Source organism: Aedes aegypti, chromosome 2 (genome assembly GCF_002204515.2).
Source record: "Aedes aegypti strain LVP_AGWG chromosome 2, AaegL5.0 Primary Assembly, whole genome shotgun sequence".
In the NCBI taxonomy this organism is placed as follows: Eukaryota; Metazoa; Arthropoda; class Insecta; order Diptera; family Culicidae; genus Aedes; species Aedes aegypti.
Genome location: NC_035108.1, coordinates 106983967 through 107125099, shown reverse-complemented (window position 1 = coordinate 107125099; position 141133 = coordinate 106983967). Strand labels below are relative to the sequence as shown.

Genomic DNA, 141133 nt, shown 5'->3' with positions numbered 1-141133 from the left:
GGGCAGCCGTCGTATTCACGTTCCAGCTGCGCGTAGAAAGCGTCCTTATCGTCATCGTCACTTGCTAGGTGAGGGTTGTGCACGTTGATTATGCTGATATTGAAGAAACGGCCTTTGATCCTCAATTTGCACATTCTGTTGTCGATTGGCCACCACCCAATCACGCGCCTCTGCGTTTCGCCCATCACGATAAAAGCTGTGCCCAGCTCATGTCTATTAACGCAGCTCTGGTAGATGGTATAACCATCCCTATACGTATGTACCGTCGACCCTTTCCAGCAAACCTCCTGCAGCGCTACGATGTCGAACTTGCGGACCCTCAATAATTCGGAAAGAATGCGGGTACTTCCCAAGAAATTGAGAGACTTACAGTTCCATGATCCGAGTTTCCAATCGTTAGTCCGTTTTCGATGCCTGGGTATATACCGATTGTTCCGGTCCGAATTTACATTGTATGCTTCCTGTACTGATGATTTTTACGGCTGGCTTGTAAGGCCTGCACCAACCCCCTGTTTCGCCGGAGGATCATCGTGCACAGCACTGTTTAGAGTCCCACGCTGGCACTAGGACGATGATCAGCCGCTCCTAACATGGAGAACAGACGCTCTGATAAGCTACACCCTCAGAAGAGAGGAGCCCCCCTTCCCTGTCAGCATACGACCAAGGTTCCACCAGGGTTGGTTACCCGATCTTCCCTACGGTTACTCGTATCCCAGGCGGCACCACGGGGAGGTAGGGATAGGAGTTACTGGACAAGAGGCTAAGGACCACAAATGGGGTCTATTTTATACCTGCAGGTACGCGAAGTACCAATGGTACGCATTGTCCAGTCATTTACCACCATTAGAATCCTCAATGTCTTCCTAATTGTCTGCACCGGATGATAGGCACAATCTGGGAAACAGAACAGCTACCGGAGGAGTGGAAGGAAGGGGTAATCTGCCCCATCTACAAGAAAGGCGACAAGTTAGATTGTGAGAACTTTCGAGCGATCACCATTCTAAATGCGGCCTACAAAGTACTATCCTAGATCATTTTCCGTCGTCTGTCACCTGTAGTAAACGAGTTCGTGGGAAGTTATCAAGCCGGCTTCGTTGACGGCCGATCGACAACGGACCAGATCTTTACTGTACGGCAAATTCTCCAAAAATGTTGTGAATACCAGGTCCCAACGCATCATCTTTTCATCGATTTCAAGGCGGCATACGACAGTATCGACCGCGTAGAGCTATGGAAAATCATGGACGAGAACAGCTTTCCCGGGAAGCTCACGAGACTGATAAGAGCGACGATGGAAGGTGTGCAAAATTGTGTGAAGGTTTCAGGCGAACACTCCAGTTCGTTTGGATCCCACCGGGGACTACGACAAGGTGATGGACTTTCGTGCCTGTTGTTCAATATTGCGCTAGAAGGTGTTATGCGGAGAGCCGGGCTTAACAGCCGGGGTACGATTTTTACGAGATCCAGTCAATTTGTTTGCTTCGCGGATGATATGGACATCGTCGGCCGAACATTTGAAAAGGTGGCAGACCTGTACACCCGCCTGAAACGCGAGGCAGCAAAAGTTGGACTGGTGGTGAATGCGGCCAAGACAAAGTACATGCTAGCTGGTGGGGCCGAGCGCGCAGTGTTACGATAGACGGGGATACTTTCGAGGTGGTCGACGAGTTCGTCTACCTTGGATCCTTGCTGACTGCTGACAATAACGTTAGCCGTGAAATACGGAGGCGCATCATCAATGGAAGTCGGGCCTACTATGGCCTCCAGAAGAAGCTGCGGTCAAAAAAGATTCACGCCCGCACCAAATGTACCATGTACAAAACGCTCATAAGGCCGGTAGTCCTCTACGGGCATGGAACGTGGACGATGCTCGAGGAGGACCTGCAAGCACTTGGAGTCTTCGAACGTCGGGTGCTTAGGACGATCTTCGGCGGTGTGCAGGAGAACGGTGTGTGGCGACGAATGATGAACCACGAGCTCGCCCAACTCTACGGCGTGTTCAATGTGAGAAAATAGTATTTCGGCCCCGTGAAGCCTCCAGGCGTTTGGGCCTTCCAAATAAATGAAATTATAAAAAAAAACTCTACCCAGTAACCCAGTATCCAGAAGGTGGCCAAAGCTGGAAGGATACGATGGGCAGGGCATGTTGCAAGAATGCCGAACAGCAACCCTGCAAAGATGGTATTCGCTTCGGATCCGGTTGGTACAAGAAGGCGTGGAGCGCAGCGAGCTAGGTGGGCGGATCAAGTGCGTATCGATTTGGCGAGCGTGGGGCAGAACCGAGGATGGAGAGATGCGGCCACGAACCGAGTATTGTGGCGTGAAATTGTTGATTCATTGTTATCTGTGTAGATGTTAACTAAATAAATGAAATGAATGATGTCTTCCTAATGCCCAAAAATCAAGTTAACTTTATGTATAACATTTTTTAAACCCTAGAAATGATTTATGTCTCCCAAGGTCTTTGAAGTCAATTTAAGGTGAAGATGAACCGAGGTCAAATCTCATTCCTACAAGAGCACAAACCTAAAGAACCAGACAACCATTCACGTCGAAACCCTGATGGACTGCTATAGTCTATAGTCTGAATGGCTGTTCGACTCTCCAGATCTGTGCTACCACAGAACTGAAGCCCAGCCTTGGTTCATATTGACCTTAATGTCCCCATTGTCAAACGGGAACAATGAATGTAACGCAGAGCCCAACCACACCCACTCTTGCTTTACGTTTGTGACATGACGGTACTAATGAATATTTCCTAAGGAATGGTTTAACAGCATAGCTTAAATGAACATGTCAATGAATCGCGCAAGTTCAAAATGAATGAAGTTTAAAAAATGTTGTGGTATTAGTGATGCAAAAACTACTAAAGAAAAATTCCTCCAAATTCAACGAAAAGCTTGAAAGTTCAAATATGGAGGTGTTAAAAACAGTGAATCGGAAAAGAAAATGAAATATTTGGAAGGAAAAGTGTTCAAAGCCGGCAAATTAAAAGTCGTCAATGTACCCAGTGATGGTAACTGTCTTTTATATTCAGTTGTGCAGCAAATAACGGGTTGGATGCAGTTCAACAATGAGTTTAAGGAGATGGCAACGGACCTTAGAATGCGAACAGTGGAATACGTTTGGGATCATAGGATGGAGATGATGGGGACGATCATGGCAGTCGTAAGAGATGAAAGAGCAGTAAGGGGAGAAGCACTGGAGGAAGACAACGAAGTTTATACAGACTTGGTTACGGAGTACATAGAAAATCTAGCCAGGGATGGAGTATGGGGAGGAGAAGAGAGTATTTTAGCCATGAAGGAAATTCTGAAAGTGAATATAAGAATTTTCAGTCCCCACTGTGAACCGCTTGATTTTATGTTTCTAGATGGTACTAACAAAACTGTTGAAATACATTTCAATGGGATAAACTACTATGAGCGTGTTTAAACGGGGAGAAATGGAAGATGAGAACGAAGGTATAACGACTAATCAGCAATATAACATGGAAGGAAAAATTTATGAGGCAGGTCGAAAACGGGAAGATGAAGAGGAAAAGAAGGAAGTTCTGAATAAAATGTGATGGATGAATGTGAAAGGGGGAAGCATTAGAGTCAAAAGAATTATTAGATGAATGAACAGTCTGATTTGGTCAGCATGTCATCAGATGAGCAGGATAACACCAGGGACAAAAAGCCTTTGAAGATCTTCCCAAAGTATTAGAAGAGGAGATTAGACGAGTGACAAAGGATCAAAATGGAACCATTCAAACAAAACCTGAAATCTGGAACGCCATAGCCAATACAGTCTTTTCTCCCTTACTTGATATTGAAGGGACCTGGGAGGGAGAAACCAATACAAAATTTCTGTACGTCATAGTGAGCCGAGATTCCGCTGTCACGAACCGTCACTGTGAACCCAGATCTCAAACATTGGACTAACATGAAAAAAGCGCGTAACTGATTAAAACACATTTTCGTATTTCTTCAAAAGTGATAAAAATCAAATAAAAATCAATTCATGCACATAATGCAAGTAATGTCACGTGAGCACCATTTAATCTGATTGAACATAAAGCATTGAAAAACGCATCGTTCTACTTTTTCCAATGAAAATGAATATTTAGTGCATAGAAAACTGTGGCCCTTTTTTCATGTTTGTCAGGAAAGATCGAAGGTGCACAACAAAAGGATATTACCGATTTTCTCGAAGCCTGCCTTGATTGTTGTTGGCATACTGGAGTTATCTTGCAGTTCAAAATAACGTTGTCTTATATTTCGTGTGTAGTATCGGTGCCTCCCTCCCAGGAAGGGACCATCGAGTTAGGGAGGTATCGAGTTACAGAACACAAAAGTAGTGCAACTGCGTTCCAAGGGACCATCGAGTTAGCCATGAAAACCAACTTTTACTATGGTTCTCTAACTCGATATCGAGATACGGAATATCGAGTAAGGGAGAGTCAACTGTATAACACGGAGGACCATCAAGATATACCGTCAAAGAGGAAATGTAGAAATAATTAAAGTAGAAAGCAATCAAGAAGAGATTCAGGTGATTCAGCTAGTGGAGACGCAGATATTGGAAGGCATTCAAATAGACACTCTACGCTGTCTGGTGTACACTGAGCCAGAAATTGCGTACGAATTTCATAAGAGAACGCTTGTGAATCGATTTGCTGACTGGTTTTCTCTCACGGTGTGCCAGAAACCGTTATTAACGCAAAAAAATGTCCAACAATTTGGCACCTACCATTCAAAAGATATAGTATTCAAGCATCTTCTCTGTGAATTTGAAAATATTTTAACGAGGGAATCAAAAGTTATCGTGATTTGAAGTTTTTGAGCTGTTTTGGAAGGGATTTTTACATACTTCACAATTTTCTTCACCAGTGCATCATTATAAATTTGTAAACCAGCCAAGTAAACATCAACTTTGCATTAAGCATTCAAAAGATATGGCATTTAAGTATCTTCTCTGAAAATTTGAGATAATTTCTTCGAAAAAAATCAAAAGTTACAGTGATTTGTTTGTTTGCTATTATTTCTACATTATTTCTACGAAGTCTAAATTAGAGCTTATTTATAAGGCTTTGCTTTATTAAAGTACATAATTTACAAATAATTTTTTTTATTGGACTAACCCTCGGTATTCAAAAGATATAGTAGTCAAGCATCTTCGCAGCTGGGGACGTTCCTGGTGTAGTGGTTAGAATACACGCCTCTCACGCCGAGGACCTGGGATCGAATCCCATCCCCGCGATAGTCACTAAAAATTTCAGTGACGTCTTCCTTCGGAAGGGAAGTAAAGCCGTTGGTCCCGAGATGAACAACTAGCCCAGGGCTAAAAATCTAATAAAGATAGGAAAAAAAAATCTTCGCAGTTAGTTTGATAAAACTTTATCAACAGACAACATAACTGGAGTACTTTGAAGTTTTATACCTGTCTTTGAGATTTGTTTTTTAATCGTCTGAAAAAATGTTCGCAACACGCATTTTATCATTGCGACACAAATTAACTTAACAGATTTGTATTGAACTTGTATCTTTCATTCAAGAAAGGCAGTGTTTCGTTACAGCATAAGAAAATGTGTTCATTTTTGAAAATTTTGTTTTATTTTCGGCGTTTTGCTGGGCAGTGATTCGTTATGGTCCAAATAAACGTATTGGTGAACCTGAACAATTTGAAAGTGGTTCCTTGTTGCTCAGTCGAGGATGGATTATCGACTGGTTAGATCGCTTTATGCTACTGTTCTAAATAAGCTTAATATGATTGTTCAGAATTTTTTTGGATAACGAAGGGGATACATTTATATATTTGTTCAAATAATAGTTCGTAGTCGGTTATTGTCGAAATAAACCTTGTTTCATGTGTTTCAAATATTCAAATTCAACAAACTCCATATTCGATTTAGTTTTACATAATAACACAAGATCCATGAATTGTTAGATACAATAAATATCCACTTTTCATTTAGATACTGACAGATTACGTAGTAGGTTGATGTTGCATGATTCGCATCATGCAAAATCTTTGAATGATTCGTCATCAAAGGTGTCGTTGTATTGAGTTAGTCAAGTTTTGTACATATCAAAGAATTACTTTTTATTTTATTTCGTTTATTATTTTGTTGACTTTTTTATGTTTGGAGAGAGGTGTAACCAGTGAATATCATTGATGATTTCTAGGACTCTTGTAATTATGCGTTTTGTTTACTAAGACGAATCCTGTAATATAACCCCTTTCCATTTTCCAAACTCCCAATGATTTCTCGTGGAAGTGCATAGGACCCCAACAACTTTCTCAGAGATAGCAACACGTTATACATTTATTCTATAACCCAAATTGACCTGTATTTAGACGCAACAAGCACCGATGTTGCTTAGTACAGGGAATGAGCATTCAATTACTTACACACTGAGGGTGGTGCAACAAATCCTAAGTAGCATCCGTTGGTTCCTTGTCCAAGTATAGTTGCTCTTGTAGTAACAAATAAGCAGAAGCGGGCAGTCAATCACGCTCTTTAATCACATTGATTAACATATTGACAAGAATTTGTTGGGTTTAGTAATGGTAAAAATATTGAACGAGCAAATTAAAAATATTTAATGTTTGCTTTTTCAAAACTTCAAAGTACACTAGTTATGTTGTCTTTTGAGAAAGTTTTCGTAAACTTACTTCGAAGATACTAGTCAACTAGTGTGTGTTGTCAACTATATCTTTCGAAGGCTGAGTGTCAGTCCTATAGACATTTTTATTTGTAAATTATGTACAATAATATGACAAAGACATATAAATAAGCCTTTATTTAAACTTCATGGAAATAATGGTAAACATACAAACCAGTGTAACTTCTGATTTTCTCGAAGAAATTATTTCAAATTTTCAGAGAAGATGCTTAGATATATATGTTTTGAATGCTTAATGCAAAGTGATGGTTACTTGGCTAGGTTACAAATTAATAATGATGAACTGGTGGTGAAAATTGTGAAGTATGTAAAAATCCCTTCCAAAATAGCTTCAATCTTCAAATCACGATAACTTTAGGTTCCCTCGTTAAAATATTTTCAAATTCACGGAGAAGATGCTTGAATACTATATCCTTTGAATGGTAGGTGCCAAATTGTTGGACATTTTTTTGCGTTAATAACGGTTTCTGGCACACCGTGCTCTCTTTTATAAGATTATTATGAAACACACAACGTCCGATAATCACAAGAAATTCTTGTCGTTATCATTGGAGATCTTATGAATATCTTTATTTTCCTGAATTCAAAGAGCGATTCTCTAAATACATAATGGTCGTGAAGAGTTCCATAATTGATATCTATGATCCTTCATAAGAGTATCTTATAATATTATTCCCATTTATTTTATGAACGCAATGATCGATGGAAGTTCACAAGTTTTTCTTATGAGTCTCTTTAGATGCTCCTTATGTCTTCATTCCATAAGAAATTCGTATTAAATTCTTACGTGTTTTTCTATAGGAAGTCGACTGTTTTTTCACAAGTGTTACTAATCATTGTCATGAGCGCGCTTATGAATGTCTATCGTGAATATTATGTTATTACTATCGCTCCACGTAATTCATAAGACTTTCGTATGAAATTGTTAAGAAAATCGTACTCCATTAGATTGTCTTATGAAAGCCAAAGATCAATGCATATGATAACCAAAAAGAGTTTCTTATGAAATTTTATCTGTTTATGTAATGAGTATTGAGCTTGAGCTTGAGCTTGATTGGCCGCCCGTGGATGCTACTCCAGTATCGCCAGATCAGCTGCACTTACACAAGGAACCAACCACTCAGGCAAATTAATTAACGAATTTCATAAATTTTCCCTTATGAAGCATTGAAAAATCTATGAAAGCTGATTTCAGAAGGCTTTTATGGATTTCATACCATTGCAATGATAACCATAATCGAGAAAATAGGAGAACATAATAAAGGTATTCAAATTTCATTGCGCGCCTTATGATTTCCATTGCTCTAATGACTAATTCCATTAATGATACCATATTTTATAAGGCTGGTATGAATTTCATATTAGCTCAATGGAAACCATAATTGCGAAGCAAGTTATACTTAATTAACGTATATCAATCTCATTAAGCTGCCTTATGATTCACATTGATGTCACTAGTGTGAAAAACTCATAAGATTGTTATTATGAAAATTTGTAGCATAAAATCGTTGGCTCCAACATACTGCGAACATTTTCAGTTATGGAATGTCCAGTTATGGGAAAGCAATGGACGATTGTCGATAAAACGGAAATGTGGATTTAAATAAACGGGCAATAATGGTCGAGCTTACGTCAACAATATATTGTACTCCGAATAATTTAATTGAATATTTTTTCAATATCTGTGTTAGAAAATGTCTTGAACAACGTGTAAAAATCATTTCATTCTTCACCGCGTCCTCGATGAGGAATAGTACTTTGATGCATATCATTGCGAATCAAGCAGCAACACTGCAAAGTAGGTGGAAATCCAATTTCCACACCTTAATTGCCTAATAATAAGTAGATGAACGCATTGAAAATTCAGTAAATCTCGATTACTTTTTCAAATCGACGTAAGTAACTTTTATACGGTTTTGAGATAATTAATTAGGAAAAATCACAATCTATCTTCTAAAACTGTTTTAAAATGAATCACCTTTTTAACATTTTTTGCCGTGTACTTCGCTCAAATTTTGCATACACTCAGCTCACGTTCAAAAACTAGGTAGTTTCTATTATATCCCACAAAAATAATTATAAGAAAATGATAAGCCGTTTCATTCAGTTACTTTCGACGTTTTTCTACCAGTGTAAAATCGGCTCAAGTAGTGTTTTGTTTTGATTCGTGGTTAAGTCACTTTGTCTCTCCATACAGCGGGGCGGCGAAAGTACACGGAGAAAACGGAAAACCCATATTTGAGTATTTTTTAACTTACTTTTGAGTTATTTTTCTCTCCCTATTTCATTCGCTCCTTCTATTGTTGTCAGAGAGCGAAGAGCAAAACAACCCAAAAATCGAACCTTAGTGCGTTACCTCAAATTTGAGTAAGTGGCACAGTACTGGAAGTTGAGTTATTTGATCTGCCGATTGAGTGAAAAGAACTTAGCCAGTAGGTATTTTTTCGCATGGCTGCAAATGAAAACAACTTCTACCCCATCAACTCAAAATTAGGTTAATGCACGAACCCCCGGAATTGAGTGGAATGAACTCACTTTTGAGTACTTCATTTTCTCCGTGTAGTGGTTAGGTTGCCAAAGTTGAAAATGTTACTTTCGTCGTTTTGTAAATCCGGAAATTAAACGTTCTAAAAGTGAAAAGTTGAGTTGGTACAGAGCGGTACGTGTAGAATTCCGCCTGCTTAACACGTAAGATCGATAAAGTAAGTTTGTATACTTTTTTGACTTGAGTCTGTATGAATAAGTTTTCGAGAAATATCCCGAATGGAATTTATTGTCAACCATGTATAAAAAACGACTAGTATAATAATAGTTTGTGTCACAAAAAGTAATGTAGTTTATATTGCTGATAGAAGTAATTCTTAAAATTTTATTTCAATGTTCATAATGCTGTTTAATGAAATTAGCCAGTCACCACATTGACATGATCCAGATCAATTCATAAGGTGAATCAATGAAATACTTACCGATTTCTTGTGACTAATAAACATAAGGGAAAATAATGAATATTCAAAGTATTTTTGCCTGAGTGACCGAATGACTGCTTGGGACTAACAGGCATCCTCAGTGTATAAGTGCTGGTGATCTTCTATTTTTAGACGACAATGGTGCCTGCCACGTCAGAATGCAGACCAATGTGGGGAAGGGGGAGGGATTGATGATGCATTATACTGGCTCCCACGTAGACCGTATATACCACTGCATCTAAGCCAGTTCATGCGGGAGTGTATGGATTGGGGGAAAGGCATGGCAGAGAGGTTTGCTTTTGTGGTTAGCAGACTGCCTATGTATCAGGCGTAAGGAAAGGCATGCGCGTGGAAGAATGGAAGCGTTAGAGAAACGGTTTCTTGTCCGTCTCTGGTTCTAGCGTTTGCTATGAACGAATAGTTTGAGTGTGATAGATTTAGAATGGAAGATAGAAGCAAGAGAGAGATATACAACTACAAAGTACGAGGAAAGGGACCGGCCTGGGATTGAACCCATGACCTTCTGCTTATGAAGCAGAAACGGTAGCCATCAGACCAACAACCCCGTCTTATATCTGTCTATGTAATGAGTATTGTTTCAAAAGTCTGTTGTGGAATTTCATAAGATTCTCGAATGCAAAACAAAATATTTCTTATGTCGTTATTCCATAAGAAAATCTTGTGTACCGTAATCCGGGGTATCATTGATCAGCGGGGTATCATTGATCAGAATGACTCATCTCGTAATCAGTTGGTATCATCATTTATTGATGAATCAATTCCAAAGCATGAATGTTGCTTCTCTTTCTTTTATTTATGAGCTATTAAAAATTAAGATTTTTGCAAAAATTGCGTTAACTTAATGCGTAAATTTGTCAAGTTTGCGAAATAATGATATCAATGGTTAAGGATGACACTACCAAAGATTCATGTCTCACATAAGTTCTGCAAGCGATATGAGCAAGGAAAAAGCGGTTCTCATCAAAAATGGCATCGCCAAAATCGATTCCGCTGTCAAAACTTTTATAAGTATGTTCAATTAGGCAACATAAACGAATTACTGTTAAGAATTTAGAATTCCCTTAGGAAATTGCCTACCTTTAGGCGTATTCCACTGTTCGAGGTGATTTTAATTTTGAAATAACTCAAAAAGTAAATGAGATTTAAGCGTTTGGACATCATATTTGGCTTCAGGGGCCATGATTTAAGTAAGTAACGACATTTTCAATATTACCGAATGTCGTTTACATGGATGATCAATGTTACCCCATATCAGCTAAATGAAAAAATCACATAAAACATTTTTGTAAACATGCTTAAATCTTTCAAAAACCAAAATACAGTATACAGTCACGAGCTATGGGTGGCAGTACTTGTTTTAAAAATATAATACTAAGAACATTTGCATTTTTGAATTAAATATTTAGGAAATTGCCTAAAATCTGATCAATGTAACCCCGGATTACGGTACCTCATACGTTCTGTTTCCTCAGTGTACATCAAAGGAAAAAGTAAAACCAATGAGAAGAACAACAAAAGACAAGTAAGGAAGAAACAAGAAGAAAATATCAACCAAGAAAGGAACATCGAAGACCAGAACAATATGAAAACAAGCACAGACCAACAGGATCAGATGAAAACAGTAACACCAGAATTGATTAAAATTGCTAGACGAAGAGCTACACCAATCAGGAGTCGATATAGCAGTGTTACAAGAAGCAAACGTAATGGGCATGCAGGTCGAGACACACCACTATGAATGGTGGATGTCGAACAGGAAAAATACCAACAATATGAGGGGGCTAGCTATTCTACGGAAGAAAGATAGTAGGATGAAAGTTAGAGCAGTAAGAGATATCAGCAAAAATGCAATGTCATCAATTGTGGAGAATCAGCAAGGTGAGAGTTGGATTGTAGTTAATATACACGCACTAAACGTGAATGTAAATTCGTTCTTCGCCGAATTGGGAGCATACGTAAACGGACATCCAAGGAAAGACAGAATGCTATTGTTTGGAGATTTCAACTCTCAAATAGGAGAAGAAGATTCAGAGGAAGAAGAGATCATTAGACTAGGAAAATATATCGGACACAAAAAACAAATGAAAACGGAGAGTAGGTATATGAAAATATTTTTGAAACTGCACAAAATTAATGTTACATGAATGCGGTTTGATAAATCATTTTTATGTACATGGACAAATAGAAACAAAACTTCTCAAATAGATCATGTTTTAGCTTCAGAGGAAACATTAATAAAAACAAAGTTTATTAGGGCAGGTTGGACTACAATACACACCGATCACAAAATGTTAATTGTAGCCATAGAAACAATGCAATGGAAATAAGAAAATAACATGAAAAAAAGAAGAAGTCAATTGCTGCCCAGTGTTCTACAACAAAAAGAACCAAAAGAAATATTTCATGATCAACTAAACAAATATGAACTAATAGATGTAGAAAGTTTAGAAATAACAGAAGCCTATGAAAAATTTATAGAAAAAATGGCAACAAGTGCTAGGAAAGCGTTACAATATGTTAAAGACCCTATGACACCAAAAAGGAAAAAGCAAGAAAAAGAATGAAATTGGCAAAACAAAGAGGAGTAGATACAGCGTTGTTTAGGGAAAACATTAAGATAAGAAGACATGAATACAGTTTAGCAGTTAGGGAGCACAATGAGAAGGAAATTTTCAAATTTTATAACGAATTGCAAGATTATGAAGTAGGAGAAAGAATCAAAAGATCTTATAAATACTTGAAGAAGTTTGTTAAGAGAAAAGCGCCCAAGAAACCGTCAATTGCACTGGAAAAATTGATAGAAGAACTAGAATTAACGGACGGTGAACCAATAATTATAAAACCAGATAACGAAACATTAAAGAACGAAGTAGGGAAGAGATTAGAGACATTATTAGTGAACTAGTAAACGGTAAAGCAGCAGGATTAGATAAAATGAAAAACGAATATGTCAAATATTGTGACGAAGCCAGCATAGAAGAACTTTATCAAATGGTACGAAAATTATGGTTGAGCAACAAAATGCTAGATCAATGGAAACAATCAGTTAAAATTCCTATACCGAAGCAAAAAGGAGCTAAGGAAACAACAGACTTCAGGAGGATAACACTAAGTAATTTGGGATGGGATGGAAATGGTTAGCGAAAAGATTGAGAAAATATGGAGGAGACCCTGAATTTCACCAGACGGCTTTCACCCAAGATAGATCGACAGACGATCAAATTTTCTATGCAAGAAGATGCATGGATGAGAACTGGAATAGCGGAAACACCATCATCCTAATGTCAGCGGATATCAAGAAAGCATTCGATTTTGTTGATGTATCATCGGTAAGTTATACAAAAAAAATACTAACAGTACAACAAGTAATCTAAATTGAAAAAGGTAAATTAATTCATAGGTGGAAAAAAATTTGAATGAACTCCATGTGCCGACGCATATAATAAACAGAGTACTGCAAGCGATGTCAGCCGAACGTACCAGCATACTTTGGGAAGGAGTTAAAACCGAAGAGAGAACGAAGACAAAAGGAATCAAACAGGGATGCCCTTTGTCACCGTACATCTTTACGTTAATAATTCAAAAAGTACTTAAGGATATAGAAAAGGTAGTGAAACTATTGAAATTTGAATTACAAAAGGTTGGACTAAAAATTAACATTAACAAAGTCAGGTTTTGATAAGAGAACCAGAAAGTGAATAAAGGAATAAATGATACATGTAAAATAATAAAAATAAAATTAAGAAACATGAATAAATTATTGTTAACAGCAATGCTGAGAACTTAAATATAAATGCATGTATTAAAAAAATGAAGGAATACTAAGAACTTGCAGGCAGACTGAAAACGATAAAGAAATGCAAAAAAAATAAGAAATGTCGCGGGAATGGGCGTTATCTGGAAAAAATAATTGTTTTTCTTGTACCCCCGTTCACCCCCGCTAATTTGAACGGTACCTCATGCAAACCATCGGGATTCATTTATAATTTGAACTTCTAGTCTCCCTAAGAACAACAGAAAATCGTACTTCTGGTTACCCCTTTGGCTGTTTTGTTTTGATTCTGCGTTCCGTTCCACAGCGTTCCATTTCACTTTACTCCGTTCCATGAGCTGAATGACGTTTGAACCATTTTTAATCTGTACGATGTGCAAATTAGCGGGGTACAAATTAAAAAGTGTTCAGATTAAATGTGGTCAAACCAACGGGGGTACCCGGTATTTTAAAGGACTGAAACAAAGAAGCAAATACAGGAAAAGCTTGGAGACTCAACGGAGGAAGCTTAGCTGGTTCTTAATTAAAGAGAAATTAACCTTGGTGAGAGATTTCCATTTTTATATTCAGGGTGGCATGGTATTGAACTGAATGTTTAATATAAAACTAAATATGTGCCAGGATCAAAGTGTTGAACTTTGATTCAGGAAGTATTAATGCATCTCAGATATCCATTTGATATCAGGAATGCCTTAATGCGGGGCTTATTGTATCGGACGACGACCTCGGGATGTACGTGTATGAACAGGCGTCCTAGAAATGGGTCGCTGTCTGGACAATAGAGCTATCAACTTTCCATTTCCAGGGCTAAAATTATTTGCAAATATAAACAAAATTATAAATAGTTGGAAATAAGTTTCTTCCATAAAAGCACTGCCAGTTCAGAGGGCGATGGATTGTACTCACACACACACACACACACAAACACACAGGAATGGTTTAAGGTGAAACATCTCGGAATCCAAAGATGGCCGGCACGATGGCCGACTTCTCCCCCTACTCACGTTTTCAAAGGCACAAAACTGGAGAAATATTTGGCTAACGTTCCTGATCTTCTTATTTTAAGCTTTCTGCTAGTGCACAAAGCCAACATAAAAAGTGCACTGTTGTAGGATGCTCTCTTCGGAAGATTTGTGGCTTTGAAGTTTTAGTGCAATCTTAGAAGTTGATTCCAAACTATTTCACCTTAACAGCATAGCTGAGCCTTTCGGTTAATAAGACCGATGTATAGAAATAATTTGATTCGAAATTGTCCGCGTGGTCTTGTAATACCCCCATTAGATAAGAATCAACTATTACCATACTTACCAAACGCTCGCGATGACCCATTGCCATTTATCTTCCTGGAGTATAAATGATTTCAATGAATGATAACCGTATTATGCAGTAGTTTGAATAGGATCACTAAATCAGAATACAAAAAATCGGATTGTACTAAAAACTTTGCCATTGTTTTGAAGTTCATGCAACCTCTAATCAACACTACAAAATACAGCGATCAAATATCTAAAATAATCACTAAATGAAATGAAAATGCGTTGTGTAACGAATCATTACAGCACTGGTCTCCGTTTCATTTGCGTAATGACTATTGCCGCACTGCATACTTCAGTGCAGGGAAGTAGGCCGTTTCATGACAGATTGGCGTGATGAAAAACAGCCTATTACGATGAGAAATTGCAAAAATATATTTATCCTTGCCGATACGATAAGTTATCAGACTAGCACTTACTTTATTGGAAATTATGAACTTATGTTTATGAAATGTGAATAGAAGCTAAAAATCCGATCTCAGCTGTGGTCGATTTTTGAAAGGGTCAAAAACAAGTCCGTGTATATCCAATAAAACATGTAAAAATCTGAAATTTGTGTTGCCTATCCAAAAGTATTGATATTTGATATGAATTGGAATAATTTTATTCATTTTTAAAATACCTGAAGAGCTATGATTTCGTATAGTTGTCCTATGTAGAGAGAAAAACTTGCGATTTTTTGGAATTTTACACTTTTTTAAATGTGTTTAAGCAAATCCAAATAAAATTTTATAAAACAATTCTTCTGGAACTTCTTAGATAAATTGTAATTGTAATTAAGAACTATAAGGATTCCAGTCGGGTTCGTTAGGATTTCATCGGGATTTGCAAGGATTCTACTCAGGTTCTCATGGATTCCTGTTGAATTTTCAAGGATTGTCGGAACTTGCCGAAAAAGTATATGAATTTGTTTATTTTTTTCATGAGAAAATGGAGAAAAAAATTTACGTGAGAGGCGTTAAAATAGATAGATGGTTAAATTTGGCCAACACATAGGGTAAAAGCACCGGTTTTGGCCAGTCTAAGAGAAAATGTCGATAAAAATTAAATAGGAAGCCGTATTTACACTACAAATATGTCAATTGCAAGCTTTCAATCCATATTATGTGTGTAAAATATCAAAACTGAACTAAAACCATTTTTTCGCTTTGAAAATCCCGTTGGTCAATATAGGCCAACGGAACCAGTGTCGGCCAGAGATTTAACTTCGGTTCCTAAATTGGCCAATCGCATTGATTTCTCATAAGAGTGGCCAAATTAGGAGTGCCCTGGCCAAATTAGGTGTATGGGAGTTAAAATTATAAGGATAATTAATTGTTTTCCTTATGTTTTGAATCAATTTGGACGGGTAAATGAATGTAGCTCTATCATGTGAATGTGATCTACTGAACACAAAAGGTTTCATGCTGATTGGCTATGTAAAACGATGTATAATCCCCTATGGCTACAACTGGCGTATGGCCAAAACCGGTGCTTCTACCCTACCTTTTATCTTGGAGGTATTGCGGTGGCGCGTTTTATCCCGACGACACATTTTATACCTAGTTCCCTTATTAATTATTAAACTAATAATGCTGGATCGATGGATCGATCAAAATCGAGTGTGTATATTAGACGCGGTATCAGATTTCTTTGTGACGTTAGACAAGCAGATACGTCCCACTCGGGTTCAGATCTAGGACAGGACGTGACAGCTCAACTAAGACTGCCCCGTTGTGCTTCAGTCGTTAACCTTGACGATACAAAAGCCAGTGTTACCAGTATCCTGTTGAAGCAAATCTTGCGAACAAATTCAAATATAAAGGCTCATAATTTGATTGTTTCTTGTGCGATTCATTCATTTAGTGCATTAAGGATGCTATATTAAAAAACAAATCAGGTTTTAATTCAAGACCGACGATATTTTAGAGAGAATTGACACAATTTCCATTATATTGGTCTCAATTAGGCATTTTTATGTATTTTAACATTGAAGGAGCACATGCTTTGAACCTAACATCGAATATGAATAGATGTGAAACAAAAAGATTTCATTTAAAATTTCCAATTTTTTATGAAAACTCTAACAAATGAACTAGCAACTCGGCCGGGCTAGCAACAAAGTGCCCTGTTGCAATCAAACTCAACAATGTGAAAGTAGGCCTTTGCCAAAACGACCAATGAGAAGTGGTCTTTTTTGACAGGCAATTGGTTTCATTTTTGTACTTTGACCTGTCCGGTCTTGTCTTCGGTTCAGATTGGGTACCACTTCTAGTACTGCATTTGGTTCTTTGGTACTGCAAAAAGTACCCAAGTTTGACAGATCGCAGTACACTTTTCACGGCAATCTAGATTTTGTTCTATTACCGACTGTTTACTTCGTTCTTAAGCTAGGTATGCTGTTCGGCTCAAGAAAAGTAAAAATTTCTGTCCAAGAAATGGTCAAGAAATTTCCTACACGGAGAAAACGGAAAACCCAGATTTGAGTATTTTTTAACTTACTTTTGAGTTATTTTTCTCTCCCTGTTTCATTCGCTCCTTCTATTGTTGTCAGAGAGTGAAGAGCAAAACAACCCAAAAACCGAACCTTAGTGCGTTACCTCAAATTTGAGTAAGTGGCACAGTACTGGAAGTTGAGTTGTTTGATCTGCCGGTTGAGTGAAAAGAACTTAGCCAGTAGGTATTTTTTCGCACGGCTGCAAATGAAAACAACTTCTACCCCATTAACTCAAAATTAGGTTAACGCACGAACCCCCGGAATTGAGTGGAACGAACTCACTTTTGAGTACTTCATTTTCTCCGTGTACAGCGAGCTCCATTTGAATTGACATTTATTTTCAACTGCGTACTGCGATCAAAGAAAAATGCATTTCTTGAGCATTTCTTGCAAGAAATTTCCCACGCAGATAGGCGATTACTTTTCTGTTGAAGTGCATACTTCGCTTTAAACGCTAACAGTTGGCGCCAGCGGCAGAAAGTACAGACAACAATCATTCGGACACTCAGTTTCTCTAATTGGCCGCCGAGCAACGACACTATTGTTTGTATTCCACTCACTGATTGCGCTACGCTGGATTCTCAAATTTCTTAAAATTTCAACACAAGCGCATGGAAGAATGGTAGTCGAGAACTGTCAAATCGTATGGAAAATGATGAAAAACGTAAATTATTAGCAATTAGGACACTGGATCGAAAAAGTAGTGATTAGAAATCAAGCGTAATGTGAATACATAACTTTTAGTGTTCAGTTCATCTTCCATAGTGCTTTCATTGCTTCAGGATTTCGTTTTTACTACCACTGAAAAAGAGCCATCTATTAATAGATAATCTAGATAATAGACACTATAGTGATACCCGAGTGAGTGCAAGTAGTGATAGGGAGCCGGATCCTATTCTTGGCACTTTTGATTCACTTCGGCAGTGGGGTTTTTTGAAAGCTACAGAGCTCATATTTGGTCACAGTATGCGTCGTACGGATGTGTTCCTTATTGCAAAGTTTTAGACAATTCGGCCGACAAAAACCCCCCATGCCAAAGTGAATCATGGAAGTGCCCAAGTAGCTCTGTACACGGAGAAAATGGAAAACTCTAGTTAGTATAACAAATATTATTTATTAATATTTACACAACTTTATTCATTGTTGCGAATAAATGATATACACTGTAGTAATATATTTTAAGCATTCCTAATCTTTTTGGAAATTTATCATTTTCACTGCATATTGCGCGCCTGATTTCACTCCGGGGACTTAACGAAACCGAATTCGATTCAGACATTTTATTTTTGTGTGTCCTCAAGCCCGGTGATCGTGCCTCACGAAACTAATAACTGTTTTCACGAGAAAAACGAAATAATATACTAATTAGTTATTTGGGAGCGAGAATGTGTTGCTATCGGTAAGTTTTCTTTCACTCAGCGGCTCCGTGACTGCTTTTATTGCGACATTTTTGTTCATTTAGAATCCCACCCAAAACTTCCGGCCGTTGGATCTGGAGTGAAATGACGAACATCAGCGGAAAAATTGCCAACGGGATTTTCTGAACTAGCAGAACTAAGCAGATAATGCGAACGGTGCGGAACTAGCTCGAGTCCTAGTGAACAGACAGGGATGACGCTCATGTCGCGTCAGCAAAAAGCTATTACAATAAATTATCAAAAAAAAAAAAAAAAAAAAAAAATCATTTTGTTTCACTTTTAATTTTGTTGTTTTGTTTTCATATTTTCAAAATAAAATGAAATCAGTTTTTATGAAATTCATTGAATTTTCCTTCTTTATCAGCCCTATGGATTATTCCCGTGATAAGCACGGTCATATATAAAAAGCGTTTATACTAGCAATGCATATTCCTTTTTAATTCATTCCAATGAGTGAATAGACCAAATACGGTTTAGAATGGTATTTAACTTATTTAGTATTTTATTTTCTTAGCGTGTACCCTATTGTGCTCTGCAAGCTAAATCCACGGAATGCGATTATCTGAAAATGTCGATATACCGTCGCAGTGATAATAAAAATCATCAAATGTTTCAGGTTTAGCAAATTTAGGACATTCGCGTCCTTGAATAACGAATAAATTAGCAGATGCTGCTCTACGAGGATAGTATGACCACATGACTTCCAAAGGTGTAAAATATCATGCGTCTCCATTGTAAGAAACTTTATCTTGCATCTTTTTTAGACCAGGTCTATATTCATACCAAAAGGCACATGAAATCATTTCCGTTTAAGGTGACACGGGAGACCGTGTTATTTTCCCTATCTTTCGTCTCACTCTAACATTTATCATCAAAACTTTGTGGAAGCAAATCTCGAGTTTTAGTGAACCGATGAAGCTGAAAATTTATTGGGTTGAGCACTACATATATAAAATCATAGTGATACATTTTTCGCATCGATATATGGAGTGGTTCTTAGGATTTGCTTCTTGAAATGGATAGGGTGATTATGATGACGTCCCGTGCGGCCTTAAGTCGCATCTAAATCGCTCAAGTGACTACTTATCTGGCTGAATCTATTGGATCACCCTGTAGGTATCATACCTCTCGCGAGAGATCGCGAGTCATCAAATAACAACAAAACTCGCGCAGCAATGATAAAACGTGTTGGAGATGGAACGGAGCATCCGCGAGAGCGAGAGTGAATGCTTGCGAGATTGCTGCTGCGCGAACGATGTGATATAGCTCCTATAGTAGAGTGGTATATGCGGCGACAAACAACGATACGATGATGATGTCATTCCATTGGGCCTAAAGCTACTGTGTTCTCCATACAATGAAAGCGCAAACAAGAAGCAAGTAGTTCCGGGGAATCACACGATGATCGACCGCAAATGAGTCGCCTCCCGAGTGGGGGAGGGTAGTAAGTCCTTTGTTTATTATGGACGATCGAGTCGCCGGCAAATCTTCGTTCTGCATATCGTAGTTCACACACGCTTAAGGGACAACCGTAAAAGTTTGAAAAGCGATAAATAGAAGATGAGACGTTCTATCATATAGGTTTGTTATCACCGTAAAATGTATACATACAATAAATTTATTATTACATACATTTCGTACATAACATTAAAACAGTTGAATTTTGTAGAATTGAAGTTTAATATCTACTATAACAAGACACAGTGTTAAGCAACCAAATCCTAACAGAAACTGCGTCAAGTACCATGCCCACACACTTACGGATCACCAACAGTGACGGATCACTTTGGCATTCAACATCGGATTACTCGCTCAAAACACAAACGTTGACGTAAAACATATTTTCCCATGTTATACTATTTGTCTTCTACCATTTGTAAGGACTGTTCATTTTATAAAGTGTACACCTTGTGCATGCTGTATCTTTCTTATTAATCAATGAAATTTCAATCGGTTTTTTGCACATCGTTCGACTAGTATTGTACAATGTTGTGATAATAAAAATTCTCCAAAATAATTAAATTTCACACGAATATGGAACAACGATTAGATCGGTCGATTTTTTGAGGTTATCAAAATCAATGATTGTAAGAAATTGGGTGGAAAATTCGATAATTTATATTTTCTATTTTCAAAAAAGGCTTGTTCTTCGAAAGCATCATCAATCAGAAGCCTGATGGAAAAAATCAAGTTATTTTTGGAGCAACAATTTTACAGATATAATAAAATCAATTTTCCCGTATATTTTTTAAGAATTTTTTTCTAAATTTGATGGGAATTGATATGAGTAGAATTTTTTGTGTAAAAGTACGTCCTGACGGAAGTCCTAATATAGTATTAATATGAAACATAACTTACGCCTTCATAGAATTACTTAGTAAGTCCACACGTCACATTCAAAGCACAACAGAAACACAATTGTGTTATTCTTAGAAGACCTATCAAAGTACATTGACAATCATCAAAATTGGCAACACTGCTGTAATAAAATCGATTTTATTTTCCACATATTATTTTCATAATATGTTATTCTGAGATTACCAATTGAAAAATTCGGAGAAAACTGTTTATAATTTGCTGTAGATCGATAAATATGCGTACATGATTTTGAAAGTATGAGACTTTTTAGTAAAACGACCATAAACAGTAAAATTTATACTTAAGACTGTAGTTTAATCTCACGATTTAGCTTTCGTTTATACTAATATAGTTTCTTTAGTAATCCAAACTAGTTTTGAACACGCTTTTTACTTTTCTCTTTTGCTGGGAGTGAAAGGATGGTGTATCAGCAAATTTAGCCATAAATGGGTGCATCACTAAAGTTACCTGATGTCATAGAATGGTGGAATATAATTGATATTTTTAAAGCTTTACCTTTAGTAGAATAGTAAAGGATACAAACATACAATTTGTTCATAAAAATAAGGATTTTTGTTTTGCGAAAAATAATGTTAAACTTTGACGGACAGCTTTTTTTAAGAGTTTTTGGAAAAAACTATTTAGCTCTTCAATAGGCTGACCATAAGTCAATCAGATAAAAACGGGACAAATAAAAAACAAAAATAGGACAATTTTAAAAGACATAGATCAGGGATTCTCAACCGGTGGTCCGCGGACCCCTAGGGGGCCGTGAAGCGTTCTCAGGGGGTCCGCGAAACCATCTAGAAAAAGTGTCGTTTCTCCTGATTGGTGAATAAATATGAGGACTCTTGGTTTCATTAATCGAGTTGCAATTTTTTTATCTGTGAAGTATTTTTAAATTGAAACCTATCTTGTTTTTTTCAACTGTGAAAATACTAGGAAATACCTTCAATGTGATTCTGCCAGTTTACACTTCAGTCGTCGCGCTGTTTTATTTTGTACAACACTATTGATAAAACCTCGCTTTTCGTTTACAATAGCAGCGTGGTGGCTTTGACGGTGCTGATCCGGGCGACGACTGAGAGGTTAAAGATTGCATGTCAGCAATAATTATTCAACATCCATTCAAATTCTATCCAGTGAGATCTTGAAAATTAAAAACAATGATAATTCTATCCATAGGAATTTTTTGGAATATTTGTGACTTAATTATTGGTAGGTTTTGACAACCTACTGAAGAAATCTAGGGTTGCACAAATTTCCTAACGATTTTTTTTTGATAATTCTCCAAACGGAAGATAGTTTGCTTCTAAGGAACCCACAAAATCTGCAATTGATTCCAGGGAATAGTTTCGATGATTTATTAGTGAAATTAGGAATGTTTGCATGTGAAGTATTTTATTTTCTGCACTTCTGATTCACTTTGACAAGCCTTTTTCAACTGCTGAGCTCATATTTTGACTTTCTGTTGTTTCTACTTGCCCTTCATTAATTGTTGAATTTTGTCAATAACCTTTACGGAAGTTCCTTGTTGTATTATTGGGAAAACACTAGGTAGATTTTTGACTCAATTCTTAGTGGACTCCTCCGAACTTGCATTGACGATTTCTTAAGATCTGTTGTGGATTACAGACCTGATATGTATGAATGCCTGTTCAGGACGTCAACTAACACTTCAATATTTGCCTTGTGTATTTTGTACAACACAATTGAGAAAACCTTGCTTTTCGTTCTCAGCGGTGGTCAACCGCATGATGACCGGAAGGGTAAATCATTTTGAATGATTCGGTATTTCCATAAACATTGATTTTAAGGACATCCATATTTAGGGGTCCGCGAGATGTTTGTAAAGGTTCAAAGGGGGCCGCGGCTCCGGAAAGGTTGAGAACCACTGACATAGATTATGCGATTGCGCTACTTTTCCTCGAATGGCCCGTTTCTCCGAAGCCATTTCCCCAAATGACCCGTTCCTTTGTAAAGCAATGCAGCTCAAAAAAATGCAATAATAGTCTTTACCCGAGCAGGCGAAAAAAGCAAGTATTAGCAAATTTTTACATGGACATACAAAAGTGATATTAACTTAAAAGATATAAGAGATAAAAGATCCGAAAATAATATCTAAAATTTACTCCTCGAATACTATTAGCATATCATATTTATAATAAATCTTCGAGCTGTTTAGTAGAATACCTATAAGTAGATAAAAAAAAACGAATTTAGTACTATACCATTTAATTCCACTAGAGTTTGTATCCTTTGACAGATACGCGTATTTCGACCTAAACTCGAGTCGAGTCTAGTACACGACACTGAAGACGGCCTTCCAGTTGAGGTTGAAATACGCGTATCTGTCAAAGGATACAAACTCTAGTGGAATTAAATGGTATAGTACTAAATTCGGTTTTTTCATCTACACATCATATTTAGCTTTTATAAGATCTCACCAATATCAGCGAGCTATTCCTTAGATCTTCCAACGTCAAATTTAGCTATGGCTCAGAAGTTCCAGGAATAAAATTTTGATATTATATTCAGATCTTTTATCTCTTATGTCAATCAAATCAATATCTCGATTTAATGGTCAGAACTTTGCTTCTGCTCGGGTAGTGATATAGTGTTGAGTTAGAAAGATCGATAAGCTACCAAAGAAGGAGATATTTGATCATTCTTGACTAAATACATATTGCCTAAAATACATATTGTTCACCACCTTGAAATGCGAAAGGTTATGAAAATTATGAGTGTTATGACTTTTCGGAGAACTGAGCTATTCGGGGAAGTGGGGTTTTCGGGGAACTAGCATTCTAAGAACTGGCGTTGGGAGAACAACATTCGGGAAACCGCCATTCGAGAGAAAGTAGCAGAACCAGATTATGAAATTCCAATCTACATATCTGTATGATTCAATAAAAATCACTTAAGAACCTTGAAGCGCATTCTTTGATTTCCGAGAAGCAGCGTTCTTCAAGAATTTCCCAAAAAAATCGTTATAATTTTCAATTTCCCAATTCAAACGTGAATTTTTCCAATATTTCATTACTTTATTGAAATATCCACTTTTTAAACAGTTAATCCAATTAATTGCGTATCAGAAGTGAACACAAAGTTGTTCTTTTTCATTTTAAGTATTATAGAATAATTATCTTATGAACATCCGTATTATGGAAATCCACCAAAATTTGACATGAATATGAGTAAAGAAACGCAAAAAGTTAAGCAGAAGCATGTGCGGATCAAGTTTAACTCTGTTTGATAAACTAATAATTGCTTGGAAAATAGATGAGAAGGACAATAAACTCTGAAACATTTTCAAAAACTGTTTGTTATGTTGTTATTTTAATTGTTTTACTGGTGTTGAAAATTATATGCCAATTTTCCATTTCCTAAAATACGGGACAACTCGAGCATTTTCCATAAAACGACGGGATAGCCCGTCGAGGGGATGAAAACGGTACTGTCCCGTTAAATACGGTACGTATGGTCAGCCTATCTTCAACCAAAAGCATTTTCAAAGATTTTATATTTTCATAGCATTTTAGAATAATAGATCAACGATACACAGAAAACCGATTACGATTTTATCAATAAATAAAAAAGATATAGCATAAACAAAGTGTCCACTTTATAAAATGAACAGTCCTTAATGTTAAGCACAACATTCAACCGCTAAATAACGGTGTATTTGACATATGTTTAGTTGGTACCACACAGCTATCATTATATGGTCGTTTTTTGTAAGAGGCGCCGTCAGCATTCATAAGCTCCCACAGGTGGTAAAATTCAAATGTTAGAGCATAAAACATGCCCGTTCGCTTCGATTTATTATGAATTCATCTTTGGAAAACACTTTTCTTGATTGTTGATTCTACCATGCCCACACAGTTACGGATCACCCACTGTGACGGATCACTTTGGCGTTCAACATCGGATAACTCGCTCAAAACATAAAAGTTGACGTAAAACATATTTTTCCCATGTTATACTATTTGTCTTCAACCATTTGTAATGTTAAGCACAACATTCAACCGCTAAATAACGGTGTTTTTGACAAATGTTTAGTTGGTACCACACAGCTATCATTATATGGTCGTTTTCTGTAAGAAGTGCCGTCAGCATTCATAAGCTCCCACAGGTGGTAAAATTCAAATGTTATAGCATGTTTTATGCTCGTTCGCTTCGATTTAGTATGAATTCATCTTTGGAAAACATTTAACTTGAATTTTTATTCAAAATACCGAATATTAGCACTTCTAATTAGTGATCCATAATATGGACCAGGAAATGATTGTTTACCACGGTTATGGATCACTTCCAAAGAATGTAGATTTCTGCCATTTTATGCATTGGATTCGACATTTTTAGACAACAGCACTAAGGATGATAAAACTAATAAAACATCAAGGCTTGTAAATTTCATTTTTTAGCAGACAAAAATGGGTGGAAAACTTGGTGTGGAGCGGAAACAGTTCTTGTCTCAGTTACTACAATGCAGTATCACAAAAAAAAGGCATTTTACCCTTATTTCCAGCTCTAACACTGCTTTTTTTTCAGTAATATATGACACATTGTTAACTTTCGCCATACCATGCAATACAGATGCATTGAGTTGAAAATCTCTTGATTTTTCGCACTGATCCGTAATATGTCACAATTTGATCCATAATATGAAAATTGATCCATAATATGGTTTTCAGGAACCGACACAATTTTTAATTTTTATGCAATCCTATGTAAATATTACACTCAAAACAGTTTACTAACCGAAGTTCCAATTTGAAACGATTCGATTCGTGCTTTTAAATTACAATTTTACGTTTTCCATGTCATTTTATTGAATTTTATAGGTTGGACTCCACACTATTTGATCCATAACTGTGGGGTCATGGTAAATACCGAATATTAGCACTTCTAACTAGTGATCCATAATATGGACCAGGTAATGATTGTTTAGCACAGTTATGAATTACTTCCAAAATATGTAGATTTCTGTTATTTTAAGCATTGGATTCGACATTTTCGGACAATAGCACTAAAGATAAAACTAATAAAACATCAAGGTTTGTAAATTTCAATTTTTAGCAGACAAAAATGGGTGAAAAACTTGGTGTGGAGCGAAAACACTTCGTGTCTCAGTTACTACAACACAGTTTCCCAAAAATAATGGCATTTTACCCTTGTTTCCAGCTCTAACACTGCTATTTTTGCAGTAATATGTGACACATTGTTAACTTTCGACAAATCATGCAAAACAGATATATTGAGTTGGAAATCTCTTGATTTTGCGCACTGATCCGTAATATGTCACAATTTGATCCATAATATGAAAATTGATCCATAATTCAGTTTTTAGAAACCGATACAATTTTTAATTTTTATGCAATTCTATGTAAATATTACACTCAAAACAGAGTTTACTAAGCAATGTTCCAACTTGCAACGATTCAATTCGTGTTATTAAATGACAATTTTACGTTTTTCATGTCGTTTTATTGAATTTTATAGGTTGAACTTCACACTATTTGATCCATAACTGTGGGGTCATGGTATAAAAAACTTCTCTAGGGGTTCTTTCACCGCTCTGCGAATACCTGACGTATTTCAATATTTTTTTGTCAGCGTACTCTTATACATGACTAGTTTCTAAAAGTGACCAAAGGATCTCGATAATGTTTCTGTGGCTGAAGTTATTCCAGTGGTTCACTGGGTTAGGACGGGTAAATTCCTCAACTATGGAAATAGAGTACGCTGCTGTCAACTCTACTTCCTCCATCCATTCGCCATACAGGGTGTCCGCAAATTATCCGAACAGCAAAATATGAGAAAGATGATCTCGCATTGAAAACAATGAAAAATCAATGTCCATGTACCATTTATAATACATCTCTCGCGTTCAGTATCATAAGGGCGTAACTGCAATGATCGATTTCTCTTCATCGATTTTCTCTTCAGCTAATTTCTCGACTGGGCGACTTTTTTCGACTGCTATTTTTGATTCAGTAGAAAGTTCTCATCGTCCTTCTTCATACTACATTGTAAAATGTTACAAAAATCGTTTGATTTTCACGTACTAATGCAAAGAGAAAATCGACGAAGAGAAATCGATCACTGCAGATACGCCTGTATGATACTAAACGCGAGATCTATATGTTAACACAAAATACAGATTTAAATAATTTCGAAATGATTGCTTGTTAATGAGACGAGAAAATTTAAAATTTTCGGAGACGTTTTCCTTGAGGGCCGCTAGTCATACTGGAGATGTGTTATCCCTAAAACCTAAAAACGATTCCGAAATGTCCTTAGCTTTGGGCGGAGCTGTTTGCTGATGTGTACGTCGTATGGGATGGAGATTCTCTTCATGGGTTCGGTGATAGGGGTTAGTGTCGTCAAAGCACTGTGGATCATGTGGTGAAACGCCGCCATCTTATGCTGGAACGAATGATTCGATGTGTAAGGGATGACTCGCTGGGTGTTTGTAGGCTTCCTGTAGATTTCGAAGTTGTAAGATGAACGTTCTTCCCTGGTGACAAGTAGATCCACCATTCCCTCCTCGTGGGTAAACTTGATATCCTTGTGTACGCTTCCAGATCGTTCCGCTTGATAACGCTGAAAATGTCGTCGACATATCTCCACCATTTATCCGGTAATACTCCTTGTTTCTTTAAATTTTCCTCAAAATTCGCCATGAATAGTTCGCACAAAAACGGGGAGAGAGGGTTTACCATGGGGGCTCCTTTCGTCTGTTTATAGAAATTTCCTCGAAATTGAAAGTAGTTTTCGTCCATGCACAATCTTGCCAACCTCATGTATGTCCTGACCTTTCCTTTCCATGCTGCATCCGTTGTTTGGGGTAATAACCAGTCCTCGAGAAGATTTAGGAAGGACGGATGCAGTATGGAAAGGAAAGGTCAGGACATACATGAGGTTGGCAATATTGTGCATGGACGAAAACATGTAGTCTTCACAGACCGCAGAGAACATGCTTCTTAAAAATGTACCGAACAATAGACTTTTTTCCTGTTGAGGTCACCAACAGAAACATCGATTGTGACAGCACATTCATCTCTGGTAGTTAACTCAGAAATGAGTGTAGCAACGATTGCTTTATTAACGAGCACGCATGCGCGGGGCATGGAGCGCGAGTTTGCCATTTCAAGTTTGCTGAAAGTAGCAAAAACTGGGTCCACAAGGTTACCTAGATAGAAGTTCCCTCTACGAAAGTAGGGTTCTTGAACCAGCGCCACTTGGGCTGTACCATTTTGCATGAGTCTGCAAAAATTGATCGTTGCTGTTCTTTTATGCTGAAGATTGATCTGAGCTTACCTAACCGTAGCCACTACCTAAACTAGGCAAAATTAAGCTTTTTGCAATCTCAGCACGAAAAAGACCAGCAGCGGAAAAACCAGATAGGTATCTATTTAAAGTCTCCAAAGGCGAAAAAGCACAGAATACACTGTGTAAACTGTGATTATTTAAATGAAATAGCAACATATTCATAATGCCACCCTTATTTAGCCTTAGGCTAGAGACTGAAGAAGAGCAGCCGAATATCTCGGAGAAACACAAGGTCACCTGCGCTATTGCTCCGGGTAGCACAGGAAGGGCACAATACTGCAGAGGGCGCCTTGGTACTCCACAGGCTCCGTTAGTGGTTAGGTTTTATTTAGACCCCCCCTATCCATTCATTCTTAGGCACGGTACGCATTACACCATAAATTAGGGGTCACCTGTGAGGTGGACTTATACCATCGGAACAGGCAGTCCGTAGTGCTAATTCTTAGCCAGTTGGAACAACCGCTACCGACACTACGCGGCTATCTAGGCTGCTTGGGAAAAGGAGGTTAATATTGATGATTAACTCCTGACGTGCCCAAGCAGCCGGTATTCTGGGAATGAATTCTTGTGCAATTTCAGGGCAGAATTCATAGAGAATTTCTGACAGAATTGTGGGAAATCCAGAAATCAAAGGTAGTAATTTCTAAAGAAGATTATGGTGAAAATTCATGTGAAATTTGTTTTAATTCATTAGAAAGGTTTTAATCATCCACAAAAAAAATCGTTGGAAATTTCGCTAGTAGGAAAAAACATTTCTGCATCTATACGTTCGCCATAGTTTCATGAAACTTCGGGGGAACTGCAGCAAAATCTCGAGAATGGTAGATACCTTCAGTAATAATTTGGTCCGTATCAAATACCACCATTATAATGATTGTCCTTAATAAAGGGTAAAAAAATATATGGGAATTTCTGTAGTCAATTCTACAAAAATAACTTTTCTGTGAGATATAGGCTGGAATTTCGTAAAAATATATTAGAAATTGTACGCTTTATTCTCGATTGTTCCAGCAGGAATTAGGATTTTTTTCCCGTATTCAATTTCAGCTGAAATTTGCCGAAGAATCTAATAAACTTCCCTTGATCTTCCAAAACTTTGCTTTGTATGTGCTACTCCAGAAATGGAAATGAATTATTAAATTAAAAATACTTGGAAAAATATGTGGAGTGAAGAAATCCCTCAACAATTATTGATGTACATCTGCAGTAATTTGTGAAACAATATGGATACTGGATGGATTTCCAGCAGTTATTTAAGGAAAAATCTCGAGATAAACATTCTGAATAAATTTGTCTAAAATCTAAAAGAATATCTGATGAAATTAGTGAAAGAAATAATTGAGAGGGTAAAGAATAAATATCTTCTATTATCTATAAATTTATCTTCATTCTTTAAACAGCCCTCAAAAGATTCGCTACTGGATTTTTCGAAAGAATTCTTGGATGAAAACCCAGGGGAAACAATATTATAATTCTCTAAAAAATCCCTTAATAATTCTCTCGGAAATATCAGCAGAAAGTATTCCGCTAGAAATTTTATAGGATTTTTTAAATCAATTTGAATTTTTCAAAATATTTGTGAGATAGTTTTGGAGCAATGCCAAAGGAGCAGCATCAAAATGATTTTTAGAGGAATTTAAAGAAAAACTTGGAGAACTTTCTGTTAAAAGATGTGCATATGTGTGGAGAACTTCCTGAAGAAGTTTGGGATCGCTTTAAACGCTGTGTAACTGCTTATGCAAAATCTTGTGAAACGTCTGGAGGAATCCTAGAGTAAGTTTAGGGGACGGACCTGGTGTAGTGGTTAGAACACTCGCCTCTCACGCCGAGGACCTGGTATCGAATCCCATCCCCGACATAGTCACTTATGACGTAAAAAGTTATAGTGACGACTTCCTTCGGAAGGGAAGTAAAGCCGTTGGTCCCGAGATGAACTAGCCTAGGGCTAAAAATCTCGTTAATAAAGTCAAACCAACCAACCTAGAGTAAGTTTAGGAAAAATCAAGGCAACATTGGAAAACTGTTGATGAACTCTGTGAAGAATTTGCGGATCAAATGTTTGATTTGTGATTTATTCCAGAAAATCCTAAACAAATTATTAGAGCAAGGGCTGAATGATATAACAAACTATTGAAATTTGAATATTGAATGCTAAACTAGCAATTTGAGTTTGATTGTAATAAGTATGGAAACGGCATTTCAGGAGAAATTTTTAACATAATTTCTAAATTATTCTCTGGTGGAATTCTCTAAGAGACTTTTTAGGCAATCTGATTGAGATTCTTTGAGAAATTTTTTTATGAAATCAGGAAGCCTAAAGAAAACCCAGGAAAAATCTGTTGAATAATAACTACTACTCTCGTGAATAATTTTATGTAGGAATCCCAGGAAGAATTCAATGAAAACTGGTTAAGAAGTTCTTAAAGTACGGAAATACTTTGTGACGATATCCCCGTGGAAGTTATCAGGGGATTTTTTTAGAAGCACGTTATTGAACACCCAGAAATGAAAGAATCACAAATATAGCTATTGGAGTAGTGCGGCCCTTATGTGATTTCAAAAGTTAAAAATGTATATTCTGTAAAATATCGCCAACATTTTTTTTTTTGCAGTGGGGCGTTCGATTAATTTTCAGATTTTCTTTTTTCCCACGCGTTGAGCAGTGGAATGGCTATCGAAAATCTAAGAGCAATAGATACAATTTATTATTTCTGTAGTTTGTCCATAATTCAAGATTTCTTTTATTCTTGATATCATCGTTTCCTCAAAACACCTAAATAAACAACAATCTCATAACTCTCCCGATATTTATTTTGTGCAAAGGACGAACTCTTGAGAATCCAGTGACATCGGTATCACTAGGAAAGATTATTGAAACCGCTAGGGTAATTCGCTAATTGTTGAACGCTACCCAAATGTTGAACGATCTGTACAAACCATGTTAAAACAGGAAATTGAACCATTTTCAAACAGTTTCAATAAATTATACAGATTATTTTGTAAGTTAGCTGTACTATTTTTTTTTTTACTTATCTCGTTTATTTGGCAGGCTCAGGCGCCGTAGGGCATAACAGAGCCGAAATCTTTTCTTTTTTTTACATTATTTACATTTTGAAATTTGAACTTATTTTAAAAACTATGTTAGTTTGCGGAAGTTTTAAGGTTAGTGGATACATTTGAAACAGGGAAGGAAAGGATTTTTTGGAATTTCTTAAGCTACTTAGACTACTAAGCTGATGAAGCTTGAAGGGACAGGATGTCCAGATCTGTAATGAAACTAAACAGAAACGGTTTGTGGGAGACACGACGAGAAGAGGACAATTTGAATGGGAAAAAGAAAGACAGGGAACGAACACAATCAAACCCGGATATTGATACACTTCAAAAACAGATGGATTAAATTCATATATTCTAAATCAAGGCCCGCCAACACTTCCCTGACAGGTTTCTGCTGTTTTCCTCGGATCCGGAGAGTTTCAGTCAGCTCAGATCTGACGCCACGATGCTCAACGCATCCCCACACAACATGTTCGATATCCTGGTAAGCCACGCCGCAAACACAGAGATTGCTTTCTGAGAGCCCAATACGGTGGGTATGCGCGCTTAACGAATAGTGATTGGACATAAGCCGACACATGACACGAATGAAATCACGGCTCATGCCCAACCCCTTAAACCATGGCTTTTTCGACACCTGTGGAAATATGGAATGCAGCCATCTACCCATTTCTCCGTCTCTCCATTTCTGTTGCCAGCTGATCAAGGTCTCCCGACGGGCCAATGCAAAAAATTCTTCGAAGGCGATTTGACGCTCGTAAACATCGCCTTCTTTAGCGCCTACCTTAGCCAGAGAGTCCGCTTTCTCATTGCCAGGAATGGAGCAATGCGAAGGGACCCAAGCTAGGGTAATAGTGAAAGAGCGAATTGACAAAGCACTCAATGCCTGGCGTATTCTAATCAGGAAGTACGCTGAGTGCTTCACCGGCTTCATTGACCGAACAGCCTCCAGAGAACTTAAACTGTCGGAAAAAATGAAGAAGTGCTCGGGTGGGAGAGAACTGATGTACTCTAAGGTGTAATGTATAGCTGCTAGTTCAGCAACATATACAGAACATGGTTTTTGAAGCATGAAGGAGGCGCTATGAGAAACGTTGTAAACACCGAAACCAGTGATATCATCCATTTTTGACCCATCAGTGAAGAACTGTCGGCTCTCGCTGACATGCCCGAATTTACTTGCAAACATGGGAGGGATAAACTTTGAACGAAAGTGATCTGGTATACCATGGATATCTTGCTTCATGGACAAATCAAATACTACAGAGGAACAGTCGAATTCTAGGAAGTTATCACGATTGGTGTTAACCGAAGATGGGCTAACCTCCAGCGTCATGTACCAGTAGTACACACTCATGAAACGAGTTTGAGGGTTATGTTCAAGCAGCTTTTCGTAGTTTTCAATAACCAATGGATTGAGAACCTCACAACGGATGAGGAACCTGAGTGTTAATTCCGCGAAACGATCTGTCAGGGGCTGTACTCCTGCAAGTACCTCTAAACTCATTGTGTGAGTCGAGTTCATGCAGCCTAGCGCGATGCGAAGACAGCGGTACTGAATCCGCTGTATCTTCAGCATATGTGTTTTTGCCGCGGATTGAAAGCAAAAGCTACCGTACTCTAAGACCGACAAGATGGTTGTTTGGTACAGCTTGATCAGATCTTCCGGATGGGCTCCCCACCATGTTCCGGTTATAGTTCGCATGAAGTTGATTCGTTTTTGGCATTTCTGTGTCAGATACACAATGTGTTTCCCCCAGGTGCATTTGGCGTCGAACCAGACCCCGAGATATTTAGAAGACAAGCTATGAGTGATTGTCTTACCCATGAGTGTAAGCGGAAACTTGGCAGGTTTGTGTTTCTTTGAAAAGACAACCATCTCAGTTTTCTCCGCAGAGAATTCGATACCCAGCTTTAAGGCCCAAGTAGACAAATTGTCCAGAGTATCTTGTAAGGGTCCTTGTAGTTCGGCTGCTGTTGGTCCTGTGACAGAAACAACACAGTCGTCTGCAAGCTGTCTTAACGAGCAATTTTCCATGAGACAGTCATCAATGTCTCTCACATAAAAATTATAAAGAAGGGGACTCAGACATGATCCCTGGGGGAGACCCATGTAGCTAATTCGTGAAACTGACAAGTTGCCATGAGTAAAACTCATATGCTTCTCGGACAACAAATTGTACAAAAAATTGTTCAAAACTGATGAAAGGCCACTTGCGTGGAGTTTGTCTGAAAGGACATCAACACAAACTGAGTCAAAAGCACCCTTAATATCCAAAAACACTGAACCCATCTGTTCCTTTTGGGCAAAGGCAAGTTGAATTTCTGAAGAAAGCAGCGCAAGACAGTCGTTCGTTCCTTTGGCTCTGCGAAAACCAAACTGTGTATCTGACAGCATGCCATTCGATTCAACCCATTTATCCAGCCGAAAGAGAATCATCTTCTCTAACAACTTGCGAATACACGACAACATCGCAATTGGGCGGTACGAATTATAGTTCGACGCGGGTTTCCCGGGTTTTTGGATGGCTATTACTCTCACCTGCCTCCAGTCATCCGGAACAATGTTACACTCCAGAAAGTGATTAAACAAGTTCAATAGGCGCCTCTTTGCGACGTCAGGTAGGCCCTTAAGCAAATTGAACTTGATTCGATCCATTCCTGGAGCGGAATTGTTACATGAAAGGAGAGCAAGTGAGAATTCAACCATCGAAAAAGGTCTATCCATGGCGTCCCTATCCACCGGAATATCTCGTCGCACGCGATCAACAGGAACGGAATCCGGACAAACTTTCTTAGCGAAATCGATAATCCACCGAGGAGAGCTCTCTCGATCTTCATTAACCGACGATGTATTACGCATTCTTCTTCCGACGGTCCAAAGCGTTCTCAACGAGGTCTCACGTGATAATCCTTCCACAAAATGACGCCAATAACCGCTTTTCTTCGCTTTGACCAAGCTTTTAAACTTGCGTTCAAGGGAAGAATAGCGCTCATAGTTGTCAATTGAACCACGTTTCCGGAAGTCTTTAAACGCGGTGGATTTCTCGCGATAGAGTGCCTTACACTCTTCATCCCACCACGGATTGGGAGGCTTCTTGCGAACCGACGGACCAGGCACAGGACGGCGTTGGGCTTGAAGAGCGCTGTTGAGAATCAACTCGGATAAAAAGCGATACTCTTCCAACGGAGGAAGTACTTCTTCCGCTTGTTCTCCATCAATGATCGTTTCCGCGTACTTTCCCCAGTCTATGTGCTTTGTGAGGTCGTAGGCGAGATCGATGGATGAAGACTGTTGTGTTCCATTGGAAATTGAAACTACGATCGGCAAGTGATCGCTACCATGGGGATCCTGGATTACCCTCCATGAACAATCCAGCGATAACGAGCTTGAACATATTGAGAGGTCTAAACGGCTATCCCTAGGACTTCCATCTTGAGCTGGAGGTGCCACTCGTGTAACTTCCCCAGTGTTGAGAATTGTCATATTGAAGTCGTCGCAGAGGTCATATATCAACGTTGATCGGTGGTCGTCATACAGTTCCCCCCAGCCTGTTCCGTGGGAGTTGAAATCCCCAATGAACAACCGTGGTTCAGGCATAACAGAGCAGATGTGAGAGAGATCTCTGCTAGATATCGCCGATCTCGGAGGAAGATATATGGAGGCGACACTGAGGCTTTTGCCTCGGATAGTCACCTGACATGCAACGACTTCAATGCCTAACATCGGCGGCAGATCGACTCTGTAGAACGAGTGATGCTTTTTGATCCCCAAAAGCACTCCTCCATATGAGTCGGATCGATCCAGGCGAATAATATTAAAATCATGGAAAGGAAGGGTCACATCAGGTGTTAGCCATGTTTCTGATAACGCAAAAACATCGCACTGTAAATTACTAACTAAAAATTTAAAACTATCTAATTTAGGCATAATACTACGACAGTTCCAGTGTAGAACAGAAATCATATCTTCGACCTCTGTGGATAATTTATCCATCAAAAGATATGATCGTTGCAAGGAGGGGCATTCTAGAAGCCAGTTGCTTCAAAAGAGGAGTCACACATGGAAGCAATCCTTTGACAATGTTCTTCACTGGGTCAGAAGCATTGAAGAAATTAAGGATGATATCTACAATGCCAGAAAGCGTAAACATTGAAACGCCCTGAGGTTGCCCTAGGGGCTCCGAATGCGAACTTTCTTTTGGCTGAGCAGTTTGAAATTTTGGAATATTTGGGATTTTAGATTTTCCCGGTAGTGGCGGAAAGTCTCTTTCCTCTTGGAGTTTGAATCCAGGAGGTGAAAGCTTTGAGACTTTCGCGACAGGCTTAGTATTTTTCATGGCTGGTGGGTCATCACTGTTAGACAGATTCCGAGGCTTTTTTGTGGGTCTCTGGAGTCTCACACGCTTCCTCGATGAACCCTTGAAAACGAAGGAAATTCCTTCACCAACCTCAGAGTCGGAGCCCTGATCATCAAGAGACAGAGAAGAGTAGATATTTTGGGATTCAGCAGACGGAGCAGCCTTTTTCAACATCTCGGCAAAACTACGCCGAGAGCGCTGCTCTAATGATCGTCGCTGATGTTGCTGCCGGCGTACGTACGTCGGGCAGTTTTCGAGGGCATGTGGTGGACTTTCGTTGCAATAAACGCATTTTGGCGGTATACTACATGCACCATCCACATGTCTCTCCCCGCAAGAAGCACAGCGAGGTTTATTGCAGCAATACTGGGCAGTATGGCCCAGCTGCTTGCAATTTGTGCAATTAATTACCTTCGGTACGTACAGCCGCACAGGTAAACGAAGTTTGCCGATTACAAGAAAATTCGGCAAAGCAGATCCGGAAAAGGTCACACAGAAGGATTCAGAATGTGAAAAGATCTTCTTTTCTCCCACCAGGGATACGGAATGCAATTGCTTGCATTCCAGTATGGGGACAGATGGGAGAGAAGGGTTTTTGAAGCGACCACAACCCTGCATCAATTCTTCGCTGGTCATACTGCCTTCGGTGACCACTCCCGCAATCTCAACCCGATGGCTTGGCAGATAAGTTTGGTACTCACGAGTAAAGAGCTCACAGGCCACAATCTCATTGGCCTGTTTACGGTCACTGACGGTAACGCGCAGCTTACCAGAACCCACTGTGTCAATGGCGACAACGGAAGAGAATCGCTTAGTCAGATCCTTACTAATCTGAATAGTGTTCAACCGTTTGCCTTTGGATCGAAAGAAAACAACAAAAGGCCCACCAGAGTCGGGCGGGTAGGCCTTGAGGCGAGGGGACGTCGGAGATGGTAGAATATTGGTGTCCATTTGAGACACATCAGATTGAGGGGACACACATGGATTGAGCATAGAGGTGTTTGTTTTTTGTTGGTTCAACACATTCGAAGACTCAGTGAGGGGATACGACGTTCCCCCGCCATCATCATCTACACCCATTGCGGTAGCTTAACACCGCAAAGGGCGCACGAATAACTCAAACTAACACTATTCACAGAAATGGAAATTGAATCAAACTGAAAAAAAAAAACACATACAAAGGGGAAAGGGAAGTGGGAAAACTTTCACACGCAGTAAAAACTAATCAAAAAAGACGTGAAGAGGAGAAGAACAACGAGAGGTACTTATCTTTTACTCTATCCACGCTGGCGTCGTCGATGCTGTAACCGATGGGCGTCTACGCTTGGGGAGAGGTAGCAAGTAACGTACGACCATTCGCTGGGACGCGTAGATGTGTGGTTGATCTCCGCTGTCCACGCTATGCGCACACCACAGACGATGATCGCACTGATGAACTCTGCACTGCACACAGGTAGCACACGGGACGGGGTGCGAGCTGCCTTCGATGATACACGTGATCAAAAAAGGACGGTCTGGTTCCTGGTTCGCTGGTACGGTGTATGTGTGGTTGGTCTCTCACTGTCTGCCACCAACCAACACAGGCGTCGATAACGATGGTGACCACTGTCGGTGTGGAGAGCGCACCGCTGTGCACGCTATATGCACACCACAAACGATGATCACTCAGGTAGCACACGGGACGAGGTGCAAGCTGTCTTCTACGATACACGTGATCGGAAAATAACCACGCAATGGCGAAAACGTTCAATACTTTTGCGCAAAACTCGATTAATCGGCAACACAATGGCTTCGCCAAAAGTGTTCCGCTTCCAAGCCGAACTAAGGCTCTTCACTGCACTAAAAACACTTTGCAATAGGCGTCGAAATACCAAAGATTTGGAAAAACGGGGGTGAACCCGGACACACGAGAACTATCGACTGTCTCGCACGGTAGCTCAACAAGGAATGAGCTGTACTATTGGACACAATCAATTTAATTAGCACATCAATTTCTGAAACGAAATATTTATTGAAAATTTTTATCGGTAGGTGGAACGAAAATTTCAATTCTCTTAAAAAATAACTTAAGCTGGGGCTGCTATGAAATAAGCTGTGTGGTAAAACATACTACGCATATTGGGTTAAGCACCTATTCACGATATCAGTAAAAGTCTACTTTAGTTATTCACTAAACATCCGTACAATTTACTCGTATCTATTAATTACATAAAATCATTTTCAATTGCACTTTCGTTTCACGTACATTTTCCATTTGTTGAACACTAGCATAACATGAAAAGCTTGGTTTCATCAACAGTATTGCCAGATTTTTTATTTTCGTACCAAACACGTATATTGAAATGGAATATTGCATTACACAATATAGTATTGTTTTTTGCTTTAAATATCTGTTAAATAATTATCATAAAAAAATCCTATAATGGTGTATGTTGCAATGGTGAAAAACGCGATTCAGAAAAGTATAATTAATTGCATCCCATTCCCATAGCCATTCTGATTCTTTTTTTTTTTCGAATTTCACTATCTTCACTATGGCATCAATGCCATCACCGTTTGTTTGTTTACACCATGATTGTAATTACCCATCGGCAGCCGATTTATCCGGAGTATAACCTCAATCTTGCGATTGATGCTGTAATGTCGAAAATAATGTACATTAGGAGAAGCCGCTAAAGTCTATGGAGTGTCGTAGGGGACGATTCACTTCCGTTTCAGCCCAGAGTGGTCAGGGAAAGTGCTTCGCGGACCTAACCCTGGTCTCACAACCGACGAGGAGCGCGAACTTGCAAGTTGAATGAATGCGGGAGTATAACGGTCAACATTTAGCGACAATCGTTCAACATTAGGATAAGATGGGTTATGTATGTGTTCAACAATTGGGTATAGAACTATCTTTTTAAATATATATTTTTTCAATTAAAAATGAACATTACCGTGCTAAAAATGTTACAGAAATAATGTTAAACAATCGTCTATGGTGTTGAATGCTTTTTTAGCAACCTTTCTATCAAAATTTCCATGAAAATCAAATAACAAATAAACGTCTATCTTAACCGTTCAACATTTGGCGATTTACCCTAACTGTCGAACTTCAAAAGGCAACTGTCGATAAACTCGACTGACAGAGTCACGCCGAGAGAATTTTTTGGTCGACAGTAACTGTAGTCGAGTCGTTTTGAGCGGTCTCATAAAATAGATATTTTTACATCGGGTGACCCGTGACATCTATTAAGAGCAAAGTGGTGGCCCGCAAAACCAGTTAGACTGAGGACCAGAGTTGGGAAAAGTTCTGAGATTCACACTACTGTAGGCAAGCGTAGCGAATCACAGTCACCGGAGCCAGTGAAACTCACGCGTATCGCTGCTGTAGGCAAATGGCTTGAAAATAGCAAAACACCCGTTACCAAGGGCAACCCGAAACTACAGTAGAAAAATGTTCTATTTCCTGTTGCATTTCTCGCATTTGCAGCCTTCAATGACACTCCTGATTTAGAAAATTCATGTACCGTTTTGTCTCAAATTCCGAACAGACTCATATTCCGAACACTCGGTTTTTGTATAACGATTTGGTTGAAATGTTTCGCTGAAATATGTCATCAAATAACAAGGAAATGGCAGTCAATTTCAATTCAATTTTAACGTCTCCAATATAATTTATACCGCGGAAGTAGTGATGATTCTCTAGTTTGAGGCCAGTAGAACATGCTGAGATACATTTATTAGCGAAATTATGCATTTGAATACGATTTATTCGTGCTGTTCGGAATTTGAATCAATGTGTTCGGAATATGAGACAGAATAAACACAGTGTTCGGCATTTGAATCAAAATGTTGTTCCATACTTTTACGTTAAAATAATACTGAACAAGTTAAATTAACATTTTTAACGGCACACCCAACAGCTAACAGTTAGGCTTTGCGAAGAAATTAAAATTTTCACAAATATCGACTAATTTATGCCCATCAGATGCATTTGAAGTCACTGCTGGCCTTAAGTGTTCGGAATATGAGTCAAAACGGTACCCAACATAGGCTACTTGATGAGATTCACAATTTTGAACTACTGTATTAGGAGAGCCACGTGATTTTCGCAAAAACTCAAGCCTACTACTATTACCATTCCCAGCACTGAGGACCACTGATTTACTATTATAACGTTGATACAACACGAAGGAGAAATTATTTTTTTGGTTTTTTGACAGCTGAAAACGCTATTGAAAAATAAATGTCCACTCGGGGTAAGATCGACACTTTCATTTGAGGTAAAATCGACACCTTTCTTTGCTTCATAATCTAATTTCAGGGAATCTTTCTAATCGGAGGACTATCTCTGTAGTTTATGAGAGTCTTTATTTTCGAATTCCAATGAAGTTTATTGATGGCGAACTAGTTAACATGTAAAATATGACACTATGTGACTTGCCACAAGCTATCATTAAGTATTAAAAAAATATTTCTATGTTATCACGTTTCAACTTATTTGATGAAGCTTGAAGAAAGTTTTCTCATTTGAAATTGAAGAATTGACAGAATTTGAAATATTTTCATATAAATTAATCTTATAATTTATTTACAAACTATGAGGTTCGAAAGTTTTTATTATCTAAAAATAATTACACTTTTCTGTTTTGTAAAAATAAAACAGTATTTATTTTTAATCATTCGCCACAACTTCATCTTCGTAAACATTCCATGAACACAAATTAATAATATGTGTATTCACCCCAACAACAGCATGGGACATTTGAAATTTTCACATATATTTAGTGGATTTTAGGCCTCTCCTCAATAATTTACGTAATATGTGTATGATCCTTTTGAAAGAAGGGGTAATGAATGCCGAAAGTCATGTTTAAAGCACTCTTTTGAATTTGTAATGTGATGGTTATGTTTACAACGTATAAATTTTCCTCAAAGTGCATGTGTCGGTTTTACCCCAACAGGGTGTCGATCTTACCCGCACTCTCAATTGTCTCACCTAAAAATGATGAAATATCAATTTGGTTTAAATCACTATATAACCTTAATATATCATACAGCGATTGCAAGGATTGATAGATTTATAACCAAATATGTGATTCTACAACAATTTTAGGTTCGTTTAACAAGCTAAAGTACATAAATTTTATCAATAAGCTTAGGGTGTCGGTTTTACCCCGAATTCCCCTACGTATATCAAAACTGTTACGGAAATCGATGCCTCACTGTTCCCAAAAAAGGTGTTCGTCAGTTACACCCACCTAGTCGGGACCCGCACATCACAAAGTCACATAGGGCATAGCCGTCTCCACCCGCCTTTCCAGCAGGCAGTTTTACGCCGAACGTGATGCGCGTCTGTGTGTTCGTCATAGGGGCGTTAATATAACATGTAGCTAATTAAGATGCATTCGCGGTTTAGCTTGTGCTTATTGCTTGTTGGTTAAGTCAAGTCTTTCATATACATAGGCATGTGTGCACATGTGATTCAGTGTTCCTGTTCTCGGCCGGTTTACGTTCTCCGTCCTCATGCTCATGCACTTGATCGATAGCCGGTTCAGCTCGTCCCTTCAGTAGTTCAGTGTTGATCCTGAGCTTGAGCGGCTCAGTTGCCGAAGTCGCGCGTTCCCGTACTCTCGTGTTGGGTTGTAATCTATGTACTTCTAAGTGATTTGTCGGAGCTTTCGGAGCAAGTCGATAAATGTTTGGCGTATCGGACGAGAGCTTTCAATCGCGCATCGGTTGACGGAGGAAGTGTACAAAGTTGCTGCGGAGAAGATAAGCGAAGTGTGATCAGTGTAGGTTTCAAAACATACGAACGTATTGTGCTGATTAGTCGTTGTGTGTGGCGTTGGGTTTTCGAATTCCGAGAAATGTTTTGAGATTTTTTTTGTGCTTCGTTGTGAGGTATGATAAGAGCGAGCAAACTAATCGCCTAGCCGTTGGCAGAATACTTTTCGTTCCGTAGATTACTTGCGCAGTGCATGTTTGTAGACTACATATAGAGGGAGGCGAAGGTCTTCCACACTCGATTGAACAGGTCGGGGATCAATTTCGTCAGTTTAGTGAAGAGGTTGAAGAATCGAATCGTGTTGACTTTCACCGTTTCAGTGACACCGTGCTGATAACGTGGCGATAAGAACCAATAGGCGTGTGTGTGAAAGCGTGAAAAAATAGGTGATTCGTTATTGAAGTCATCATCAACTGAGGAGCAGCCGTTCAACAGTCATCATGTCAACACTACTCAATTTGGATAGCTACCGGCATGAGTTATTCGGTGAGTGATAATTACCATCAGAACAGTGCAGCACAGACACGCGAAGAAGACTGTGAAGTTGAGCTTCTCGGAAGTAATCAAAATGTGTCCATTCATCTGCTGCCTTTAATAATGTGCAGCTTTTCGAGACTATTTATTCGAAAAGAACGAGCGGTGGGGAAATACGTTGAACCTGGCTTTGTCTGAATAGCAAAACCAGTTTGAGGGAACTTCAGGGTTTGCTTTTATGATAACCATAAATCTGGTAAATATTTATCACTCTGTGCGAGTCGTTGTTCGTTTGCAAATGTGATCAAGATGTGTTTGCCTTGCGACTGGAAGGGTAACGTTTGCAGTTGTTTTTTTTTATCACTTCGATGTTAAAAATACGATTAACGGTGATAAAGGCTATGAATATGTGGAGCCTGGTGTAGCTTTTTTTGGCAAGAGTGTCAGTGGAAGTTGAGATTTTATTGCTGCAAATTTGTGTCCACAGTATTTGATGACACAATTTTCACTTTTTTAATTATTATGAGCCGGAACCTATTCTTGGGAACTTTGATTCACTGCGGTAGAGCGGTATTTTTTAAAAGCTACTGAGCTCATATTTGGCCATAACTTGCGTCGTATTGAAATTAGCGTTGGGCGAAATTGACCAGAACATCGATGGTTTTGAATCGATTCGATTTTCAAGCTCATATGACAATTTACAAAAACAGGCACTCAAAGAAGACAAAATGCACTATAAAGCTGATTAAAAATCAGGTTTATGGTTCATCAATCATTAAAAATTGTAATGAATTTCATCCTTTTGAATCGAAACAAAAAATCGAATGACAAAAATCGATTCACTCGATTTTGAGTGCTGCTAACATCGATTCAAAAAATCGATTAATCGGAACAAATTAATCGATTTTCGGAACATCGATTCAAAATGGCCCATTGCTAATTGAAATACTTCCTAATGCAAACTATCAGACAATTTGGGTGACAAAACTTTCATGCTAAAGTGAATCCTGGAAGTGCCCAAGTAGTTCTCTATCCTAATATTGAAATGCGATTTTCAAACAAATAAATTCATTTGCATAGATAAGATAGCAAACGAACATAGGCGGCGTCCATTTATTACGTAACGCTAAAATTGGAAATTTTTGACCCCCTCCCCCCCTCCGTAACGCTTTTTGTACGAAAAATTTTAAATTTTTGTATGAGCCGTAACGCTTGAGCCTACTCCCCCCTCCCCCTAGAGCGTTACGTAATTTGTGGATGGCGCCTTATGTTCCTTTTAGGGAATGATTTTGGATTGTGCTCCCAAATAACTAACTACACAGCGCAGCCAAGCCAAGGAACTTTAGCATGTGCTTGTAGGATTTTTTGTAGCTAACAATGCTCGCACGATCATATATAGTCCATGACCGAAGTTGCCTCTAGCTCAGATTCTTCGATTCAAGTGAGGAAACAATGGGTGCCGCTATACGCTGTCAGTATTTTCGGATTCACTGGATAATCATGAATATTACTCATGATTAACAAACAATCCAACATAAAAATCTTTTAAACTTCGTTATGGCAAATTAATCACAGTTTTTAATCACAAATCGTGATTAATTGTTCTGGTTAAAGAGGCTGTATCTTGGAGGTAGTGGTCAATATATTGGCTTTGTGAAGCGTAGCTTGCGACACATTCAACTTCATGAATTATTTAGTTTTAAACGGAAGTTTCAAGCGTAATTGATATACTTGAACATATGCCGGGTTGGTGTGTCGATTTCTCGGGGAAAGTATTTAAATATTGGTGCTGAAAGAATCATTAATAAGGCGAGAAAACCCCTGGTAACTCTAATATACTGCTTATCAAATGATTATATTATTTTTATACATACAAAAGTTTAATTGTATTTGCTCGCCTTTTTAGTGATTTTTAGTATTCTTTTTGTAAAGTGAAATGTTAAAATTCAATTAGTTGTTTAATCATACTCCAAAAAATCTTCCAAAATGAAAGTGAAGCACTATATTCGTAGTTCTGAAACCTAGCTTTCCATAGCTTCATGAATTCAAACCAAACCATTGAATTAATTTTCCAGGGATGTATTGGGATTATTTAGTAAAAACGGTTTGCGATTGAATATTTGCTGTAACGATGTTCAATAGGTTTTATATCAGATTTATTGCTAATCAAGGGACAAATTCATCATTATGTAATGAACAACTCGTTTGTTGCATATTTCAAGGCGTTTAGAGCATACTTTTGGGCATTTAATCATTAGCCTTTTAATGATTAACCATCAATCAATGATTATTAATAAAAGTAATAACCAAATGGCATCTTCCTAAGGCACCGTCCACAAATCACATAATGCTCGAAGGGGGAGGGGGTAGGCTCATACGGTGCGACTCAAAAGAAATTGAAAATGTTTCTACAAAATGCATTACGAAGAGGGGAAAGCTTTTTTGATCTCGAAAACGTTGTGACAATTTTCGGAATTTCCTACAAAGTATACAACAATCTTATAAACGGCCAAAAAACTAGTGCTAAGTCGAAATTTAGTGATCTGCCCCTATAAGCAGCAATCCTTCATGTTGAATGGTACCACTCACAAGCTTCCAACCGCGTTTTACGATTCGGATCAAATACAACTGAGAAATGCACCGTCTTACATGGAGGAAATATTTAAGGGTCCTTTTTAGTCTGATGATAACGTCCGTCAATACAAAGCAATGCCATGCTGTACTTGGTTGGATTTGGACGTTCCTTGGGTATAAACACTCATTGTTCGTGTCATAAGATATAAGAAATGCAAAATGTATTTATAAATTAGAAGGTAATGTTGTAAAATTTGTTAAACTTTGCTTAATGATTGATTGATGATTGATTAAATGTTTGACTTACGATTAAAATTATGATTACTGAATAAAATTAGCGATCTTTATGATTATGATTAATGATTAATGATTAAAACATAATATTGCAATGATTATGATTAGTAATTGATGATTAACTCTTGATTTGTTATGATTAATGATTAACATTTTTGATTAACCATTTATCAATAATCATGATTAAATTTATGATTAATCATTAACGCTCTGGAAAAAGGATATAGCTTTCATTTGAAGTTAAAAAAAATTTTGGCGGCTATTTTGAATTTGGCCGCCATCTTGAATTTTGTTAGAAAAATCGTTTTTTCACCATTAGCGCACCGCTAGTTTTTAATTATGAGATCACCATCAGAAAGCTGAGGAAAAATTGCGTAAGATTGGCTACAGAAACTAGATGAGCAATGGTATTTACCCTATTATTTATTTATTTATTTATTTATTTTTAACTTCAATTTTGAAAGAGGGAAAAACCCCTTTGAGTGATTTCACTTTGGAATCTTTCTCAAAAAGGCACAAAACCTCTTTATCTTTTCTGAAATCATTACAAAAAGAAAACTTAAGAACTAAAGGCTCATCCGGAATTGATCCATATCGGAGCCGTCGTAATCATCATGAGGGTCCTTTTGTATCCAAGTGACTGGAACTGAAACAGGTAAAATCTCCAAAGAAAAACAAATTATACGGAAGGTCCACTATCTGAAAATATATAAAAAACGTATCAACTAAAATAAGAAATCTCATTAAAATACCCATATAAAATTTTTAAAATATTCAAATTTTTACACGCCAGAATATCTCGGATAGAATTTGGTATATTGTGACCCAATTTTGTAATTTTTTCGAAAATAGCCTTTCTTGGCAAACTAAAACGAGTGCAATTAAAGACAATATGATCTATATCTTCATATGACTCACCGCATTCACAAAGATTTGAATCTTTGATATTTATGCGATATAAATGACTGTTGCATATATAATGATTAGACATAAGTCTAGAATAGAAACAAATAAAATAACGTCCAAGTGATAATTGATCAAACCAAGGCAAACACTTTACCTTTGGACAAATAGAATAACAATAACGCCCTTTATCACTAGCGTTCCAAGTATTTTGCCAATTGTCCATAGAATGTTGTTTCAATTTAGAAAAGTATTCGGATGGATAAATTACACGATTATAAATTATTCCACGAGAAACACCTAATTTTGCTAAAGAATCAGCTTGTTCATTACCGTAAATATTACAATGTGCTGGAACCCAAACAAATTTTATGATAAATCCTCTGCAAAACAAATCATTTAATATTTCTTTAATAGATAAAATAATATTACTTGTTTTGAAATTAAAATTGATAGTATTCAAAGCATGAAGACTGCTAAAACTATCAGAGCACACCATATAAATGTTTGGGGCACAATTTTTGATCAAGCAGCAAGCAAAATGAAGAGCTGTTAACTCAGCTATGTAAATGGAACAAGGAGTTTCTAATTTGAAAAAATGTGCTATGTGAAAGTTAAATACTCCAAAACCTGCTACATTATTTATCAAAGATCCATCTGTAAAATAAATTTGTTTGGGTTCAACTCCAATAAATTTACGCTGAAATAATAAATTAGCAAAAGAAGCACGAGCATTTGGATGAATATTTTTCAATTCTTCATGTAAGGTAAAATCAATATGAGGTCGAAAAGAGTGAACATTCATGCTGTATTCATGAAAACCAGGAGATGTATCTAACATGACATTATGAGCAGAACAATAAATAAATGAGCTCAATATTTTACTGGAAGGATTAATTTCATACAAAGATTTCAATATATTTATTATTGGATGATTGTTTGAAAAACATTGAAATAAAAACTTACAATTTAATTCATCGAAACGAATTCGGAGAGGAGTAATACCAGCTAAAACTTCAACAGATTTAGTATGGGTTGAATTCATTAATTTCAAACAAATTCTTAAACAACGAAATTGAATTTTTTCCAGTTTAGAAAAATGCGATTGAACAGCACTACCAAAAGAAAAACAACCATACTCCATTACAGAACGAATAGTTGTTTTATAAAGTGTAATTAAATCACTGGGATGAGCTCCCCACCAAGTACCAGTGATCGTTCGAAGAAAATTAATCCTCTTGGAACAAACGGTTTGAATATATTGAATATGATTATTCCATGTTAATTTAGGATCAAACCATATTCCTAAATATTTATATTCAAAAACTTGATCAATATGGTGATTATTTAAATACAAGTCAATATCAATTGGAGAGTGCTTTCGAGAAAAAATAATAAATTTAGTTTTTTGCACTGAAAAAGTAAAACCATTATTATGCGCCCATGTATCAATGTTGTCTAAACAACTTTGCATAAAATGACGAATAACTTCTCTATTCTTACCACTGATGGAAATAACCTTATCATCAGCAAATTGAATGAAATAACATCCATTAGGAATAATAGAAACAATATCTCTAGTGAATAAATTATATAAAAATGGACTTAAACAAGACCCCTGTGGAAGACCAAAATAACTGTAACGAATCATTTTTGTTGCACCATTATGAAAAAAATGCATAATTTTAAAAGAAAATAAATTGCACAAAAAATTTGCAATAATTAAGGGAAGTTTACAATCGATCATTTTATTATAGAGCAAATCTATCAGAACAGAATCATATGCACCAGAAACATCAAGAAATGTGGAAACTACATCTTGTTTCATGTTAAATGATAGCTCAATATGTGAAGTTAAAAGAGCTACACAATCACGTGTACCTCGACCTTTTCTAAAACCAAATTGAGACGAAGAAAAAATGTTGTTTTTTTCAGCCCATAATTCAAGCCGATTTAAAATCATCCTTTCCATTAATTTTCGAAGACAGGATAATAAACTAATTGGTCTTCTACTTTCAACTAGAGAAGGATTTTTACCAGGTTTTAAAATACTTACAACTTTTACAAAACGCCATTCCATTGGAAAAATATTTTGAAATAAAAAATTATTATATATTGAAAGTAAATGTAACTTCCCATCAATTGGTAAATTTTTCAACACTATAAATTTTATATTATCAATACCAGGTGCAGTGTTTTTCGTAATTGATAATGCCAGATCCATTTCTTCAATAGAAAATTCAGTACAAAGATTAGGGAAATAATTATATGATGAAGAATTTTTATATTTTATATCTAATGGTGTAAAATCAGGACATATTTTAGAAGCAAATTGATCAATCCAATCTTCCGAGTATTCCAAAACTGGTATATTAGAAACATTATAATTTCTCATGTTACGAGCAACAGTCCACAATTTTGATAAAGATGTATCAGAATCAAGATTTTCAATGAAATTTCTCCAATAGTTCCTTTTCTTAAATTTTGTAACTCGGGTAAATTGAGCTTCTGTTTTGCAATACAAAATATAATGCTCCCTAGATCCTGAACGCCTGAATAATTTAAAGGCATTAGATTTATTTTTCAAAGCAATGGTGCAATCCTCATCCCACCAAAATGAAGAGTGTTTTTTCTTAGAAGTAGATTGCATTATTTTTTTGGTTTGTGATTTTTTTAAACATTTAACTAATAATTTTGAAAAATTATCATAACTTTCAATTATGGAAAGTGAATTATCAAAACTGAGTAATGCAAGGGAAACTAAATCAGAAAATTTAACCCAATCTACATTTTTTGTCAAATCAGGAACACAATGTTCTAGATTATTTTGATTGAAATTAGGATTATAAATACTAATCAATATAGGAAGATGGTCACTTCCATTTGCATCTTCAACAGTTTCCCAAGAAGAATTCATGGATAAACAATTGGAACAAATAGATAAATCAATACAAGAATGGCGACCAGGAGGTACAACAATCCTGGTGAAAGAACCATCATTAAGAATATTTAAATTTAAGTCATCAATTACATCCATTATAAGTGAACCCCTACCATCAGTTTTATGGCTACCCCAAGCCAAGTTATGAGCATTCAAATCGCCTAGTATATAGAAAGGGGATGGAATATTATTTAAAATTGTTTTAAGCTCCAATAATGAAAATTTAGTTTGGGGAGGAATATATATGCAAATAATTGAAAATTCCAAACCATTATGTTTAATAGAAACAGCAACATATTCAATTTCTGAATCTATTGTAAAATCCAAATATTTAAACTCAATATTTTCTCGAATCCCAATAAGCACACCACCATATGCAGTGTTGCGATCTTTCCGGACAATGTTGAAAGATGGAATTCGAAACGATTTAGTTTCCTCTAACCACGTTTCATTTAAACAAAATATATCTACATCACAATTAACAACTAACACTTTTAATCTATCAATTTTGGGAATTATGCTTCGACAGTTCCACTGCAAAATGTTTAAATTATAATTTTTGGATGAAGCCATTACGAAGAAAATAAAGAGCAAATGAGGGGTCCAATTGAATTCAATTTTTCAAAAATGGAGGCCAAAAAAGGTAAAATTATCTTAATTATTTTTTTCCAAAACTCATTTAAACCTAGAAACTCAATCAATTCTTCCAAAATATGTAAAATAGAATTATCTTCACCTGAATTTTCAGTTTTTTGAAAAGTAGAATTAGAATTGTTATTTTTTTCATTAGAGTTTTCTTCAGAATAAGTCATATTTTTCTGAAAACCAGGAATAACTCGAGAAGTAGGAGAACTAAGAGGAGGAAAATTGGTATCAAATGATGTTGATGGTTGAGGATTTGTAAAATCATCATTTTTTATAATTGATTTTATAATTCTTTTTCTTTTATTGGGAGGTTTATATACAAAATGTTCGTGATCATCATTTGATACCTCATTATCAACATTCTGTGAAAGAGGAGCGAACATATTCGTTGAGGGTAAATCAGAAATTGTTTTAGTTACTTCAGAGTATGATAATTTGCTTCTATTTTTAATTTTATGATTCGATTGTGTTTGGTGTGCAATATAAACAGAACATTCTTTTAAGAAATTATGTTTTTTACCACAATAAATACAAATATCTGAAGATTTGTTACAATCAACAGATGAATGACCTTCACCACATTTAGAACATTTTAATTTGTTCGAACAAAATTGCGATGTATGACCGAAAAGAAGGCAACGATCGCAATGCATAATCTTCGGATAATAAAGTCTTACTTGAAAAATAACATTGTCTATATCTACATAATCTGGTAGAACAGATCCTTCAAATGTAATTTTTATGCAATTGGAATGCATGTATGATGATTTTTTATCAGAAAATGTTAATTTCGATAATCGCATGCAATCTAAAATTTTCACAGGTGGAATAGCTTTATTTTTAAATTTGCCAGAACCGAAATTAACAATATCATTACAATCCAAATCTTCATCATAAATGATCCCGTTAATTTCACACGAGTCACAAGGTGCGTAAACTCGATATGAATTACAAAATAGTTTAGATTCTAGTAATGAATTTGCGTCATCACGAGATCCGAAAATAACCCTCAATTTGTCAAGAGAAATTTTTTTAATTTCCTTGACAGATTTATACAATTTATAAATTTCCGAAGATATTAAAAGAACATTTATAGGTTTTTCCTTTTTGCGAAAATAAACAACAAAAGGACCTAAAAAACTGGAGGGATAAGTTTTAATACGAAAACGTTTGGTAGAAGATAATTCACTATTTTCACCGGATGTCCCATCCCCGTCAGTCTCCATAATGGAAAATTGACGGGGTAATTATAAAAAATAAACAAATATAATAATAATATTGATAATGTATACGAGTAATAATAATTAGAATAATAAAATAAATAAAATTATACTTAAGGAACTTCAATCTGATACAACGACTTGAGATCGTCGATGCCAACCAAGTATTTTCACCAGCACAAAAATAAACTTGATTAGTTGAAGCTTGATTTTTTAAGTTCGTTTCTATTTCATCAAATCCTTGACGATATCAGCTTGTTCGAGTTTCTTCCTTCAAATTCGAATTCACACCACCAGCACACGGCCAAACAGCCAAACAGCTTTTATTTTCCACAAGCACCAAACTTGTCAGTACAGTTCGTCTCATGCAAATCCTCGATGTTCCAGATCGTAAAATGTCCACCTTCGAAACCAATTGCTTGGAAATGAAATCCACCTGAAAAATGGAAAAAAATTGACAAGCGCAGAAACAATACCGGCAACCCGGTCAAAGCCTACTTACCAAATATGAGGTATTTACCCTATGAAATGAACGATTTTCTAAATCATGTTCTAAGATTTTGACGTATATGGCGAGTGCAATCAATGCAAACATTATTTTTTGTACAACAAAGAAACAAGATTTCAATAGGTGGTGTATTATTCGAGTCAGATGAAGACTGGGAGTATTATTTTGAGTGAAAAAAATGGCGGCCATCTTGGATTTTGACGCCATCTTGGTTTTATGGAGTAGAATGAGTTTTCACCTTGTTAATACTCAACATATTGAATATTAATGCTACCTTTACACTTACTTTTCTTCTTGTCGTCTTTTTCCTGACGTTACGTCCCTACTGGAACAGGGCCAGCCCCCAGCTGTGAACAAAAACAAATTATTAAATAGGATTTTTAACGCTTATTTGCTACCTGAATGATTGTTCTGCATATCTTCGAGTTGAAAAATAGCATTTATTCTTCCATTTTATTGGTCTAAAACCATTGATAGAAATTAACAATCAGTTGAACAGCTGAGATAAGATAAGAAAGAAAGAATCTGATGTTTTTTTAACGGAGGCCTCATAATTCAACATGATGAGCGTGAGATGGTAAAAAATCATTCTGTTAAAATCTAAGATGGTGTCCAAATCCAAGATGGCCGCCAGATTTTCCAACCTCAAAATGATATACCTTGCATTACGTCCACATTAGAACAAAGCCTGCTTATCATCTTTTAATTTCGATATTTTTCACATGCATGTTGGGCGGTAGTAAAAACGATACTTTATGGTTCAGAAAATCAAAGATTTGTTTTTCTTAAAAATTTAAGATTTTCATTATAAATTAGCAAGGATGGAAAAAAATCGACTCTAGCGACTAACAACATAGTGTTTGAATGGTCTAAGAGGGCCTTTGCTCCTGCCGAAGCATGATTTGAACAGCTCACTACGCGCGCATAGTAAAGATATATGGAGCATCTGATGCACTGTTTGTCGCGGGATAAACCGTTTGTCGGATGTTGTAACATGTTGCGATCACCCAAACCATGCCCGATTGACTTTCGGATCAAAAATGGCATACCAGAAGGTAGATCACAGAATAAAGGCGTAGAAATCCTCCGAAAGTTATGACTTAAATTTGCAAACAATTGATCGTTAGCCCACATGCCGAGCGATTCATTTTTCGCGGAGCAAAGTTTGTTGTTAGGACTTGACGACTAATGGTTTATCGTTGTTGCTATGCTCGCATGACAAAGAATAACCGCGATGCATCATTTATTTTATCATGATCACTAGATTTCCATCCTTGTAAATTAGTGTACTTTTGACAATGTTTTACGTTGAAACTACAGATATTACCACAAGACTTACTAATGTCCCAACGCGCAAAAAATTTACCGTGTGCATTTTTGTCATTGATTGAAGTTTAAAATTCAATCAATGACAAAAATGCACACGGTAATTTTTTTTTGTTTATTTCAATCAATGTTTTTGAACAATTTTCATTCATTGAATTTATTTATTCATTATTCCTGAATTCAAAGGTATGTCGAAGAATTATTCTCTTATGAAAAACCGCATTATATAAGAAAATTCCTATTTAATAACCTGTATTTATAACTAATAAAGCTGAGTACCAGGCGCAGCTCCGGTAGGGACGTAAAGTCAGGAAAATGGAGAATAATAAGAAGAAGAGTATACGTAACCTTGTTTTTATTGGTAGCTCCTAAATTCGACATGCTCAGTGCTAGCAAGGTGAAAAATTCATTCTACTACTTAAAATCAAAATGGCGTCAAAATCAAAGATGGCCGCCAGATTTTATCACTTCAAATAATACTCTTATTCTTCACTCGACTCGAATAAAACATCAACGATTGAAAGATTGTTTTTTTTTGTTGTACAAAAAATGATGTTTGCATTGATTGCACTCGCAATATATGTCAAAATCGTAGAACATGATTTAGAAAATCATTCATTTCATAGCGTAAATACCATTGCTCATCTAGTTTCTGTAGCCTTACGCAATTTTTTCTCAGCTTTCTGATGGTGATCTCAAAATTAAAAACTAGCGGTGCGCTAATGGTGAGAAAACGATTTTTTCTAACAAAATTCAAGATGGCGGCCAAATTCAAAATGACCGCCAAAATTTTTTTTAACTTCAAATGAAAGCTATATGCTTTCGCTATGCGATGCCACTAAGCTTGCTATGTGTTCCAAGGGAAATATGAGACATATCACGTGAAGAAAAACCCTAGATTTATCGAAAAATGGGCTTTTTCGCAAACTGTTTATCTAGCTGGCGTACGAGGGGTCCACCAATTTGAGAAAACCGAAAAGACCACCCTTAAGTTTTATCGAAAACTAGCGATCAATGACATAAAATTGGAATTCTAACGATGGGTGCCGATGGCGGCCTGGTTTCAGCGAGATTGCTCTTGTAGTATTTGTATTTAAACTCAATATGTTTTAATATTTTTTCAAAATTTTAGATGTTCAATTTTTTAATTTAAAGAAGATTCTAATAATTCACATTCCATTTTAGGGCAACGTAAGAACTTCATCTACGATCACATAAAACTCGACGCGAGACGGAACACAACACTAATTGTTCTTGCAAATTAAAAAGGATATTAAAACAGTACCGTAAAACGGGGTCCAGATAGCCGTAGCGGTAAACGCGCAGCTATCCAGCAAGACCAAGCTGAGGGTGGTGGATTCGAATCCCACCTGTCGAGGATCTTTTCGGGTTGGAAATTTTCTCGACTTCCCAGGGCATAGAGTATCTTCGTACCTGCCACACGATATACGCATGCAAAAATGGTCATTGGCATAGTAAGCTCTCAGTTAATAACTGTGGAAGTGCTCATAAGAACAGTAAGCTGAGAAGCAGGCTCTGTCACAGTGGGGACGTAAGGCCAGAAAGAAGAAGAAGAAGTAAAACGGGGTAACTTTGATAATGCGGGTAACTTTGATAGTGCGAGACCCACAACATATTAAACAAAATAACGAAGTTTCTGTCAATCAGTTAAGAAATGCAAAAGAAATGAGTAGGGGAAAAGCACTACTTTTCGACCAACAAAAGAATTCTCTGCCAATTTCCGGATTTCCTTACAAAGTAGGCCAAAATCGTATGAATAGGTCGATAACTTGAGCTGGGTCGAAAATTGGTGCTTTTCCCCTATTAGTATGACATCTCATGTCAAAGCTATTTTCGTTGTAATCAAGTGCATGTAAGGATTTATATGCAAATACACCCGATTCTATTATTATTATTATTATTATCTTTATTAGGGAGATTTTCAGCCCAGGGCTGGTTCATCTCCACTCACACCCGATTCTGTTTTTGCACGGATTTATTTTTACACGGCCCTGCAATAAAAGTTTCCATACATATTTTTTTTTGCCAAAACCTTATTTTTGCATGAAACGTCGAGAAATGGTATTACTTTTTTGCACGGTTTTTGAAATATGAACTGAAAACTTTTTTTTGCACGGTACGCATCCCAAGTGCAAAAACAGAATCGGGTGTACTAAAAAATTACAAGATTTTAACATTTTTGCAACGCTTACAGACAATCACTAGTGTTCTACGATCACTATTTGATAAAGTCATAATGAGTTCGTCACTTATCCAAGACAAAATTTTTACAAACAGGAACCATTTTTGTAATCTAAGTCAGAAATTTCCATATAGCGTTAAACGCCTAGAGGTATGCAATGCCCTATAAATGTTCCGTAATTCATTCAATTTTGTTCGATTTATACTCCATTATCAAAGTTACCGCAAAACAGAAAACCAACTTTCAATTATGAAAAATAATATATCCATTCAGAATAAATCTTTTGGCAATCTATCAGGTGCAAGCGATAGCTAGGATGTCAGTACTTGTTTTAAAAATATAAATTGTAATTCTTTGAAACAGCATGCTTAAATATTCAAGTTTTCTTCGGAAAAACTATCAAAGTTACCCCATTTTACGGTGCCTTTTTAGGTCGAACGGTTTCGGGCTCGATGTTGCCTATTTACGGAACGTTTTCCGACCCTAATAACACAGCGTAACAAAAATGACATTTTTGCGTGTCTCAAGGATCAAAATATGTGTCTCGAGTAGATTTGGGGTAGCTGAATCTGATACCATTTTCAGAAATGTTCCAGTCCAGCACGTCACAATTTTTAGCTACAGGTCGCCAAAGTTGTATAAAACATTGATTTTATTGATGTTTACATGAAATTTAAAGTATAATTTATCAAAAAAATGTGATCTTATACGCAAAGCATGCTGTTTTGCACTTAAACTTTCATTTTGGAATAAATTTGGTTGAAATTGCGCGATTAAATTTAAATTAAATCGATTTTTTCGACATGTTTGCTGTCTCCATACAAAATTTTTCGTTTCTCTTATATGGTAAAATACAATGCTTTTTAAAATCATCAAAAAATAACTTTTCCGCATCGAAAGTATTTTAAACTTTGCCGATAAGTATTGTTATACACATAATGTTTGAATACTGTGACAAATTAAGCAAATAAATTGCCTTACAAGCTGGCAAACTTGCATGCAAGTTGGCTAAAATAGTCAATTTTTGCATTTACAACAGCCAATATCTCAAAAACTAGATGTTCTATGATATTTTTGAAAACCGGCAATGGTTTCAGCAACCAAAAACGACAAAAACAAAACCGTGTTCCGCAGTGTAATATAGTCTAATAGAGCTTCTTGAAAAAAATACGTTATTTTATTCCATTTGAGCTGATTAAATTATCCTGTTATAACTGGAACAGAATTTCAGCTACGTTCATCATTATAACAAAATTATATCATAACAGGACATACTATAACTGTGTTTTATTGTCTGAAACAAAATTACCAAGAACAAATCAGTTTGTCGATTGTTTACGCCAGTAACTGTGACGTAATGTTTTACAGTTAAGAAGCGTAAGCAATTTGAAGAACACCAAGTCCATGTTCATTTAGGATGAGAAGATGTAGAACCAGTGGAGCTTGTGTCACCCTTTACTTCAAGTATATCAATAGCCTCTATCGTTGGGGCGTCAGATCCATCTGGGTGGTTTGGTACATTCCCGTTAAAGACTTGTTTTTTTTAGACAGTATTAAACCTTTTTATATCATTTGTGTCATTTTCTAAAAATAAACCTAATCACTTTAAAATATTTACCCAAAAAGTGAGTTAAAATGTATAGCTTTACCATAATTGATTTTTACCCAAAGTGTTTTTTGTAACAACATATGTTACAATTTTGATAAGCTGTAGTGCAAAATGTTAGTTATTTTAACAACATTTTTCTTCTTTTTGGCATGACGTCCCCACTGTGACCCCCTGCCTGCTTCTCATCTTAGTGTTCCTCTGAGCACTTCCACAGTTATTAACTGAGAGCTTTCTTTGTCAAAGTTTCCATGTTCGCATTCGTATATCGTGTGGCAGGTACGAAAATACTTTATGCCCAGGGAAGTCAAAGAAATTTCCATTACGAACAGATCCTGATCCGACCAGGAATCGAACCCAGACACCTTCAGCATAACTTTGCTTTGTAAGCCTCGGCTAAGCAAGTCAACTGATTACTCACGCTGATTTTGATTCTGATCGTGTCCCTGTTACATTTCAAATATTCCATGAAGGGATACTCAATCATATCATCAGCTTCGTTTTCAATTTTTCACGAGCCGATTTTAATACATATGAAACATACATCGATAGTAATCTTGATGTTAAATTTTTTTTGCAAACGAAACTTGATATTGACATAGTTCTCGAAACTTTATTTAATTCCATTTTAGAGGCAAGGGGCACTGAAATACTAAAATGGGAAGTAACAATCAAAATCGTGATTATAGACGATGATCTTAAACTCTTGATCCGTCTTGATCCTGTTATAAAATATATTGGTAGAATCTACAGAAACTCGATTTTCTCAATTAAAAAACAAAAATTTTGAATATAAAATATCTTAATTGCACCCTGCCTTTAAGCCCTTTTGGAAATTATTACTATCAAGAAACTTTCAGAGAGTAACTTATCATTCTTAGTTGATAAATTTAACAAATGCTTTCAGTTGGCATATTTTCCTGACAAATGGACAAATGCCAAGGTTGTACCAGTTTTAAAACCAAACAAAAATCCTGCTGAAGCTTCTAGCTGTCGTCCAATCAGCTTGCTCTCCTTCATCAGTAAACTTTTTGAAAAGGTCGTTTTGAACAGAATGATGGTCCACATCAACGAAAATTCAATTTTTGCCAATGAACAGTTCGGATTCCGCCATGGACATTCGACCACTCATCAACTTTTACGTGTAACAAATTTGATCCGTTCCAACAAATCTGAAGGCTATTCTACTGGTCTTGCTCTTCTAGACATAGAAAATGCATGCGGAAGTGCCATGAAGGCTTGATCGTAAAATTAAAAAAAAAAAAAACTTTAATTTTACAACATACATTGTTAGAATAATTCAAAGTTATCTGTCAAATCGTTCACTTCAGGTTAATTATCAAAGCTCCAAGTCTGAAAGACTTCCTATAGCAGACTGCAAAAAGTTTGGATATTTTTTCTTCATACTTGCAAAAACGGAATATTTATCCTAATGCTTCCAAAACTCTTCCCACATAAACCAAAAGCTATATATTTAAAACCTTCAAGTAGACTTGTTTTCGCGATGAGAGGGGTTCGCGAAATGAAGTACAGAGCTCATGCAAAATACAAAATTTGACTTTCGAAAATCACATTGAGAACTTTAAAGTTAAATTTAACAATTATCCATAAAATGTCTGCATCCAATTATTAACAGAAAATCAAAACGTGGTCTCAAGAACAAGCATTTGATTTTAAAATCAATCTCCAGGCCGTTCATGTTGAACGCTGTACAAATATAGGATAGCTGATGCTAGGGAGAAGGATCTATATAGAATTCAAAATAAAGGTTTGGAGATGATTCTGAAGCAGCCAACAGCCAGCAGATAATTCACAATTCGCTATTCAAAAAATTGCAAATTGATGCTCTAGTATTCATATACTAAACAGGTTCCAACAAATTAGGCTAATGAATCCGATCCGTGTTTCAGTGAACCGGTTCTGCTACATTTGTGGGAAGTCAACGCGTTGACCTTGTGGTGCTCATCCAGAAGCGAGGAAATCAAACTCCATCCTAGATAAATATTGTACCAATTGGAGATATTATTTTTTTCCGGGTTAAACATGATCCGATAAGTAAAACGCTCTCACATACATTGTTTCAATATATACAGAGCATAATCTCTTTGGTGTGGTTTTACTGATTTTAGATAGTTTTATCTGTATTCTAAAAAGGCCTTCCTTAACGGAGTGGTTAAAGTCCGCGACTACAATACAAAGTCATGCTAAAGGTGTCTGGGTTCAATTCCCGGTCGGTCCAGGATCTTTTCGTAATAGAAATCTCGTTGACTTCCTGTCAACTGTGGAAGTGCTCATTGAACACTAAGCTGAAAAGCAGGCTTTGTCGCAGTGAGGGCGTGATGTCAAGAAGAAGAAGAATTAACTGTATTCTAATGTGGTGCCTCACCTTAAGATGAAGCTTTGGCATACCATGACCTCACAGTTATGGATCAAATAGTGTGGAGTCCAACCTATAAAATTCAATAAAACGACATGGAAAACGTAAAATTGTAATTGAAAAGCACGAATTGAATCGTTTCAAATTGGAACTTCGGTTAGTAAACTGTTTTGAGTGTAATATTTACATAGGATTTCATAAACATTAAAAATTGCATCGGTTTCTGAAAACCATATTATGGATCAATTTTCATATTATGGATCAAATTGTGACATATTACGGATCAGTGCGCAAAATCAAGAGATTTTAAACTCAATGCATCTGTATTGCATGATTTGGTGAAAGTTAACACTGTGTCACATATTACTGCAAAAAATAGCATTGTTAGAGCTGGAAACAAGGGTAAAATGTCCTTTTTTGTGATATACTGCATTGTAGTAACTGAGACACGAACTGTTTTCGCTCTACACCAAGTTTTCCACCCATTTTTGTCTGCTAAAAATGAAATTTTCCAACCTGGATGTTGTATTAGTTTTATCTTTAGTGCTATTGACTGAAAATGTCGAATCCAATGCTTAAAATGGTAGAAATCTACATTCTCACGTCCCCACTGGGACAGAGCCTGCTTCTCAGCTTAGTGTTCTAATGAGCACTTCCACAGTTATTAACTGAGAGCTTACTATGCCAATGACCATTTTTGCATGCGTATATCGTGTGGCAGGTACGAAGATACTCTATGCCCTGGGAAGTCGAGAAAATTTCCAACCCGAAAAGATCCTCGACCGGTGGGATCGAATCCGACCCTCAGCTTGGTCTTGCTGAATAGCTGCGCGTTTACCGCTACGGCTATTTGGGCCCCTAGTTAGAAGTGCTAATATTCGGTATTTAGAATCAACAATCAAGAAAACTGTTTTCTAAAGATGAATTCACACTAAATCGAAGCAAATGAGCATGTTTTGTGCTTTTAAATATGAATTTTACCACTTGTGGGAGCTTATGAATGCTGACGGCACTTCTTACAGAAAACGACCATATAATGATAGCTGTGTGGTACCAACTAAACATTTGTCAAATACATCGTTATTAAGCGGTTGAATGTTGTGCTTAAGTTTACAAATGGTAGAAGACAAATAGTATAACATGGGAAAAATATGTTTTACGTCAACGTTTATGTCTTGAGCGAGTTATCCGATGTTTAACGCCAAAGTGATCCGTCACTGTGGGTGATCCGTAACTGTGTGGGCATGGTACAATGATCTTCAAAAGTTTCCGATTATTAAATTCAATCGTGGTTGAGAAAAAGAGGGTACTTCCCAATACCTGAAAACCCTCGCAAAAACCACCCTCACTTCCGATCCCATAATTAGTATAATGACATTCCAACCGCAAATCAGATAGCAATCACATACCTAAACTCAACATATTTAGACACGTTGGTTATGTGGAGCTAAACTTAAGGTGAAGTACCTCACAGCTTGGGGTCAATCGACGGATAGGTCAAAGAAGATTTTTACTGTGAGTGATTTCCCGTGGGTATAGACTACATGGTTGAAACAATAAAATGCAAAAGCCTCAACATTTCATTGTATTTTCAAGGGTCTTAATTCAACGAAAATACATGAAACTGCTATCTTGGAAAATGCATTCACTGGAAACAATTCCCTCACAATTCCCTCTTGAACATATTTTATTATACTAGAGATGATTTTGATAACATGTGTTTCGATCCAATGTAATCGCACCTTATCTCAAATATACACATGCAGTTATACTTAAGACAGATACTTAAAAGTCAATATAATTCCTCGAATCGGATGTTAGAATTAGTTTCCATACGATAATAGAAAGCGAAAACAGTACGGCATGTTCCCGAGTAGAAAAATACGGCAAACGAATACCATATTCTGGTGTTCAAATTATATACCAGGATATATTTTTTTTTAATTCTTCATTAGTATCATTCAACACATTACACTCATTTTTTATATATGAGTGTTCTATGTTAGAAAACACTGTCACCCTAATTTGGTAAAACTAAAGAAAGCATTTATTAACATTGTGTTAGCAACATATTACATTTAATTTGCCGTAGCAGTTCAGAATTCACAGGTGAGTTGATATCACCAGCTTATAAGAAAAAAAAAAGATATATAACGAATTTATCGTGGCAATAGAAGATTGCAACGACTTTTGTCTAAAATTGCTAATAACTTTATTCGAAATTTGTTACAATGTTTCAACATTGGATATTCTATGACATTCATTAGTAATATACCAGGGAGGGAGCTTCAGAATCATTTATAAAATTTACGACGACTCACCTACGCGATGGGCAATCCCAAAAGTTGGACTTATGACTGCCCCCGCAATGCGCGCATATGAACTTTTTGGTATCCTCCTTCACAGGACAGACGTCCTTAGCGTAAGAAGATACTCCGCAAATCATGCATTTAGAATCCATGCGGTAATTTTATGTACCATCACCCCACTTTTGGCACCGACTGCACTGAGTGGGGTTCTGGAATTTTCCTCCTGGTTTCACTTTAGTTAAAGTGAACTAAATAATATTCTTAACAAAGCCCTTTTCGACGAATAGCAGATTGGGTTCTCCTTTCCATAATGATTACTTGGACTGGAGAAAATCCAAGTCAATCGTGTATTCAATTTTTGGTCTCTTCACTTGAGAGATCCTTCAAGACGACATTGAACAAACGTTCAGTTTTGTTGTCATAAGTAAAAAAATGTGCTTCTTCTCTTCAAGATGTTTGAGAAGAAGCTCGCGATCCTTAAGAGTTTCCGACAAAACGCGACAGTCTCCTTTCGTTGCGATTTTGATGGAAACCTAGATTCCCCTGATGGAGTTCAAGATCTCCTGCCTAAATCCTCCAAATTCGGAATAACTGACCACGATAAGCGGCACTCTTTGTTTCCTCACTTGAACCAAAGAGCCTGGGCTAGAGACTGCTTCGACTTGAGATGAGATTCTTCCTGGGAAAAGTATGTTACATTTCGATGAAATGTTTCAACAAATTCTCCCTATACAAAACTCTAGTTTTCGGCAGTCTGTACAGGATTTGGGCCAAAACAGCGATAGTTACTTTTTTATTGAAAGCGTGAATATAACTCGATATAATTCCATGCTGATCTAATATGCCTCATAGTTTGAAAACCCCTGTGGCGCCCAGGACTAAAGTAGTGATAAAAGAGGCTCGTTGCCTTTCTACTGGGGATTTCCCCGGACAACGTACTCGATTTATGTCTCTCCCTGTCTCTCTCTGCCGGCTTACTAACTAACTAGCATGCATGCATGCATGCAAAAAAAAACGCGATCGCAATTGGTTGGAGGCCAACGCTGACGATAGTGGTGTCGCGTCGCACGTGAGTTCTGCTGAACAGGGGAATTCCCCGCGCAGCGGTTTGTAGATCAACCAAAGGTGTGTTGGGTAGGTTCATCGAAGTATCGCGCGGCGAAAGACCAGCGGAACAAGTTTGCCGGCGAATGTGTGGCTTTCCGTAATTCAGACGACCCCATCTCGCGATCTGTCCGACCGATCTCTTCGCGAGAGGGAAGGGTATGCAATATGCATTTGTTTTTCATGTGGATACAAAACGAAATAGCGAAAAGTTTTTAGTAGTTCGATACGAAATCCGACATGGTACTAAATTTTCAGAAACCAAACGAAATTTTGGGTTTATTACGCGAAATTTTTTTTGCTATTAATCGTTACAATTAGCCGAATTACGAACAAAAATATAATCAAATTGCTACAACGCTGATGTGTATGATTCGTAAGGGTGGCTCAATAACTGATCAGATTGATTTGTTATTATTAAATTATTAGAGTATTACGGAACGTCATGTTTCACGCCATATACACTCCCGTGCAAAAGTTTGGGTTCACCCCCTCAAAAACATACAAAAGTGTTCAGTCCATATCTCTGTGATTACCTGTCCAATTGAAACTCTTTAAGCCGAATTCGAAAGGCAAAGTGTTATTCTTGCTTCGTGAGTATTTTTCCAAATACATTTTTTGAATTTTGTATACTAAATTTCTACTTAAAATTGTGACATTTTTCAAAAACACACACTGAAAAAACATAATTAATTTCCTCAGCATTGGATCGACCAACATTTTAAATCAAAGTGTCATTAGAATCGTAATCTTATATTCTTTGAAGAGATCTCACGAATTTCTTGCAGAAAAATCTGAAAACTATTAAAAATCAATGAAACAAGTCATCGTGCAAAAGTTTGGGTTCACCTGAGCCACACGCATTTCATTTTTGTCAATATCTCTGCCATTTTTCAACCGATTCTAATAGTTTAAAGCTTTTTCGAGCACAATTAATGGCATGTACATGATTGGATTGTATGACATTTGCCAGAAAACCATTTGCCAGAATCAATTCGCCAGAATGATTTTTGCCAGAAAACCATTCATCAGAATGTACCATTCGCCAGAAAGCCATTCCCCAGAATCATTTTTTGTAATCTATTTTCAATCTTGATATCTATTGATCAACAAATTTACGCAAAATTAAAGGCTGCCAAATTTTACGATACCTGCTATTTTGGTATCACGAATTTACTTATATTATTTATGCGTAGATCATGAAACATTATATAGCCAACTTTTAGATTATTTCATCAAGAGCAACTGCTACAGCGAAAAAATGGTTTGAAATTTAGCGTCACTGCCACAGTACATTAATCGCGTCGTGAATGTTGCGCCAAATAATATTCATATCAGTTTTATGAAATTTTCACAACGTGAAAGATTTGTGGCAGAATTGAAGTAAAATTACCTTTTTTGCTATATAGGTGACCTGAGGAAAAAAAAGATGAAACGTTTGGCACGAATTAGTTTAGTTGAATGGATATATGGCTGAATAGTGTATTTTTGCGATATATCGCAAATAACTAAAAGAATAGCCTTCAATTGAAAGAAGGGAAAATTTTGTTTGGAATACGATACATTTAGCGCCAATTATTATTTTAACAGTATAACTCTAATGACTCAGCCAAACGTTCTTTCGGTCATCCATTTTCTAGACTAATATAATATTCAGCGCATAAAAAACGTTAAACTTTTTTAATCTTATAAATAATTTTAAGCACGTGTTTTTTATTTTAAAATAATGTTTCACCATTTGTCACAGGTTACCTTAAAACTCTTCAATCTTCAGTATTTACCCTGATTGTTAACTTCAGCTATTTGGTACCAGAAATCTCTTGGAGGACTGCCACATGGCCATGATTCACGGTGGAAACCGAAAAACTCACAGTTTTTTTTCTCATAATCTGTCATTTGCTGTACGAAACAATTCGGTTATGAAGATTTATGTTTTAGGAATCACTCTGAAGATAACAAATTAGATAAATTTCATTGCATGATCGACTCACTTTCAATTCAGTTTCTTTTTTTGGGCTGTCAGTGTCTCTCTATTTACCGATTTTTGCATTTTTATTTCACCTAAATCCACTTTGCAGACATTCTTATTGTTACCCCTCTTTCTATGATTTTACTTATTACTCTAATTATTGAAAATTGAGATGACACAATATTGTTTATATGATTTCCATTGCTTTTGTTTACTGCAGAGCAAAATACCTTTTCAGTACAATTATGAAGAACAGCCAATGATATAATGAAGGGAAACCTCCTATGAAGCATATAAGTCCTTGTATTGGATAGCTCTGAAGAACCGCTTAACATTTAAAGAAGGGAAAATAATTATAAGAATGTTGAAAATACAAATGCTAATAATAGTTTGTTTAACATATTCTGGAAGATCATCATTATAACATTGAAAACATATTCATTTCTTGAAAACTATGAAAATTTTGGAAAATCTCACGACACAATTATTTTCTACATAAGATAAGATATATATCGTACGCTGAAAAGCATAATAATTCCAAGGATTTTTCACGCTTAAGTATTGCTATGCAAAACATATTAATGATTTTTTTTTTTCTGGGAAATGGTCTTTCTGGGGAATGACTTTCTGGGGAATGGTCTATTCTGGCAAATTGTTTTCTGGCAAATGATCCATTCTGGCAAACGGCTTTCTGGCAAATGGTTTTCTGGCAAATGTCATACAACCCATGATTGGTATGAGATTTCACATTTTCACATTTTTCGTGTTTTAAGTAAGTTCAGGTGAACCCAAACTTTTGCATGATACATCATACTGAGGGTTGAACACAATTTTTTGCACGATGACTTGAATGACTGTTTCATTGATTTTGAATAGTTTTCAGATTTTTCCGCAAGAATTTCGTGACTGCTGTTCAAAGAATGTAAGATTACGATTTTAATGACACCTTGTTTTAAAATTTTGCTCGATCCAATGCTGAGGAAATTAGCTATGTTTTTTCAGTGTGTTTTTTTTTAAATGTCACAACTTTAGGTAAAAATTTAGTATACCGAGTTTAAAGAATTTTTTTGGTAAAATACATACGAAGTAAGAATAACTCTTTGCCTTTTGAATGCGGCTTAGAGAGTTTCAATTGAACGTGTAATCACAGAGATATGGACTGAACACTTTTGTATGTTTTTGAGGAGTGTGAAACCAAACTTATGCACTGGGGTGTAAGTGCTCCCAGAGAATTATGAGATTAACCCAGGTCAATTCAGGAGCAAGTTGTGAACTCCACATATCGCGTCAAGACTTTTCCGCGTTTCTGGATTACCAACAGTGTGCTAGATTTCATCATAGATTGTTTCTTCTTTTGAGTTATATTGGTTATACTATTGGCAACAATTTAGCTTATATTTTATTTGAGAATTTTACATTCTTTAAATTATCGGCAGTTCTTTGTAGTTATAGGTCAACATAACGGTAATTTTAGTTCTTTGATTTTAAAATTTAAATTTAGCATGATTGAAAAATAAACTTTCCGCTATCCTGCTAAATACACTTTTGCTTTTTGAATCTTTAATGAATATCATACGAATAATAAAATGAGCTATTTTGGCAAAATTTGATATTGGTTTGTTCTCATGAATTATTCAAATAAAGTTTTCAAATATCAAAATAATGACATATTTACTATTATGGCGATGTTTGTTATTCTTTAGATATTTAATGTTTTTTTAGCATTTTTGCACAAATAACAAATTTTACCATGATAGTATATTTTGCTATTGATTTGTTATTACATGAATTTCAAGTATAACATATCAATGACAAATTTTGCTATGATTGTTTTGCTATTGATGAGATATTTAATGTCATATATTAATAACATAATAATGGTTAAACTAGATATGATTGCAAAATTTGATCTTATTTTTCCATTATTTTGTTATGCACCTGGTTGCTAAATTTTCCTAAAAGATGTTTGCTTCATTTGAACATAGGCTGTTCTTTCAAATGAAAGATATTTTACATATTTTCTGGAATCAAGGCTTATAATACCTTCATATAGCACAAGGGTTATCTTAGGTCAGATGTCATTCTCCTCTAAGATTGAGATTGCAACGTGTAGACTGAACTCTGCACCGCACAGTGATTCCTCTCCATACAAAAGATGAAAATAAGTCTTGAAAAAGATTTCTCATATTCCAACAAAGTTTCTTTACTCTGGTAGACCAGATTGTGTATTTTTTGGAACTATTTATCATCATCGCATGATTGACCCATTTTAGGTGATTTTTTCATATACAGTCAACCCTCCATGAGTCGATATTGAAGGGACCATCGACTCATGGAAATATCGAGTCTTAGAACAGCAATGTTATGGAAAGCCGTTTAAGGGGACCATCATAGTAACCATGAAAATTGATTTTTAATATGGTTCCATGAGTCGATATCGAGTAATGGAACATCGACTCATGGAGGTTTAACTGTATCAGTATTATATGTTATTAACATGTTATATTGGCTTCGTCAAGCTATACGGCACTTGAGCCCAGCTAGTGAATAGTTTGAAAATAGAATCCTTTAGCATCGTTATATTAGTATCTTATTAAATGGTTTTAAACAAATATGCCTTTTCTAGGCACCCTAACAGAAGTATTCATTACACTCATCAATGTATGATCGTACTCAGTATTGTCGCATCCATTCTGGTTAGTCAAGCGAATGAAAATCTATGTTGCGCAAGATGAGGTTGAGATTTACCGAAACTTGACAAAAAATCTTTAAATTAAGACTAGTGTGATACGTGTGCGAGTGTGTGCTCACATTTAAAAGCTGAGTTGAATTTCATTTGATTTTTCTCATATATTTTACAAAGGAGCAAAAAATACAACTTCGTCGATCATGTTCTTCAGAATGCTCTAAAAAATTCAATTTCCACTCAATCTTTATGAAATTAAAAAAAGACTATACAATCATCGTATAAAAATGCAAAAATATTTTGAAAATAAATAGTAAGAACAAGTTTTTCGACTTTCAATGTGCGCCGTTGCTTGCGTATAGCAGTAAACCGAACGACTCGGAGAACAATTAGGTCAAAGAATTTTGCTGTTTCTCCATTGTGAAAAGAAGAAGTCCAAAGCAGTTTTCCCATAAATGTTCAACTTTGGTTTGAACTAGAGATGGTCGGGTTTCACATTTTTCAAACCCAAACCCGACCCGTACCCGACTTATTTTATTCCTTCAAACCCGGACCCGACCCGAACCCGAGACAAAAATTGAAAAGCAAACCCGGACCCGACCCGAACCCGAAAATTTTACGCTGTCCAAACCCGAACCCTACCCGAAACCCGAAAATATTTTCTAAGAAATCCCCGAATAGAAAAGATGATAAATTCATCGTTTATGTTGCATAGGGAAGCTTTCAAGTTGATACTTTGTGAACAATTCTCACCAAACCCAACCCAAACCCGACTTTTTTCAAGCCCGAACCCGACCCGTGCCCGATAATTGTTTAGCCTTCAAACCCGACCCGAACCCGAACCCGAAAAAAATAAAAAAAATTCAAACTATATCGATATCGTGTTAGAGAATCAGAGTAAACGTTGATTTTCATGGCCACCTCGATGGTCTCTTTGATCAAATTTGCACTGGTTTTGTGTTCTTTTCTGTTCGATATCTCCCTAATTCTATAGTCCTTTTAATATCGAGTTATAGAGGGTTTTTTTATAAATCTTGGGTCCATTTTTTGATAAATCTTGGGTATTTCTTCACGGGATATGTCTCATATTTCGCTTGGAACACATAGCAAACTTAGTGGCATCGTATAGAGAAAGGATATAGCTTTCATTTAAACTCGAAAAAATTTCGGCGGCCATTTTGAATTTGGCCGCCATTTTGAATTTTGTTAGAAAAATCGTTTTTTCACCATTAGCGCACCACTAGTTTTGAATTCTAAAGCTGAGGAAAAATTGCGTAAGATAGGCTACAGAAACTAGGTGAGCAATGACATTTTGACATATAGGGCGAGTGCAATCAATGCAAACATATTTTTTTTGTACAACAAAGAAACAAGTTTTCAAATGTTGGTGTATTATTTGAGACAGATGAAGAATAAGAGTATTATTTTGAGTGAAAAAATCTGGCGGCCATCTTGGATTTTGACGCCATCTTGGTTTTAAGTAGTAGAATGAGTTTTCACCTTGATAGCACTCAACATGTTGAATTTTAATGCTACCGTTACACTTATTCTTCTTCTTGTTCTTCTTTTTCCTGACGTTACCTCCCTACTGGAACAGAGCCAGACCCTCAACTTTGAAAACAAATTATCAAATATGATTTTTTAACGCTTATTTGCTACCTGAATGATTCTTCTGCATATCTTCGAGTTGAAAAAAAAGCATTATTTCTTTCATTTATTTGGTCTAAAACCATTGATAGAAGTGAACAATCAGTTGAACAGCTGAAATAAGATAAGAAAAATAGAATCTGATTGTTTTTTTTTATCGGAGGCCTCATAATTCAACATGATGAGCACTGAGATGGTAAAAAATCATTCAACTGCTAAAAACCAAGATGGCGTCGAAATCCAAGATGGCCGCCAGATTTTCCAAACTCGAAATAATAGGGGGAGATCTCCCAGTACCGGACACTTAAACCAATTAATTCATATTTCAAAAAATATTGGTTTTATGTTCTCCTGTAACCCATTTATGATAAATATTATCATTTTTATAGTGTACAAAAATAAATTTAAAAATAAAAATGTAAATTTTGACATTGCATTTTGAAGATGTATTTTAGTACCAAATTTATCAATCTTAAAAGTTGGCACCCAATACCGGACACGATCTGAAAATGCATCCAATTCGGTAAATTTGAACATCGCTCAATGTTTTTATTATAGGAATAGTATTTTATTGCCAATTCAATGCATTTGCAACATTTACAAGAACGATTTGAGTTTTTCTTAGTTTGCAAGATGTTTATTGAAAACTTCTTTCATATATGATGAAAAATAGCACATTTTACGACGTTGTTCTAAATGTGCATTCTTGTTAATTTTATTGCATGTTTGATACCATGATCGACGGAATGCATGAAAAATTTATGTATTTTGAGACACTGGTGCAGATATTACAAAGATATCATGTAACAAATCAAGCTGTCCGAAACTGAGGGACAGGAGGTGCTTGGCCGAAATTGTAGTTTGTTAACATTTTGTTCAATTATAGTACAAAATACATTTATACTATGAAATTATGATTATGTTGGATTATGCTTGCGTGATCCAAAGTATTTTGTCATATTCCAAATAATTACTGAATAGACTCAAATTTAAGGCGATACGTCAAATTTTTGACGATTTTCAAACATTCCTACTTTTCCAAAAAAGCTTGCATATTTCAAGGAAGTGTTATTCTATGCAAATATTAGTCTCCATAATAGGTTTCTTTTCTTCTAATAAACCATCTCGATTGGACCATGATTTCTCTATTTTTCGACTTTGTCCGGTATTGGGTGCTGTCCGGCACTGGAGGATCTCCCCCTACACCTGCGATTCGGCATTACACCCACATAAGAACAAAACCTGCTTCTCATCTTTCAATCTCGCTATTTTTCAGATGCATGTTGGGCGGTACTAAAAACAATACTTTATGGCTCAGAAAATCAAGGATTTTTTTTTTGCTTAAAAATTTAAGGTTTCCATTCTAAATTAATGCACTTTTTTCAATGTTTTACGTTAAAACTACAGATATTACCACAAGACTTACTAATGTCCCGACGCGCAATCTATAGCGGACTTTGGGGCAAGTGTGCCATAGGGGCAAGTGTGCCACCCCTGCTTTTTATAAAAACTACAATATATATTTTCTCTTTGAGCTTAACAATATGTTCCCTTATAGTTCACAATACAATGATCAAAATATGATGAAAATTGCTCTATTTTTCACGTATTTACATCGACTTGAGCAAAGACAACCAAATTTGAGTGGATTTTTATAAGATTTCGTTGTTTCTAAATAGCATGGTGAACGATAAATTATTAACAGATTTTTATAACGTACTGTACATCGTAAAACTATTCAATTGTGTAACTTATTGTGGCATTTGAACGAAAAAATTATTTAGTTTTACACACGAAATTCAGTATGGTTTAAATGTATACTTATTGGGGCAAGTGTGCCACCTATTTGGTAAACTAAAATTATTGGAGTGAAATTTATAAAAATGCAAACATCATCAACAAAATCATAATAATAAACTAAAATAAGGCGCCAGTAGTAGTTTCTAAAGTAAAGTAGGGGAATTACTGACATTTTTGCCCCCCAAAGCAATTTTTTCTCAAAATATTCAATAATAACATGTTTTTGGCTTATTAACTAGCGTTTTACATATCTACATCAATATTTTACCGTTATTTAGTGCTGATCTAGTTTAATATTATACATATTCGCCATGATATAAGGGTAATACATATATTGTATTCAATGGGGACAAAAATAACCATTTTAGTTATTCGAATTATATAATAGAGAGTTACGCATGTTTCGAACCTTGTTATAAAGCAAACCCCCCCCCCATATTACGGTAAACTTAAAATATTTTTTTTTAATTATCGATTAGCGTCTGCTTTGTAAGTAATATAAATAGAAAATAAAGAAAATTTCATTACAAGTAGCATTACATGCGATGTTCATTCGGTGGCCGTCTTGCCCCATATGGGTGGCACACTTGCCCCATAGTGTCGAAAAATACGTTATTTTGGATGATATTTGAGAAGCTCCAAAACTAATACTTTTTGAAATTATTTTCTTTTTGAATGGCACAGTGATTACACTGTTCGACAAAAAAAAAAAATTTGGCTGGATCAGGGACGCGGTTATATGGGTCTTGAAGTGCAAGAAAAGTGTAGAAAGAGGCCGTTTTCAAATGATTTGCAGCACCCCTGGATTAGTTTTTGACAAAGTTTGAAAATTTTGCATTTTTCATCAAAAAAAGCGTAATAAGCAAAATATTAGTATATTTTCAAATTCAATTATTCAACCATTGAATTAGTCAAATCAATATTTTTTAGCCCTAGATCGCTTCAGGGAAACGTGCACCATTTCAGAAGAATATTGGCATCATTTTTATATATGAATTTGGAATGTTAACGATCATTAAACAAGCATATGAGGATGTGCACCATATAAATACTACTTATTTTTCTATTGCACACATCTGGTTCATTATATAATAATTATTATAGGTTCAAGAAGACGCTTGATTAGGATTTAATTTTTTGCTCCATTTTATAAAGCAATGATCAATGCAATCCAGTTACATTTGATTTCAACAAGGGTACGAATACGGAAAATTGATGTGTCTTTTATGTTTATATGAGCTGGTTGGTCTACTAAACTCTTGGCAGTAATAAAAAATTAGGTTGGACACTGACATGTAAGTGGTCTTACATGAGCTAGTCGGTTTATCAGGAGCCGATGGCGAAGTCTGTGAAAAATGTCATAATAATGTTATTTGCGATTTCCAAAGATTTTTAAAGGTACTCATTGAGAATAGATTACCTATCGTGAGGTCCATTTATTATCAGAATATCCCTAGAAATTACAGACTAACGTAAAATTGCAACCAATAATTCAGTAATCAACATTTCCACATTTTTTGTGACAACATTTGACAGCCACTCAGGCAAGCATGAGATCTTTTTGATTCAGTTTGCGCACAATACTAATCATTTGTGAAAACTGATTTAGTGGTAACATGCCTACTTCTTACTTGTAAGATGATACAATTTCTGGTTAAACCATTTCCGATTTTTTTGTTGGTTCTACATTTTACATATTTTTCAGCAATTTTAATCAAACTTTCAAATAGAGCGTTAGTTTCTTGTTCAATGGGATGTTTTCTTCAAATGGGTTTAGTTGTAAGCATATTGGAAACATAAAGAAGTCGACCATTAAGGTAAATTTTAAACTCGTCTCCCATATAAGGACAAACGTGTCCATTTATGAGCCCCATTCCCATATCCTCGAAACGAGTAAAAATGCTTTTCAATTAAGTGAAGAAACAATTTATCCATACATTTGTGATAAACAATTTTGCGAAACTTCACGTAATTTCTATTTTTCTTTCTTTAAACAAGAAGACATAGAAAAACAAGTGTTTTACTCATTTTGAATATATCGCAATTATTTGTGAAATTCATTCCAAATCTCAAAACTGAAAGTTTGATTAAAATTGCCAAAAAACATGTGAAATTTAGAACCGAAAAATAAAAAATATATCGGAAATGGTTTAACCAGAAATTGTTTCATCTTACAAATAAGAAGCAGGCATGTTACCACTAAATCAATTTTCACAAATGATTAGTATTGTGCACAGACTGAATCAAAAAGAGCTCATGCCTGCCTGAGCGGCTTTCGCAAAAAATGTGATAATGATGATTACTAAATTCTTTGTTGCTATTTTATGTTATTCTGTAATTTTCCTAGGGATATTCCGAGAAAAATGAATGTCACGATAAGTAAACAATTATTAATGAGTACCTATCGAAATATTTAGAAATTGCAAATAACAATGTTATCACATTTTTTTACAGACATCGTCTCCTGATAAACCGACTAGCGCATGTAAGACCACTTACATGTCAGTGTCCAACCTATATAAATTTTGTATTTCTGCTGAGAGTTTATTAGACCAACCAGCCCATATATTCACATCACATCACATCACAGACACATCAATTTTCCGTAGTCGTATCCTTGTTGAACTCAAATGTTACTGGATTGCATTGCTCATTGCTTTATAAAATGGAGCAAAAAAATAAATCATAATCAAGCGTCTTTTTGAACCTATAATAATTATTATATAATGAACCAGATATGTGGAATAGAAAAATAAGTAGTATTTATATGGTGCACATCCTCATATGCTTGTTTAATGATCGTTAACATTCCAAATTCATATATAAAAATGATGCCAATATTCTTCTGAAATGGTGCACGTTTCCCTGAAGCGATCTAGGGCTAAAAAATATTGATTTGACTAATTCAATGGTTGAATAATTGAATTTGAAAATATACTAATATTTTGCTTATTACGCTTTTTTTGATGAAAAATGCAAAATTTTCAAACTTTGTCAAAAACTAATCCAGGGGTGCTGCAAATCATTTGAAAACGGCCTCTTTCTACACTTTTCTTGCACTTCAAGACCCATATAACCGCGTCCCTGATCCAGCCAAAAAAATTTTTTTGTCGAACAGTGTTATGAAAAGATGTGAAACTAACCTCATGAGGCTAAATTGGAGGATTTTATAAGCTTTAGGCAAAGTTAGAGGACAATTTGCTTAAGGTGGCACACTTGCCCCGAATTCCGCTAAACTTCATTCAACGAACAACAATGTATATGGTAAAAAAATGTTTGTTTAATACAATCAATGTTTTTGGACGGTTTTCATTTATTGAATTTATTTATTCATTATTACTGAATTCAAAGATATGTCGAAGAATTATTCTTTTGTCGGAAATTACATTATAAAAGAAAATTCCTATTTAATAACCTGGATTTATGACTAATATCAGTCCAGACAACCAAAATGTACGTATAACGAAATCACCTGAAGGCTTTGTATGTGCAACATTTCACTTATAAGATGTCGCGAAAAGGCCTTCTACGTACAAAAGTGGAGGCAATATGCGTGCATACATTATGTGATGAATAATAACATACAATGCGAGTGTATAAATTTTCTACCGAACTAACCTGTGAACTCAGAAAAGAAGTGTTTTATGCGAGGAAGGTTATCAATCTGACGAGTTTATCCACGGTGTTTTGCGGGTATGATGTAATTAGTATGAATAAACGAGTTGTAACGTGAACTTTCATGCGATTTCTGGTTGTCTGGGAGGCTCGGTTCCAGTAGGGACGTAACGTCAGGAAAATTAAGAATAATAAGAAGAAGAGTATACGTAACCTTTTTCCATTGATAGCCTCTAAATCCAACATGCTGAGTGCTATCAAGGTGAAATATTCATGCTTCTACCTAAAATCAAGTTGGCGTCGAAATCCAAGATGGCCGCCAGATTTTTCCACTCAAAATAATATTCTTATTCTTCACTCGACTCAAATAAATCCCAAAGGTTGAAAACTTTTTTCTTCTTGTACAAAAAAGATTTTTGTATTGATTGCACCCGCCATATACGTCAAAGTCGTATAACATGGTTTAGAAAATCGTTCATTTGATAGGGTAAATACCATTGCTCACCTAGTTTCTGTAGCCTATCTTACGCAATTTTTCCTCAACTTTCTGATGGGGATCTCAGAATTTAAAACTAGCGGTGCTAATGGTGAAAAAACGATTTTTCTAACAAAATTCAAGATGGCGGCCAAATTTAAAATGGTCGCCGAAATTTTTTCGAGTTTAAATGAAAACTATATCCTTTCTCTATACGATGCCACTAAGTTTGCTATGTGTTCCAAGCAAAATATGAGACATATCCCGTGAAGAAATACCCAAGATTTATCAAAAAATGGGCTTTTTTGCAAACTGTTCAGCTAGCTGGCCTACGAGGGGTCCATCAATTTGAGAAAACCAGAAAGGACCACCCTTAAGTTTAATCGAAAACTAGCGATCAGTGACATAAAATTGGAATTCTATCGATAGATGCCGATGGCGGCCTGGTTTCAGTGAGAATTGCTCATGACGCAAATACGTAAAACGTTCTCGATTGTTTGGCTATCACTACTCTCAATTCCAAGATTTCTCACTTTTTGCTAAAACAAACATTTGGATGAATTGAAGGTAAAACTTCCCCTATTAAAAGGGCTTTGTTTTTATATTGAGTTTGGAAAAGTTAAGTTCGATAATAGTTATTCATAACAAAATTATGTATTTTTCTCTTTTAATTCTTAGTTCTCATAGCTATACTGCCGTGAATCGCAAGTCAGTCCCATCTGTAAAAAGTAGACATTGAGGAAGGCTGTGAAGTTTCCAAACTCTTTTTACATACGAATATTCAAAAAAAATCCAGAGAATTGGAACATTCTTCTTCTTTTCTGGCGTTACATCCCCACTGGGACTGTGCCTGCTTCTCAGCTTAGTGTTCTTATGAGCACTTCCACAGTTATTAACTGAGAGCTTACTATGCCAATGACCATTTTTGCATGCGAATATCGTATGGCAGGTACGAAGATACTCTATGCCCTGGGAAATCGAGAAAATTTCCAACCCGAAAAGATCCTCGACCGGTGGGATTCGAACCCACGACCCTCAGCTTGGTCTTGCTGAATAGCTGCGCGTTTACTGCTACGGCTATCTGGGCCCCAGAATTGGAACATATTCAAATCTTAATGAAACTTTCATGATTTGCTTTTCACTACGATATCTTTCTGAGAAAAATATTACAATGATCATAACACGGTTCATTTTTGTGTTACATGGTGCGGAAATCTGTAATAAGACTGATATGCGGTTACTTTTCATTATGGGACAATTTGACTTGCTGTTTTTTCTTACTTTTTCAGAACAAATCTTATTATCTCATTAGGGCAGCTGAAACAACATTGGAAGTAATGCTGAAAATTGAACCTAACTCAATTTTGACGAAAATACAGATGGGACTGATTTGCGATTCACGGCAGTATAGTTCTTAGAGTATTCGCATAGAGTGATTTACAAAAAAAAATATTCACTTATCCTGACAAGCTGTTTTGAAATTTAATATAATGTCAATAAAAATATGATTTAAACATATAAGAACAACTTCTGCCAATTCTGAACGCCATTAAACTTTAAAGATAAGAAGAAACGCAATTCGACACAAATGTTGAAGAATACCTAATGATCATCGTAAGCTCCTTCTTCACCTTTTAAGCGAAGTATGCACTTCAACAGAAAAGTAATCGCCTATCTCGATGCGTGGGAAATTTCTTGCAAGAAATGCTCAAGAAAAGCATTTTTCTTTGATCACAGTATGCAGTTGAAAAGAAATGTCAAATCAAATGGAGCTCAATGTAGGAAATTCCTTGAACATTTCTTGGGCAGAAATTTTTACTTTTCTTGAGCGGAACAGCATACTTAGCTTTAGACTACATAAATATTGAATTCTTTGTATAGTTAATTTATAATCTTATTTTAAAAATACTTTTATCGTTTTCGTACCTTAAAGTTGGACACTCTATCTGTTGTCAATTAATTCCGTCGAAATTAATTGTCGCGGTAATCATTCGTAATATCGCATACCATTAGCGCAAGGTAAGCATCGTCGAGTGTTCCAGTTGATGACGTCGTTGGGGGTACATATGTCACGCAAGAAGCGAAGAGGGTGGACGCTCAAAGATGATGATCGAGAGCTTACGGTATCTTCGGAATTTCGCGTATTTTCCGAGATTTTGGGATACGATAGATGGTTGGATGGCGGCGCGCGCGACTTCCTAATCGAGTCGTGATCGTCGTCGCCGTCGTTGGCGCTTTGGATATCTAAACCATTGCTCCGGCGCGAAGCTTAGTCATTTGCCGGTGAAGTCTCGGTGATGTGAGGTGGGTCATCAGCAGCAGTGAGGGAGCGCGTTAGAAATATTTAGAAGCCGGTGTTATATCAGCGAGTGATAGAAGGGGGTGCGCCCATTTCGGCGAGGGCCTGCGTTTACCGGCGTGGAAACATTACAATTGCGTCATTGTTGTGACGCGGTTTGGATCGCGTGGCGATTCTAGGAGTAAACAGTGCATGCTGATGGATACAATCGAATCGGTTGAATTACGTGGTAGATTCTGATAGTGTTTGGTGACAGAAAAAGAGAGAGAGAGAGCGAGTGGTGACATATTGAACCATAGTGAATTTAGTGGTATTTCCTCGAACTGTCTGGCCGTGATATTTACAGTCTGGTGTGCGGAACTGACGGTCTGACGACAAGAAGTGTTAATTTATGCTGAATATTCATTAGAGATCCGGAACCGTGATCAAGGACTTGCATTTTATGGTGATAACTTTTAGTGTTAATTTTTACGCTTGTGGATACAAATTTTTGTTAAAATGAGGTAACTATTGTTTATTTTTCTATTATTCTAATTAGTACATGATGTTCAAAAACGTTTGTTAACTTTTAAAATTATTATACTTCGTGAATACCTTAGATGAGTGGTTAGAGTCCTCGGCTACGGAGCAAAGCCAGGCTGAAAGAGTCTGGGCTCGATTTCTGAGGCAAAAATCTCGCATGATTTTCATAAAATCACACTAATGAACGCGTTTTTTATTATTTTTTTTGCTGTTTCACAAGACTCTTGGTCTTGTGTATTTCTTACAACATGATTGAAATTTATACGTAATTTTTATTGTAATTTTTCATAACAATCAATTGTCAATATCATAAGAACGCTTATGAACCCCATTACTCATCATTGTGAGAACCCACCTGAGACAAATTTCCTCAGCGCGGGCATGTCACTATCAGAAATACAATATGGCTTCGAAATGGACGTGCTGATTTGACGCTGGCAGATTCCGTTTTTAATGCATCAAAGGGTAAATATTTTCAATTTGTTTGATGTGACCACTGTAACTAACACTTTCTTTCAATCAGATTGTGCTATTGGATTCGAACAGTAAGATTTTTGTATGGAATTTGAAAACATTTTGTATGACGCGTAAAGAATCCTAAGCCCCTTACGTAATTAATGGACCTGCACCAATTGAAGCGTTCTCTACAACTTTTCTCAATATTTTTCCGCGGCTTTTCGCGTTAAAAAATAAAGTAGCCAACTCGAGAAAATCGTCATGTCATTCACTTTGTCCGCAACTCGATTCTAGGGGAACTGTGGGTAAAATGAACAGGTTTGTGTTTTACGGTAATTATGCAATAAATCTATGCAAAATATTGCACCATCCCTAATCCTCAGACTAAGGAACTATTTCGACAACTCTAGAGCGATCTTGAACTGTCAAAAACTGGATAAGTAAACAAAAACAAAGTACGCCCCTCCTTTTTCTTATATGATGTAAATTTTCACTCGTGGAATTTAAGGTTTTTATGACTTAAATCATCAAAAATCTATTGAACTGCGTAGCACACCATATCTTTAAAGTATTTATGATAAGTAGACGGAAATTGAAAGTATTTTTATCTTAAAAATTCTTAGAACAAATTATTTGAATATGTTGATTCTTTGGGGGTAAAATGAACCACTTGAGATGGGGGTAATATGAACACCAAGGCAGGGCGAATACTACCGGATTTTGTTTCAGATGCCGAGAGTTTTCCGCAGAAAATACAAAAATATACATGGACAGCCATCCAAATAGCCACCGCTGAACGTTCCATCGATTCCGGAATGTCTGTGAGATGTGCATTGATCATGTACCAGATGCCGAGAATCATGCCGCAACCCGTTTAATTTGAATGGTGTTCATTTTACCCCCACTAGATGTTAATTTTACCCTCAGCATGTGTTCATTTTACCCCCAGTATATGTTCATATTACCCCCATTGTATGTTCATTTTACCCCCAAGCATATGTTCATATTACCCCCGTGACATGTTCATTTTACCCACATATTTAGAACATTGCCTCTGTGGAACGAAATTTTCAAAACTATAATAATGTTGGTAAAATTCTATTTCCATCACAATATTTCAACTTGTTACATTGCATAAACATCCTTCTTCAATTCTGAGCAATTGAAAAAGAATCTGACAGCTTCATAAGCAAGAAAACTTGAAAATTGCTTAGGGTGTTCATTTTACCCCCAGTTCCCCTACTACATAATGATACTTACAATACAGTGCTCTAATCGATCTGCGGCGTGACAAAATGGATGATAATTCGATATTCGTAAGTTGGTCAACCTTTTTTTCAACACGGATTAGTATAATTCATTCATTGAAATTTATAATGTGAAGCTCAAAATTAATAAGACAGTCTTATCGAACCTAGAATGAGCTTGAGCTTGATTGGCCGCCCGTGGATGCACTCCAGTATCGCCAGATCAGCTGCACTTACACAAGGAACCAACCGAATGACTGCTTGGGACTAACAGGCATCCTCAGTGTATAAGTGCTGGTGATCTTCTATTTTTAGGCAACAATGGCACCTGCCACGTCAGAATGCAGACCAATGAGGGGAAGGGGGAGGAATTGATGATGCATTGAACTGACTCCCACGTAGACCGTATATTCCACTGCATCCACGTCAGTTCATGCGGGAGTGTATATGGATTGGGGGAAAGGCATGGCAGAGAGGTTTGCTTTTGTGGTTAGCAGACTGCCTATGTATCAGGCGTAAGAAAGGCGTGCGCGTGGAAGTAGGAAGCGTTAGGGAAACGGTTTCTTGTCCGTCTCTGGTTCTAGCGTTTGCTATGAACGAATAGTATGAGTGGGATATATTTAGAATGGAAGATAGAAGCAAGTGAGAGATATACAACTACAAAGTACGAGGAAAGGGACGGGCCTGGGATTGAACCCATGACCTTCTGCATATGAAGCAGAAGCGGTAGCCATCAGACCACCAAACCCGTTAATCTAGTCTATCGAACCTAGAATGGATTAAAACGCTAATTCATAAGACTATCTATGGATTTTGTTATCATGTCAATGCTGATTCATAAGATCATCTTAAAAAATTCTTTCGAGGGGCATTATGGAAACAACATCTCCGGAAATTATACGATAGTCTTATGAGTTTCAAAGATATTTCTTGTGTCGTAATTCCATAAGCAAATCTTATGACAGTCTTACGTCCGCTTTCCTCAGTGTAGGGCCAGGATCTATTCGTAATGGATTTTTTTTTTATTTCCCTGGGCATAGAGTATGATCATACCTGCCACACGACATGCGAATGGAAAAATGGCAACTTTGGCAAAGAAAGCTTTCAGTTAATAACTGTGGAAGTGCTCATTGAACACGCAGGCTCTCTCCCAGTGAGGACAAATGACAATAAGAAGACGAAGAAGAAGAAGAAGAAGAACATTTTGCTTCACATTTGTCACTGCCAAAGTTGAAAAAAAAATTGATTGTTTATATATTTTATGTGAAAATTAGAATATGTTTTTCTGGAAGCTGACAGAAACTCAATTTACAAACATGTTTCTAGTTATAAAACAAAGTAAAATATTCACCTACAATATCAAATAGTTAGGATCACATACAAAAATTTCATACGAAAATTGTTTTTCTTCTTGTTTTGACCAGGTGTACATATCCAAAAAACCTTAAGTTTTGTTTTAAAACTCAATTTTTTCATCTTCATAGAAAAAAAAACGAAAAACCGCAATTTTGGTAAACATTTGTTCTGAAAAAACCAAAAAAAAAATAATATTATAATTATTGTTTTTCTTTATTAGAGAGACTTTCAGCCCGAGGCTGTCTCTATACCAAAATATGATGAATATTTTTCAGGATTCAGGATAGTTTCCAATGGTGGGGGACAGATATTTCCATCACGTGATTGGGCTCAAGCATATTTTTTGTTACTTTCTAAAAGTCTAGAAGTCGCATAAGTTTTACGCAAAAAGTCGTTTACGAATTACATCACACCCGCACAACACGATGAATGAAATTGTTTAATTGACGAGTTTTCTCGCTACTTTACGTGTTCATCAGTGCATTTTGTTTAGTTCTGTAAACACGTACGAAGTAAGAATCAATCCGCAGTAGCTGTTGATTTAACTATGTTATCATTAATTAAGTCGCATAAGATTACAGATTAATTCGCAATAAAATCAATACATTTGTATTGTATGCCAAAATAAAAAACAAATAAAATTTGCACATATATCGCCTCCACTTTTGTACGTAAAAAGGCTTTTGACGACATCTTATACGGAATCTTTGTACATACAAGCATCGCATAACGCAAGAGATTTTGTTCATTCTGGTTGTCTTAGCAGTACACAGCTCTGGTGTCGATATCGACCAATGAAATTTATCGAATAGGTTTTTCCTGGATTCCTCTCGGAATTCCTTTTTAAACTCTTCCAGGCGTTCCTCTTGTAATTTTCTATTTTTCTTGTTTTTTCATATTCTTTAAGACTATGCTATGAATTTCAACCAAGATTTACTATTGATGTCTTTTCGAAGTCATGATTCAATGATTCAAAACTTTTCATAAAATTCCTTAAAATGTTCCTACTAGAATTATTGAAAAGTTCCTTCTCCTCCTCCAGCATTTCCTCTTGGAATATCTTTCAAAAGTTTTTTTCCAGGGATCGATGATTTTTGGTCTAAAATTGTATTTATTATTTTGCAGATGGATTTATTCTAAACTGTTTTTTTATCTTTTAGTTTTTTATATTTGTTTAAATCACTCATGAAATTCTTCAAAATCTACTTGGATAACTCCAGATGTCTCTCTAGGCATTAGCTCCAGCAATTCTTACAGAACTGCTTCTTAAACTGCCCATAAAGGCATTACTGTTCCATATGGATTTTCGAACTAACACCTTTCTTCATCACAACATTCATGTTTTAACATGTACTTTACTACGCAAATCAAAATTAACACAGTCTCAGTCTAATATTGAAAAACAAAGTCATAACAGTTTCCATATAAACTTTCAACCCAAATAGCAACTAGTTTATATGTTTTGCTGCTCAATAGATGCAAAATGAGTTATCTGTTGATTGTGTTAGATGAATACGGCATGCAGAAATAACTATTTTCTCAATGCCTACCTTTTCCATATGGGACAGTTCTGTTTTTATGGGTATGAAGTTCCTCCTATGTTCTTGTTCCTAAAAACGTCACTCTTGCTTTTTGTCCGAATAGCTAGGATATGAACAGTAGAAAGTAGAAGGCCGTGAATTCGAACAAATTTCCTATTGCTAGCGAGCGGGATGAAATGAGAGCACTTGGTTCTATCACAGCTTTTTGGTGAGCCGTCTCATACTGGGAAAGGGTCTAAAAAATGCTGAAAAAAACCATTAGCTCACTTGAATGACGAGATGGGGTTCATTAAAATATTACGTAACGCAAAATTTAAACTCCCTGCCCCTACCTCGGCCACGTATCAGCTATTGTATGGAAAATTTTTAAATTTTGTACCGTTCTGCATCAATACCCGGACGCTTAAGAAAGGAAAAATCTTCAATCTCTCCTTTAAAACAAGTTCTTTTTTGCAAATTATAACAAAATTAAATTAGACAACACACAAATTAATATTCAAATTTGGCGAGAATAACTAATTTAAACTTAAATTTCATGATAATATTATGAAAACCATCGAAATAATCGAGCTTGTCTTGTCTTTAAGTCCGGACACTTGTAACATTACTTGTCTATATTCCCGGACACTATTGAATCATAATCCGGACAGCGCAATTATAAAACGAAATATTGGAATAAAATCATAAACAGTCTGTTTATAACTAATCATGTGTCACGTTTATGAATCGTTGATGCTGGCATTTTCTTTATGGTACTTAAGAGAATGAAACATTTCAAATTGGTGGTTCAATTTCCTCAACTGAATCTAAATATATGCGATTTGGCACTCATTGTTTGTACCTCAACAATAATTTACTCACACTGTTTTTCTTCGGATAAAACTGCCTTCTTATCACTCACAACACTTTATCTACAGTGTTTACCGTTTTTCGTTAGATTTTCTTCACAAATATTCACTCGTAATCCCGGACAGTCTCTTTTGATCCGTTTAACAAATAATTGATTGTTTATTTACGACTATAGTACCGTAAAACGGGGTAACTTTGATAGTTTTTACGAAGAAAACTTAAATATTTATGCATGCTGTTTCAAAAATTTACAATTGATATTTTTAAAACAAGTACTGACATCCTAGCTATCGTTTGCCCTTGATGGATTGCAAAAAGATTTATTCTGAATGGATGTATAATTTTTCATATAATCGAAAGTCGGGTAACTTTGATAATGGATTATAAATCGAACAAAATTGAATGAATTACGGAACATATATAGGGCGTTGCATACCTCTAGGCGTTTACCGCTATATGGAAATTTCTTACTTAGATTTCAAAAATGGTTCCAGTTTGTAAAAATGGTTTTCGCTAGAAACTTGGAGACCGAATTCATGTTCTACTATAACTAGGCTGTCATGAATAAGTGGCGAACTCATTATGACTTTAACAAATAGTGATCGTAGAACAGAATGTTTGTAAGCGTTGCAAAAATGCCAAAATTTTGTAAATTTTTGATATTTGCATATAAATCCTCAAATGCATTTGTTTCCAACGAAAATAGCTTTGACATGAAGTGTCATACTAATACTCTTTATTTATGAATTCGTTTTTCTTCACTGATTGACAGATACATCGTTATTTCGTTTAGTATGTTGTGGGTCTCGCATTAGACACATTCCAGCGTAACGCGACACCACGAGGAACCAACTTTCATTATCAAATGAGGCCTGTTCTCGGAAATATGCCTTGTGACCATGTGATTAAACAGCCTTTATATTTTGCATATTAAATGTACTTGATGTTGTGACATTCATTTTGAAACATAACACTGTATATATGGTAACTAAAAGCAGTTGCATTTCGTAACGCGACACCATCGCTGAAATGCACTTTTTTAAACATCACTCTATAATCGCCTATATTTGCTCTGCTATAATTTTTACAATCCGGGTTTGTTCTAGGAAATCCTTCTATGTATTGATAAGAATCAGAGTGTGACTTCAAACTGGAAGGAAATATTGAATAATTGCAGAAATCATTGATTTCATTTTATGAGCGCCGCGTTACGTTTATCTTCCAACAGGGTTCTGCAAATGGTGTCGCGATACGCAAAAAGCATTTTTTATTTTTATTGATAAAATCAGTAATGTTGCTTTCTGGTTTCAGAAAAAATGTATATATAGTATTGTTATTTGTTTAATACATTCGATATTCTGCCTCACAGTGGGGTAATTTGATCCGACACTGGTTAAAATTTATTTAATGTTTCTGTGAAACCCTTTGAGAATGTTGTGCTTTGTAAAATCGTAGATGTCACCAGGTCACCATATAAACTTGACTAAATTCTTTGCAGTAATGTTTAGATATTTCTTAAGAATGATTTTTTAAAAATGTTACAGTGCTTTCCGATGGCGGCGCGAATAATCTTGAGCTTTGATACATGTTAGAATGATTGATTTTGATTGTAAAATGAAATTATGTAAAACTTTCAACAATGTACTTTTAAAAGTATGCTTTCGGCAAAGTCGACAAGCAGACGTTTATGGTTGTCGTGTCGTAACTACCCAAAATTCAATAACACAGTGGAGTTAATGGTTCTGATAAATGGGTAAAATTATGAAAAAGATTCAATAAATTATTTTAAGAATATTGTTTCAGAAATTTGTAGACGACCATAAAAGCTTCTTAATGATCGGACGAAAAATATGTAGAGCTGCTGTACAGTGGGGTAATTGCACTTATTTTGGGTTAAATTTTTTAACCGTTCCTTTGATATTTTTTGAAGATGATGAAAATATCCGATGTACATTCGATTTTTATAATCTGCTGGTTCAGACATAGCGTATGCATATGTTTATGATTTACTAATGGTGGTCTGAACGATACAGAATTTTGTGGCACAGGGGTGTAATTGAACCAGATATTGGGCCAATACAATTTCAACGTAGCCATGTAGTATTTTAAGGATCATCTTTTAGCAAAATTGTTAAAGTCGTTTATGGTCTCAAAATAGTGATCTGAATATCATGGAATTCTGCCTCACAGAAGAGTTATTAAATCAGATTATTAGGCAAGATTGTGAATACATTTTAATTCATAAAATTCAGTTCCTCAATTATTGAACCGATTGTTTGAGCTTTCATTGAGCGCAATTCTTTTGAAACCTTCCACGTTTTTGTGAGAGGTAAATACCTATGTTTATTTTTTTCTTTTTTGCACAAAGCTAATCAAATAGCTTTGGTTTAGGTCTGGTTTTAAGAAGCGACCCAAATTTTATCAGAGAGGTGCCGGTCAGTGAAAAGATAGCCTCACACATCTTGGGGACTGCTTGGCTTCAATGGAACAACATGGATCACTGGAAAATCCGCAATATTCATAAAAAATATCAATTTATAAAATCATCCAATCAGGACTGCCCATGTACAACTATAACTCCCTTGGAAAGATCAGCAAAACTGGGCGTAAAAAATAATCCTAGACCACTGTGCGTTTGTTAACACATTAAAAATCATAATCATAGAACTTATAAAATTTGTAATACACGTATAATTGGGGGCCTTTCTTAGCCGAGTGGTTAGAGTCCGCGGCTACAAAGCAAAGCCATGCTGAAGGTGTCTGGGTTCGATTCTCGGTCGGTCCACGATCTTTTCGTAAAGGAAATTTCCTTGACCTCCCTGGGCATAGAGTATGCTCGTACCTGTCACACGATATACGAATGTGAAAATGGCAACTTTAGCAAAGAAAGCTCTCAGTTAATAACTGTGGAAGTACTCATAAGAACACTTAACTAAGAAGCAGGCTCTACCTAAGTGAGGACGTAACGCCAGGAAGAAGAAGAAGAAGTATAATTTGTATTGAAATTAAAGACCACCTTGATCACCGAAGTTTATTGCAAAATTAATCAAATTCATTATTATACAACGTAAAGGATGAATGTCAACATAGATAAATGTCATGACAAGACATCCAGAAAATTTGAAAAAAAAAACTACGTTTCTAAGTTGATTTTTACGATATGACCATTATTTACGATTGCTCCAGATCCTCCTAAGAGCTTTATAATGGCCACCTATATTCAAGAACAATCCCAATCATTCGTTATGTTTAGTAATTGATTTCTGATATGTTTTGAAAAAAAAGCGCAGTGATCTAGGATGATTTTCACGAAATGACCATTTTTACGGATGTTCCGGATATTCCAGAGTCCATTATTGTGACCCCCTAGGTCCATGAACAATTCAAATAACCTGTTGCGTTTTATAATAAGGAGTTCTGATGAATTTGCAAAAAAAAACTGTCTTGGATTATGTTCATGAATTAACCATTTTTACGGATATTCCGGATTATCCGCTGGAGAACCACGTTGTTTACCATCGAAGCCAAGTATTCCACAACATGTGAGAGACTATTTCTGCACTAAACGACACCTGTCTGATAAGATTTGGGTCACTAGCCAACGAGTTCATTAAAAACCAGAGCTACTTGATCAGATTTGAGTGGAAAACAAGAGAAAACAGACATACCCACATTTTACAAAAACGGGGAGGGTTTTAGTGGGGTGGCACCAACGCTGAAACTATTAGTATAACTAGTATAACTAGTATAACTATTTCCATCTACTAAAAATCAAAAATTTCGAAAATCGGTTGTAGCATTTCTGAGAACGAGCATTTTGAAATTTGTAGTTTCATTCTTAAAATTTACGGTTAAAATTAACGTAACGCGATACCACAACTTTGCACCTAGTGTAACTTTTCGAAGAATGGTCCGATTTTTAATCTTTTTTTATGGAAACACGTATCTTGACGAGTAGGAAGAGAATCCAAAATATAAGAGTTCTATAAGAAGTATTTATTTTACAATATAAAAAATAAGGCAATTTTCGTAACGCGACACCATAATAATGTGACTATTTGAAAAAATACGTTTTCAAAGAACCAATAATTTGTTTGAAAAAACTAAACCCGCACATAACAATGTCATCTAATACCCTTCTAGTTAACGGATAAGACAATCATAATACACTTGATAAACTATGATACAGGGCTTTATAAAAAAGTTGTTTAAAGTCTCATTTTCTCACTAAAAAAATATATAAACTTTATATAACTTTTCTGTTATGTTTTTCACTGTATTGTCAATCAAATTTATGTTTTTTATACAATTCAACATATTGTCTTTCATGTTCTGCATAGCTTTGGAAATATTTCAGAGTTTGAAATTTTGATATCTTGGCGTAGATGTGCGTGGAATGTGTCATTATCAAAGTTACCCCGTTTTACGGTACGTCAGGATTCTTAAACATGTATTGGTTTTACTATTCTGCAGTGATACATTTTAAACTGAACGCGAGCCAAAAGTGAACTGAACGCGTTCTTATTTTTTCACGTGAACGCAGTAAACATTGAACTCTCGTGCAAGATTTTGACGCTGCTCACGAATGGTTCGTTCACTTCAAAATGCACAGTGAAGCACAAAACATAAAAACACTACTCCAAACCTGAGACGAGACTCGCGAAGACGGTCTTCTTTTTCTGTGATTGCTGAGTTTTTTTCTTATTCCACTTTGTGTTTATACCAATTATGCGCATGCTGTTCAAATCCTCACATGAACCTCTCAGCAAAAAATGATTGAGTTTGCATCACATCGAATTATAAATAGCCGTTTGAGTGAAATTTCATGCCAGCAAACGTAGCAGACATTATAAATAATTAATCTTCTGCTTAGATTTATCAGCAACTTTGGAAAAAACTGCTCCACTGACTGAGGTTTTTAATAACAGTTTACTTTGAACACAATACTTTTCACTTTTTCAGCCATAAAACCGGTGGGCTGCATTTGACGTTTCGTGAGAGGGGAATCTGGGCTGCATATGACGTTGATATTTTTCCTCTTCGCGAGTCTCTCTCAGCTCCAAACTATATTGAATTCGAGTCACCCGCAAATTATGGAACCTTAATTGTTCCACGACATCTTTTGTAAATCTTTCTGTTCGGAAATATGCTTAAAAACGGCCACGAAAACAATTTTCTTTTCGCTTTCATTTTTCAGCTCTTGAGTTCAAATTTTTGAACTGATCAATGTTCAAGCCTACTTGATCCCTCGTTCAAACATTTGAACTAGAACGTAAACTGAACGCGTTCAAATGAAACACTGCTATTCTGTTCAAAACACTTTCTGAATATTTCAATTTAAGCAAATTATCGGCATCTATACGTTGTGGCGCGTTTGTAGCCGCTCGTCCTAAAATGACTCACACTGCAGAAAAAAACACGTCCGGCAGAACCAACTTTTTTATTTTTAATTTTATTGATTATCTGGCAATGGTAACTAGATCACGAACGATTGTGAAATGATCATCAAGGTTGAAATTAAAAGTTATCATTATTTTTTTTGCAATTTCTCGTCGTAATAGGCTGTTTTTCATCACGCCAATCTGTCATGAAACGGTTAAGTTTCCTGCACTGAAGTGTGCAGTGCAGGAATAGTCATAACGCAACTGAAACCAGTGCTGTAATGATTCATTACGCAACTGTTTTAGGGGATTATTCACATATTACGTAACTTTTTTTATAAGACCGTATTTTTGAACTTTTTTTAATTAGAAAGCAATCAAAATTGGCTGAAAACATAAAATTTGTTTGTATTTGACAGAGTGTGATAAAAATGTGTATGAAGAGTAGATAAGTATGTTTTAAATATACTTCGTATGAAAAATATCGTCAAAATATATGTAAAGTATTCAATAACTCAAAAAGCTTGAAAATCAGCAAATTTCTGAAAAAAAAATTAAACGTTTTAAGTAAGATCTAAGGATGTTTTTTGATGTGCTATATTCAAAATGGTGGTGACATGACGCGACAAGAGTTGTGTTTCTTGTTCAAAATCATCAAAATTACTAAAGAGTAATATTGAATGGGAGTAAAACATCAATCAAATAGTTTTTCCATCTTCATGCTCGATAAAAGTGTTGAACCATAAGCTTTCAGATAGTGTGTAACTTTGGGGTAATGTTGCCTAAAGTATGAATTTTCTGCTTTATTTCAAAATAACATTTTTAATTTTTTTTGACTTCAATCAATTTGAAAATCTAGGGGGTGTGAACTGGACTAAGACTGCTGTCAAGCTAAAATTTTCATCAAAATGATCCGAGTATGCCTAGAAGTGTGCGGTCATTATTTCGTCACGCTAAAACATGTTGTACATTTCATGTGACACAGAAGCAATCAACTGTCGAAAAAACGTTGAACTTGGTATTATTGATGCGTAATATTTTCAAAACTTTTGTGAAAAATATTTATACTAACATACGGTCAGAAACTATGTGGTTCAGCTGATTCATTGGACTTATTGCCCTCATAAAATTGCAGAAGCTTAGTGTGAAGCATTTTAAGTGTGCACCTTGAAAATGGATACTGCGATACTAGCAAACAAACAACGGTAAGCACTGGTGGAAAAATTTGTGTTCGAATTGAAAGACCACATTGGTCACCCCTCAGATGAGAACCATAAATCAAGGACGTAATAATATAATACATAAGGTATATTTAAAATGATAAAAAAAAAACACAAAAATCTCCAAATAGTTTTTGGTAATTTTGGCCGCCCCTTTATATGAAGCCCGACCATCGTGCAGGCGTCAATCTCGGCATTCCAGCGAGCTAGGGTTTTTTTTCCGCTTCTTTGCGATTCTACCCCAGTGTGCGATGAGTATCAAAGGTCATTGGAAGCTGTGAGGCAAAGATCGCGTGGATTCGTTTAAGCTAATTAAGTAGAAGGTCTTAACAAGTTCCAGGTCTGACACGTGTTGAATAGTAAACTTATGAAAAACATGATAAATGGTTATTCTGCTTCTTTTCAAAATGTCTATTCCATACACCCTTATGCACTTGTCATATAACGGTTCCTGCTATGTATATATGTTGACCTGAGATAGCTTCGCCAGACAACAGGTTTGTAGGCCACGTTTTGCGAATGACAGTCATCAAAATGCTATTTATAACTATGCTAATTGGAAGCCATAAAAAAAGATCATCTCACCGTCAAGTTTCCGAAAGTTTGACCTAATCGCTGAAAGTTGTCACCAAAAATAGAAACACTTGCCGGAGAAACCGTTTTTTTTTCTATCCGAGACTGGGGGCTCGATTCCGGTTATGATCCTTGTATCAGTATCAGAAACAGAGATGAAACGAAAGCCTAAGGTGAAACATCTCGCAATCCAAAGATGGCCGACTCGCTCACGTTTTCAAAGGAACTAAAATGAAGAAAGCGTTATTGATCTTCTTAATTTGAGTTCTTTGCTAGGATACACAGCTAAGAAAGGTAAACTGTTGTTTGCTTGCTTCGTGAGATTTGTGTTTATAATATTCTGAAGCAATATAGAAGTAAGATTCCAAGCTGTTTCACCTTTACACTCAAAGCACCTTCTTCAATGGAACGAACATTCACCGGGGAAGCTTCATCTGCATTTCTAGACGATTTCCCCAGAAAATAAAGGGGCTATAAGACACCAAACAACAGTTATTTTAAATATTTAACGATTGCAAACACACACATAGTTCCATAACTGGTGCATGAGGAGGGTCCATAAATCAAATGAATTTTAGGAAACAACAAATTCGCATACTTTACCTAATCAGGCACACATAAAAAAATCTCGATTGTATCTCGATTTTAATATCAAACTTTGATTAACTTAGATAAAACATACAAAGATATCGACCGTGATAATTATATTTTGAATTTGTTTATCGGAATATCGGTCTATTTTGCTCGAAGTAAGAGGGAGCATGGAGAAGAAAGCAATGAATACTAGATGGATAGGTACCGTAAGGGAACGGCGAGAGAAATTGGATTAGATGTTGAAGAGGGCATAACATATGAAACAGTATTACTACTACAGGCTGTCTTGGTAGTGTCATTCTCAAAACACACCAAGCCGTTCCCATAGGGAACGTTAGCCACAAGGAAGGACGTTTCAAGTAATACTGTTTCATATGGTATGCCCTCTTCAACATCTAATCCAATTTCTCTCGCTGTTCCCTTACGGTACCTATCCATCTAGTATTCATTGCTTTCTTCTCCATGCTCCCTCTTACTTCGAGCAAAATAGACCGATATGCCGATAAACAAATTTAGAACTTAGGTAAAACTATTGCATGACATATAATTGAGATATACTTCTTATGTCCCAATTAGGCTGCTTCTAAGTTTAGTGTTCTTATAGGCACATCAACGGTTATTAACCAAGAACTATGATTGGCAATTGATATTTTTTGCATTTGTATATCATTTGGCAAGCCTATCAGCATGGTGGCATTCCTTAGCCTTGTGGTAACATTCGCGGCTACAAAGCAAAGTCGTGGTGTTGTATGGCAAAGTAATGGTGTCTGGGTTTCCCGGACATCATTGGGTTATCCGTGGCTGTTGGGCGACTGCAATAAAATAAACCGTCGTTCCAAGCTGGGAATTTGCTTTGAAGCCTCAATTACTACTTCCAACTCATATAGTAAATCATCGAAACTAACCTAGCACTATCTCTAGAGTTTCTTACAAAAAAAAAAAAAAAAATACGCTGGAGGCTCGCCTCTTCTATTTTTGGAGCTATAAAACAGCATTGCCACGATGAGCAATTATAAGCGGATTTATCACCTGACTTTCAAATGAAGTCATGGCTGTACAGGATAACGAGCAAGCACTCAAAAGACGCAAAAAAATGGGTTTCTTCGTCTTTTAATAGTAGGTATGTTTTATGTCTTCCCGTTAATCGCAGCTTAACGAGCTCAAATGTAAAAATAGCTTTGCGATCTGCAGTTGCCACCGTAAACTGGATTTCAGAACAGTTTATGACGATAAAAATAGCTTTCATTTGAAACAACTAATTTTATTAGATAGAAATATTCAAATCTTTTTTGTTCTAACATAGAGCTGCAAAACCAGTAAGATAATTTTGTTTCATAATTCTATATTGAGCAGTTTCTTAATTGCAAGCGTATCGTTTTTTTTTATTTCATTTATTAGTAGGTATCATTTCAAACATTACATTAATTTCTTATATCTAGGTGTTCTGTGTTCGATAAAACTATCATCCCAATTTGGTTATACTAAATTGAGCTATTATTAACATTTTGTTTACAACATATTGCATTTCGTTTGACGTAGCAGTTCAGAATTTTTACATGTGAGTTGATTTCACCTGCTTATAAGAGAAAAAAACGCTTTCAATTTACTTAACTCAGTGATTTGAAAATTCATAAACAAGAGACTGCAACTGGCTGCTGGCTGTTCTAACTCGCTAGATACAACATTTGTTTAGAAAAAAAACTTGAAATTTGAAAGGCGTATAGCGTAGAAGCACCGGTTTTGGCCATAGTGCCAATTTTAGCCATAGTACAATGTACAATGTTTTACCCAGGAAATTAGCATGAATCATTTCGCGTCTAGTAGAACACATTTTTAGAACAATTAGTTCAAATTGATAAAAAAAAACAAAAGAAACATATATTTTCCTTTTATTTTTAACTCTTATACTCCTAATTCCACCAGGGTATTCCTAATTTGGCCACTCTCATGAGAAACTAATGTGATTGGCCAATTAAGGAATCAAAGTTTAGAATGTGGCCAAGACTAGTTCTGGTAGCCCAATTTGATGTTTTTTGTACATAATTGGGATTGAAAGTTTTCATTTGATGTATTTTGCAGTACATGTAGAGCTTTTCATATGTTTTTCAAAAATGATTACTCTTAGGCTGGCCAAAAACCGGTCCTTCTACCCTAATGAAACTTGACAATGGTACAGGTTTTGGGCTCCATTCACCGCTCATCCTAAGTATAAGGCCCTTTACATAGCATTACTGCTGGAAATTTTTATGATATTTGTCAATTAACCTGGGTTGTAGCATCGCTAAGCTTGAAGCCAGTCAAAATGACAATTAGTGTAAACAATAAAAGCAGAATGAAACAGAATGAAAAAGGAGTCATCAATGCGCACACGCCGCGCAAAATAAGCATCATTGGCAGCATTTTGTAAAAATTTGGGTTAGAAAATTTTGAAAAATTCTGCTTCTGTTTTCTGTAATTTAATGAACAGTATTTTGTAAGAATCAATTCTTTGCGTAGATATTCTGTACGACAAATTTAGCCTATTCCCATCATATTTTATTCAAGCTTGATTGAAGTTCAGAGTTTCCTATCAAATATTGAAGAAAGTCGTGATATAACGTTTTTAAAATTTAATCAAATTATTGTAATTATTAGCACGCTCTTTTATATTTAAAATAATTTGATTTTTTTACAACGTTGTATTACGACTTTTTTTAATATTTGATAACATTTGATAATATTTGATAACGGAACTTTCTCATTATGAACCTCAAATTGATTCTCACTAGCTAGATTTAAACGTAGTACAATTTTAAAGCTTATAAACTTCAAAGAAGAGTGCTACCGGATGTTCTTGTATTAACAACAACTAATTAATCACGAGTTGAAAAAGTTGCAACAATATTGTTCCATATTTTTGTCATGAAAACTTTTCTTGATATTATATCCCAATCCGCAAAAGCTGGAACAAGCGATTGTGAGAGCGCTAGGTTAAGGGTTAGTTCACAAATGTCATTACTTCAAAAATGACCATTTTCGACACCCACCCACCCCCTTCAGCGTTATGAAATATGTGAATGGGCCCTAATTGCTTGTTTTGCGTTTGTTTAAATGACAATTCGATTTCAACTGAGTATTAGCAAAATATGATATCAAGTAAATTTAGAAGATTTAAAAACTAATTAAGTCATTATATTAGCTGAAATATTAGCGTGAAATTCAATCGAAACTTTCAATAATGATCCTTGGTATGTTATAACTTCAAAAAGGTAAAACAGTCTGCGGGCTAGATATGAGAAAAGTCTTCAAACTTTCAAACATTCGTGTGCCGCACAAAATAAGGTCGTTGGGCAGCCCTGCTTTACACGCTTAATTTTGGTAACGCATTAGGGGTCGTGCTCAAATTATGTCACGCACCTAGGGGGGATAGGGTCAAGCCTAGAGTGACAAGCCTTACAAAAAATTTGGAGGTCGAAAGGTACGAAAGCGTGAGAGGGAGTCAAAATGTGGACATTTAGCGTGTAAGCATGTATATATGCTTACGTCTCATGCATTGAACATTTTTTTCTCTAAGCCATTTAAGAGAATCATATGTTTATCGTTTGTTTTCCCGCTTCGAAATTCACTGGCGGACCCATTTATTCAAACGTTAGTGCCACATTTGGAAGGCGCTAATGTCTTCCCATGTAAGAATCTATGACAAAAAGTCGAAAGACAAAAGGTCGAAAGGACAAAAGGTCGAAGAACAAAAAAGAAGGAACAAAAGGTCGAAAATCTTTTTTCAAAGAAGGAAAAATTTTCCACCATGCAAATCGTTTTTGACCTTTTGTCCTTTCGACCTTTTGTCTTTCGACCTTTTGTCCTTTCGACCTTTCGTCTTTCGACTTTTTGTCCATAGACCAGTACAATAATAATGAGTCTGTTGGGAAACGTCATTGGAAAGTCTCGACAAATGGCTTTTACAAACAGAGAAAAAAAATACCTAAATTGTGAGTTTACCGTTACCAAAATTAGGTATATCGACCCAAAATCTCTCAGTATTCTCTTTCTTCCCCATAAATGTTGTCGAAAATATCTACCCAGTTGGGGTGCTTTGGCCCATTAAGCCAAATTTCTGTAAATGCTACTTTTCTTATGCTTGGTTTGAAAGAACTCAATTTTGCGTTAAAGCAACACAAAATTGAGTATATTTTTCTAACGCAATTAAAGGCAAACTATTTAGTGGGAACCTACGAAGTTTAGCTAAAATTGAATAATTAGGCTCAACTGTGGAATTGCAAACAACAAGCCTCTCTGGCATAAAATTGTCCTCCCTACACCTTCCCGCATGAACTGGCGTAGATGCAGGGGTATATCCGATCTACTGTGGGTCATTTTTAGATGCATAATTAATTCTTCTCCCTTCCCCTCACTGGTCTGCATTCTGACGTGGCTGGCCTAAAAATAGATCACCAGCACTTATACTGGCGATAGTGGAGTAGCAACCACGGGTGGGCAATTCAGCTCAAGCTCAACTACGGAATTGCGTGAAACAAGCCAAAATTGAGTTGAATCGCATCTCCGTGCAAGCTTTTCGTGCTGGTCACGCCCTCCTTAGACTTGATGGATTCCTCCTAAACTTTGACAGTAGTTTGTGGGGGTCCAATCGATCAAATATGGGGGGTTAAGGCGATTCAAAATTTAAAAATGTTTGAAAATCCAATGCCCCATATCTTCCTTACCATCTTTACCATAAAAATAGTGTTCTGTGAAATTTTCATCTTACTAGGTGGTGATTTGAAGGTGGCCCAAAAACAATGTAGATTTCTATGGAAATTAATATGGAGAAATTTAAAAAATGTTCCAAACACTTTAGTACTGTATTGTAAGTACATACTTATCATCACATAGAGAAAACTCATTCTTCAAACCGTAATGAAGGATGTTGCTGAAGAATTAAATTCTCTATGAGCTAATTTTGTTTAAGATTTTTCAAGATGTTTGCAGGGCTTTAATCCCATTTAAACCTAAATAATAGCAAACGAAATCATGAATATCTCTTCTCCTATCCGTCGAACACAATTGCTCTCTTCTACAAATTTCTTTATTATAATTCGAAGAATTTACTATGGAATGATATGTTTGTGCTTACATTCCAGTACCAACGAGTTTGGAGCATTTCTCAAGATTTCTCCATAGTAATTTCCATGTAAACCTACATTGTTTTTGGGCCACCTTCAAATCATCACCTAGTAAGCTGAAAATTTCACAGAACACTATTATTATGGTAAGGATGGTAAGGAGATTGAACTTTCAAACATTTTTAAATTTTGAACTGCCCTAATCGGGGGTGTAACTGAAGATTTTTGCGGTTTGATAATTATGGGTCACTTAAATGTTCATCATGATAATGAAAATGTAACAAGGTGGTTCCTCAAAGCATCGTCAAATCATGGTTGCTGTAAGTTTCCACCGGTTATCCTTTCGGGCATCGGGATGACGAATGATTGTTATCATCACACTCACCCAGCGGAAGTGGATAAATTCCGAATGTGCAGTGAGTTAGGGAAAGGCAAGTTATGGTTGTGATAACGCAGCCATCGATGTTTACTCACCTCCCTTACTATCTTACAATATCAATCAGGAGTGCCCCCTCAGTCGGCCAATCAGTAGGTATCTCCACAGCACAGTTGTATACGGGGCATCGATAACAGCGTAGACTCGTAGAATATCTAATCACTGGAAGGGTACTCATAAGCCTACGTTTACAACGCGGCTACGATTCGGATTTCATTCACAATTTCGCGTCGACCATCAAAGGACGTGCGTTTGGTAGATAGCTTCAGTATAGTGATAGGCTTTTTCGGTCCAAAGTTTTCGCGGGTGTGACGTATCTACACGGACCCCTCCCCCCTTCAACCACCAAGTCCAAGTGAACATGTCTTCCAACGATCCGAGAAAGAAGTTCGTCATCAAGACAGGAATGTTTACGTACACTGATCCCCTGAAGTATCTGTGCCGTCACATTGCCGGTAAATACAATATGATTGTTGTGATATTCGTGTGTTTATTTAGTTCAGGCCAGTGCCGAAAATGGATTACTGATACAGGTTGGTGGACGACACCAGTTTGCAGTTGTGACTCACCGTCCCGAAAATGTGCGATATTGATTGGATGTTTTGTTGATAATCAGATTTGTAAAGTGTATTCGGAGGTGATATTAAGTGACATAAGAGCGACAAGTGAGTCATAATGAATTGAATATGATAATGTGACGAATTCGAACACTTCATGGGGTCTATACAAAGACACATTAAAGACCTCCATGTCCCTTGCAGTTGCCCAAAAGTTTATGGCTCACAAGGTAATCTAGAATGCCGTGAAAAGTGTACTGCGATCTGTCAATCTTGGGTACCTTTTGTACTACCGAGGGACCAAATGCAGTACTAGAAGTGGTACCCAATCTGAGCCCGAGTCGGACGGACCTGGTCTATAGAATTGAAGAAGTTCAAGTGACAATTTGTGAGAGAACGTGTTAACTATAAACAGTTTGTTTAAATGATGCATTTGAATGGTCCACCGAGCTTGGTCTTATGAATAGAGTTACGATAAAGCGCATTTTGTCGGCACTGGTATGAGAGAATAATAATAACAGGTTCTGGATATGTTTCATCCGTCCATTTCCCTTTACAGGAGAGCATTTTGAAACATACCTTCTAAATTTATCATGTATACATGTCATCGAGTTCAATAACTTTGTGATGGGAGTTTTTAAAATGTCAACGATCTGGTGAAATTATTCACGGACCATGTTTCGAACATTCGCAGTTGATAGAAAGTGTTTATATTTGAAGCGCTGGAGACATAAACATACTTTAGCTCAAACCATTTATTCCGAAGTAAAATGATTTAGGTTTTATTTACGTGGAATAAGCGGATCTGTATTGTTGAAAAACTATGAGATGGTGTTTATCGAATTGATCTTTAACCAAAGAAATGAATTTATTTTTCAAAAAGTTCGTACAGACCTCTGTATTTACGTTTTATTAAACTTTGGAAAATAATTAAGGTTAATTGTGGGGCTGTCTAAATTCGGATGGTTGACGGTTAACCTGGATGTAATTCCTTCCTCGCTTCTTCCAATTTCTTCTAACCAAGGTACCTGTAATGCTAGGTAAAGCAATCTAAGCAGCCAGTAGATGCGGGGTGTGGTACACTGCAGGGGAGGTGGAAATGACAGCTGGCTAGTTTGTGTACGTTGTTCTATTTTCAATCCCTTAGAAACCGTGGTTGCTAATGGTTGTTTGTTTTTATCAAACAAGCAAAAAATTTTCGCGCGTCGGTCAATAGTCCTCATTTTGCCGAGCAATTATCCTGAAAAAATAAGCAAGTTTTTCAAAATAATTATAATGTAACGTAATTTTAAACGTAAATCCTTTTAAATTTTAGAACTTGCAAATGCTACGATTGCGACCAGGAATACATCGATGGAGTTTTTTTTTCTCGTAGACCATTATAATCAAGCGCACCCCGAAAAACGCCCGTTTAACTGCTTGATCTTCGTCGCAAATCATTCCACCGGGAGGCCTTCTGGGAGAATATTCCCATATGAATCCGGACAATGACAGACGGAGGATATCGGTGAAAAATCCGGTCGAGCATTACCAGATACAAAAAGCCCGGGTTTAAAAGTTTACCCTTTGCCGGAGAAGCTTTTGGGCGAAATCAACCACAGTTGCGCACTTTCTAGTGCACACGGATCGGCTGATTGTTTGCGAGCACTACAAGATGTCGTTCCGAGCTTGGAGGACCATTTACTGGATGTACATAAGATTAAAGCATATATTGAAAGGCTTTGGCATCAAGACCTTCTTGAATATTACTGTGAAATTTTTCTAGTTTAAATGTGAAGAAGCATCAATAATAAAGTTCTGTAACTTGTCGAAAGATAAGGGGCCAAGTGGACTTAAATTTAATTACTCCAGACACTCTTTGTTGAGCTTTGTATATAGAAAATTTTAAAGATTGTATTAACCGTAGGCATTTGAGTTTGAGCTGAAACACAGACAGAGCTCAATTTGTAGACGAAAAGAGTCAAATGGTCTATCTGATTTCGATGCGTATGGCATTGTTGTGTTCCATTTATAACGAATTATTTGGAAGTGCTATAGCACAATAATACAAAGACTCCCTGGCTGATACACCCTGAGCAGATTTTGGAAGGAACTATTGTTGCTGTAGGGTAGGCGATTGGAATCTACCGTCAAACAATGTTTTCAATTTCATGGCATGCTAGTCTGTTTTATCACAACAAACTAGCCAGCTGTCATATGTGATTCCAATATGGCGGAATGAGCGATTTCACACATTGAACTACCTCCCTTCTAGATACCTTGCTTCTAACTTTGATTTTGAGGCGGTCCATTTATTAGTAAGGCAATATTTGGGATTTTTCAACCCCCCCTTTCTCCAGAATATGATTATATGTATGAAAATAAAGAAATACATTGTATGGCGTGTAAGAAATCTCAAACCCTCTTCCCCCCATAAACACTTACGTAATTAATGGACGACCCTGTACTGATTTCTAAGCTTTTACTTTTATTGTCGTTCTTGTTTGAATGCTGCAGACTGAGTGATCTTTGCGATTGCGGTTAGTTATCGACGATCGCGGTCGTTGAAGCATTTTTCCGCCCATCCATGTTCGCCCCATCATTGTCCCCTTTACACCACCCACAATGGCCGCTCATCCTTATCCTATAATTTAATGTTTTTTTGGTATGTTTTATTTTTAATAAATACGATACACTAAATCACGACAATCTTATCGATCCAAATCTTGCTCTAAACTGAGAACTATTCTTTGCACTTGAACATGTTTTGTTTTATCGTGTTCGAGAACTGCTTGCGTTACAAATTGTCTGTGCCTGGGAGGGAGGCACAGATACTACACATAAAATTTGAACCATTTTTTTTCCAAACTGCAAGATAACTCCAGTTTGCCAACGACAACCAAGGCAGGCTTGGGGAAAATCGCTAGTTTTCATTTGTTGTGTACCTTCGATCTTTCTGGACAAACATTGAAAAAGGGCCACAATTTTCTAGGCGTTTAATTTTCAGTTTTATTGAAAACAGTAAAAAGAGCCTCATTCCAATACGTTATATTCAATTAGAATAAACGGTGCTCTCGTGACGTTACTTTTGAATTTGCATGAATTGATTCTTATTCGATTTTTGCTACTTTTGTAGAAATGCAAAAATATGCATTGGCTCATTACGCGCTTTTTTCATGTTTGTCCATTGTTTAGGATCCGGGCTCACAGTGACAGTTCGTGACAGCAAAATCTCGGCTCACTGTGACGTAGAGAAATTTTGTATTGGTTTCTCCCTCCCAGGTCTGTGCTATTGATGGAAACGTTTCTTGAGTACCATCATCGGGGGTGACAATGAGTCAAAGCATGATCTGGTATATCTCTCCAAATGACTTAAAAAGGTGTTTTTCCGTTAACTCTGTTAATTTTTTGGTGGTCGTCTGGGCTTCTTATGAGTCTTTTTTGAGGAATCTTTCCCGATCATCATATAAACAAACGCAACATCGAACAATACCGCAAATTCTGTGGAAAATCATATAGAGCGCTGCATATGACGAGCCTAACCTCACTTATTTGACAGCTGCTGGTCCTGTTGTTTACGTTTCGGACTTAGTCGTTTTTTCCATCATTTTTTCATCTTCGCATTTCTATCACCAGCATGCTGATGGTGACGATTTTCCACGGTAGGAAGATAGAATAATACGTTTCGTGGGTATCTGTAGTGGATTTGACCTCTCTTCGTAGCAAACTTTCACGAAATTAAGAATGATTCGAAAAAAGTCAAAATTGATGCGTGACGTCACAGTGCAGTGGAGTATAGTCAGATGAAAGTTTAGATTAAGGGAATTCGACTAGGGTAGAAGCACCGGTATTGGCCAGTCTAGAATTAGATATTTTTTAATAATAAACGGGAAGTGCTACATGAACTGCAATGGAAAATATCGCAATTAATCAGAAACCTTTTTGTCGCATTGAAAATCCCGTGGGTCAATATAGGCCATCAAAACCAGTGTCGGCCAGATATTTATCCTCGGTTCTTAAATTGGCCAATCATATTGAGGCAACCGTTATGAGAGTGGCCAAATTAGGAATACTTTGGCCAGATTAGATGTATGGGAGGTAAGATTATATAAAAAAAATGGATTATTTCTCTTATTTTTTGAACCAATTCGGATGAGCATATGAATGCAGCTTTATCATGTGAATGTGATCTACTGAACAGAACATGTTTCAGGCTGATTTGCAATGTAAAACGGTGTATAACTTAATATGGCTACGGTTGGCGATATGACCAAACAGGTGCCTCTACCCTATAGAATAACACATGTCGGTTACACAGGTTTGGAAACAGCGCACATAAACAATGCATTAGAGCACCCCAAAACTAAAAATGGAAAGAAAAACGAACGCAATAATCAAAAGATGCTAAATTTAACGTGAAAGGTTCGAGCCCCACAATGGACAGAATAACAGATATGTTCACAGTACCATCAGCTTTAAGAAATACTTGATGGTCCAGATTGGAACAAGAACCGAATTGGACCAGATTCTCCTACTTATAATTTAGTTGCTGAGGTTACATTCATATACAGATGATCAAAGTATATAGAACTGAATATTGAAATAATAAACTTTACTCCGAGTAGGTACAACCTCTTGTTGAAAAACATTCCACCATAGACACTGTAAATATTTTTTCGAATTATTAATATTGAAAACTATAAAAGAAAGTTTTCATTTTTTGTGTATTTAGATTTATTATTTTTTCTCAATAACTTGTCATTGATGCTAAAATACAGTTATTCACGAATAAATCAGAGTTTCTCGTTTAAAAATATATGCTCAGTTGTCTGAAAATTATCACAATCTAAGCTTGACATAAAGCACCTTGCTAAATCTCCGACTAGAATCAATTGATTTGAAATATAATTCAAACCGATAAAAATGTCATCAACACAAATCTATTTTCACGACTTTCGTCAGAATTTTAGGATAGATTTACGCATATCAAATAGTCATATATTCAATCGTAGGTGGACTTCGTGGCCGTGCGGTTAGTGTTACGAAGCATTTAGCCGCATCGACTCAAGGAGTGTGGATTCAATTCCCGCTTCAGTCCGGAAAACTTTTCGTCAGGAAAATATTTCGCCTGCTCCGCGATCTAAAAATTCTTAAATCGTCTGAACCCATCCAGCAATGTTTTGCTAAATTTTTCTAAGCTGAGGTCTTAGTGAATCAAGTAGCTTAAATATCAGCAAACTCTGCTGATGGTGGGCAGAACTTTCTAAAAAAAAACAGCGGATCGAACTGAACATTTAGCAAAATGTTACTGATAAAGCCAGCACGGCAAAATTTTGCAAAAAAAAATGCTAGTTTTAGCGAAAACATATTGGTTTGTAGGGAATATAAATGTATATTTGTAACCACTAGCAAGCAACCAAATTGCTGAAATTTTAACAAGCTTTGCTGATGGTCAGCAAAATTTGCGGAACATTTAAACAAATCGAATGAATTTTCAACAAGAAAATGCTGAAAAAATAAAAAAAATCGGATTCTAGCGGAAAAAATTTGGTTTGTAAACAATAGCCATTTATGTTCGTTTGGCACTAACAAGCAATCCTATATTTCACTTAGATTAACCTTACACTCAAATAAAGATTTAAAAAAAAAAAAAAAAAAAACTTGAATTAACCCTTCCTATCTCACGAATTTGATCGATTTACGATTAATTTACGAAAAAAAGCGTAAATAAAAAAGTGCCTAAACAAACATTGTTGAAAAGGGCTAAATTTTTCGAAATTAGTTCGAAAAAAGTTGTTTTTAATTGTAAATTGGTTGTTTAATAAAAGTTTTATTATGAAAAGTTGGTTGAATTTTGAATCACACTGATGATTATAGAATCATATTCTAGCAGCTATTGCATAGCATTTATTTGACTCGGTTCATTTTGAGATCGTCGAAAATCAATGAAGCTTAGGAGCTATTATGGGAAAGAGAGCGATGAGGCTTGCTCAATTATACTTCTATGACAAATTGTACGAGAATTTCCACCTTTGGATAACTTGTTCCCTCGGAAGGCAGAACTCTGGAGAACCCTGCCCCACCTACCCAAGTTCGGTTACGACACTTTTAATCGGTCCATTCACAAGCCCGGTATTCATCGTAAAAGATGGTAAAATGCTCAAACGCGGCATTTTCGTCCATCTTGGGAAAACCACCCCGTTGCTGAACGATGTCGCGCGCGCGTTATGATTTCAGCATGGTGCGAAATGAGTCAGTTCCCCACTCAACCAGTTCGGTCCCACTTCCCACCACCGCACTCTGATTCACACTTCTTCAGGATAAAATGCAATACACACTTACTTATTATAGCGTTTTGTGGTTTAATCGGCTCGCGTTCTGTTTCGTCTCTTCCAGAGCACCATCAGCATCACCAGCTCCAGCAGCTTTCGTCATCGCCGACGTATTCGGTGCTCTCGATGGAATCTGTATCGCCCGTGTCGTCATCATCGGCAAGCCCCGCAGCCGACACTAGCAAATACTACGCGAGCAACTCTCCGTCCAGTGTCAGTAATATGTCCCCCAAATCAACAGCTAGTGATACGAGCTCCTTCAACATGCAGAATCTGAACATCTCCAACGCCTACCCGTACTTTGCCGAGACTCATCATCAGACGATGACAACCGGCGAAGAGGGTCAACTGCAGACCTTTACCTATAATGGTTAGGACCCGCCTTGTTACGATGAGGTTGTCCAACGGCTAATCAACTTATTTCTCATGCTTTCAGATCCAACCCAACCTCGAGTGGAGCTTTCGGTACCTCAGCTAACGATCGTTGAGCAACCGGTGGACAAATTCCGATTTCGATACCAATCGGAGATGCACGGAACCCATGGGTCCCTGATGGGGGTCCACACGGAGAAAAGCAAGAAAACTTTCCCCACCGTGCAACTGCATGGGTTCCAGGGCGAGGCCAAGATTCGGTGTTCGCTGTTCCAGGTGGACCCGAACCGGAGGGCTGCCCATTCGCATAATCTGGTGATCAAGAGTGGCGAGATCGATTTGAACGATCCGCATGACATCGATGTGAACGAAGAGTGCAACTATGTGGCCATGTTCCAGGGGATGGGCATCATACACACGGCCAAGAAGAACATCGCCGAGGAGTTGAGCAAGAAAATGAAGAAGCAACGGTCGGTGGAGATGAACCGGGAGCTGACCCTCAGGGAAGAGTACCAGTTGCAGAAGGAAGCGGCCGAAATGGCCAAGACGATGAATCTGAATCAGGTGTGCCTGTGCTTCCAGGCGTTCCAGGTGGATGCCTCGACCGGTCGGTGGGCGCAGCTCTGCGAACCGGTTTATTCCAATCCGATTAATAATATGAGTAAGCCTGTTCGGAAGACTCGGTGCGAATGAAGGGGAGTGTTGATTGAAATGTGATTTGTTTTACAGAGAGTGCCCTTACGGGGGAATTGAAGATCTGCCGGCTCAGTGCTACCGTGGGAAACGTTGACGGCGGCGAAGAGGTGTTCATGTTCGTTGAAAAAGTTTGCAAAAGTGAGTTGAATCTTCATCAAGTATATTAGGGTTACCAGCTGGTTGTGTTTTGAAATCAGCACTTACAACACAGATTTTGACGGCCTGATATTTTTGGTGTAAATTATGTTCCAAATATTTAACCATATTTCTCATTCAGGAAACTGAACATACATGTGAAAAGGTAAGCCTTATGAAACAACACGAATTTGAAAAGAAGCTACCTTAATCCATAGATAGATTTTTTCTATCTAGTCAAACACTTGAATGATGTGTGTTTCATTAGTGAAAATATGTTCAGTATATGTTTTTCCGAAGAAAAGACAACCCGTTAGTGTAAATATTTCACAACAAAATTCAACGAAATGTAATTGAATTTTCACTTTTAATCGTTGTATATTGTATATTGTGATTGTTAGAAGCACTTTCTCCAAATTTGTTCGCTGCTGATTCAAGATGAATGTATAAACTGTTAATTTTCTTTAAAATATGACTTTTCTGCTCTAAAGAGAATCATAACGTTTCCACAAATGCAGAAATTTGTTATCCAAAGGAAAAAAAAGCTGCGATACATAGATTGTTAGCTTTAGACAAAAAAACGCCCTTTTTATTTCTACTTCTAGAACAAGAAGTAACCACTAGGAAAAAACATAAAGACATATTGCTAATGACCCTCTCATATGAGTTTGAAATGATTTTCATTGCAGGTTTATAAAAAGATTTAGTGAGTGTAACTTATGTTCAATTTTGTACAGCTACAGTAGATTCTCCATAACTCGATATTCAAGGGACCATCGAATTATAGAATTTTCATGTTATAGAATATACCGACATAAAAAATCCCAAAATCAAAGGAACGAATTTCTGTTTTTTTCAATGCATTTATGATCACTTCTGTTCATATTATATTCTTAATAGTATTTTGAAAACTATTTTTCGAAAAAAAAAATCGATTTGCTGGAGATATCATGTTTTTAGTAACGATCAATATTTTTATTATCATGAAAAACCAACGTTCATTACATCTAGCAAGTATTTATACACCTCTAAACAAGAATTATTCCAAGATTCCCCGTATAAGAAGGAATTTTTAAGTAATCGATTCATGTAGAGAAATTTGCCTCTCACGTGACATTGGCCAATGGATATATCGAGTTATGGTAATATCGACTTATGGAGAACACGGTGTATGGAAATTTGAAGGGACCGAAAAAATCATCGAGTTATAGAATGTCGAGTTGTGGAGAGTCGACTGTACTCTTTTTTCCCAGTGGAATTTACTTTCATTTTATTCTGATTGTAGTGATTCATACCAAGAGCATTTAACAGGTTACTATTTTGTGTTTTTTAATCAAAATGATGTCAGAAGTTTATTTCTTTTGTCTATTATGCTTGCAGTGAACCCTGGTTCAGAGACTCCAAAGAAATCTTCAGAGGTTGTGGCAAATTTAACCTTAGATTCCTCGACGAAAAGCTTTAGGAAGCTTCTAATGATTTCGGCAGCTTCGGGAATACAGTTTTACATGATTTTTTTTTTCGTTCAAGAAAATCCACAAAGTTTTCTTCTTTAGCTTTACATAAAAGATTTACTGATTTTTTCAGACAAGAATTCCTAGAATTCTTGACCAGAAAACCCTAAGGGAAAAGCAGTTATTTTCAACCCACAAGAGTTCTGTGCCAATTTTCGGATTTCCATGCAATGCAGGCCAAAATCGTATGAATGGGTCGAAAATTGGTGCTGTTCCCCTACAAAAATTATTTCAAAAGTTGCTTCGTTGATTTTCCAGTTAATCTTCCCTTCATTTTCATATGCATTCCTTTGAAAATTCATCCACTGCTTCTTTTCAAAATTTTCCATTCAAATTGTTCCACAATCCCTAAACAACAGGCAACAACTAAAGGCATTCCTAGTGAACTTCTTCCAGAAATTTCTCCATAATTTCTTACAGCTCTTCCAAAAATTTATTTAGTCATTTCTCATGTAAAATCTCCATGGGATCTTCAAAAGTTCATTTAAGGTTTCACACCAGTGGAACAAATTACTTTTGGGATTTCGCCCGATGAAATTGTTTCAGAAAATTTCGCAGGATATTCTTCCGAGATTAGATTGATTTTTTTTTCAATAATTATTCTACCAATGTATCAAGAAAATTCTTCCAATGTATCATTCTACCAATGTATCAAGAAATCAGTAATTTCTTCAGAAGTTTTCGAAGAAATTTGTAGAAAAAATCCAGAATGAATTCTTTGAGGACTTTCTTAAGAATCTCATTGAAATAATTGTGGAGGAATTCTAGAAGAAATCTTGGCAGGAATTTCTGGAGGAATCTATGGCAAAAGTTCGAAGAACAAAAAAGGAGGGACAAAAGGTCGAATTTCATTTTCAAAGAAGGAAAAATTTCCCACCAAGCAAATCATTTTCGACCTTTTGTCCTTTCGTTCTCTTGTCTTTCGATCTTTTGTCCATAAACCATGCTCCTGTTAGGTGAGCGAAGGAATCAAGCTCAATCGTATGCGGATCGCGTTGTACAAGTGATATTCGTGTTCAGTAGAGGATGGATTACCAGCTGGTGAGCTCGTTTCATGTTTAGGACAACACATTTTTATCCTGTCAACATTACTCTTATGTAATTTTTAAACAAACTTTGGATGGTTCGTCACTTCATGCATGGAAATGCAGAGGTATTCTCGGTCCCTAGATGCAACGATCATTATACAATAACATTCTTTTCCCATCCCTACTAACTATAAGTACTTGGCCGGCGCCGTTATTGATCAATAATTCGAGATCTGCTAAAATGTGCATTTCGAGAATAAGCGGAAACTCCCATTCCTTATTCATTTGGATCATATTCATAATAAATTGCAACCATTGCACTATGAGCCAGGGACGCAATCTGGCGGGACAAAATTAATAACTTGGTAACGAAGCATTTCCGGCATTTGATGTCTTCGAAAAGGTTTTTTGTAACAACGAGGACCATCTGCTGATATAAATGAATAGTTCGTAATCAAGTTATTAATTTTGTCCCGCCAGATTGTGTCCCTGGCCCATAGTGCATTGACATGTACAGTCAGTTTGTGCTATTCATATGTATTCCTTCAAAAATTCATCCACTGCACCTGTCACGAGTTGTTCCAGAAATTGATCCAGGAATTATTCAACAATTCCGAAATAATCAGACATTTGTAATGAACTTCCTCTTGAATTGTTGAAGATTATCGACTGGAACTCAAGTTAACTTTCGGAATGGCTTTCTCAGTCTAGGGGTTATCGAAACGGGGAAGTTTTGAATTACTCGACGTTTCGGCCGGATTCATTTGGTCTTCATCAAGGGAAAAGGTGTTGATTGATTTTTAGCAAATTTAGCCGAAAGTAAGCTTCTTCCAGAACTTTTCCAGAATTTCATGCAGCTCTTCCAAAAATTGAGTATTTCTAATGTTAAATTACAATGGGTTCTTATGGGTTCTTCAAATGTTCATTTAAGATTTCACACCAGCGAAACAAATTTCTTCAAGGATTTTGGTCGATATTTTTATTGGAATATCTTAAGTAAATCTCGCAGGGTATTATTCAAAGATTTGATTGATGATTTTCCTCAATAACTTTTGTCGCAATTTATCAAGAAAATCCTACAAAATTTTCTCAACAAAATTCTCAGAAATTATTGTAGGCATCCATGCAGGATTTCATCCGGAACCTTTCATTCATTCGGACCTTCCTTAAAAAATATATTGAAATAATTTTGGAGGGATTCAAGAAGAAGTCTTTGAAGTAACTTAGAGAAATTTCTTCTTAAAATTGTGAAAAAATCCATAATTATATATTGGGAAATTGATTGAAAATTCACTGGATAAATTCCTTGAGCACTTTTTTGAAAGAATTTTAGTAAGAATTGGTTCTAGATTGGAATCTCTGAAGCATTGTAAGCGATTTTCGTGTTAAATTCCTGGGTGAGTTCTTGAAGGTATCTTGAACTAAATTCACGATTTATTTTTGGAATTCTCCAGGAAATGCTTAAAAAGAACAACTCAATAAACTCATGATAAAATCTTCAGAATAATATCTGAAAGAATTTTTTTAAAGAATACCTGAATTAATTTCTGATTCTGAAATTCAGGAAAAAAAATCGTGAAAAAACGTACAAGCAGTAATGATTGACCAAATGTCACCAGAAATTCTAAACATAGTTCTTATATTTGAAGAAATGTCTGCTCGAATTCTTAAAGAATACTTTTTAAAACTTTTAGCTCCTATAACTTCATATATCCTTGGTTCTTGTTTAATCTAACTTTGGATCCTGCTTGGTCTTTTGGCTTCATATGTTACTCTTTTTAAAGATACTCAAATGCAAACCCAAAGAATTTCACTGTATCTTCAGAAAATTGCGATTTGTGTATTTCCAAATGTTTATATGTCTAGCCCTGTTTGTCAAAATTATTGAACCATTTGCCTAGCTCTGTTCATGCGATGAGTAGATGAAACAAAGCGTTACAGAATGATATTATATTAAGTTCTGAAAAAAGTAGATGTTTGACAGTTTCATTACGCAACTGTTTTCAGCAAGCCTCGTTGGACAAATTTAAGACTCGTGTTGTAAAAATTATCATTCTCCAACTTTTTGTGTAAACTACTTTTACGCAACAAGTTGCAGAGTGATGATTTTTACAGCACGAATCGTAAATACATCCAACGAGACTAACCGAAATGTGTAATTACGATGACTGCTGTACTAATAGAGCTCAGTGTTCATTTGTGTACAATATTTTTTGCAGTTTTGTACAAGAACCACTTGGTGGTATCAGAAATCATATGGGAATGCATTCACCGTTATTTTGAAACATTTGAAAATGCTTGTGTAGTGGATAGTTACGCAACTCAAAACAGTTGCGTAAAGAAATATCATTGCGTAATAGTAATAACACAACTGATTGGAGTTGCGTAATGACATTGCGACACTGCATAATTCAGTGCAAAAATGTAGGTAGTTTAATGATGAGAAACTGTCTATTACGCCAATGAAAAACAGCCTATTATTACCATTTCTCATCGTAATATGCTGTTTTTAATACGCCATTATGTCATGAAACGGCCTTCTTTCTTGGACTGAATTATGCAATGTCGTAATAGTCATTACGCACCAGAAATCGTTTGTGTAGTGACTATTACGCAACGATTTTCCATTATGCAACTGTTTTTAACTGCGTAATGAATCATTACGCAACAATTTGCAGCAATGGCAAAATGATGGTGAATGCATTCTGATTTGATTCCTGATACCCTCAAATGGTCTTCTACTAAATTGCAAAAAAAAAATTGTACGTAACTCGATATTAGCAGCACTTGTAGCAGTTATCCTACTCGGCATGCCTCGTTGGATAAATGTACGATTCGTTGTCACTGTCTGACTCCGTAGCATACCAGCCTTCTTTTTGTCAACAAAAATAAACAACGGCCTACTTTTCCCACCAACAAAAACAGTATTGAAAATTGGTACTTCTAAGCAGTGCTTTTCAGTTCTATTTTTGGAGTTGGCAAATAAATATGAGTGTCTTCATCGAATCGCTCTGGATTTCTCAATGACAAGCTTCTGATTCTGGTCTCATGGTGGTCGAAAAAGTCGAAATTTAGCGTGACATAATTTGTGTACCATCCCTATGTTATGTTTAATTTTACGGGTATATTTAATATTACAAACTTTTACCAAAGAAAAAGTTTAGTATTTGAAATAGTTTATATGCTACTCATTAAAGTATTAAGATATCAGAAAAATCAAGCCTGGGGTAACAAAAATAAATTAGGGCGCTGCAAATCAAACTTAAACTCAGAACATATGCTTGTTCATAAGGACGGATGGTAACCCTAAATTAGATTGAATCGTGTTTTATAATTGACCATTTTACTTTCTATTCACAGATAACATCAAGATCCGGTTCTATGAACTGGACGAATACGATCAGGAGATCTGGCAGGACTGGGGTTCTTTCTCGGAAGCGGACGTCCACCATCAGTATGCCATCGCATTTAAAACACCTGCTTATCACAACAAAGACATCACCGAACCGGTGGAAGTGCTCATGCAGCTCTACCGGCCACGAGACAAATGCCAGAGCGAACCCGTCCCATTCAAATTCAAGCCCCGGTTCAACATATCTCGGAAGCGCCCGAGAGTCAGCTCCGGCTTACTTTCGAATGAGATTCCAACAGTGGTTCCCAACGAACCGGGATCGAGCCGACTTCCGTCGTTCCATCATCCGTTTTCCATGATGCCCCCAATGCAAGCGCCCATCGCCGAGGCCAGTGGTAGCAGCAGTAGCCACACCATCAGTAAAGAGTACAACAAATCCGGCATTATCCAGGAGATTTTGGACAGCCACATTCCGACCACAATTGCCGGCGATATATCGTTCAGCTCGAACGACTTCAAAGAATTCGTCAATTGCAACTCGGAAGGTAACTAGTGAATTGCGAACGAGCGCCCGGTCGAGATTAATTACCTCTCCCGCCTTTGCCTCGGTCCATTCTCTCACACATATATTACAGAATTACGCAAGCTAATAACGGAGATCGGGGAAGCGCAGGAGGAGTCCAAGCTGGAGACGGATGCGGTGTCGGTTGGTCACGTGGACGAGGCAGCGGCGCAGTTTGAGCGCACGCTAGAGCAGTACCTGGAGCACAACAGCCAAGCCAAGGACGTGGAGATTCTGAAGAAGATACTGGCCATCATACGGTTACTGTTCCGGAAGAACTACGACCAGTGCCGGGAACTTATCTCGGCCCTCTGGATGTCGGCCAACAAACTTAAAGCCAAGTGAGTAGCACACGATGAATCTAAATTACCGATTTTGTTTTTGCCGCGGAATTCGATTGGCTGTGATTGATTGGTGCCCGTTTTTCCGGTTTCTGACTGAACTTTCAGTTCTACTTAGGTATTACCCCACTGTCCATTGATTACGTAACGTAAAGGTTGAGCATCATTGGCATCCAATTGTCACGCTGTTTAACCGAATCCAATAAGTTTTTATTATTGGTAATTCCGCTCGTCTGAGGGCGTTACGTAGTTCATGGATGTTGCATCAGTATTCTCGAACCGGCTATCTCCAGTAGTACCAATCATGCTTCGTTAGTCTACCTCTTAAGTACAACGATGATAGTTTAGAAATCGATTGTTGCAACTCAAATCCTAAATGAGTGCTGCATGGTTTGATTGTAGTCAAACCTTGCCTTTTTTATTCAATTAACTTTACGCTACTTAAGATTTAAGATAGGCCATTTTTCCTGTACCGTTTTCTTGACAATAAATGTTTTTGTTTTCTTTGGGCTTATTTTTTTTCTACTAAACTATGAACATCTATTTGATTGAAGAATGTCGCACTCTTGCAAATATCTAATATTCGCGAGTATATCCAGCTTCGTTGACTTCGTTAGATGAATTGGCAATGAACAAGTTCAAACGATAAATCGTGCATAGGAAGGATTACTTCCAAATGGATAATTTGATCAAGAAATTAAAATTGAAATTTCTATGTTTCCCTCCAAGAAGCCCTCATCAATTATTCTGCAGGCTAAGAATGTATACCAAAAAAAAATACAGTCATCCTCATTGGGTAGTATTTAGAAAAGCACAGCTATTTCAAATGTTTTTTGTAATAAGGTTTTCCGAACATATAGCTGAAAGGAACACGACCTTTCGTGGCAGGATTTTTAGAATTATTTTTTAAATATAGGTTTTAAGGACCCCTATTCGCGTCTACGAAGCAAAGATTCCACAAAGCTTGCTTCCTTCAAAGGGCAAAATGCCCACTGGAAGCATTAACGTGTCGGTGTCTTTTTTACAAAAAAAAGCACTCGCACCAACGGAAAACCCCGTAAGGAACTGTCATCGTGTGAGTGAAAAAAAAGCAAAATTATCTCTCCTTGTTTTTCTCACAGAAAACCGAAGAAAACATCAGCAGCTTCGTATTCGCGAATAGGTTGGATAAAAATTCATTGGTACGTCTCAAGCATGCTCAAACACCTGGGATTTCCGAAATGTCCGGTTTCAATCTGACTCAAGAGCTGAACACAGCAGTTTGTCGAGTGTTCAATGCCTACAAAGAAACATACTCATGGAAAGGAATCAGTGTTCCTACGAAAAAAAACTGGATCAAAGGGGAAAAAGGCAAACTGGCACTTGAAGCAGAATTCAGTCGTTGCCAAAAGCGTGCAAGGGTCTTGTATAACCGTGTTTTTACGAAACACGATGCACTTTGATCGATGATAAAACATACGTCAAACTCGATTTTAATCTGCTTCCCTGCCAAAAGTTTTACTTCGCGACTGAAGGAAGGGCTGTACCGTGAAGATTAAAGAGGAAAATAACCATCATTTTTTTTCTCAAAATTGAAGCAATGTTCAAGAAAATCTATCATTGCATTACACTTGCTACCAGCATTGTTATGATAGATTTTCATGAGAATTTCGTTAAATTGGAACGAAAAAAAAAAATTTTTTTCGTTTTTGATGATTGCTGATGATGCCATCATCAATAATTCTTGGACCTCCAGTTTATGAATCCACGCAAGTTCACGAAGAAGGCCATGATTTGTGTAGTGATTTGAGTTTTTGGCCTGAGAACGGAACTATTTGTCACATCGTCGACGATGAAATCCCAAGTTTATATGGAAGAATGTATGAAAACGGGTGTTCTGCCGTTTCGCAAATATAGGCACACAATCATTTTGTGGCCCGATAAGTCCAGGTGCAACTCTTCTAAGGTGGTTCTGGAATGATATGCTGTCAACAAGATCGATATTGTTCCTAAGCTAATGAATCCTCCTTGAGTTGAATGGAATTTCAACCAATCCAAAAATACTGGTCAATTTTAAAGCAACGACTTAGATGAAGCGGCGAGCAGTCAAGACCATCCAGTAAATGTAGGCATAATGGAAGAAATGAGCTGTTTCATTGTCCGTTTCCACTGTGTGGGCGCTGATAGGACCAAGGGTGGAACTGGCGGCTATTTACTGCTACCCCAACGTGTCGCTGGTTCTAAAAAGTAAACAACCATACAAAATTCCGACCAAACAATGGTGAAGGCGTAATCAATTTTCTAGAAAACATCCATTTTGGGAATTAAGCCGAATTTGCTGATCAAATTGCCAACAGCGCACTGCAGTAGCACGTAGCAAATAACTGCTTGCAAACAAAATCTTACAAGTGCATTGATTACCTGGAATTTTGCGAATAATAGTTTTTACTTTTCCGCGTTAAGCCTTAAAACTGGTTCTGGACTTAGGTTGGCGGCTTTTTAATTTTACTCCCATTTGACAGCCGCCCTCCACCCTTGGATAGGACCCATCAAGAAGAGGGTTCAAATTTTTTATCACATTCATGAAATGTGTCCATCTAATGCTGTAACTGGAATACCAAAATCTCATCAGTTTATCGATTTTAAAGTAGCATATGGTAGCTGGAAATTTAAAGGGTGTTATGAGGAGGATTGGGTTTAATAGCTGAAGTACTTTCTTACAAGATCCGATCAATTTGTCTATCTCGCTGATGACAGGGATATTTTTGATAGTATATTTGAAAGTAGATATGTACATCCACATGAAGCATGAATCAACAAAAATAGGATGGGTAGAACCAGGTAGAACTGAACACGAGAAGGTTCATCTAGAAAAAACAGCTTCATAATAGACTACGATGGGGTGAAGAAAGAGCTCGTTTACCTCGGATCCTTGCTGATGGTGAATAACAATGTTAGGCGTGAATTACGACGTTTCATCTATCGGCTCCAGAAGAATCGGCGGAAGAAAGCGATTCGTCAACACAGCAAATCAACCATGTACAAAACGCTCGGTAGATCGGTAACAGTCTACGGGAACGAAGCGTGTGCTACACTTGAGGAGAACCTGGAAGTACTACTTCTAGTGTCGTATGTTTAGGATCGGTGCGTAGCTTCATGCAATGAACCTTGAATCTTCACGACAAGCCTAGCACCCTGAAGGTGGCAATAACTGGGAAGATACATCAGGCAGGACATGTTGCTAGAATGCAAGATGTCAACAACTACCATACAAACATGCTAGATCTGTACAAACCCCTGCCTCTGATACGTAGGGATCAAAAAGGCCTGAAGCAAGCAAGAAGAGTCGATCAGGTGTAATATTTGACAAATGCATGGCACACCCAAGAATAAAGAGAGGCAGCTGTGAATTGAGTTTTAGATCGTGGAGTTGTTAACGATATTCGTATGACGGAAAACTAATCGTGATTTGAATAGTTTTTGAGATAATTAAATTATTCTGTCGGTAGAAAGGTAAACAAAATAAATGAGATTGAGTGCGGCCGTGACCGATAATTGCGTTTTATTGAATACACCAGACCTTCAGAAGTACTTGTTGGATCGATTGGAAAGCTGTTTACTTTCATTTTTGAGAAGCTCAACCGAGATCTCGTAGTTCCCTGATAGACTTCACAACGCTTTAAAATTCTTTAGTGCACTTAAAGTCTTTTGAACATCAACTATTTGCCCGGCACTCCGCATAACACCTTCTAGCGTAATAGGCACGAAAGTCCATCACCTTGTCGTAGTCCCCGGTGGAATTCGAACGAACTGAAGTGTTCGCCTGAAACCTTTACACAATTTTGCTCTAATCAGTCTTCCCAGGAAAGCTGTTCTCGTCCTTGATTTTCCATAGCTCTACATGGTCGATACTATCGTATTCCGCTTTGAAATCGATGTAAAGGTGATGCGTTGGGACCTGGTATTCACGACATTTTTGGAGGATTAGCCGTACAGTAAAGATCTGGTCTGTTGTCGATCGGCCGTCAACGAAGCCGGCTTGATAACTTTCAGCGATCTCGTTTACTACAGATGACAGTAGACGGAAAATGATCTGGGATAACACTTTGTAGGCCACGTTTAGGATGGTGATGGCTCGGAAGTTCTCACAATCTGACTTGTCGCCTTTCTTGTAGATGGGGCATATTACACCTTCCTTCCACTCCTCCGGTAGCTGTTATGTATCCCAGATTGTGCCTATCAGCCGGTGCAGGCAAATGGCCAACCTCTGCGGGTCTATCTTTATGAGTTCAGCACCCAAACTATCCTTACTGACAGCTTTATTGTTCTTGAGTTGGCGAATGGCATCCTTAACCTCCCTCAAATAGGGGGGGGTCCCGTAGCCTCGAGGTTACGCTTTCTCTTCGCAAGCGGAAGGTCATGGGTTCGATTCCCAATCCCCCCACACAAAAACATCGTCCAGCCACCAGAAGACGCCGCACGAAGGACCGTGTATTGAGGAAGAACACATCCATCCTTCGTCAGTATCGGATGGTGACTGAGACACACTGACCCTCTTTGTAGGCTGTTGCCTCACACGACACATAAACATGGCAAAATGAATCACCGCACACCAATGGACTTCGATATGGATATGGATTGGACCAACGACAGCACTCTCCTCTACCTGCTCGGTATGAGAGTAATAGCAATAAGAACTATAAATAGATTCTGTATATGATACTCGGCATAGTAGTGGCCAAGTGCACAGAGTGCCTAACAAATAAAAAATAAGGAAAAAAAAACCTCCCTCAAAGTGAGGGCTGGTTGCTTTCCATCGTCAGCAATACTGGCAAATACATTTTTTCCGTTCCGTTCCGTTTCTTCATCGCCTGTGCCCTCAGCGCCATTCAGGTGTTCGTCGAAAGGCTACTTTCACCTTTCGATCCCCTCACGCTTGTCCGTTAAGATGCTCCCATCCTTATCTCTGCACATCTCGGCACGCGACACGAAGCTGTTGCGGGATGTGTTGAGCTTCTGATATAACATCCGTGTTCATTGCGACTGGTTCAGGTGTTCCGTCTCCTCGCACTCTATTTCGTCCAGGCGTAGTTTTTTCTCTAGGAAAAGGTGAGTCTGCTGTTGCCGTTATCGTCTATTGGCGATCAAAAGTGAGGTTAGGTTGCGAAAGTTTTTCAAATTGAAATGAATATTTACGGTTCCTGTGCCTTAAATTGCAAAAATCTTGTCAAAAAAAATGATTGTGGTGATTTGCCTTCGAAAGTTATCACTAGTTTGATTAAGATGCACTAATCCCTATTCTAGAAGAGCGCAATCTACGCATTTTAGCTTTGCGTTAGAACACCAATAACGTTCCACCGAATCCGTTCTGCCTACATTTCTCGTCAAACCAATCGATCCGTCGACTTCATCTCACGTAGCCGACGTTGCAAGCTGCATCATGATGAGCTGCATCATGATGACTGCTTGCACTGTACTCCAGCAGTCCTCAAGCTTGATACCTCCTAGCGTCTCTGGAATCACAACTAGGCTGTCACCTGTCTGTAGGAATCCATAAAGTAAATAATTAAAACAAACAATTCACACATAAGCACTACTTTTATTCATCTTTTTTTTCTTTTTTTTCAACCATCACTTTCACTCCAATAGCACCTCACTCTCTTAACCACATCCTTTTCAAAACTGAAGTCAATCGTGCGTCGTTCTAAGCATCCATCCACCAGCGCATCTTTTTGCCTCTCTCGTTCATTCATATTTTTCTATCCCTCTTGCTCTCCTTCTACGTACACGTTCAAGAAAGCTCAACCGCCGTCGAAGCATCGGATCGTCTGTTGCAGAATCCTACTTACTGAATCTACACTCTACTAAAATTCCATCGAGTGAATCTGAATTGTTTTTTATTATTTAATTATATTTAATTATTCTTCCTACACTGTCAACATCTACAGTATTGAACAAAACATTTGCATCTTTTTCGATTCGGCTATCAGATTTTAAGATAAATAGTTTTGAAATTTTCGTCGAAAATTTCACTTTAGTCAAATCGTTTTGAAGCATCGATGCTTCACAACATCGAGGATTGGGACCCACAAGCTATTTGACATCTTCAGAAACATTGATTCTTCAACTGTCCTGACTATACTGTGCAGCTACGATGCGATTCAATATTTTGCTACAACGAGATATTGATCTAAGTTGATAATAAGGTCTCGAAAGGTCTTGACATCTTTGACATTTGAGAAATATCACACCACAACCAACACGGGGTCTGTTTCGGGAGCCGGCGTTGCTAGGTGTATTTGTGGATCTTCATATGTGCGAAAAAGTTACTAATGAGTGCCATCTTTGCATTAGAGAAGGTCAAAAGTCGCAGATCGTTACATTTCGTTGGCGCATAAATGCTAATCACTATACTACCGTGAATCGCAAGTCAGTCCCATCTGCATTTTCGGCAAAATTGAGTGGAGTTCAGTTTCCAACATATATTCTTATGTTTTTTCAGCTGCATTAATGAGATAATAAAATTTGTTCGCGAAAAATAGGAAAAAACAGCAAGTCAAATTGTCCCATGATGAAAAGTAAGCGCATATCAGTCCCACTACAGATTTCCGCATCGTGTAACACAAAAACGATCGAGGCTACTTCATCGGGGAAGGGCTGTGCTCATGCACTTCGTCGGTCTCAGCATCTAGCTGTTTTGCTAGTTCTCTACGACATTTCTACGGTGTCTCTGCGACTACTCGTTTTGTCCAATTGGCGGTTGAAGATCTCGCCAGGGCTTTGGACACCTTTCTGTGCGACGACACATACTTCCCTTGGGCTGGCCTCGCGTCAGAGCCCTGTTGAACTTCCATTGGAGGCTCATGTGCACTTCGTTGCTCTACGACGACTCGTTCTCCGCTGCTGCTATTCAAGCTCTCCTTGATGACAAGTTGGATGCCGAGGTCGTTCCAGCAATTCCGGTTGGAGGATGACTTCCGGTTCACTGGCGTCCCGATAGCTCAAACCGGTGATACGCTACGTACTACTCAGATTAGTCCCCGGCAGTGGATCTATCATACTCCGACGAAGATTTCTTCGGCGGCGGAAGATCTCCCGAACCGATGCTATCCGGGCAGATGCCGAGGTCGGTCCTGTGATTCCGGTGGAGGGAAACTTCCGGTTCACAGGCGCCCCGATGACCATTTGCCGATGTTGTTTCGCGAATCACTCAGCTAGATCCCGGCGGTGGACTCAGCCTACTCCGACTCGACGTTGGTAGGCCAAGTGCCGGGGTCGGTTTCGGTTGGAGGATGACTTCCGGTTTGCATGCGCCCCGATGACTTATTAATATTACGCTACGCCCGCTCTTTTCGGTCTAGTCCCGACGGAGGATCTAGCCTACTCCGATCGTGACCCAGAGCGCTCTGATCTTCACGCCATCCTCCATTACAGGAACGACATAACCGCATTCCAAGTGCTTTCATGCTGGCACATGTCCTGCATGATGTTGTCCGGATTTAGGACGCTTGCGGTTTCTGGCATCATCTCGCTTCGTATATCCCTGAATCGAGGGCAGTCGGATATAACATGCTCCGGAGTCTCCTCGATATTTGGGCAGGCCGGACAATGTGGAGACTCTGCGTGTCCGAATCGATGCAGATATTTCTGGACGCATCCATGACCTGACAAAAACTGGGTCAGAAAGAAGTTTACTTCTCCATGTTCCCTCGTCGTCCACACCGATACTTTAGAAATTAGTCTGTGCGTCCACCTTCCTTTCCCCGATTTATTTCACTCCTGCTGCCACCTCGCCATTGTATCCATACTGATGGTATTCCTCACATTAATTGTGTCTCTTTGGTGGAAGCATGCTATGTCCTCAACCAGGGTGATGCAGATGGGGATCATTCCAGCGATAACGCACACTGTCTTCGACGATATAGTGCGGTAGGCACTCGCCACCCGTATAGCCATGAGCCGGAACGTACCTGCCAGCTACTCTTGGTTACGTTGGTTCCCAACGCTGCAGCCCCAGCCTGGATTCCGTACCTCAGTATGGACGATGATACGGTCGCCAGAAGACGCCTCGTACTGCTTCTTGGTCCTCCAATGTTGGGCAAGATCTTAGCTACAGTGTTAGCTGCTTTCACTGCCTTTTTGGCAGGCATAGTCTACGTGGCTGTTGAAGTTTAGTTTAGTCTGTTGTCGACCATTATTCCAAGGTGCTTTATAGAGCGCTTCGATGAGATTGCATGTCCTCCGCCGTTGATCTCGAGCTGCTGCACCGTCTTACAGTTGCTGACCAGCACCACCTCCGTTTTGTGATGAGCCAACTGCAGCTTGACACCAGTCATCCACGATTCAATAATGTCTAGTGATTCCGCCGTCAGCATCTCCACCCTCTCTGCAGTCTCGCCAGTTATCGCAAGAACGACGTCATCTGCTAACCTGACGATCTCGATTCCATTCGGAAAAGTGTCAAGGTTAACACTCCATTATACATCATATTCCACAGAGGTGGGCCAAGTTTGGATCCCTGTGGAACTCCCATCGCTACTTCGATTAACATCCGTCCCTGGGTTGTGTCGTAGACCAGTTCCCGGTTCTGAAAGTAACTTTGCAGAACTTTACACAGATATTCGAGAACCCGCATTCTGTGTAGGGCTGCAGCGATAGCCTCCCAACTGGCGCTGTTGAACGCGTTGTTGACGTCTATTGTTACTACTGCGCAGTATCGATTGGCTCTCCTCTAATACTTGGACGCTTTCTCCGCGCACGCGATGACTGCCTGAGTAGCATCCACTGTTGAAGTCTTTTTACGGAATCCGTTCTCGCCTTCGGTGTAGATCGTCAGCCTGCATATTGTAGATCCAGCAAGCATATTGGTCTATATGAAGCAGGATCTCCTGGCGGTTTCCCGGTTTTGGCATGATAGATGTTGTATGTTTTTTTGAGAACGGTACAGCTGGTCTTTCTGGTCACTCTGCGGTAAACGTGGTACTTGGATGAAGGATTTGCAATGGGATTCCTGGCTCGGAATCTACGTTTTTCAATTATGCGCCAGGGCATTTCCTCAATTTTTGTCACATTAATCTCACGCGGGTTTAATTAAAGTTCTCACGTTTTAAGACATGACTTTCCAATCGTTGTTCTTTTGGCAGCGTGAGGTCTCAATCCGGTAAAATCTATTTTTTCTGTTTTTGGTAGGTGAGAAGTCTTCGACTGGCGGCCCAACCAAAGTTGCGTTTTAGTATCTATTAAACATAGACTGCAGTCCTTTAGTGAAAATCCACTCAATATTTAACTACTTGCGCTTTCATTCATGTTTCTCGAAATCCTACTTCCACCTTTCGATTATATTAAATTCGTCTTCCAAGATGCTTTCATCCTTTTTCTGTACACCTTGACTAATAGCACTAGGCCTACCTGCGCCCTTATTCAAATATTCATCAAAATCCTGATTCTACCTTTCGAACACCTTAAAATCGTCCACTAAGATGCTTTTATCCTATTCCTGTACACTTCGGCTCGTAGCACTATGCCGCACTATGCTAATTTCAAGCGACCATGCGATATTCTCGACGTCGACTCGAAAGAAACAAAATGCTCGAGAGCATCGAAGTGCTAATTTACTGGCATCTGTCGTGCTCACAAGTAAGCGATGTTAAAGCTGTTCGTGATCGTGTTCGGAGCTGATTAGAATCAATTTCGTTAAAATAAAGCTATTTCCACTCCGAGATTTTTAATTTTCAGCGGTATTTTACTACAAATTGATAATTTACTGTCAATTTGATGATATATTCTTCATCTGTCTGGCAAAACCATCTTGTTCGTTTGCTCGCGAGTAAAACTTCGCAAACTTTTTGCTATTCTTTATGGCATGATCTCCGAGCAAACGTGCGAACGTACTCACACCAAGCTTTTTCGCGAGTATGTCCTGCTTGCTTTGCATTGGTTTACACTCGTGAGTTGCTTCGCGATGCGAACATTTGCACCATAACGGATTGTTTTGGGAGCAGTTTAACCATCACCAAGAAGTGGTGGAGAACATCAAACAACGTGTTACTTTTGTAATTCTTGTGGACAATCTGATCGCTTATTTTTTTTAGAATCTAGACGTGAATGTGATTCTTTGCGAACTCGAGCGATAATTATTGACATTAATTTATTCCTTTTCGAATCCCTTCCCCAGCTGTCTACACATGGCGATTGAACGACGCAACATCACAATTGCCTGCAAGCTCGTTGAACTCCTGCAGGACCACCACCTCCTGGACATGCTTGATCTGTTCAACGAACGCAACGAAACCGCCCTGCATCTGGCTGTTTCGGCCAATCTCGTTGAGGTCGTCGACGTACTGCTCCTGACCGGTTCCCGAATCAGCTACTGTGACAGTCGGGGGAACTCCGCTCTGCATCGGGCCGTCTATGAGAACGCCTTGGACAGTTTGAACGTGCTGTTGGGTCATTGCAAACGGAACGGGTTCCGGCTGGATTCGACCAACGACGATGGATTTACGGCGCTGCATTTGGCGGTGATGTGTAAAAATCTGAAGGCCACGAAGGTTCTCCTGGATCGGGGCGCTTCGTACGTGCTGCGTGATCTTAAGCACGGAAACAACATTCTTCATATTGCCGTGGAGAGCGTAAGTACCTAATCATTGGTGACATTTCTACATAGATGAATTTCTAATCCACAATTAATTTCAACAGGATTCTTTGGACATGGTCAACTTCATTCTTGAGGGTGTAGACAAGACGTTAGCTGATGAACCGAACAATGCAGGTTACACGCCACTTCAGCTGGCTAACGCAAGGCACCTGGCAAACGCGAACAACAAACTGATTGTCCGCGAATTGCTTCGATATAATCCAAGTGGAGTACTAGAAAAAGAACATCTCACCGAAGAAGAAGACGACGATCAAGAACAGGAAGAGAACCTTCCCCCGAACAGCGATTCGCAGTCCGAAACCGTGCTCGAGTCGATGAATGTGAGCTGTAATAGAGTAGAGGTGATACGGTTACTGGAGGACTATTCACCTCCGAATGATGAACCAAAGCTAACACCGCTGGAGAACGTTCCGTACAACAGCACCCTGGAAGATGGCTCCGTATATCTGTTTGACGAAGTATGCTTGTCCCATCTGTGTGGTCTCTTGAACCGAAAGAACCTTTGGCGAGAGGTTGGGTCGCTTCTGGACTTCAACTCATTCTTCATGATCTGGGAAACGTCGGTGAATCCCGCAGGGATGTTGCTGAACTACTTTGAGGTGAGCATTGCAACTTCTTTAATCTTCGACGGGAAATTTCATAATTTATTCTTTACAGATGCAAAAAGTGAAACTCGAGCACTTGATCGATGTGCTGCAAGCGTTGGACCAAAAAGAAGCCATTCACTACATCGACGAGATGATTTGTCGGCAGATGAAGTGATAACCGGGAGAACCGACCGAAAACGAATCCCAGCACGCTCAAGTGCTACCCCTCCCCCCATATGTGAGAGATTTGATTCTCCATTCCAGTGCTAGTGATTGAATAGAAGTTAAGATTTTTATATACTATTATTTCAGATTTTATAAACTTACTTAAAGTAACTCCGGACGTACAAATATCCAAACGTTTAACGAATATATTTTTATTAAAATTTAGTTGTGTGATTTTACTTTAGCTTAAGGGAATGGATAGTAAGTTAATAATGACAGACTGTTCCAATTGCTAGGGCAGGCATTTCCCCGAATGCCATCACCCCAAATGCTTTATCCCGATTGTACTACTAGCTCGAATTCCATCACCTTGCATGCTATTTCCCCGAATTTACAATTGACATACACGCAGCAAACTGGACTTTCGAATTTCATAAATTTTGCCTTATGAAAGATGGAACGATTATCGCAATACGAACGCTTTATGTATCGTTCTAGCATCACCCTACTTCAAGGCGTCGATAGGCGCGGGGTGTACGCACGAGCCTATCGATCGCTAAGTCCTTGGTTCGATTCCAGGTTGCCGCGATAATTATTTTTGTTTTCAAATATCGGTTTCATAAGGCAAATTTATGAATTTTATCCCGATTTCTTGTGGCGAATTTTCAAAAGGGGTTCCTATGTTTATGTTTATGTTGAATCTATGGTGGAATCGTTGTTCCAGCTGGTGGTGGAATCTATGAAGAAGGCAATCTATGAAGGAGTCAATGGAGATTCCAGCAGGAACTCCTCCTCAGTAGAGATTTTCCTGGGGTATTCTTTGGAATAATCCTGGAGGAACTCCTAGTAGAATTCCTAGATGAATTGCTTCTGTTGCCCTATCTGAACCGGTCTGAAAGGAATTGGTTGCGGTTAAAAGTTCTTCTTGGAGGAATCTCTGAAAAAAATCTTTTCCGACACCAATGTTTTGATTTGACAGTCTGATCATGGCGAATGAATAATTTGGTTTTCTTTTGTACTACACAACTTTTGATGGTTGCTATGCAACGCAAGTTCGACGAACACACACGATTGAATGCACGAATATGTTTCTACAATATGTTTGCTAGTAGTTTGTGCGGGTGGTAAATGACTGGACAATGCGTACCATTGGTACTTCGCGTACCTGCAGGTATAAAATAGACCCCATTTGTGGTCCTTAGCCTCTTGTCCAGTAACTCCTATCCCTACCTCCCCGTGGTGCCGCCTGGGATACGAGTAACCGTAGGGAAGATCGGGTAACCAACCCTGGTGGAACCTTGGTCGTATGCTGACAGAGAAGGGGGGCTGCTCTCTTCTGAGGGTGTAGCTTATAAGAGTGTCTGTTCTCCATGTTAGGGGCGGCTCAAAACTGCGTCTGTTCTCCATGTTAGGAGCGGCTGATCATCGTCCTAGTGCCAGCGTGGGACTCTAAACAGTGCTGTGCACGATGATCCTCCGGCGAGACAGGGGGTTGGTGCAGGTTTTACAAGCCAGCCGTAAAAATCATCAGTACAGGAAGCATACAATGTAAATTCGGACCGGAACAATCGGCATAGACCCAGGCATCGAAAACGGACTAACGATTGGAAACTCGGATCATGGAACTGTAAGTCTCTCAATTTCTTGAGAAGTATCCGCATTCTTTCCGAATTATTGAGGGTCCGCAAGTTCGACATCGTAGCGCTGCAGGAGGTTTGCTGGAAAGGGTCGACGGTACATACGTATAGGGATGGTTATACCATCTACCAGAGCTGCGGCAATAGACATGAGCTGGGCACAGCTTTTATCGTGATGGGCGAAATGCAGAGGCGCGTGATTGGGTGGTGGCCAATCGACAACAGAATGTGCAAGTTGAGGATCAAAGGCCGTTTCTTCAATATCAGCATAATCAACGTGCACAGCCCTCACCTAGCAAGTGACGATGACGATAAGGACGCTTTCTACGCGCAGCTGGAACGTGAATACGACGGCTGCCCAAGCCACGATGTCAAAATCGTTATCGGAGATCTCAACGCTCAGGTTGGCCAGGAGGAGGAATTTAGACCGATTATAGGGAAGTTCAGCGCTCACCAGCTTACAAACGAAAACGGCCTTAGACTGATTGATTTCACCGCCTCCAAAAACATGGCCATACGAAGTACCTAATTCCAGCACAGCCTCCCGTATCGGTACACCTGGAGATCACCCCAACAGATTGAATCACAAATCGACCACGTTTTGATTGATGGAAGGCACTTCTCGGACATTATCGACGTCAGAACCTATCGCGGCGCAAACATCGATTCGGACCACTACCTTGTGACGGTTAAAGTGCGCCAACGACTCTCCGTTGTGAACAACATTCGGTACCGACGCCCGCCCCGGTACAATCTGGAGCGACTCAAGCAACCCGAAGTCGCAACTGAATACGCGCAAAGCCTTGAGGCAGCGTTGCCGGAAGAGGGAGAGCTCACCGAAGCCCCTCTTGAGGACTGCTGGAGTAGTCTCAAAGCAGCCATAAACAACGCAGCGGAAGGTGCCATAGGGTTCGTGGAAGCAAATCGACGGAACGGTTGGTTCGACGAGGAGTGTCAGACGGTTTTGGACGAGAAGAATGCAGCGCGGGCGATGATGCTGCAGCAAGGCACCCGTCAAAACGTGGAACGATACAAACAGAAGCGAAGACAGCAAACCCATCTATTCCGGGATAAAAAGCGCCGCCTGGAAGAGTTGGAGTGCGAAGAGATGGAGCAGTTGTATCGTTCTCAAGAAACACGTAAGTTCTACAAGAAACTAAATGCATCCCGCAAAGGCTTTGTGCCGCGAGCCGAAATGTGCCGGGATAAGGATGGTGGTATCTTGACGGACGAACGTGAGGTGATTGAAAGGTGGAAGCACCACTACGATGAACACCCAAACGGCGCAGAGGAGGAAGATCAGGACAGCAGGAAGAATGGCTTCATCAGTACGGCGGATGAGGGAGACGTGCAAACTTCCACAATAGGCGAAGATAAGGATGCTATCAAACAGCTCAAGAACAACAAAGCAGCTGGAAAGGATGGTATTGGAGCGGAACTTATTAAAATGGGCCCGGACAGGTTGGCCACTTGTCTGCACCGATTGATAGCCAGGATCTGGGATACAGAACAGCTACCGGAGGAGTGGAAGGAGGGAATAATATACCCAATATACAAAAAGGGTGACAAGTTAGAATGTGAGAACTATCGAGCGATCACCATTCTTAATGCAGCCTATAAAGTGCTTTCCCAGATCATCTTCCGCCGTCTATCGCCACTGGCAAGCAGATTTGTTGGAAGTTATCAAGCCGGATTTGTGGACGGTCGATCGACGACAGACCAAATCTTTATGTTGCGGCAGATCCTCCAAAAGTGTCGCGAATATCAAGTCCCTACGCATCGATTTCAAAGCGGCCTACGATACCATCGACCGCGAAGAGCTATGGAAGATTATGGACGAGAACGGTTTTCCCGGGAAACTGACTAGACTGATCAAAGCTACGATGGATAGTGTACAGTGCTGTGTGAAGATATCGGGTGCATTATCGGACCCGTTTGAAACACGCAAAGGACTTCGACAAGGCGATAGTCTTTCCTGCCTCCTGTTCAATATTGCGCTAGAAGGTGTTATGAAACGGGCGGGCTTCAACATGCGGGGCACGATCTTCAATAAATCCAGCCAGTTCATTTGTTTCGCTGACGACGTGGACATTGTCGGAAGAACGTTCCAGGTGGTTGCTGAACAGTATACCAGGCTGAAACGTGAAGCAGATCGGGTTGGATTGAAGGTAAATACGTCGAAGACGAAATATCTGCTGGCTGGAGGAACCGAGCGCGATAGTGCTCGCATAGGCAGACGCGTGACGATCGACGGGGATGAGTTCGAGGTGGTGGACGAATTCGTCTACCTCAGATCATTGATAACGTCGGATAACAACTGCAGCAGAGAAATTCGAAGACGTATCATCGCCGGAAGTCGTGCTTACTATGGACTTCACAAGACCTTGCGGTCTGGTAAACTTCACTTCCGTACTAAGTGTACCATGTACAAGACGCTAATAAGACCGGTAGTCCTCTACGGACATGAGACGTGGACAATGCTCGAAGAGGACCTGCAAGCGCTAGGAGTTTTTGAACGACGTGTGCTTAGGACGATCTTCGGCGGAGTATGTGAGAACGGCGTATGGAGGAGAAGAATGAACCACGAGCTTGCGCAACTCTACGGTGAACCCAGTATCACGAAAGTCGCCAAAGCTGGAAGGGTACGATGGGCGGGACACGTTGTGAGAATGCCGGACAACAATCCCGCAAAAATGGTGTTCAACTCAAATCCGGCCGGTACAAGACGAAGGGGAGCGCAACGAGCTAGGTGGTTTGACCAAGTGGAGCAGGATTTTGGAAGTGTGGGGCGATCGAGGAATTGGAGGTTAGCAGCCATGGGCCGAGTTAGTTGGCGTAACATTGTGGCGCAGGTCATGTCTTGAAGGACGTAGCGCCAGCAAAAGTAAAGTAAGTAGTAGTTTGTGCACATATTACACAGTTCGCGCGAACATTCGTGCAATTTGCCCAAATGTTCGTGCATTGCACGCACTGTGTAATCACAGTTTAAGTCAACTTTAAAATAGATACAGAGGGAGCTAGATCCAATTCTTGGCACTGTTGATTCATTTCGGCAGTGGGGTTTTTTGAAAGCTACTGAGCTCATATTTGGCCACAAATTGCGTCGTACCGTAATCCGGGGGCAAATTGATCACTATTTTACAACTTTTTGTTGTATTATCCTTCGGAATTCAAATATTGTCAAACAAATTTCAACAAAATCAGTACTCCATTGATCTTTATCAGTTTATGCAATCGAATGTTCATGAAATAATACCTACCATATCATAAAAATAGATTTAATATTAAAAAATAAAATGACACATTAGGGCGAAATTGATCACCATATAACAAAGTAGGTTCAAGAATAAAAAAATTCTATATTTACTAAATTTGGGTCTCCTGAATCTGAAAATGATGTTGAAATTCTTACAACTCGAGTATTTCATCATTTTATTGCAAAATTAAACTTTGAATTCTGCTTAAAACGCCTAAATGTAGGCAATTTCTCTTGAAATAAGCAAATTATTTGAGAATAAACGGTTTTATGGGTTAAAAACTATCTTTGCTATGCTGTATGATATCAAAAATGAATTCAGTAGTTCATACTCAAACTTATACAACATTTTAAACACTCAAAGTTAACATACAGGTATAGTACCAGTGGATTGTTTAGCACCGACATGTCCAACTGTATTTCTTACACCTTCAAAAAGTGTGAATATTTCTATGCAAAGCTGATCCTAATGAATATGAAATAGTACAAAATCATCAATAGAAATCTATAAACTAGAAAACATGGAATGTCTGTGGCGGGAACGATACCTTCAGCATCCTTGGGAGGAAATGTTTTTTGGTACCGACCTGATCAAATTCACCCCAGTGATCAATTTGCCCCCGGATTACGGTACTGAAACGCTTCTTGTTGCAAAGTTTCAGACATATCGGTCGAGAAAAACCCCCCATGCCAAAGTGAATCATGAAGGTGCCCAAGTAGCTCTGCACCCTACGCTATCTTTATCAATAAATCTATAAATACACATTGCCAAATCAGGTCTCTTCCGACCTGGATTTATCTTTGCAGATATGCTAGTTTTCAAGAATCAGAATTCATATTGCAATTAGAAATTCTTACCGTGATTTCGGGGCCCCTAGGAACCTCGATGCGATCCATACTCACTGCACCCCATAGTTACGCTACTGAGCAGAAGAAAATCTTAAGATTGATGATGATTAAGATGATGCACAATGGAATGTTATAGCCTGAAACTGTTGATTGCAGTAGAGATCATTGGATTCGCAGATGACGCCGTTCTTGAGATATCTGGCGAGACTGCGGAAGAGGTGAAGTTGCTAACAGCCGAATCGATCGACATCATCGAATCGTGGAATGCTGGAATCAAGCTTATAGGGTAACGGTCGTATTTTGGACCCCCTAAGGAAGTGATTTTAGTTTTTTGTTCCAATTAATGAATTGCACAGCGTAACCAAGTCAAAGAACATGCCAAAATGTAGAGAAAAACTTTCTCTACAAGATAAAAATACGGTCATGTAGGATCCAAAAAAACGTCGAAAATAATTGAATTGTGAAGCACTGTTTGTCATTATTTTGGACACTCCAATACATTTTGAACCCTCAAAGTATATAGTTTGGACACCATTGGCGTAGCTAAGATTTTTTTTCTGGAGGGAGTCTAGGGGGGCCTAGCATATACACTCCCGTGCAAAAGTTTGGGTTCACCCCCTCAAAAACATACAAAAGTGCACTGTCCATATCTCTGTGATTACACGTCCAATTGAAACTCTTTAAGCCGCATTCGAAAGGCAAAGAGTTATTCTTTCTTCGTATGTATTTTTCCAAAATCATTTTTTTATTTTTGTATGCTAAATTTTATCTTTAAGTTGTGACATTTTTCAAAAAACACACTGAAAAATCATATTTAATTTCCTCAGCATTGGGTCGACCAAAATTTTAAATCAAAGTGTCATTAGAATCGCAATCTTATATTCTTTGAAGACACCCCACGAAATTTTGGCGGAAAAATCTGGAAAGTATTCAAAATCAATGAAACAGTCAGTCAAGTCATCGTGCAAAAGTTTGGGTTCACCCCTCAGTATCGTGCAAAAAATTTTGGTCGACCCAATGCTGAGGAAATTAGATATGATTTTTCAGTGTGTTTTTTGAAAAATGTCTCAACTTTAAGTAAAAATTTAGTAGACAAAATTAAAAAAAATGTTTTTGGAAAAATACATACGAAGTAAGAATAACTCTTTGCCTTTCGAATGCGACTTAAAGAGTTTCAATTGCACGTGTAATCACAGAGATATGGACAGAACACTTTTGCATGTTTTTTAGGGGGTGAACCCAAACTTATGCACGGGGGTGTACATGTTTTACAGATGTATTATTATTATTATCTCTATTGGGGAGATTTTCAGCCCACGGCTGGTTCATCTCCAATTTACAGATGTAGTCGTTCGCAATAACCACGATTTTCACTAATTTCGTGTTTTTAACAGATCATTTAAATATACAAATTCATTCTTTTTTGTAATCCTTCAAGAATTCTAGCAAAAAAATCACCAGGAACGTCCTTTGTGATTCTTCCACGATTCTTTCAAATATTCAATCATGTTCTTTGAAGAGATTCCTCTTAGAATTCTTACGGAATTTTCTTTATGAATTATTTTCGTAATTTTCAGTGCTTTCATCAAGATATCTTTGACCAGTTTTCACGAAGTTAGTCCTGGGCTTTCCGCAGAAAATCATTTCTAGACTTTCTGATCTCACCAGAAAAATTCTCGAAGAATCTGTATTGAATTGCTTAAACAATCTCTTGATAAATTCGGCCAAAAAATGCATTAGAAATTCGTAATCATGTATAATTTGTATTGGAACTAAAAATCCGATACCAGCCGTGGTCGATTTGAAAAGGGTAAAAATCAAATCCTTATTTTCACGTAAAAACATGAATAAATCAAACATTAAAGTTTCCTATTCAAGAGAATGGAGATTAACCTTTCGTAAATCTGAAATGAATTATTTTTATTACTATTCAAGATACCAGGAGTTATAACTTCGTGATGTTGTCTTATGCGGAGAGAAAAATACGAGATTTTTCGAATTTTACCATTTTTCCAAGTGTTCTCTAACAAAGCGAAATAAAATTTCAAACAAAAATTTATTTAAAACATCCTCTATACAATGTACTTGAACTCACCATGGTGAAAGATTTTGATAAAAACATATTTCACTAGTTATTTTTCAACAAGATTAAAAAGTAGGGCCTGTGCTGGCCAGATAAGAATTGATTTTCTAAAATCGAAATTTTCAATGTAAACGATTATTAAATCAAACAAAATTATCACAGATGCTGGTTGAAATAGTCTATAGAAAAATACAAAAATATAAAAATATTTGATTGTTTGGAAAAGTACTATGATTTTCATTATCAAAGTCGTGCCCATACTTTCTGGGACACCCTATATACAAACTGTTAGTTGGAAGTGTCCTCCAGTTGCTCATTAATAATTTGTGTAGGATTTTAATCAATTACTGAGTATTTCTGCAAAAAAAATAGTACAGAAAAATCACCAAAAATATCTTTAAGATCACCAAGCAAGGATTCATTCCACGTATTCCTCAGAACAGTTTGCTTTTAAAGCTCTACAATACTGTTTGAAAAAATCACAACAAAAATTATCCAGACATTCCGCAAAACAATCTTCTGGGTGTTACTCTAAATATTCCTCGTAATATTCCACGAAAACTTTACGAGCAATTAAAAAGAATTCAATTGGGAAATTGTTATTCTCATGATTTTTCAAAGTAGAACTTTAAAAATTGAGTCTTTGAAGAAGGTCTCAAAAGGACCGAACCGTTGGACAAAAAAATAACAGTTTTTCATCAACGCAGATCTACCTGCATTTTTTATATTTCTCTGAAATCAAGGAGCAACATCCCCCATTCCTTCAAAACTTCCTCGGCATTTTTGTTTTATTTTCTTTGTTTTGCTTAACTAAGAAATGTTTAAAAAATTCTAACATTCTTATAAAATTCCTAGCGGAAACCGTTGAACTGTTCTTTCAACAACTCTTCCACGAAAATACTCACAGATTTCTCGAGTAATTTGTTTAGGGGTGTCTTAGAGAATTAAATTATTGTTTCCTTAAGATTCTCCCGAACAAAATACCAGAGATTTATCTAAGTATTTTCCAGAGATTTTTTTCTTCAAACCGCACTAACGAAATTCCCAAAAGAAAATCCTCCAAAAATTCTCGAAAGAATTTTTTTGCAGAAATTTTTCATCGATTGTAATTCATTCTTGAACTTCTCAAAAAAAAAAAAATACTCCAGAAATTCCATCAAGTATTATTTTAGGTTCTAGAAATAATCCCATTTTTTGGTAATCTCATGATTCTTTCATAAATAACATTTAAAAATTTAACCACTCTCCATATTTTGATTCAAAAACTACTCCCTGAATATCTCAATACTTTTAGGAATTGTTTTACAAATTCCTTTACGAATCACTCCATATCAGATTTCTAGAGAAACACTTACAAAAAAGGTTAGAAAGAACTTTGTAGGAAATTGTTTTAATAATTGTAGCTGACATTTAATTCGGAAAAAAATATTACATTACCATAGATGAATTGTGCATTACATTGAAAATTTGTTGAGGAATTCCTGATGAGACCAGAAATCAGGAACTGAAATTTTTCAAAACTCCTCAAATTTTTCCTTTTTATAAGATTTCATCAGAATCATATTTAGAAATTATCCCCCCTGTTGAGAAACGTGGCTCTAGAAATTCCGGCCTCGTATCGCACAAAAACATGGGAATTCGAAATAAGACAATAATTGGTAAAATTATTCCTAAGGAAATGTTTTCAGTAAAAATTTCTTTGTGAATATCTCAAAATATCCATTCCCCTTCCCTGTTATTTTGCTACATGTTTCTCTACTCTTTCTGTTTCCTGGGGTTCAACAACAAACTTCTTTTGAAGATTCGAAGGCAAGAGATGTTTCAAAAACAATTTTCTTTCCAATTCATGAATCAACCGGGGATTTGAAGCAAAATTTCTAGAAGAAAGAAAAGAAGAATTTGTCGCAACTTGTGATGTATTTTGAAAACATTTCTTAAGGACCATTGATGAGCGATGCAGAAGAATTTGGAAAAACAAATTTGGTAAAAATATTGAAAGAAATTCTCAGAAGAATTTCTAGTAGAACTTTCAGTGAAATATCCCAGAATTAGATTTGACAGAAGTAACATTGTTTTGGAAAATCCGGGAACGTATTCCGGAATCAACTTGCTAATAAAAAGTAGACATAGAAGGAATGGATGTCCACCAGGAGGAATTCGCTTTGAAGGTGTGAACAAGTCTCACAATATTATTTGACTAATGTCCATGAGATTTGCAAAAGTTCTGAAGCCACCCTTCAATATTCCTTTAGGAATTTGATAATTCTATGAATAATATCGAAAAGTTATTTGAAAAAAATTGCTATAAATCTGTTGGAAATTAATCAAATAATTTATGAAATAATAAGTTTTCTTGAAATAATATAGTATAAGCAATAAATTTATTCATGCGAATACTTAAAACATTGAATCAAAATCAAAGCAAGAATTCATTGCTGGAATAACACTATGACCGATTTTCTTACATTGTTAATCTGATGAAAAGTTGCTCATGCCGAAATTCCTTGAAAGCTAAACCTTAATATTCGTAGTAGTATTTTTAGTAATTTTGTGACAAAACTTGTGTATGTTTTTTCAATTATTTATTTTCTGACATCATACAACTTGATGTTAATGTATGGATTTTTTTGTGAATTCTCATAAGGAAAATCATAATCACCGGACACCTCGAGCGGGGTATCATAAAAAAAAAACATGTTAAATCAGAATGAAGTTCTAACTAGTTCTAACAGTAATCAATCGATCGAAAGCCGGACGGTTAAGCTTTCGATTGTCGCACGATTCATCGAAGTCAGAACAGCTGCGCTGATGCTGTGTAACGTTAACGAGGTTTTCTTAATATAGTTGTACAACATCACATAACGTAACTGAAGCTATTTTTTTGTTAATAACAAGAGTCATGTACATAATTTCAGTATATTTTGCGTCATCTTAAATCGTTTTTTTTTTTTATTTTTTTTATTGTCATCAAAAATTGTGGGGGGGGGGGGCCTGGATGATTCTGGAGGGGGCCAAGCCCCCCTGGCCCCTCCTGTTCCTACGCCAATGTTGGACACCCGGCATTTTTTATTGTTTGGCGACAAAGTCCACGACACTGGTTGTATAATATGCTTGCCCATAGTTTAATCAATCGATTGACAATGGAAAACCGAAGAAATTCTACGCTTTTAATTCAGAAATTTGAATAAAGTTTTTGTTTACATATGAAAAATTTCTGACGGCTTCAATTTCTGTGTGTAACGAGTTGTAACGGTTGCATGGATGGGGCGATTAAATTAAATTAATTTCAGATAGAATAAACACATTGTATATGTACAAACGGTTGATGCAAGTGCGGAATTGTCCTATCTTTCCAAATGGCATGCGGAATGAGTTGGTGTTTCGATTTAAACTGGGAAGTTTGCAGGAAAATGGCCCAGGGGTTAAAAAATATATAGGTGTCCAAAATATATTGATTACCCTATGGTGCATAAAAAAAGCACTTCGGCAGGATGGCCAACGATAGGTTGAAATTCAACAGCCACGTCGACTATGACTTGGAAAAGGCGGTAAAGGCAGCTAACACAGTTCACAGCTAACATTGTAGGACCAAGAGGTAACATGAGGCGTCTTCTGACGACCATATCATTGTTTATGTTGAAATACGGAGTTCCGGTCTGGGCTGCAACGTTAAAGACTCAGTGAAATCGAAAAAAGCTTAGTAAATGCCGACTAATGGCTATACGGGTAGCAAGCGCCTTGCCTGGACGCAGGTAATGTAAGTAAGGCGATCAGGTTGGACCCTATAACAGCAAGAATGCGTTGTCATCATATTGATAGATTGTCATTTCATAACCGCCACGTGGACTTGAACGCTGAGTAGGAAACCAACTCTGCGGTTTAGCTACGTGGCGCGTCTGAACACCCTGCAAGTGATCTTTCAATCTCCAATTTCGTAGAATGGTGAAACAATTCCACCCAATCAGTCGCCTTATTAGTCAGCCCAGTAGACTCACATCATCTTACGAATGCAAATTTCAATTCACCTGTCATTGCTTATTAGAGGGGATTTTTCTTTCCGAACAATAAAACGAAAGCGAACCATATTTCAGTAGCTGCCTATATTTCGTCTTCCAACTGATCGCTGAACGATCTATGACGCCCGTGCAGGCCTTGCGGTAGGTCATAGCGAAAAGCCGGTCGGTTGACTCTAGTCTAGCTCGTGCGCACGTGCTCTTCTGCACATCAGACGCCTAGGGAATTCTCACATGCGGAATCGCTCGGAAACACGTTCTTGCGCTATCAGTTGCTCCGATCGGGGAGCAGCGATCGGCGATGCAAAACAGCGCAATATATAATGCGGGACGGGTTTTAGAGGGACGCTAAGGTGGCCTATTTGCATATGAGAACTGTAGAAATGTTAAGTTATTCCCTAAAAATTTGTTCATTTGGACCCCTAGAAACTATTGTGAAAGTTTGAGCGGAAACCGTGAACTGTAAGGGGGGTCTAATTGAACTAGAAGTTTACGTGAGAATGTAGGTGAGGTGTACCAGTATTCGCCACTCTAAAGAAAACTATTGTTAATATATAAATCATAAGACTTTTGATATACGATAAACGAAAGCTTTCAATCCATGCTCAGCAGTAAGAATATATGTACCGATCAGAAACTTTGTTTTTTTTTTCTATTGAAAATAGTGGTTGCGAATACTGGATTACTTACACCAGTATTTGACATGTTTTTATTTTCAGTTCCTGAATTCCACCTTGACAGTTGACGGATTCCGTTAAAAATATCATAGTAGCTTTTGGGTGTCCAAATGAACAAATTTATGGTGCGTAACCCATGAATACTGTAGTTTCATCATTGTGGGCCACCCTATTTGACCCGTTGATGTAGCGTGAGAGGAGAATCAAAAGCACTAGACACTTGCTTGAATATGTGATTTTTCATCGCTTCAGTTGTAGAATTTATTATTTATTTACTCGTAATAGTAAAGAAATATCGCCTCGCTCACTCGGATCCGATTACAAATGTACAGAGGGTGTCTTACAATGCTAATTTGCTACAATTAAAATCTGCTTTATTCAATTAATAACTATTTACACGGCGGATATGAGTGTGAAGTTGGTCGGTACGATCACCTGGAAACGTGATTCTTAATGATTAATCGGGTGTGTGTGGTGGAGAAATAGGATGAGATACATATGGATTTAACAGTAGATACACAACAGTGTGGGCCAATTCGACCTTTGCAATGTTATATTTGAAAAAGTGTGTGGAAGTTTCAACTAGTCTCGTACTGATTGCGACATTTACACAATCATTGAGCAATAGAGTTAAATTTTCATGGAACCGAATCACTTTTCAAGGAATTAAAAGTGATTGTAAGATTTAAATCTGATTTATTTGTGATAGTTCTTGTTCAAAGACACCTATTATGAGCATAAGTGTTGTATAGTTGTATGGTTTTAAAATGAATTGTAATTAATCAAACCACGTGTTTGTCTCCAAGTGACATTTCTCAAATGTTATAGTCTTGAATCTCACTACCGGATGTAATACATTACATTACATATTTACATTTATTGGTATAAAATTGATATTACTATAAAACCGCGTCAACAATTCCACGCCATGCAACTCGATTCGCAGCTGCCTCCCTCCATCCTCGGCTGCGGCCCACACTCGCCGGATCTTGCAGCACCTGGTCAATTCACCTAGCTCGCTGCGCCCCACGCCTTCTTGTTCCGACCGGATTCGTAGCGAACACCATCTTTACAGGGTTGTTGTCCGGCATTCTTGCAACATGCCCTGCCCAGCATATCCTTCCAGCTTTAGCTACCTGCGCGATACTGGGTTCGCCGTAGAGTTAAGCGAGCTCTTGGTTCATCCTTCGCCGCCACACGCCGTTCTTCTGCACACCGCCGAAGATCGTCCTTAGCACTCGGCGTTCGAAAACCCCAAGAGCTTGCAAGTCCTCCTCGAGCATGGTCCACGCCTCATGCCCATAGAGGACTACCGGTCTTATGAGCGTTTTGTACCGGATGTAATATCGACTCGGATTTTTATCTCTGATCAATACTAAGACGCGACCGTTGCTATTCAGTGTCACGTGTTCAAGAATATCATGATGTAATTCAATTCAGTTTTCAGATTTTTATCAATGAATGGAGTAGCTTAGAGTCTGACTAGCAATATCAAAAGCATGTAAGTCTCTATCAAAACTTTGTGATAACAATGGCGCAAAGCACGATAAGTACTGGTCAACGACGAAGACGGATTAAATGGTTCGATGAAGAATGCTAATGAGTGACAGACCAGGAAAATCCTATGTGGAAGCAAAATGATAGGGGCCGTTACGCGGTTCGACAGACCAAGTGTAAACGAAATGCAAGCCAATTGCAGGACTGCGGAGGCCAAGAAGCCTATGGATTTCATTCTTATGGGTAGATTACACGCAACGGTAGTCTCCCTGTGTAATGACTGAGAGACAAATCTGTTGATAGAGAATCAGTGACAATGATTGTCACATAGATAGAACGACCATTCGTTTACCGGATCCGTCATCGTAATCATCGTCATCTAAACTTCAGCATCACTTTTACTGTTCAAAACTGAAATGTATTCGACGTAAATGTGTTTACTATGTTTTGTTTGGAGAATAGAATACAGTGAACATATTTTTATGTAAACTTTCAAAATTCTCAAGTTGATGGCCGATCGTTCCCTCTTAACGATGGACATAGAAATGTATCGAGGAACAGGATAATGACTGTAAAGTCACAATAAGTGAGTTCAAGGCGTAGCCTGGATTACTGTCAGAGAAGTCAAGCGATGTCAACTGTAAATTCACAATTGAAAATGATAATTTTTGACAACCACTGCACTCTATCATATGACCTTGCTTATTTTTTTGCGTAAAACGTAACTCAAAGAAGGACGTTAACTATCCTCTTTGTGAATGAAATTGTCAAAGTGGTTTTAGAGACCGATTTAGAGAGAATTAGTACAACTTCTCGGCAGTTGAACGGGTTCACAATCGGTGTATATGAAAATCTTCAATGTGCCGGATTGGGGCGTTTCGAGGGGCAAAATAATAGCTCGCAAACTTCCATCAATATCGATTATTTGACTCGACCGATTGGGTCGTGCTTCTACCGGCCATCAGATGCTAACTGATCTCGCATCGTCTATTGCTATCAGTTCTTTATGTAGCGTTTTCTATCCCTTATATGTGTTTTTTTTTTTTAACTAGTTCGTTGGGGCTCAAATGCGTGTAACGCTTTACGGAGCCGAAGTTCATTTTTGTACTATTTACAATTTGTTTACTTTTTCATTGCCAAAGTTAGTATGGGATGGAGCCAGGGTACTCGTGGCAACTCGAGGTTAATGGTCACAATTTTGAAAGGGAAGGACATAGTAAGGATTGGGTTTAGGGTTCTCTGCAGCTCATCCGGGAGGTATAGCGTGGTAGCTCTATTATCGTGTCATGGCGTTGGTACCAATTTCTTGCCAGTATTCGTCTGCCGGATGGCCAGGATCCTCAATCCAACACAAAAGGGACAACACAGAAGAAAAAAAAAACTGGAGAAGAGAACACAAGAGAATTAAACTTTTATATAAGACAAGCGAAGGAAATCGTAAATTGCGACCATATAAATGAAATCGCGGGTGCCCAACACATCTCTAACTGGAACATAGGGTTGTCTACCTCGGGCCGCAAGGGTATCCAAAAGTTGCGCTCTGGAGGCGTCCATATCCGGGCACAGCCAAACTACGTGATCGATGTCGTCATAACCGGAACCACACCTATTACAAATATTGCTCAGCGCGAGGTCAATCCTGTGTAGATGTGCATCTAGCGAGTAATGGTTGGACATAAGTCTTGACATCACGCGAATGAAATCTCGACTTACGTCCAAACCTTTCCACCAGGCTCGCAAGGAAACTCTAGGAATTATGGAATGTAACCACCGTCCCAGTTGGCCATTTAGCCAATCGCTTTGCCAACCGTGAAGAGAACTTTGACGTACTAAATGAAAAAATTCATCGTGTGAAATTCGTCTATCATAAATCTCACCTTCCTCAGCGCCCACCTTTGCGAGAGAGTCCGCCTTCTCATTGCCATAAATTAGGCAATGTGAGGGGACCCATACAAAGGTAATCTTATATGATCTTTCGACCAGTGCACACATCTGCTCTCTTATTTTTGTAAGAAAGTAAGATGCATGCTTTACAGGTTTCATCGATCGGAGTGCCTCAATAGAACTGAGGCTATCCGAGAAGATGAAGAAGTGGTCTGCGGGCATGTTTGAGATCATCCCCAAAGCGAAGTTGATTGCTGCCAGCTCAGCAACATAAACCGTGCAAGGTTCCTGAAGTTTTCGGAAGGCGGAAGAGTTTTCATTGAAGACACCGAAGCCAGTGGATCCATTTATACGGGACCCGTCAGTGAAATATCTCCTGTAGGAATCGACATTCTGGTACTTTGCGTTAAAAATACGTGGGATAGTAATACATCGAAGTTGATCTGGAATTCCATGAATAGCTTGTTTCATGGACAGATCAAATTCAACAGAGGAACTGTCATTGGTGAAGCGTACACGTGGGGGGTTATAACATGGAAGGCTAATGTCAGATGACATGTAGTAGAGATAAACTCTCATGAATTTTGACTGAGCATTCAGTTTGAGCAATTCTTCGAAATTTTCGATAACGAGTGTGTTGCTCACTCCACACTTAATCAGTATTCTTAGCGAGAGCTCCCAGAATCGGTTCTGTAGCGGTAAAACCCCTGCCAGAACCTCTAGGCTCGCATTATGTGTTGAGTGCATACACCCTAAGGCGATACGCAGACAACGATATTGAATTCGTTCCAATTTAATCAGGTGGCAGTTTGCTGCTGAGAGAAAACAGAAAGAGCCATACTCTAGAACAGATAAAATAGTTGTTTTATAGAGTTTTATGAGGTCTTCCGGGTGAGCACCCCACCATGTTCCGGTAATTGTTCGTAGAAAATTGATCCTTTGTTGGCATTTTTCCGTTAAATGCCTAATATGAGTTCTCCAAGTGCCTTTTGAATCAAACCAGACCCCAAGGTATTTTGAAGTCAAAGACTGGTCGATGTCAGTTCCCAAAAGCTTAAGCTTTAGTTGGGCAGGATTCCGCTTCCTAGAAAATACAACCAGTTGAGTTTTTTGCGGAGCAAACTCGATCCCTAAGCTTCTAGCCCAAGTGGATAGATTATCAAGGGAATTTTGCAATGGTCTTTGCAGAATTTCTGCTCGTGGGCCCTTCATAGAGACCACAGCATCATCTGCAAGTTGTCTAAGCGTGCATGGTTCTTCCAAACAGTTGTCAATATCTTTAACATAAAAATTATAAAGCAAGGGACTTAGACATGAGCCTTGGGGAAGACCCATATAGCTAATTCTGGAAGTTGTCAGTTGACCGAGAGTGAAGCTCATGTGTTTTTCTGACAACAAATTGTACAAGAAATTATTCAACATTCCAGGTAGTCCACTATTGTGCAGACTTTCTGACAATATTTCTATGGAAACTGAATCAAAAGCGCCCTTAATGTCCAAGAAAACCGAAGCCAATTGCTCCTTGTCTGCAAAGGCTAGTTGCATATCTGATGAAAGCAACGCTAGACAATCGTTTGTTCCTTTGCCCTTGCGAAAGCCAAATTGTGTACTGGAAAGCATGTTGTTTGATTCGACCCAGTGATCGAGTCGGGATAGGATCATTTTTTCTAACAATTTCCTCAAACATGATAACATAGCGATCGGGCGGTACGAATTATGATCAGACGCTGGTTTCCCAGGCTTTTGAATAGCTATTACTTTGACCTATCTCCATTCAGGTGGAACAATGTTGTATTCCATGAATGAGTTGAACAGGTCAAGCAACCGTCTTTTAGCGATATCAGGGAGATTTTTAAGAAGATTGAACTTAATCATATCGCGTCCCGGAGAGGAGTTGTTTGATGAAAGAAGAGCCATAGAAAATTCCAGCATAGTGAATGGTCTGTCCAACGCATCGTCTCTCTGGGTTTCCCAGAATGGCGGTTGAGCTGGAACTGAGTCTGGACAGACCTTTTTTGCGAAGTTGAATATCCAACGATTGGAGTATTCGTCACTCTCATTTGAGGATGAGCGGTTTCGCATGTTGCGAGCCACTCTCCAAAGCGTCGTCATTGAAGTTTCTCGTGAGAGGCCATCGATGAAACGTCGCCAATAGCTGCGCTTCTTCGCTTTAATAAGATTCTTCAGTCTTTTTTCGAGCTTCGAGTACTCTAAATAAAGTTCTGAGGTACCATATCTTCGAAAAGCTTTAAAGGCATTAGATTTTTCTCGATACATTCATCATCCCAACCAGGTGTGGCTGGTCGTCTTTTGAAGGATGCACTTGGAACTCGTTGCTTTTGGGATTCTAATGCACTTTTATAAATCAATTCTGTTAGGAATCGATACTCATCCAACGGTGGGAGAGTGTTGAATGATTCGATACCAAAAGTTACCGCTGATGCAAATTTTTGCCAATCGATATTCCTAGTGAGGTCAAAAGGAACCTGAATTGACTGTTCTGACCTTTCAAAATTATTTCTGATAGAAGTTATTATGGGCAAGTGATCACTACCATGGGGGTCATCGATCACCTTCCACATGCAATCGAATGATAGTGAACTTGATCCCAAAGACAGGTCAAGACGGCTTTCTTTGCCGTCGGATGAAATACGTGTCACTTCACCTGTGTTCAAAATGTTCAAGTTGAAATCGTCGCATAAGTCATAGAAAATAGCCGCTCTATAATCGTCATAAGATTCGCCCCATCCAGTACCATGTGAGTTCATATCACCCAGTATTAAAACTGGAGATGAAAGCATGGAGACTGCATTCCAAAGATGACGGCGGTTTATTGAAACTCTAGGAGGAATATAAACAGAAGCTACGCAAAGATCTTTACCCTTTACGTTTATTTGGCAAGCAACGATTTCTATGCCTGGATGAGTCGGGATGGGGATTTTGTAGAATGAATGGCACTTTTTGATCCCTAAAAGCACACCCCCGTAATTATCATCTCGATCCTGGCGTATAATGTTAAAATCGTAGAAGTTAAGATCATCTTCAGAAGAAAGCCATGTTTCACAGAGTGCAAATATATCACAATCGGAATTGTGAAGCAAAAATTTAAATGTGTCTAATTTAGGTTTTAGACTATGACAGTTCCACTGTAGCACAGTGATCATATCTTGTACCTCACTTGATGAATTAGCCATCGAAAGATATGATCGAAGCAAGG

General features: G+C 37.5%; 1 protein-coding gene and 2 long non-coding RNA genes across 4 annotated transcripts; 2 read left to right on the top strand and 1 right to left on the bottom strand.

Moving 5' to 3' along the window:
- Positions 1-18547: 18547 nt before the first annotated feature.
- On the top strand, positions 18548-18765 carry LOC110675263. Its single transcript, XR_002499314.1, has 2 exons — positions 18548-18618; positions 18682-18765. It is a non-coding gene; the product is annotated as an uncharacterized LOC110675263 (long non-coding RNA).
- A 22311-nt stretch (positions 18766-41076) lies between these two features.
- Positions 41077-122245, top strand: LOC5569427 (nuclear factor NF-kappa-B p110 subunit). 2 transcript variants are annotated; one of them, XM_001658467.3, is made up of 9 exons: positions 41077-42007; positions 102703-103008; positions 103075-103671; positions 103740-103844; positions 109741-110277; positions 110368-110635; positions 120789-121242; positions 121310-121867; positions 121926-122245. In XM_001658467.3, the coding sequence occupies exons 1-9, from the start codon at positions 41962-41964 to the stop codon at positions 122028-122030; spliced, it is 2976 nt and encodes a 991-aa protein (XP_001658517.2). In that variant the 5' UTR covers positions 41077-41961; the 3' UTR covers positions 122031-122245. The 2 variants fall into 2 exon arrangements, with proteins under 2 accessions (XP_001658517.2, XP_021697567.1); XM_021841875.1 differs by lacking the exon at positions 41077-42007 and adding an exon at positions 95988-96225.
- On the bottom strand, positions 96968-113367 carry LOC110675894. Its single transcript, XR_002499894.1, has 4 exons — positions 112805-113367; positions 102601-102604; positions 99472-99474; positions 96968-96980 (listed from the first exon to the last, which is right to left on the bottom strand). It is a non-coding gene; the product is annotated as an uncharacterized LOC110675894 (long non-coding RNA).
- Positions 122246-141133: the final 18888 nt, after the last annotated feature.

Bases quoted from the DNA above. Each gene is read 5' to 3' on its own strand.
- LOC5569427 (XM_021841875.1), top strand. From the start codon at position 96,132: ATGTCTTCCAACGATCCGAGAAAGAAGTTCGTCATCAAGACAGGAATG. The intron at 103,672-103,739 runs GTAAGCCTGTTC...TTTGTTTTACAG, and splicing joins CAATCCGATTAATAATATGA to AGAGTGCCCTTACGGGGGAA. The intron at 121,243-121,309 runs GTAAGTACCTAA...TAATTTCAACAG, and splicing joins TTCATATTGCCGTGGAGAGC to GATTCTTTGGACATGGTCAA.